Source organism: Rhinolophus sinicus, linkage group LG14 (genome assembly GCF_036562045.2).
Source record: "Rhinolophus sinicus isolate RSC01 linkage group LG14, ASM3656204v1, whole genome shotgun sequence".
Lineage (NCBI taxonomy): Eukaryota > Metazoa > Chordata > Mammalia > Chiroptera > Rhinolophidae > Rhinolophus > Rhinolophus sinicus.
In genome coordinates, this window is record NC_133763.1 from 25,306,148 (window position 1) to 25,450,326 (window position 144,179).

The 144,179-nt window shown below is 38.2% G+C and overlaps 1 protein-coding gene across 6 annotated transcripts; it reads left to right on the plus strand.

Moving 5' to 3' along the window:
- The first annotated feature begins 6,566 nt into the window (after positions 1–6,566).
- PCMTD1 (protein-L-isoaspartate (D-aspartate) O-methyltransferase domain containing 1) lies at positions 6,567–76,637 on the plus strand. 6 transcript variants are annotated; one of them, XM_074318924.1, is made up of 8 exons: positions 6,569–6,706; positions 24,233–24,341; positions 27,057–27,202; positions 38,450–38,880; positions 52,900–53,002; positions 64,397–64,568; positions 66,898–67,021; positions 73,349–76,637. In XM_074318924.1, exons 4-8 carry the CDS (start codon positions 38,574–38,576, stop codon positions 73,714–73,716), a joined length of 1,074 nt encoding a protein of 357 aa, XP_074175025.1. In that variant the 5' UTR covers positions 6,569–6,706; positions 24,233–24,341; positions 27,057–27,202; positions 38,450–38,573; the 3' UTR covers positions 73,717–76,637. The 6 variants fall into 6 exon arrangements, with proteins under 6 accessions (XP_019568124.1, XP_019568125.1, XP_074175027.1 ...); XM_019712565.2 differs by lacking the exon at positions 24,233–24,341 and having other exon boundaries at positions 6,567–6,706; XM_074318925.1 differs by lacking the exon at positions 27,057–27,202.
- The last annotated feature ends 67,542 nt before the right edge of the window (positions 76,638–144,179 follow it).

Consider the following 144,179-nt stretch of genomic DNA (forward strand, 5'->3'; position numbering starts at 1 on the left):
TGAGGGGGAGTATCTTGAGGGGTTAATGGCAATGTGTCTTTTATTCTAATAATTTTTAAAATTTAAACATTTACCATGTTGTTTGATTACACCTTGTATGTCAATTGTCCAAGATAAAACAATTAAAGTTCTTGTGTCATCACTTCCAAATTGTTATTTCATCTATCTTTTTAAGATTTTATTGGGGAAGGGGAACAGGACTTTATTGGGGAATGGTGTGTATTTCTAGGACTTTATTGGGGAACAGTGTGTTTTTCCAAGACCCATTAGTTCCAAGTCAAGTTGTTGTCTTTTCAATCTTAGTTGTGGAAGGCGCAGCTTAGCTCCAAGTCCAGTTGCCGTTGTTCAATCTTAGTTGCAGAGGGCGCAGACCACTATCCCTTGTGGGAGTCGAACTGGCAACCTTGTAGTTGAAAGCACACACTCTGCTCCAACCAACTGAGCCATCGGTTGCCCCATTATTTCATCTATTTAAATGTATGTAGCAATAAATTATCTAATTCATCAACTTCTTAGACTCTTGACATAAAAACATGTAAACAAACATAAATACAGCATGTTTGACAACCTAATCTCTCAAATCATTTTATAAATAAAATTTTCTCTTTAACATGATTGTCCTTTCTTATTCTTATTTTCACTGAATCTCTATCAATTTACTTATTAATAGAATGGATATTATACATCACTTTAAATACTATTTGGCCAATTTAATATTATAATAGTATACAATTATAGTGTTAGGCAAATGCAAGAAGTACCCTTAAGACTTCTCAACTTAGGTGATAAGAGAGGCTATCTGTATAGCTTTCTCTGAGTATAATGACTTCTTAGTCAACAGAAAAGAGGTGATGTGTAATCAGCAGTCTATTATCTGATAAGCTACTTTAATTCTAAAAAAATGAGAAATGAGACCTAAAACAGTCAGTTGTTTAAATGTCTTTGATATCTTTATATATTGTCAGATAAAATAAGAGGGATCAATATATAAAAATAATATAACACATATGTACATATATTATTGTTTAAAATTACTAGAGATTAAATTTTTAATTAAAATTCATTTCTAATTGAATATACTCAGTACAATAGGTTTTGTTTTTGATATTAAATAGGGTAAGAACTTTGGAAGTATCCACTTAAAGAACAATGTAAATGATTCGGGGAAGGTATAATTTTAGTTTTAATTCCACACAATCCTCTATTACTTAGATTTCAACTGAACGAGAGAAGCTAAAAACTTTTCTACTTTTCACTATTTTTCTGTAAATACTTTTGGTGGAGGGAGGTTGTAGGACACAGCAAGGTATGTGCAGTTACATTCAGCTCATAAGAGTTGAATTCTTTGATATTCCACTTTGGTGGGTTTTTTTCTTTAAGATTATAATAAACATTTTTACATAAACTTTGCCATAATATTTTTTTAACATATTAGGAAGCTTAAGAAAATATAAAATAGCTTTAAAATGCTGAGAAATTACTACAGTCTACTGATCAATTTGGTATGTTGGCTGGGTAGTTTCAGAGGGGAAGAAATAAAGAACAGTTACTAAAGGTTAAGGCCCACTGAAACAGCAGTGGTGCTCAATTCTAGAAAATGTTACCATGTGGAAATGATTTAAAGCTTGAGCAGTCTTTTTGCTCCCATTCACAATCATGAATAGCATATTTGAACGTGAACAACGACAACAACAAAACAACATCATTTTGTGGATCACAGGATTGAGAAAGTTTCATAAAGGAATAAATATTGCAGTAGGTCCATGAACAATCAGTACAATTTCCTTACATAGGAGATCATATTATAGACAATGGAGTATTTTTCCGAAAGGAAGCCTATTTGCCACCCAATTTCATATTAAATGTTTTATGTATTTTAGGGGGAAAAATATATGTACTGAAAAAGTGTATTTCATGGTTTGAATCAATGGTTCTCAAACTTTCGCATTCATCAGAGTCAACCCAAGGACTTGCTCATTTGTGGTGGGGTCACACGAATTTGCACTTCTAATAAAGTTGCTTTACAGTCTGATATGTCTGGTCCCAGACAACATTTTGAGAACCACTAGTTTAAACAGTCTTTCCCACTTTTCTCTAGAGGACAGATACTTTTAGGTTGCCATAGAGCTCTTGATCCTTAATTGTGACTATAATGTTTCTCAATATGTGAAGTGACAACAGAGGAACACAATACCAAAGAGATATCATGTAATAAAAGGAAAAATTTTAGTGGCTATAGAGGAAGATTGTAAGTTAGACTACTTTATACTTTCTCAATTTGTAAATTATACAGATATCATTTATTTGGAATGTAGTTTTAAGCTTTGTCCTTCATTTCAAATTCTAGTCCCACTCTAGAAACATTACTATCTTCCCAACAAACTAATTTGTTTCTTAAAATCAAAAAGGAAATGCTGATGTGTTGTTTTTGTTTTCCAAATAGAGAAAAATAAGTACAGTGAAAAATAATTATCTTTTAGAGAGGAAGTATTTGTGTTTTTGTTTTTGGCAGGGATAAGATGTGATAGACTTATCAGTGTACTAACAATAGTACAAGGAAATAAAATTGCAGACCAAAACAGTTCCATATTTAGTAGGATTTAGTTCTGGGTTTTTCCCCAGCCATTGAGGGTCAAATGAAAGATATAAGGAAATTCTTTCAGGCCTCACAGACCAGACTTGGCACTATAAACCATAACCAAAGCCTATTATGCAACACAAGTGTTTACAAATAACTAATTTAAGGTTAATCTGGGCAATACATGGAGATCTCCAATTCTGAGGTTGAAGGAAACATACAACTGTACCATGCTTATGGGAAATGTGAACTTTTAGGATAGTGATAGTAGCTTGTATGCTGAATCTAATTTACTTTAATAAGCATTTGTTAGACATTTATACCCCTCACAAAGTGATAATCCTCCCAAGTCTACTACTCCTCTGACATCGTATACAGCTGTTACAATACCATTGACTATATCCCACGACCACACACACACACACACACACACACACACACACACACACGAGGTCAGACAGTTAAGTTCACAAACTCATCCTAGAAAAAGTGCTACATACCTCAGTGCTGAATATCATTACGGTCACCTTTGAAGTACTCCCCTTGGGCAGCTATGCACCCATGCCAGTGCCTAGTCCACCCTTCAAAGCAATTTTGGAACTTTTTCTGGAATGGCCCTCAGAGCTGTCATCATATTACCCTTGATGTTCTGAATGTCTTCAAAATGTCTTCCTTTTAATATTTCCTTTCTCTCCAGGTAAAGAAAGAAGTCATTTGGGGCCGGATCAGGTGAGTAGGGGTGTCCCAATACAGTCATTTGTTTACTGGCTAAAAACTCCCTCACAGACAGTGCCGTTTGAGCTGGTGCATTGTCATGATGCGAGAGCCATGAATTGTTGGTGAAAAGTTCAGGTTATTTTTGTCTTTTTCCTACAGACTTTTCAGCACTTCTAAATAGTAAACTTGGTTAACTGTTTGTCCAGTTGGTACAACTTCAAAATGAATAATCCCTCTGTTATCAAAAAAGGTTAGCAACATCATTGCAACAAGTGTGCGAACTTAATAGTCAGAACTTCATATATTTAATTATAGTTGACATTCAATATTATTCTACTTGAGCTTCAGGTGTACAAGGTGTAATTGATTCTTCTTATGATCGAAAGTAATTTTTTGCTCTGTGAATTTCAGGGCCTTACTGATTAGAAAAGGCAATTTAGCTGAAAGCTGATCACTTTTTTTTTTCCAAATCACGAATTAATAAACTAACAATCCTATGAGCCTTCAACTTCTGATTTTAGCAATAAATTATTTTGTGTTTATTGTTCAAACATACTAGTTTATTTTGTTCCATGTTTCTGTATTATATGTACTCTATTAAGAACAAATTCCCTTTACAAATATTTTGTAATAAAGAAATCTCACTTGGTGAAATAGCCATTTCCTTAAAAAACAAACAAACAACAACAACAAAAAAAACCCAGCATTTTTTGAATGCCTTATGCATTGAAATAACAGAGTATTTCTCATATTACAAGGCCATCTGCCTACACAGTATTCTGTATTCACGAAGTATTCACCTTGGGTATTTTCTGCTTAATATCAAATTTGAAGCAACCTGCTATGAAGAATTAAGCTATTATAACAAGTGTTACTTGCTGTTGCCAGAACCTTGCTGCAACAATGGACCAAGAACTGCAGGAAAAAATTGCCTATGCAATGTAAATTAATCAGTCTAAATAAATCTCTAAATAGTTCTAGATGATGGAATAATTTAAAATGTAAATTATTCATTCAACGAATGCAAAGTACCAATATTGTAGCCAACACTGTACTAGGCACTGGAGAGTAGCAGTGAACAGAATGGGCATGTGCCCAGACTTTGTGTACTACAAATTAGTGGGAACACACACTCACCAGTAGTAAATTATACACGAAAGGTGCTAAATGGAAGCATAATCATGAATGGTAGGATGAGGTGGCGCCATGAAGTATGTGTATTACAGGAAGATACGTAGTTGATGGCTTTTTTGCTGTTCGACCACTCAAACAGTAGCTCTTGGTCCTTTTTATTAATACTTATTAAGTAGTGTATTAAAATTGATCTGTAGTCGGGCCGGCCCGGTGGCTCAGGCAGTTGGAGCTCCATGCTCCTAACGCAGAAGGCTGCCAGTTCAATTCCCATATGGGCCAGTGCCAGATGGCTCAGTTGGAGCACATGCTCTCAACCACAAGGTTGCCGGTTTGACTCCCCAAGGGATGATGGGGCAACGGGCAACTGGACATGGAGATGAGCTGCGCCCTGTACAACTAAGACTGAATGGACAACAACCTAACTTGGAAAAGTCCCGGAAGTACACACTGTTCTCCAATAAAGTCCTGTTTCCCCTTCCCCAATAAAGTCTTTAAAAAAAATTATCTATAGTCAACTTTAATGCAGTAGAAGAGGAAAAAAAGGCTTAGAACTCTGAAAAATTCCTACAGCATAATGGATACTTTAAAAATGAGAGAACAAGGGGGAAGGCTGTAGCAGTTGTTTAATGATTTTAGCTATTTTCCTCACTTAACCATTTCTACTTATTTTGCTTCCATATTTTCATGAGCTAAAATTTCTGCTTGGAATAGCAGAAAGCGAATCCTCCCAGATTGTTAAATAACTCCATCACAGTTAGGAGTGCCTGAGAGCAGGCAAAATGCCAAAAACTCAGTGACCAGAGGCTCTAATCCAGAAGACAGATGAGTTGAGATTCTGCAGTTAGGAATTAAACGTCCAATGGATATGCATTTATTAAATTTTAAGCCCAAATAAAAGTTGAATTGAATGGCACACCACCTCAGCAGCAATTTGGTGCCTGTTGGCAAGTTATTTTGTGATTTCTGCTTTGACCTTGCTTGCATGCACTTCTTTCACTAGTTATTAATTAAACACTTCTGCACACAAATAAACTATGGTGGGAAACAGTAACCTGGGCATTAAGGATGTTGTAATCTACAATCTCTGATAACACATCTGAAAATCAAAACCGAATAGAATTCAAGTAATGCAAGCCTACTAGTGGGCTGGAGAGGCACACACACACAAAGATTGATTAGTGAATAGGAAAGAACACTGCACAAAAATTACAGTACTTACAAGAACACACACTGCCTTTTATACATGCTAAAACTCACTCTTAAAATTATGAATAGCTTGTTTACTGGGTAGGTTCATGGGACAGCATTTTCCCAGCTCTATTGACCTTAAGTCTCCTCTCTTAACTTTCTATTCCTCTTCCTCAAAAACCTTTCCTTCTGGTAACGGGCTATGGGATGTTTAAGCAAGCCAAGAGAAACTTGCTTAGCACACCACCTTCACCGGTCTCAATTTGTTGAATGTCAAACACAAGTTAGCCGTGGGACTAACAAGCCCAAGTCCCGAGCCAGGCCGAGAACGCGGGCTTTACGGGAAAATACTCAGGAAGGCGTCGAATAAGCCGAGGCCACCACGGAAACGCGCGGCCCCCGGAGTCCAAAGCGTTAACTGGAGATGGAGAAACTCTCAAGACACAATCTTCAGAAAAATCCTTCGCTCTTCACAAAAACTGGGGAGCACGCTCCACAAAAGCCTCAGCAGAATTACCCTGCGGGGAATCACCCTCGAAAATGCTCTGACTTCGAGAGGCCCTGCTCTGGGGCACGAAGGAGTCGAACGGCCTCCCTGAGGAAAGCCCCATCACCACCTCCCACTCCTTCCTCACTGCCTGCCTCGCGGCCACTCAGCCTCAGAGCATCCAAACGCCTCGGAGAGAAGGTGGGGGGAGGCTACAGTCCTGCTCTCGCGGGAACTCTCCCAACCACTGTTGTACCCAAGCCCCTGTCAAGACCTCGCGTTGTTTGGGCCTGGGGGCGGAGCGATTCCAGAGGGGGCGGAGCCGGATGGGGGCGTCCCCGGGCCTTGTTGACTTTGGTGTCCTAAACTGGAGGCTCTCCCGCCTGCGACTCTCCGCGCATGCCCAGGTTTCCGACTACTCCCGAGGCCGCGACAGTCCTGCTTTCTCAGCTGGTAGTCCAGGCGTTACCCCTCCCCCGGCGGCGGTGGCGGCGGCGGCGGCGGCGGCGGCGGCGGCATTGGCGGTCGTGTTGTTGTCGCGGTGGCTGCGGTCGCCTGACTGCGCGTCGCTACTGCGGGCCGGACCAACCGCTTTACCGCAGGTAACGCCGCTGCCCCCGGGCTCGGGGTCGTGCGGGTTAGCGTGTCCTGCTTGCATGGATCGGGTGGGCGGCGAAGGTTCGAGGGAGGTCGGGAGGTTGGCGGCCAGGGAATCTAGGTGGGTAGGGGGTTGAGGGAGTCGGATTGGTTTCGAAGTGGCTGGGAGGTCGGGGACCAGGCGCTGAGAGGGGCCTCACTGTCCTGTGGCTCTCACCGGCTCGGGGACTACAGATTCGGCGACGCTGGGTCCTCAGACACCCGCGGGCCCTTTTGGGCCTTTTCAGATTCACCCCGTGACTTACTGTTGTTGTTTTGATTTTGAAGGAGGAGAATCCAACCTACGTAAGCTCGGGGAAGCCTTGGGGGCTGGGGCTGGGAAGGAATTTAAGAAGCTAGAGTAGGCGCTAACATTTTCTTTCTGTTTTTCGTTTGAGCGTTTACTACCGTATAAGTGTGGTGCCCGTCCTTAGGGTATTTTAAACACCAGCCTAGAGAGGACCCATGAGTAGAAGAATCAGAGGGAGTAATTTTGCAAATCCAAGATTTTTTTTAACTTCTAGTATTGTTTTTATACGTTCTTTTTTTAAAATTTAGAAATCATAACTATATTTTTAAATTACAAGTTAGAAGAATTTGAGTAGGAGGAGAAAGTATGATTTTTTACTAGTAATTTTCTTTGTTATTTTTTTTAAATTACAAAGGTACTACGTGCTCTTTAAGAAAAAATTAAGCAGCCAAACAATGAAGACGTCTCTCCCCCTTACCCCGCCCCCACACACACCTTTTTCCTCCTCTTACTACTAGCCAGGGTAATCAGTTTTCAAGTGTGGTTGTTTAGCCGTTCAGGGTTTTTCTGTGCATATAAGAAGTATTTTTTTAAAGTAAAATTGGGATCATATGTAGTATATATAGTTTTTATTAGCCAACGATACTTAAAGATATTCCTTTATTTTATTGCATACTTCATTCTTTTTAAAAGCTACAAGTTATGCAAGTTATGTATTTTTTTATTGCTGAGCATTGTCTGCAATTTTTCTATAATCTTTTAGCTTTTAAATAGCTTTTAAAAGACCTACACACCAATATTTTGAAACATAATGGGGTAAAACTTTCAGAATGTCTAAGGACAGATGGGGATACTTAGATGTTAGACAAGTTGAGTAATATGTTTACATAGAACTTAATGGAAGTTTACATGAGGCTTGGATGACTTCATAAAGCAGGTTACTAAAATAGTTTACTTTTGTTTTTGTAAGTGCGTTTTTCAGAGTAAATTTAAATTCCGTATGGTCAGTTGAAAACAAATTAAATTCCTTAAACATGAACTGATTCATGTGTGAAGAAGAGGTAAGGTAGAAGGCCAGTGGCTAGAAGTTTGTATTTCAGATAGGTTAAAAAAAAAAAAAAAAGCCAGGGATTAAATATTTTGATAGTAACCCATAGGGAGTAAGCCATAAGTGGAAGGATAACTACACTGCTTACTAGCTGACAGAAAGCTAGGCTCTCTGTTACATTTTATATTTCTATGTGCAGAAGAGCTGGAAGCTTTGTTGATGTAATCACTGACTTGTATTTATTAAAAATGTACTGTGTATTCATATTGGTGCTTCCAGGGAAAACAACTGAGTAAGATAATCACCAAGAACAGTCTGGTTCTAAACATGTATAGCCTGAAATCAGGCTCCTTTGTGTAGCATTTTATTATTTGGGGAACTGTATTTAAAAGGAATTAAAACTATCCATGGCATTTCAGTTATCATTACTCGCTTTTATGTATTTTTCACAACATAGGGTGGCATTCTCTCCATTCTATAGATTAATAAACAGAGGCTCTGAGAGATTAAGCTTTTCAAGATCCCATTGCCCTTTTAGATATGGTGACTGCATTAGACTCAGGCATGCTTAATCCAAGAACCTACATTTTCTTCTCTGCCATGCTGCCTCCCATTAGTGAAGACTACCTTACAAAATTTCCTCCTCTTTTTTGGTTGGAAATGTTCCTTATAAAATAGAGACATGAATATAATTATGTGCATTGAAAAATAATCTAAAGGGTTAAATAGTGTGAAACTCAAATGATGTCTTTTTTGATGAGGTTTCTTGTGGTGTATTATTAAAATATTAAATTCTTTCAGCTGATACCAAAGATGGAGGAATGTGTTGTTTTAGTCATTCTGCTTGATGCCCTGGTAAATTTGGATATGATAATAAATTATATCTCCTACAGGTGCTTTTGTTCCTTACAAACTTGATGGATAATCTCATTGCATTTAACATTTTTATTAACACAGTTGCATTCTTTGTAAACTATAAGCTAATATGATGAAAGAGTACAAAGAGGGACCTAAAAAGATTAAAATATGCCTATTTCATTTTTGGTATTTTATAAACTCTTAAAAATGCGTCATGACAGACAATTTAATAGAGTATGTGTCATAATATTATGGTACATTAATCTGTTTCAATTTTCCAGCAGATGTGACAACTGTGTAGTTTAAAGAAATATGGCAAATACTGAAGTTAATAAAGTTGTAATATGTACTTGAGGAAAAAAACATATAGGAAAATATTTGAGCTTTCATTTTTGGCAGTTGTTAAGGATAGTAATTAGATTCACATCTAAATGGCTTATCTGCCATCCATTATTTCTTGGATACCTTAACACTGGATCTGAGTGGTTTTATAGCTGTGGGACACAAAAATGTTCCCATACCAGAAAGATGTCTTTAGAATATGCTAAGGTTATTGAATTTCAGCTATTGGAGAATTGGAGGGATCCAATGCTGTGTGTGTGTGTGTGCGCGCGAGTGTGTGCGCTCAAAAATTAATGAAAGAGAGCTTCATTAAGACTGATGGGAAGAAATAGAAAGTTTATTTTCCATTTTAGCCTGAAAATCCTTTTGGGGACATATATTCGTGAGTAGCCAAAAATCAAACTATTTAGGTCCTATGAATGACAGCAAAAGAAGCATCAGGTATGACCTAGAGTTTAAAATCTAGTTGGGGTTTAAAACTAATTGTATAAAACAACTATGTGATATTTCATAAAGGACCTGGTCCTTGATAGTTCTGTTTTTAGGGAGAACTGGTTAAGATGAAAGAGAAGCTGAAATACAGGGGGAGAAAAACCTGAAAATTGGCTGTCAAGTTTTCAAAGAGAGAGTTTTTCTTTGAAGAGTGGGTTATCAGTGGAGTCAAAAGTGTGGGTGGATGTCAAGGAATATGAGAATTTAAATATTACAACTCTTTGAGCTTTGACATACTGAAAATAGTAGCTAATTATAATTATTGTCCTGTGTTAGCTGTGTCCTGGGGGTTGAGTTGGAATAATGAACACTTTTCAGTAACTTGCAGGTCTCAAAAACCTATAATCACATTATCATAAATCAGTTCAAATTATAATCTGAAGTAAAAATGAGCATCAGAAGAGCAATGGAATATGAAGTGCTGGGAAGTCTTTGTCTTTTGTTATTTTTCCAAGCCAGTAGCTCAGACTCCTCCTCCTTGCAGCCTTTCTTCATTTCCTCACCTCACTTCTGAAATACAGATGTTACCTTAGATTGAGTGCTCATCTTTTTAGAGTTCTGTTTTCTCCTTTTTGGTCACACACAAACCCATGGTTTCCACTCTTCATTCTCTCCTGTTTGTTGAGGCCCCAGTGCTGCCTCACCAGCCTCATTTTCTTTTTCTGAGCTTCAGACTTGCCTTTTGTTGTTCTCCTAGATAAACTCTTTAAGTGCCTGTCCTCTTGTTATCTTGAATCAATGATTCAAAATTAAACTGTTTCCTTTGCAAATTTAATAATTCTTCCCTCATTTCCTTACTTATATTAATGACCTTAAATATTTTCTTAGGCTCACAATCAAGTAATTTTTAATTCTTCATTCTCCTCTTTTCTCAGAAACAATTTTTTGTCATTTTATTGTGTTGTGGTACCTGATTCTCCTGCCTCTTTTCTATTTTCCCATCAGCTAAGTACTTTTAATCCCTTTGCATCAACTGCCATTAACAGGAAACATTCATAATCTCTAGGTCTTGCCATTTATCATGCATACTGTTATCAAATTAATTGTCCTAAATGCAGCCCTAATCATGTTTTCTCTGCCTAACAAAAGCAAACAAAACAGAAAAAACCCAAACACTATTGAATGTTTTGTCAGCCACTCTTGAATGCTTTGTTCTCATTTGGCCTTCACAATAATTTTATGTTGTAGATACTGTTATCCCACTTTACAGATGAAGAAACTGAGAATTCATGAGCCTGAAGGCATTATTAGTAGGTAAAAGAACTGGAATTTGAATCCCAAGCATGTCTTAATTTCCAAATCTGTGTTCTTGACCACTGTACCTCCACTGAGTGGCTGCAGGTCTATTCTGGAATTAAGTCCTTGTTCCTCAGTGTTGTCTTCCAAAACGTCATTATTTGGCCCCAGTGCTCCTTTTAAAATTTATTTATTGTTTTATTCTAACTTAATTTTACATTTTTCTAAAACCAAGCCTTTTTGGTTTCTCATACATTTTCACTTGGAATTTTCTCCCTTTCCTATCTCTGCCTTTAGAAGACCTCCATGAAAGGCTAGCTCGAATACCATATTTCTCTAGAGCTCCCTCTTCCCTAACTGTGTGATAGTTAGTGAGGTCTTTCATTCATATAGTTATTTAACCTCTTGATAACTTTCTACTCTGAATTTGTTTTTGAGTACTCTAAAGTAGTAGTTATAAAATGCTTGAAAGCAGAAAACCCTGTCTTATTGTTCCTTGTATCTCCCCAATGGATACTCAGGAAATGTGTGTGAACAAATATGAAAAGGGATCAACTGCCCCTTTAATGGCATTTAAGTAGTATTTTATTTTAGTTGCTAAATGCTAATTCATTAGAGTTTTTAATTGTGTGTATATGTAGCAAAACCACATGTTTTTGTTGTAGGCTATCAGATGAGTTCTTTATTTTCAGATTGATTACCAGGTAATTATGATAAGCTGTTTATTTTTAAAAACTTAGTTTTCCTTTTCTGTATGCACATGTCTGAGAATGGTTTGGCATTTGGATTCTCTTCCATGCTGTTGAATTTGACACATTTTCACGATAGTCTCATAAGCTCTCGGCCTCAACAGTTTTTTGTTTTAAGATTTTTTATTGGGGAAGGGGAACAGGACTTCATTGGGGAACAGTGTGTACTTCCAGGACTTTTTTCCAAGTCAAGTTGTCCTTTCTGTCTTAGTTGTGGAGGGTGCAGCTCAGCTCCAGGTCCAGTTGCGGTTGCTAGTTGCAGGGGGCGCAGCCCACCATCCGTTGAGGGAGTCGAACCCGGCAACCTTGTGGTTGAGAGCCCGGTGCTGCAACCAACTGAGCCAGCCGGGAGCTCAGCGGCAGCTCAGCTCAAGGTGCCATGTTCAGTCTTAGTTGCCAGGGGCGCTGCCCACCATCCCTTGCGGGAGTCGAGGAATCGAACTGGCAACCTTGTGGTTGAGAGCCTGCGCGCCAACCAAGTGAGCCATCTGGGAGGCAGCTCAGCTCAAGGTGCTCAATTAGTTGCAGGGGGCGGAGCCCACCATCCCTTGTGGGACTCAAGGAGTTGAACTGGCAACCTTGTGGTTGAGAGCCTACTGGCCCATGTGGGAAATGAACCGCCAGCCTTCAGAATTAGGAGCATGGAGCTCTAACCGCCTGAGCAACTGGGCCGGCCCCACACAGTTTCTTCTATGCTTACAGATATGAAAGACAGAATAAAACTATGTCTATACTGCAGTGTTGTTTTATTCCTTTTGGTGATATCAGGAAGCTCCAACTATATATGATTAGCTGAAATGCCCTTACATGGCTTATGTGTAACTCTTCGCTTCCTAAAGATTCATGGGAAATTTCAGACTTACTTGAATCTACCAAGGTTAATGGTTACCACGCAGAGGTTACAATTATATATTTATCTTATATTTGCCTTTGCATCCCATGTTATGTTATAGTTTAGCCACTTAATAAGTAATTCTTGCTTTATTAAATAAAAATATAATCCTTGCTGTTAGGAATTGGAATATAGGATATCTTGGTGATGGTAGTGAGTAGAGACATTTGTTGTTTCTTTTTGGATTTCTAAAATGCATGATTATAAAGGAGTGAACTTTATAAAGTATTAAAGTAATCACAAGTACTTCTCAGAAGATAAAAGTTTTAAGCAAGTTTAAAATAATTCATTGGTTTTTAAAATAGGTAATATAGTCAGTCACATGGTTCAAGTGGTACTAAAAGTTTTATAAAACTCAGTGTTCCACTTTCCCCACTGGGAGGTAGCGACTCATCTTTGGAATGATAGGGAAAAAAAAACCACATAAACTATTAATTTATTTGTATATAAGTAAATATGAGTAAAAACCCTTTTCTTTACACTTACATAAAAGTGATGTAAACTGCAGTGTTTCGCTTCCATTTTTCACTCAATGTAGCTCTAATATTCCGTATCAGATAACTTCTTCATTCTTAAAACAATTTTTTGCAGCCTCAAAGTATCTGATACATATATGAGAATATATTATATATAACATATATATTATATAATTATTATGTTGTATATCATGTAATTAGATTATATATATTATAATTTATTTGTCCATATTCTCTACTGATAGGCATTTAGGTTTCCAATTTTTTACTATTATACCTATTGAGGCAACACTGAAGGAAGAGAAAAAGTAGATCTTTCCTTGTAGGGGACAATAAAGTTTAAAAGCTGAAATGAATGTTTCTTGGTAGAAAGGAAGTTAATTCCTTTTCCGGCCTGATGATTAATGGGTAAGGTAACACAGTGAAGGATGGAAACATGGAAGATGCTTGCTGGAATCTGTAGTTGGCAGTGGAGTTGGAAGAATAGGGATGGCTGTGGTGGTTGGTAGCATCTGCTCTGTCCAGTTGTCTGCTTTGTGCAAGGGTCAGCCCTGCACGTGTTGAGAAGTCCTGTGCTTAGAAATACTAGTAATCTGAGGCTGGTCTCTGGGACTATGGCCTATACTAGTGTATTTAACATAGGAAATCTGTTTATTCAGGGGATGAGCTAAGATCCGTCTAGAAGGAAATGTCATGGCTTACAATGCAATATATTTTCTGTGGTTATTAATTTTTTTGTAGTATTGTATGTTCAAAGATAAAATTTAAACTGAAATAAATGAAGCTAAGCAAATTCCTCCTTCAGCAAACCTCCCCCATCCACATCTGTTCCTCATGGGTTGCTTGAGTAACGGTTTTTTGACAATGTGGTGTGTATTCGTCTCGACCTATATATAGAAACAAAAATAACATATTCATGCATCTTAAGAATGTCAATCAGAATCCTATTGAATAATAAATAAACAAATGATAAGGGTGATAAAGTAAGAATTTTTTGGAATAAGTGAATAGGTGATGATAGGTAAATAGTGAATGCTCTTTGATTCCTTCAGACCAGGGTGCTATAAATGCAGAGTATTATTGTGTAACGTGTAACAGCTACTTAAGTTCTGTACATGGTCTATCTGGTTACTTCTAGCAAGTCATTTCAGGTTTCCCACGCTGTGTTTTTTTTTAAAATAGTAGTATTGGTTTACCGAATAGTGATGTGTTATCTTATCTTTGTGATTTGTCTGTCCTATATATGGGATTTGAGTGTTTCTGATAGGCATCAAAAAACAGTTTTTAGGTATGTGCTAGGTCATTTCTTTTTATGGTGGTACCATGTATAATGCTTAGTTTTACATGGTTTAGATTTTTTTTTTTTTTTTTTTTACACTGGTCCATTGCACTGACTCATTTCTGAACACCAATAATTCACTTTTGGTCACTTATACAGACTTTACTAGTCATCGTAGAAATAATAAGTAAAAGGTTACTTGTTTTTGCTTTAGTCTCCCATATAATAGCAGTAGGAATTCATTGTAAAAAGGCTAGAAAATATGGATAAAGAAGAAATCTGTTATCAGGAATGTTATCACCAAGGGGTGGTATATTCTCTAGTTAGTGCTGAGAGACTTCTGTGTTAATGAGAACATAACTAGACAATCCCAGCTTTATAAATCCTGTTGCTGTTATAAGGTAAATAGATTTGGTGATGGAAGCATGAAAAATGTGAGCGCTTGAGTTTTCTCTGACCTGGATAATTTGCTAGGTAACTAAGGCTGTGGTAGGGCTTCAGCTTAGCATGTCAGGTGATTTGTACACATGTACAGCCAAGCCTTGGTGGTTTAGCTATTGGTGATAAGAGCTGCAAGTGTGTTGGTGCAGGATTAGTCAGGGTATCTCTCCCTGTGCTTGGATTAATAGTTCATAGCTTTTGTTTTGATCATGTATCATTGTATTTTTGTAGTCTGTCTTTAAAATACTGACCTTAAGTTTCTTAGAAATGTCATAGCTCAAAAGAAGTACAAAACAGTTTTTGTTTTACCGTAGTTAGAAGGATGGTTTATTTTATCCCTGTGACCTCTGTTAAGTCCTGGTATTCAGTTCTCATGTTTTATCATAGTCTCTTGATGACTGAGTGGATTTTTAAATTCGTGGTGTGGGGTAGAGTCCCAGAGTGCAGTTTCCAGGCTCTCGCCCTCACATGGAAAGGTGCTGGCTCTGGTAGTAAATGGCCATCAACTATGATTGGATGGCCATCAGCTGTGGCTAGTTGGCCGTCAGCTGTAACCAGTGAGCCATTGGCCACTAATATAACTGCCATGGCTACACTAGCAGCAAGTGGGGGCTAGCAAGATGGTGGCTGAGCTAGCAAGAGTGGATTCCAGTTAGCATGGCGGATTGCAGCTAGCAAGTGGGGTTTGCAGGCAGAGACAAGTGGATGGCAGGTTGCGGATCATGTGCCTCCTGCTTCCTGTGTCTCCAACCCAGCCGCCAGCGAGACTATAGTGATATGACTCCCTGTCTATGGCTCCGTGGGTGTTCCTTTTTGGCTTTACCATATCCTGCATTCTTATGTGGGGAGCGGGAGCTGAGACCCCGCATGAGACCCTGCATGACCCGTGGTCACCTTGATATTCACATATAAGAGCACACTTTGGAACACATGAAGACAGTCACTATAATTTTAGTTTTATCACCTAGTAGTGGTCCGTAGTGACGTAACATGTATCGTGAATTCCATCTTGAAAGAATTACCTCAATTACTTCTAAACCATTTTAATGGACTTGACTTTTTTCCTACAAATAGAGTGATTTGGCTCCTTCTTTGTTTATGAACCAGAGAAATTAGAAATGGGAAAAGAAAGATTTAGGCTTTTCTACAGTGATTAATATAAATATCTGTATACTGTAACCATTCATGAAATTGATTTTATTGCAAAGGAAAGGGAGAGAAATCACCATGGGTTTATAGGTGAGCTACCTGATTGTTTATGGCATAAAAGCTTTCTTGTTAAACACTTGTTCATTTATCACTGTCTATGTTAATAATCACTGGTTTTATTGTATCTAGAGAAAAAAAGAATGCAGTTCACACTAATAGATAAATTATATATATGTGAACGCACACACACACTTACACATATATGGACATCTGCAGTGCACAGCTCCAGGAGACACTTTTCCCAATATAATTGGCATTCCCTGTACTACTTTAGGAAAACTCATATTGTGTTTGTGTGAATGGTGCTCCCTGGAATTGTGCGGTATGAGAGGCTAATATCTTTAGATGCTTTAACCTTTTCATGTTTTCATATAACTTTCCATTTATTTAACCTTAACAATCTTGTCAAAGAGGCAGGTGTGTATCATTATTCCCATTTTATAGATGTGTGAACTAAGACTCAAAACTACTTCCTTTTCCTGAATCTGTCTTCTTTTCTGTGAGATGATCTACAGTGTTTAAGGACACAGGCCTTGGTGTGAGCTAGATCTAGAGTGCAAACCTGGTTCTGCCTCCTAAGCAAGTTATTTAATTTCTTTCCTTGGTTTCCTTCCATCCTTGAAAATAATGCTGTTAGATGAAGTTTTGTTAAGATTAAGGCAATGTATTTAAAACAAGCCCAAGCTCTGTGTGCAGTAAGTACTTATCAGATGATAGTTGCAGTAATAATAAAGGTAGCAATATTTTGTGAGTTATACTACTTTTTGAAGATTATGAGTTCAACTAAAACTTGGCAGAGAGTGAGGGACCTAATACAGCAGTAGTATCCATTTAACTAAAGGCCAGATTTTAGGGCAGTCTCACCATCACTACTGTAGACATTATAGCAAGGAGTTTAAAAAAACAACAAACAAACAAACAAACAAAGCCTAAGGATCGCGAGGAGAGTGATTGCTGTACTGTCAAGGACAGACTGTGGCACTACAGTAGGCCCAGCATAGTTGTGTGTAAAATAAAGCAGATTTGAATCATCTTGTCACAAAATAAGAAATGAGAAATTACTGCATTGAAAGGGAAAGACAAAATTCTAAATTGCGGAGTATTTCTACTGTACCTACTGGCCCCTGAGCTTTATCTGACACACCATTATCAGTGATGTTCCTCATAATGATCCAGAACCACCAAGAAATGGTCGAATTATGCTGGATATTCTCTAAGACTGTGGAATGTTAAACTATAGACAGCCTTTCATTAATTTGTTTTTAATCTTTGAAACTTAAAAGGTGTCTTTCAGTATCTTTAATGTAAGATTTAATTGTTTTTACTCTCAATAGTGCTAGATGAAAAAACATTTTACTAAATTTGAATATGTACATTATTTCATTTGATTCTTAAAACTGAGGTATAGTTGATAGTAAGGTTAATGGCCAACGGTGAGATTAATGGTCACTGTTAAGGTAAGGGCAAGTTCAGATCTTCATAAATATATTTTATTCTGGGCATTTTATCCTCACTGTTAGCCCTAAAGCTTATTTATGAAGTTCAGTGTCTGCGTACTTCCTTTCATATCTGTTAGTACCTTCTATCATGTAGAGCATTATTAAAACCAAGTCCTGCTCCTAAATGTCTTAGTATTCTTTTGGCTAGTGTGTCTCCCCATTCGTTTTTAGTGATACACAAAAAACATTTACCTGAAGGGCAGTCTGTTTTTAAAAGGGTTCTCCATCTTGAGGCCAACCTGGAATCGTACTACATTAAAGTTTGGACAGTTTTGAATCTGCTACAAATATCCTGGTGGGTATCAAAAGCTAAGAAAAGGTCTGGACTATATAATATACAGGGTTTTACTCATGCTGAACTGAATTTTTGTAAGCACTCAGAATGACTCCATATAGTAGCTTTCCACTACCCTAAAAGTGAAGTCAGGAATTAAAGCAGGACTGAGCCCTGATCAGTTTTAAGCTTGAAGTTTGTATTTAGGCACAATTTCTACTAACGGTATAAGATATTAGAAATACTGAAAAAAATTTTTTGTGGTAATGTATTCAAGGGTTAGGTCTGGGCATACAGTTTCTTTTACAAAATGACATGATTACATGGCTTAATAATAACTAAACCGAAAGGTTGTTTTTTGTTGCTGTATTTGCAGTTGGTACTTCAAATTAAGTTCCAGGGTCTTCATAAAGTTCTTGGACAGTTAGTCCATGGTATAGTTATTATTGTTTCAGGTAGAGAACTTTGGGCTGTCTTAAGAATGGGACCATGCATTATATAGAAGAAAAATGAATTCCAAGTTCTATCAAGGAATAAGAATGTCTCTCTTGCCACTGATTATCCTTGTGATCTCTTATTTCCTTTCCTGTATTTTGGGTGAGAAATAGGAGAGGTGGGATGCATTTGGGCCGCTTTCTTTGATTCTCTATACAGCAGCATTCTGTTGGAGAGTAGAGGGCAAATAAAGTTTGGGTACCCTGTACCCAAAGATGTTTATGTTTTAATCCCTGGAAACTATGAGCATCTTACCTTATATGGCAGGAAGGAATTAAGGTTGCTAATCAGCTGACTTTAAGGTAGAAAGATTATCCTGGGTTATGCTGATGGGCTCAGTGTAATCACAAGTTTCCTTACAAGTGGAAGGAGGAGGCTGAGTGAGGAGGACTCAGTTGGACATTGCTGGCTTTGAAGATGGTGGAAAGGGTCAAGGGCCAAAGAAAGAGGGACTGGAGACTCTGGAAAATGCAGGAGAACAACCCCCTCTAGAGCCTCCAGAAGGGAATGCAGCCCTATCTACACCCCTCCTTTGTCTTAGCCCAGTGAGACCTGTCAGACTTCTGACCTCCAGAACTGTAATAAACTTCTGTGATTTTAAGCCATTACATTTGTGGTAATTTGTTATGGCAATGATAGAAAATATAAACAAGTAAGTGAATTGTGACCATTTGATTGGTTAGGGAAATGATTGCCTAGCAACCCCTTCAGCCAACAAAATGTTTAGATAACATTTACAAAATTGATAAAACTAGTGCTGCTGTGTTTAAATGGGGGTGGTCTTGAGCCTGCCAGATGGAATTTCCTATTATTTTAGCAGCGTCCCGAAGGTACCTCTGAATTTCTGGAGCTTCTTCCTTTCTTTAATGATAAAAATGGTCTACCAGGCTTGTGAATCAAAATGGTATAAAGGATGCTATTGAAGTTGGGAGAACCACAGATCGGAAGACCATCTTGAAGTTAGTTACAGTAATCTAGCTAAAATTGATAAGTAGTGGCAGAATGGGATTGTCACCAAGAGAAATGGGAGTAATTGAAAGGAGTAGCTAGTTTGAAAGGTGAGGGGCTATGTAGAAGGTTTGGTTTCAGATATATTAAATTTGAAGTGATGGTGGGAACCCCCTCTCTGAAATTAATCTAGAAGCTTATTAAATGCACTGGAAAGTTTGTGCTAAAGAGGAGGATAATTTTGAATCAGCAGAGCGGAGAAAGAAGTACACACCTGCCCTAAAATCCTTGAGGCAATATGTTGGAGGAAGGTAGTGACAAAATTAACAGCTATCTAAATTGCTTTTCTGACAAAAGTTGGGGTCCTTGGAGTCTTTTCAGTTTGGGGGAAAGAGTTTTGTACTTGAAGAAGTTGTATATAACCTTTATTCTCAGTAGGAAAGAAAGATAATCCCTGTTCATTCACTGTAAATATGCAAAAATGAATTTCCACCCTAGACTTATGTCATGTGGGGGACCCTGCTCGCTCCACCATTTGTCGTGCGGGGCAGCCTGCGGGGTCTCTGGTCCCGCTCCCCGCATAAGAACGCAGGATATGGCTAGGCCAAAAAGGAACACCTACCTATGGGAGTTGGGGAGTCATACCACTATAGTCTCACAGGTGACTGGTTTGGAGACACAGGAGACAGGAGCCACACGATGCGCGACCTGCTGTCCGCTTCTCTGCCTGCCAACCAACCGACTCACTGACTCGACTCTCTCGACTTCCGACTCTCCAACCACCGCAGCCGTGGCAGTTATATCAGTGGCTAACTGGTTACAGCTGACGGCCATCTACTACCCGAGTCAGCGCCTTTCATGTGAGGCCGAGAGCTTGGGAACTGCTCTCTGGGACTCTGTCCCCACAACTTACCACTTACAAGTTTGGAGAAGTTACAGTAAGGTAGTTGGATAAGACAAATAACTAAAAATTACTATCTTTGAAAGTATTTTTGTTCCTGCAAAACACACACACCTCCCATCCAACACACATTAAAATAAAACAAATGCCCTTTAGAAACAAGACTGTCTTTCAGGTAATTAGCACCCTTCTTCAGTGTTCAGTGTATTTCATTTTTAGTATAGTAGCAAAGTATGTCATTTGCTGTTGCTTTCTTCTAAAATTGTTTTCTGCTAAATGAGTGATATAACAAATTTATTGAATTCTTTAGTGCCTCTTTATTATATATTTAGTTTTTCTCTGTGTTCCTACAACTCTGGGACTGCTTTAATCCAATAAATGTTTTTTGATAGTCTTTTTTTTTTTTTTTTTTTTCAATTTGAGATTCCACTAATGAAAAATAACCTTTGCTATTCCTTTTCCCTGGCATTTGTTTGAAGAATTTGGCTTTGCTGTTTCGCTGCTCCTTTATTCCTTTGTGGATTTCTAATTTTAGCCTGCCTACCATGCCTACATCAGATTTAATGAGCTTTTCAGTGGTTTTATTTTGTCCTTTTCCAGGTGTGCTAATCATAGAGGGAAAAAGAAGGGCACCAGAAAGATCATGTGCTTCAGTTAACAAGCTCATGTTCAAGCTGACTCCCAGGAGATGAGGCCACTATAACATGCTCCTCTCCAAAAGTTTGACTCTCAGGGGTTTCCTGAGCAGCAACTTACGATGACCGAATTGACAGCTGCTGCTCTCTGTACTGTATCACTGTTAGTTATCCAACTTTCCTCGGTGATCAGGATGGACAATTCTCATAGCACAGAAAAGCTAATGACAACTGTTTAACATTTTGCTAAGAAACTAAGATAAAGACCACCCAAATACTTAGAAGTTTAAAAAAGGAGGTGTTTGTGGGATATAGCAATTAAAGTCAAATCCAAGGGACTGTGGATGTTTTGGCTGACAAAATATGAGGGTCTATTGTATTCTAGTTCCTTTTATTGTCTAACTGCGTGTCCTTCATTCCTTGATTGATGTGAGTGTAGTCTTTCTGGTTTTCAGGATTGTATCAGTCTAATCCAACCAGGAAAGACAAACCAGTGAATAAGGAGAGTTTAATGTATGTAAAAAATTACTAACTATAACAGGATTGGCTAGTAAGTAAAGAGAGCTCTCAAGAGTATAGAAATAAGGAGCAGCCACAACCCCTAGGGCTAGAAATGAGCACCCAAGGAAGAGATCCATCCAGGCCTGAGATCCAGACCTGGTTGAGAGGATGTGTGGCTCATCGGATGGCTGTGAGGTTGCTGTAGTGAGTGCCTCCTTGATGGAATTTGCCTGAAATCTGCTCTCTGGGTTACTAGGGAAAGATTCTCACAGAGCGATTTCACCTGGTCCAAGAGAGGGCACTGCAGGAACCTGGTGCTGGATAATGGTTATGTACTGTAGGAGCCTGCCAAGCAGGGTGGCTGACCAGGAAGCAAAGCCGTTTCCTCCTGCATTGTGTCTCTGTTGCCATCTACCCATACTCTGGCACAACATTACCCATCAGTGGGAATTAATTTCTTCATTGAATGAATGTAACACATAACATTGTGTAAATTTAAGGTGTACAGTGTTTTACTTTGATACATTGTAATAAGATTGTCTTTGTAGCGATATTTCTCACATTACATAATTATAGTAAAATATTGTCCATTATAGTAAAATAATATCCATTGTACTATGCATTAGATCTCTGGCTTATTTACTACTTGTAGCAAGTTTGTACCCTCAAACAAGATGAATCTTATTCTCCCCAATCCCCCGTATCCTGGTATCCACCATTTTACTCTCTGAAAGTAGAATATTTTTGTTTAGTACTCAATCTCTGGTCGAATCAGGGCAATGTACTGTGCTGTATGCTTTTCTTAAAACATATCTCCATTGCTTTTGCTCCCATTGTCATTTAGAAACTTTTCTAACAGCTGAAATGATAAGACTCCTTTTGACTTAGAGGCTACCGTGTTTCCCCGAAAATAAGACCTAGCTGGACAGTCAGCTCTAATAAATGAGACCGCGTCTTATATTAATTTTTGCTCCAAAAGACGCATTACAGCTGATGGTCCGGCTAGGTCTTATTTTCAGGGAAACCCGGTATTTCTTACTTTTGTGTTTTGTTCCCAGGCAGCTATTTCTTCCTTGCCTCCTGTGTTCTCTCACATTTAAATGTCAAAATAGAGTCATAGTCCCTGGCCCAAATATTTGAGCACTGCTTCTTTTCAATACACTGACTCAGATTAGTGGCTCTATCTACAATTTTAGGAGGAGGTACTTTACACTTCCCTGGTTTAGTCTAACAATATAAAAGTTTTTGTTGTTTTAAAAACAGCAAAGGCATTTTATCTCAGAAAAGGTGTCACTTTTGGAATTTTTATGATGTGTTTGAAAGAAACTTAACCAAAATGCTTGGAGCCATGAATTCTGTCAGTAAAACCTTGAACAAGTAGTCATGCCCTTTGAGTGACAGGTAAACTAGATAATTTTAGGGTTTTCTTTATAATTTTGATTATTTTTCTTGTCTTGCTTTTCACAAATATTAAGGTGCTGTATTTTGTTTGGGTTTATATGCACAGGGAACTATGGATTATGCCTTTGCTGTAATGGATGCAAAATTTTAAATTTAAATCTAGAATGAGATTTCAATTGTCAACAATACCGTTTTTGATTTGGCCTCATTTTACTGCTATTACTACAACTATTAAGAATTTAAGATGCCAAAAAATACTTGTAACCTATGCTCCATAGTCTGTAGATCAAGGGGGAATGATTTAGAAAATGTGATATTCATGCCTAGGTTTTTTTCAGGTTGACTTTCTGAACCCATTTTTTAACTCTGTTGAGCATTTTACCAGACTTTGTGTACCTCCTTATGTAGTATTTGCAAAACTACTTAGAATATTTGCTTTTCTAAAAATTTACTGTGGCTTAATATTGCATTAATAATTCTGAAAAAATTGAATTTCTTTCCTCTCCCTGTGTTTGTATGTCTATCTCTATTTGTGACCTTGTCTGTCTGTCTTTCTGTCTTTGTATCTATCTAATTTTTCTACTAATAGTAATGTCCCCATTTCCCATCCTGAGGACACTGAAATATCAACTCTTCTATACCTTTTTCCGGGGACTGCAATATCTCTACAGCATCTTCTCTGGTTCCCACCTTATAGTGACATTAATTTAAGCCATTGACAATTACTTGTAAGTTTTAATACTTCGTGATAATACTTCTGGTATCACAGGTTTATCTTTCTCTGGCTATTGCATTTCTTAGTGATTTGCTTTTATTTTTAACTCCTGAAGCATTTACCTTCCCCCCCCTTTTTTTAAAATGTAGTATTACCAACTAAATTGTAAGCTCCTTAAGGCTTTTGTCTCTTCTCCAATGAAATATACCCCAAAGCAGGCTATATTAATATGCAGTGGAGCATATAACTTGTCCAGTGCATAGATAATGTCTGCTGTTTTTTTCATATCTTAAATAATTGGGGAACTAAACTATTTATATGTTAGGGTCTTGAATTAGCTCCTCTTTGTTATAAGGCAACCTCAGAGGCAAAACAATTAGCCTATGGAGTGTGTGTAACTCTTAAGTATTGGTCTCACCCTTTCATTTTGATTAAATGAATGTCATGCCAAAGATATTTTGCTCATTCATTTAGTCTGTCACTTACTGATTGCTTCCTGGATATCAGGCCTTCTGCTAAGTGCTAGAAATAAACAGGAAAATGAATAGTATGTAAAGCCTTCCCTTGAAGAGGCCACAGTCAAGTGGGTGGGAAAAAGAATAATAACCTTGTGGAGAAGTGATATAGAGATAGATTTAAAAGGTGTTTTGAAAACATGGGAAAAGGCACTATTATGTATCCTTGCAAAATTTATAGTGTGGTAGCCCTAACCCTGACTGTAGCTGTTTTTGACAGTGGGGCCTCTAGAGAAGTAATTAAGGTAAAGTGAGGTCAAAAGGGTGGGGCTTTGATCCATTAGGTCTTTATAAGAGACACCAGAAAGTTTGTTATTTCTCTCCTTACACACCAAGAAAAAGCATGTGAGAACTCAGAAGGCAACCATCTACAAGACAGGAAGAGAGTCCTCACCAGAAACTGACCATGCTGGACCTTGATTTTGGATTTCCAGCCTCCAGAACCGTGAGAAAATTCTTTTCTGTTGTTTAAGCCGCCCAGTCTATGGTATTTTGATGTGGCATCCTGAGCTGACTGAGATAGGCATCTAAATGTCCTGGAGGTGGGCTTTGAGAAGATTTGTTGGAGGAAAGGGGGGACTCTTAGAATGATTGAGTGATAATTGTAAAACAGTTGGTTGCGTGCTAGGCTTCTGATACATGTAGTTATTTAGTAGGGTACTTAAATTCTAATGAAGTAGACAAAATAGGTCTGTCGTTCCAGCAGTTGAACTCATACTCTGTCTGTGGATGCCTGCACAAATGCAGCCATATTTGTAATGCTGTTGTCAAGTGGGGTGGGGTTAGCATAGCAACCTGGGAACTCAAGGCTTTTGTTTCTTGGCCTATTTTTCTGTGGAAGATGAAATACAACCATTTGTTCAATAAAGGATATCCTTCTTGAGAGGATTATGGCAGTAGTAATGAGTTTGCTATGGGAGATGGGAGTCACAGGTGAATAAAGACACAGAGGTATTGCTGGGTGTTACTGAAATTCCAGCTGAGATTGAGGAACATAAATATTTAGTGGTACCAATCCAAGTAGTGGATTTCTTTCCTCTCTAACAATGCACAGTATAAAACACTCCACAGAAAAGGGAGATGATTGGATTGGTCCAAGGTCAGGAGTTTGCAAAAGGAGTAAGGCAGAAAGTTAGAATGAGGAATTGAGGATAATGAAGAGTTGGAGAGTGAAGCCTGTTCATGGGACCTATTTGCTTTGGGAAGAAAGTGATACTGGTAGGTATTAACAAGTTATGGCCCATGGGTCAAACCTGGACCACTGCCTGTTTTTGCATAGCCTACAAAGAGTGGTGTTTTTATTTGTAAGTGGTTGGGAAGAAAGGGGTAATACATTATGATGTGAAAGTTATATATAATTTAAGTGTCCATAAATAATAAATTTTTGGAACATAGCCATACTCTTTAATTTACATGTCTGTGGCTGCTTTTGCTTTACAGGTACAGAGTTCAGTGGTTGTAACAGAAACTATGGCCTGCAAATCCTAAAATATTTACTGTCTGGCCTTTTCCAGAAGATGATTGCTAGAGGACTAGTAACAGTGAAGATTAAATGTAGTGGTAGAAAAAGAATGAGCATGTTAAATGTAAGAAGTGATTGTAGAATAAGGGGAGTAGGGAAGATCGCAATTGGTATGCCCGAGTCCCCTCTAAAAACGGAGGAGTTGATACTGCAGTGTCCTCAGTATGGGGACTGGGGAGATTATTATTGATAGATAGGAAAAATGTAATACGAAATACAAATGTTTTCCTATACCTTTTCCAACAAGAGTTATTTTTTAAAAATCATTATCTTCTAGGGTTTCATAAATAAGGAAAAGTACCAGCTAAGGCCTAGAGAGGTAAATTATGTTTCCTGAGATCACATAGCTAAGAAGTTGTAGGATTAGGGTTCCAACATAAAACCCACAGTGTATTATATGATCCTTTATTTAAGTATAATTTTTGTTTATGTTGAAAGAGAACTGTGTTAGAATATGACTCATAAGGGACGTACAACTTGATATGAAATTATAACTTGATATACTAATATTCGTTCTACAAATGATTCTTCTAAGAATAGCACATGAATGAAGTAAAATTAAGTTATATTCCTATTGATACAAATCCTGTTGACTTCTGACCAAAGTTTTACATTGCTGAGTGTTGTGACTCAGTCTAGATATATTTTTGTCTGGAGGTTGATAACAATTCATAAACTTTCCTGTGAAGAAAGTGAATAACTTACCTGGAATAAAAATAAAATAGTCGAATAGGAAAACAATGACTTTAGCTATCTGACTTTATTCTTATGTTTAATGAAATAGTTTAACTTTTGGTAGTTTCTTCCCTACAGTCTCCACCAAGGTGTCTTAAGTTAGGTTTCAGTAATATAATATTATTTCCTATCAACTAAAATATTGATATTAAGAAGAATTTAATTTTTTTAAAAAGAAGCATTATGTGCATTTACTTTGAAGAAATCTAAACAAAGGAGTAGATTAGATTTGTTTGCACTTATATTCATATGTCATACTATTGGAATAGATTTACTCTTGTGTAATGACTTGCAAAACTTGAATTTCTTTCCAACTTGTGTCGTCTTGGACAAGGCAACTGCTGGGGTTCAATTCTTTATCTGTGAAATGTAGTGAGCTCTTCGCTCTTCTGCAATTCTTACCTCATAAGAAAGCTCTTTAAATTGAGTTTAGCTTCTGGATTATGGTCTCTGAATCCTCCATGCCTCTCATGGTTCCCAAGTCATAAATAATCAGTTTTTATTTATTGAATGAGGAAATCATCAGATGAAGTCTTTTTGTGAAAGACAATTAAAATATCCAAATGTAAGATAATACTAATTGCTTTGAGTAACTTTGTTGACAGAACATTTAGTACTTTAAAGTATACTGTTAATAAACATAATTTTACTCACATAATTTGGCTTTTGTTTATACTTTGAAAACCAATCTAATTAGCATGAAATAATTCCTTATGTTATTAAAAGTCTTTAGTTCTATGAATTCATTTTAGCCAAATTCAAAGTAATTTTTAACTATTTGTCTGAAAATACACTATCCATTTAAGAGACTAATTTCCTTGAACAAAGACTCTGGGAACTGAAGCCATTTATTGACATTCTGTATTAATTGTGCTGTGTCCTACTCTTTTGCTGGGCCAATAGTGAAGAAGTGTTGAATGCAGCCTGGAGAGATGTACTGAGTTTCAGTTTAAAAAGCTTTCACCAGCCTTTTGGTTACTCAATTTGGACTGTTTTCTCTAAATGAGTTTCATTGACTCAAGGAACTACTGATAACATTTAAACTTAAGGTGAGCGTCCTGGCACTTACTTTACAGCCAATAAAATTACGTATTATGATCTTATGATAACAATTCATTTTTAGGAACTTAAACTTTCTATGGGTCATGAGTAAAAATGAGGATAAAAATTATCCCAATGAATAAAGTGAATAGTATCTGTTGTGTGAGTGTTCATTTCTCAGGGGTCTCTGACTGACATTTCTGGTTGTGTTTTCCTGTTTCTGGTAAGTGAATATGCCTTGTAGTGCATGACATAAGATCTATGAATAAGTCCAAATATCTCTGTGTTATATGGGAAAGAACAAATAATTTACTGTTTCTCAGTCTTTTTTTCTTCATTTGAATGGTACAGGGAATACCACCTGTCCTGTGAAAACACCCTAGGGTAATTATGAAATTATGTGAGTTGGGATTGAAGCACTTTGAAAAATTAAGAATGATATATAACTAGATATTTTTAATGCAGCTTTTTACTAGTGTCTGTCCATAGATAAAATGATAAATGCACTTAGACTTTTTGAAAGTTTTTAAAGGTGCCCTCAAGATAATTGAATTTTGTGACCTTCTAGGTGAAACAAACAAAGCTAGGAAAGATAGCAACTTGTTCAAAATCATATAGTGCATCAAGGCCAATCTTTGTGTTTCATTGTATGATAATATATAGAAAGAATATCTTTGGTGTGAGCTCATGATTTAGTTTACTTTATGACATTACATACTAGTAGAAGAGGATAGACACATCATCTGAACTGATGAGTAATTCTCAAATTGTATAATTTTGCTTTGGAATATTTTAAATTTTTTATTTGAATATTTTGCTTTGTGAACTCACACATTTATTTTTATTTTTTTAAGTAAAATAAGCCCCGCTTAAAAAAAAAAAAAAATTAGCACAGGCAAAAGTTAGGTAGTAACTACCAAAGAGTTTCCCTGACTGCTGCCTGCGTCCAGCTAAGTGAGCGCAGAAGGGCAACTCTGGTCCTAATTTAGGCCTCTCAGTCTAGTTTATGGCCCTAGAGCATGACAGAAGACATTGCACTGTTCTTTTCTCATTAACCTCTGTTTCAGTCAACTTACTTGTGAATGTGTGTATTCTGCCTTTCGTCTTCTGTAGACACTGTTTCTTCTTGACACCTCTAACTTCAGTGTTTACATTTTCATTCTGTAGTTCTGTCTTAAGGAGGTCACTAGGTGATAACTTCACTGGATTTCAAAACTGGTACTTATTTGTTTTCCTTTTTTGGTCTTTTGTGTTTAAAAATGAAACTTTCAAATACGCCTTTTTTTTGGTCATAGAAGTGAAAGCAAGTGAACTATTTCACTTTGTGTATTTGGAAGCTTTTTATGCAGTGCACTATATCCTCTTCACAAATTTAGGGCGCACAGTGGTAAATGACATCAGATGCTTTATTTCCCACTATTCTATTCTGTCTTTGGAACCCAGAGTACTAAAAGGGGAGAAAAAGAAGAAATAAATAAGAGGTTGAGAGAGAGGAAAAGAGATCTAAATTGAACATTTTTTTCAACTCAGAGAATGAAACACTTACTTTTGAATTACGGGCCAGCAGCCTCTGTGGAAATTGTTGTTGCAGGATGGTTTCATGGCTTGACAAATTTGACATGAGTTGTGGCTCAGCTACTCACGAGCTGTGAGCTTGTCTTGCAGTCTCGGTGAACCTTAGTCATATCAGTAAAATGAGGTTAGTGCTTTTTCATAGAGGTATGGTGAAGAATTAGAGCCCAGTGCGTGGTATAACAGGTATGTAGGAAATTGCATGTATGTGTTATCATTACTTAAAAAAGGTTTATATTTAGCATTGGATGTAGAGTTAATTAGATGGTTTTGGCATCTTTGGGCCTGTGAGTAGTGAATCTTAGCCTATTTCCTTTTGTTTTATTATTCTGTATAGTTGAACAAAATGGGTTTGAAGTGTGTGGGTCCACTGATATGTGGATGTTTTTCAATAAATACGTACAGTACTATAAATACATTTTCTCTGATTTTCTTCATAACATTTTTTTTCTTTAGCTTACCTTAGTGTAAGAATACAGTACACAATACATATAACATACAAAATATGTCTTGATTGAGTCATTGGTAAGGATTATGGTCAACAGTAGGCTATTATTAGTAATTAAGTTTTTTGGAAGTCAAAGTTATACATAGATTTTCAACTGTGTGGGAGCTAGGAGGGTGGGGGGCAGTGCCCCTAAAACCCCATATTGTTCAAGTGTCAGCTGTGTTTATATTTCATCATATGTATTTGTTATCATTAAGAAAATAATTTCCCCTCTAGTTCCTTATGTACTCAAAGCAGCCTTGGTCCATGACTCCCATGACAAGATCTTTGAGGGCATCAGGAAGAAAGATCCTTTGTTCATGCCGTCAAATGGTGTGTTCTCCTTGGAATCACTAGTTTCTTCCCTGCAACGCTGGGTGAGCTTGTCCTCACCTTTGCAGAGAAAGGAGCAGCAAGGAGCAATTGGCTGCTTGCCACTGGTTGCTAGGAGGGTTGAAAAATGTGTCAGCATTCATTCTGTTCTCTTTCCACTCTGCGACATCTGTCTGCCATCTGTCTGCATCCCACCTCCTTTGACTTGTCTTTTACCTTCCATGAAACATCCCTAAGCTGCCTGTAAGTCACCATAATACTGAACTGGGCCTTCAGTAGTTCTTCCCCTAAACTAAATACATTAAAGCCACACATCTCGTTTTCAAAGAATAGCAAGCAACTTTTGAAACACTTGGCACGTCATTTCAGGTGAGCTTATGTGATTATGTCCTTTGGCCCCTCACTCCAAACACATACTAGAGAGAAAATTTCAGGGAGTGAAATTTTGTTCTGTGAGTAAATATGACAACTTCTTCTCAGGCAGACATAACTGCTTAAGCTGTTTGTTCTGACACTTTTTCTTATTCTGCCTTTACCTTTTTTTTTTCTCAGATTCCTTAATTTTGGTTTTATTGCTTAATGCAGGACTTGAACACCTTTAAATGGTTTTTCTTTTCTATGTTAGAGAAAATGGCAGAAGTGGGATAAAAAAAAGTTGTGGCTGATATAACAGAAATGCCAAAGCATGGGCAGCCAGTCCTAGATAACTAAAATTCAGCTGCATGGGTTCTACTGATGCTGAAATAGCAGGGAAATTAGAGCTCTGGGGAACATTAGGAATCAGAATTTCGCTTCTTTCTTCATTTCACAGGGTTGGAAATGACATTCTGGAGAGTTGCCCAGAGCCACACAACAAAGTTATCATTGGGACCAAGGCTATACCTTGGTCTCTTGATGTATATTTGGCACTTTTCTGTGATTGATATGGAATTATCTCAGAATTCACAAATGGCAAACATTTCCGTGACTTGATGTTATGATGGCTTTTAAAATAACTGTTTGCTTTATTCTCATAAAAAGTAAAGTGTATTTCAGAGTTAGAGGATTATTGTTCAATTGTCAAAGTATTCAAACTTTTTGCAAACTTCTGGTATGTGCATTGACTATAATCCAAATCCAACAGTCAGGGGACTGGTTACATCCATGTGGTAGGATATCATGCCTCCAGATTTTGGAAAATTTTTGATGTATGAAGAAATGCTTAAGACACATAAAGTGAAAGTCTGAAATAATATAGACAGTGTAATGTCAATATTGTGATTTAAAAAAGCATGTAAATGCTTAGAAAGTATATAACAGTCGTTCTCTGTTAGGATTATGAATAATTTTTATTTATTTTACTTGGTTTTCAAATTTCCTACAAATGCACATACTACTTTTATAATTGAATCAGTGAATATTATGAAAATAAATTTATTAATTTTCCCCACAATTTAAGGACAACGGATATGGTAAAATGACATCTTTGAAGCTCTGTAGTGTATTTGTATTATCTTTTTTTTGTTCCTTGATTTTTCTACTATAGAAATATTGTTAAATGTATTTTTATTCCTTAGGAAATTGTATTCCATGTGTCTTTATTGTACATCATCTACGGTAGTATATATAACTTTTATTTTTACTTTTATTTGTCAATTTTGTTCAAATAATGCATGCACACATTTTAGAAAGTTAAGGGATACCACAAGCCTTGAAGACAATTCACCTGTTTCCAACCTGTGGCCCACACTCCAGAGGGAACTTAGTGCATTTAGCTATTTCATAAAGAAGTTACCTCCACATTGCTAAGATGCTTCTACTGCTCTTTTTCTATTCATTAATTTTCAACAGCATTTATTTTCTGTTGTTATAGATGAGGTGTTAATTCCCACATCTGTATTTACATCTTCCCATCTCATCCTCCCAGTGTGGTTAAATGACTATTCAAATGGAAAGCAGTTGCGTGCCCTGCCCCCTCAACTAAATAATGTAATTATAGTTCCTTTCTTCTACAGTTTTGGTTTTTCCTTAATTTTAAAATTAATCTTCACAGTATACCTCTCGGGCTCTAAAAGCCTTCCCTTGCTCCCAGTGTCTGCAGGAGTGAGTCAAAACTCAATGTGTGTGTGGCCTGTGAGCCTACCTGGCTCCTCTTCATTCTTCTGACCTCATCAGGCATGACTTTCTATCCTGTGCTGCAACTCAGGCACTGTTGTAGTGCTTTGAGTGAGCATGTTGCCTCTTCCTCCTTGTTGTTTCTACATCCCTGAACACCTTTCCTTCCTTCTACGTTCTGTACTTACCGAGGCTTCATTTTCTCTAGGAAAGTCTCTCAGTCCTTTCATCCCCACTCCCCTCCAACAAGTCTGGGCTAGGTACCCCTTGTATAATTCTGTCATGGCCTTACTCATCTGATTTTGTAATTGTTTCTGCTAGCTGTTCTACAGATGTTGCCTGGGGTCCCCGAGGCCTCCTAAGATCCTTTAAAGGGTCTATGGGGTCAAGTACTGGGTTTTTCTATAACATCTGAAAACCACTAATGTTTTGCAAAAAAGCAGGGCTTGTGGGGAAAGTAGCACTCAAAGCCTGTACTACTGTGTAAACCAGTTTACCAGCAAAAACAATAGCCGTCCTAATGAAATTTTTAGTACAACTAAATAAATTTCTACTCTGATTTGTACCTAGCATCACAGTCCTTTACAGCCTTAAATCCTAGGTTTCCTCTTTCTAATTTGAGGTTTAGGCTCTGGAATACAGTTTGCTTATAGATATAATTTTATTTGCATATGGTACCATTTTTATTAAAATTAAAAAATCTGTACATGTATATAGCTTTTATTAGTCTGTTTGAATTCAGGGAAAATGTCTTAGCAATTTTTTTCATCTGCATTCACAGCTTCTCCAGATCACTTAAACACACTGTACCAGCATCTCATTGCCTTATATGTAGAATTTTCAACTTTTTGCTTAAAGTCTTCATAAACTGCTGAAGTATCTCTGTAATATGTGGAAGCTTGTACCTTCTTTTACTCAAACCATGAACAGGTATTGTGAACCACCCCAAGTTCCTCATTACCTCCACATCATTACCCTGTATTCCAAATGTATGTGCTAATCATGTTAAACATGCGTTGTAGCAGATTGTACCGCCTATTCCAGGAAACCTTTCCTGACCACCTCCCACCTGGATATCCTTACGGTTTTCTTTTCAGATCTGTTTGCCTTTCCAGTCAGACCAGAGAGGAAGGAGTTTGGGAAATCTGGTTTCATATTTTTTAACTGGTCCTTGTTGACAAGGTACTGGTTTTTTTCTAGCTTCTGAGCATCTGGTCTCAGATCTGTTGCAGTAGGTCTGAAACACAGATTACACTGCACTTTCTAAAATGGAAATGGAATTGTCCCTCTCTTGTTAATATCTGTAATTGACTCACGGTTGCCTATAGTACGTTGTCATGCCGGGAGGCCTGCGGGGTCTCTGCTCCCGCTCCCCATACAAGAACACAGGATATGGTGAGGCCAAAAAGGAACACCCATGGAGCCATAGGTAGGGGAGTCATACCACTATATTCTCTCTGGCGGCACTATACTCTCACTGGAGGCTGGATCCACACTGTCCGCAAACTGCCATCCACGCTTGCCAGCCCAGCCGCCATCTTCTTGCTAGCCCCCATTCTTCCTTTTTTCGCTAGCGTAGCCACAGCAGTTATATTAGTGGCTAATGGCTCACTGGTTACAGCTGACGGCCAACTAGCCACAGCTGATGGCCATGCAATCACAGTTGATGGCCATTTACTACCTGAGCCAGCACCTGTCTATGTGAGGCTGAGAGCCTGGAAACTACTTTCTGGGCTCTGCCCCCACACTCCACCCCTACAGGCTCTCGCCTCACAATCTACGTGACAAGCGTCTTCCGCGAGGGGCCCTGTGCGAGGAGCCTGGAGGTGAATGCAATATCCTGGACACAGCCAGGCTCTCTGGGCACAGCCAGGGTTTCTCAGGGCACCACCAGTACTTCTGGGCACGGCCAGACTTCCTGGACTTCTTAGGGTACCACTAGTTTCCCCGGGCACAGCTAGGATTTCTCAGGGCACTGCCACTCTCTCTGGGAACAGCCCGACTTCCTGGACTCAGCCAAGGCTCTCAGGGCACTGCCACTCTCTCTGGGAACAGCCCGACTTCCTGGGCACAGCCAGGGCTCTCAGGGCACTGCCACTCTCTGTGGGCACAGCCACACTTTCTGGACACAGCCAGGGCTCTCAGGGCACTGCCACTCTCTGTGGGCACAGCCACACTTCCTGGACACAGCCAGGGCTCTCAGGGCACTGCCACTCTCTCTGGGAATAACCCGACTTCCTGGGCACAGCCAGGGCATCTCAGGGCTCAGCCAGACTTCCTGGACTCAGCCAGGGCTCTCAGGGCACTGCCACTCTCTCTGGGCACAACCAGACTTCCTGGGCACAGCCAGGGCTCTCAGGGCACTGCCACTCTCTCTGGGCCTCTCAGGGTACCCTGCTGGAACAACAGCGACTCACAATCAAGGTGCTTACATATTCTCAATGGTGGCCAGTCAAGACACAAAACCAAATATCCCCCAGTTCCACTACATGGTGGTCTGTTCCCAAACAGTCAAGCTGTCCATTAAATTAGGGATGGAAGGCAATTCTCCATAGTCCATAGTCATTCACCAGGGCTGTCCTGGGGGTAAGGGATGACCTTGTTTTAATACTCCATCTCCACCTCCAGTTTCTTCCCTGCCCAGATCCCAAACCCAAAGATTCTGCTTGAACTAGTTTTGGGTGCGACATGAGTCTCACTAGTTTTAAGAATCTGTCCAGGTGATTCTAATAAGTAACCAAGTTGAGAACCCGTGTGTAGGGGATCCTTGCTATTCAAACGTGTTCCTAAGACCAGAAGCATCTGCTTCACTTGGGAGTTTGTTAAATGTGCTGAATTTCCGTTCCCATCTCAGACCCACTCCATCAGAATCTGCTTTTTAAACAAATTTCCCAGGTGATTATAAGCGTGTTCAAGTTTGAGAGACACTGATCCAGAGCATGGGCTAGATTCAAATCCTGGCTCTACCATTTATTAGCTATGTGAACTTGAATAAGTACTCAACCTCCCTGTACCTCAAATCCCTCATTGGTCTACGCGACAAGCGTCTTCCGCGAGGGGCCCTGTGCGAGGAGCCTGGAGGTGAATGCGATATCCTGGACATAGCTGGCTCTCTGGGCACAGCCAGGGTTTCTCAGGGCACCACCAGTGCTTCTGGCACAGCCAGACTTCCTGGACTTCTTAGGGTACCACTAGTTTCCCCGGACACAGCCAGGGCTCTCTCAGGGCACCACCAGTACTTCTGGGCACGGCCAGACTTCCTGGACTTGTTAGGGTACCACCTGTCTTCCCTGACACAGCCAGGGTTTCTCAGGGCACTGCCACTCTCTCTGGAACAGCCCGACTTCCTGGACTCAGCCAGGGCTCTCAGGGTACCCTGCTAGAACAACAGCGACTCACAATCAAGGTGCTTACATATTCTCAATGGCGGCCAGTCAAGACACAAAAGCAAATATCCCCAGTTCCACTACATGGTGGTATGTTCCCAAACAAACAGTCAAGCGGTCCATTAAATTAGGGATGGAAGGCAATTCCCCATAGTCCATAGTAATTCTCCAGGGCTGTCCTGGGGGTGAGGGACGACCTTGACCTCACCCTCATCTCCCATGGAGGACTCAGCAAGCCTTTCCTCCTGGGACAAGTCCCGCATCCGGGCTGCCTGAGCAGGAACTTCCCCGGCCCACAGGGCTGCAACGACCTTCGCTTTCTCTGGCCTGTGCTGGTTGGGGAACTGTCCACTTCTTTCCACCTCTCCACAGGGCTCCATCTCTGCAGCAGCTGCATGGCTTTTCCTGTGCTGGTGGGAGAACCGTCCAAGGTCCTCCCACCCCTCCACGGGGGTCCAGCTCTCCGGCAGCTGCTCCTCCTGGTCTTCTTCAGACTGGGTGTTCACACGCACAAACTGCTCCACCGTCCTTTGGAGAGCTTTGGCTGGCACCATACCCTACTTACGAAGCTGAGCTTTTATACGTGTAAACTGCTCCAGTACATTCTGGAGAGTTTCAGCCGACACCATACCCTGCTCTCTGCGCCATTTGTCGTGCCGGGAGGCCTGTGGGGTCTCTGCTCCTGCTCCCCATACAAGAATGCAGGATATGGTGAGGCCAAAAAGGAACACCCATGGAGCCATAGGTAGGGGAGTCATACCACTATATTCTCTCTGGCGGCACTATACTCTCACTGGAGGCTGGATCCACACTGTCCGCAAACTGCCATCCACGCTTGCCAGCCCAGCCGCCATCTTCTTGCTAGCCCCCATTCTTCCTTTTTTCGCTAGCGTAGCCACAGCAGTTATATTAGTGGCTAATGGCTCACTGGTTACAGCTGACGGCCAACTAGCCACAGCTGATGGCCATGCAATCACAGTTGATGGCCATTTACTACCTGAGCCAGCACCTGTCTATGTGAGGCTGAGAGCCTGGAAACTACTTTCTGGGGCTCTGCCCCTACATACATGTTCTTAAATTAGAGTGAATCATGGATCTGTAGGAACTCAGGAACCTTCTGAAATTGTATGCAAGACTTCTGATTTGTTCATTGTTTTAATAGAGAGAGGGGCCATAAAAATGATCAGACTCTCAAATACCCACACACACAAATCACTGACTATTGGATAAAGGTCTTAGAGTGCTGCAAAGTATCCAACTGCATGTCATTTCTCAAAAGTATCATCTGCTCTCTTGCTTTAGTATCAGTTGCTTCCTCAGCCTTTAATTCCCTTACTCCTTTAACAGTATCATACAAATCATGCCTTTAAAAGACTTTCCTTGATCCCTGGATTCAGTTCCCACTTTGGGTCCCTCTGGGCTCCGGTAGCAATGGTCGGTCAAATGCATTACAGCACTCCATCCCTTTACAGATGGTTTCTCACTTGAAAGGGGCATGCAAATGCCTTCCTTGTAGACTTATTGTAGTTTTTAATGAGATAATCTACAGAAAATGCTTAGTACAGTGTCTGTCAGCAAGTGGTTGTAGTAGTTCTTGTTTGCTTGATTCTTCCGCTTTCATTTCTCACCAAGCGTCTGTGCAGTAAAGTCAGTGTTGTTTGTTTTGCTGTGATGATTTTGGATAGGTTTGAATTCAGTTGGACCTTAGAAGGCTAAGGTCATTCTTCAGCCCTAGAACCAAATAGGGAGATAATTTTTCAGACGTCTAAATTATGGCATTTCCAGTAGAGCCGTTTGTTAAATGTCTATGCATAGTCAGAATTACTCATAAAATCCTCAGGCATGTGCCACACTAGAAACTGACAGGAACTATTTACCAATCTATTGTAGCCATTTTTTCTTTCATATTGGGAAGGCATTCATTCTTTGAGTACTAGATAAAAAAGTTCACCTGTACTTACAGGCCATGTCATTTAAAAAAACTTTAAATGCCAGTATTGCACTCCACCCGTTGAGATTCTTGAGCCAAAACTAAGACCCATTGAAGGAATAGCAGATTGGTATCTCCTATGCATTACAGGTTACGAAATAATACTTGTGGAGGAAAATGGTGCTGTAAACCCTTGTACTTTTAAAATTATTTCTTTTTGTGGTTGTGGGGGCTATTGGAGCCAGCCAAGTTTATGTGAGTTTGAGTAAGTTAAATAGTAGAGTGATGTGAATTTACAGTATTTCTTCTACTCTTAGAAAGTTTGAAGAGATCTTAGGAAAAGAGCAAAGGTGATGCAGAGACAGGCACTGGGACAGACTGATGAGAAGCTGCCCAGTAGTTTTGTAGCAGCTTGGTACCAGGGAGCTGAGAATCCTGACAAAGCTTGAGACCTGATGGCTTGCTTGCGGGTGCAGCCTTACTTAGCAGAGTTGGTTGTCATAATCTTTGTTTTTGGCTTTCCCTCTTTCCTGATAAATTCAGAAATTGGTGTATGCATTTACTTATTAACTATAGTTGAATGGAGCTTAAATTGTGTATTCAGTATTATATATTGACATTTTTGTTTATCAAGGTACATTTACGTTTCCATTCAAAGATGCTGAATTTGACTTGTTAAAGAAGTTTGTGTGTGTGTGTGTGTGTGTAATATGTGTTGTAAGTGCTTAAACTATTAAAGTTGTTAATAAAATTTGTGATCTTAGCACAAGGTTTCCCAAACAAAACAATTTTTATACACATACACTTAAGAAATGTGTGTCTGTTTTCATTTTTACAGTTTGTAATCAGTGTTTGGATAATATGTTATTCTTTGTGTTCACATTTTGAATTTATGTGATACATTTAGGAATTGTTAGCAAATTTTTAAGTTGAGGATTTTTAAATCAATGAAGCATTCCATGCATATTAGACTAGATTTACCATACTCTATGAAGGCCAAATGGCGTGGTGATTAAGAGCATGGTTCCTGGAGTCTGAAAGACCTGGGACTATATCCCAGCAGTGTTACTTTCTAGAGCAGCACACAGCTCCTGGCCAGATGTAGCTACTAAGCACTTGAAATATGACAAGTATAACTAATTGAATATTAAATTGCATTTTAATTAATTTATGCCTAGGTAGACAACATGTGACTAGTGGCTACCATATTGGGCCTTACAGTATGAGGTGACTTAACTTTTCTGTTCCAGATTTCCCATCTGTACCAATGCGATCATACTTAAGCTGCCTTTGTGGTTGTTATAAGAATAATTAAAATAATATATTTAACGCTATATGTCCTTTAGAAATAAATGGTAGTTAGTTATAATGACTATTACATATTTGATAAACTGGAATTACTTTCTTTTTGGGTATTAATTTAAATCTGTTTATTTTTATTCTTCCCTTTCAGGATTAATTTATTTTTGGAAATCAAGTGCAATATTAAAACGAAAACAAACCATACTACATTATTGGAAGCCATTTCTTCTAATTTTATTGCATTTTAAAATTTATGATTTGATTTGAATACTATCATGGGAGGAGCTGTGAGTGCTGGGGAAGATAATGATGACTTAATTGATAACTTAAAAGAAGCTCAGTATATCCGCACTGAAAGAGTGGAACAAGCCTTCAGAGCGATTGATCGCGGAGATTACTATTTGGAAGGCTACCGAGACAATGCTTACAAAGACTTAGCCTGGAAGCATGGGAACATACACTTGTCAGCACCTTGCATTTATTCTGAAGTTATGGAAGCATTGAAACTTCAACCAGGATTGTCTTTTCTTAACCTGGGAAGTGGAACCGGATATTTAAGTACAATGGTGGGCTTAATTTTAGGTAATTTTATTTTTGTAAAATTCTTTTTTAAAAAGTAAGCTGAGTTTGTATTACTGTTTATGATTTACAGCAGTTGTAATTTTGTGTACAGTATATGTTTGAATGTATATACTCAAAGTAGTTGCCTTCCTTACTTAAATGGAAACACAAGGTAGTAGTCATCTTTTCTTATTCTCAGCTCTGAGCGTGATAGTTGCCTTCTGCATTCAATCCTAGACTTAAAAGGCTCTTGGAACTATTTTCCAGCCCCCAGTCATTGTGTGTACTTAAAATTGAACAGCTGGTAGGCAGGAGACTCAGGAGTATAATATGTTTCAGGTAAAGTATTCTAACTGCTGGCATAGAATTTGATAGTTATCAGTGTCCCGTTTTAAAGGGAATGCTGCCAGGTTTTTGTTAAAGATACAGGAGTATGTGGGATGCAGAGGATGTGGCACTGGTGGGGCAAAGCAAAGGGTTGAAAGAAAAAAAAACAGAAGAGAGAAGTATATGTCATTAAACTTTCAGCATACTTATTGTTTGTCCTGCCAGGCATTATTTCTGGTGTGAGTATATAGCAGTGATCAAGAGGGACAAAGCCTTTGAGAAGCTTACTGGGTGATTACTACAAGGGCTAGGCATTATTTAAAGCACTTTAATATAGAGTAACTCATTTAACGTTGCTAAGGATCCTATGAAGTACAAAGTGTTATGATTCCCATATGTATAGGTGAGTTAAACCAAGGCATAGAGAGATTAAACCTAAAGTCACATAACGAGGAAGTAACAGCTGGAGAACATGGAATATGAATGGAAAAAGCATGGCTGAAGGAAAATCTGTAAGACATGATGTTGGATGGAGGATGAACAACCATGAATTTCACTAAGCCACTTAGTATTGACTGATTTACTGAGTGCTGCCGTGTGGCAAGCGTTAAGGGAGAGCATTAAGACCCATAACATAGATTCTTGCCCTTAAGTTCACAGACTGGTGGGGGCAGAGAGACAAAAACCAGCAGTTCTCATCCAATGTGATACTATAGTTAAGATATATGCCCAAGTTGTAGAGATGAAACTGGCTTAAAATTTACTCCTAAGTGATGGGGAATCACTGAAAGATTTTAAATAGAGAAGTGACTATAGTAGGATAATTATGTCCCATTGTGCTGGAACAGTCCTAGTTTATCCCTATAGTCCTAGCATCAGTATTAATACGTCCTTTTCTCTCCCAAAGTGTCCCAGTTTGGACAGTAAATATGTGGTCACATATGACATTTAAGGCATTTTTAGTCTTGAAATTTTCTCTCCTACACACTGGCGTCTTACTTTCTCCCCTAATTGTGGAACCTGCAATCTATTTTGTTAAAAAAAAAGAAAACACTTTTCTCTCACAAGTGAGTCAGTTCCTGATATGTAATAACTACTCAAAACTGGTAACAAATTATTATTTTTTACCAAGAAAGATATTTAGCAGGTTATATTTAGATTTGGTTCTCCTGCTGTCAGGAGACAGGAATTTCTCAACAGATTGGGAACCCTAGGCATCTATCACTTCTATCACTAGTGCTTCTTTGAAAAAGGAATCTGTAGGTTTTCAGACAGTTTCCAAATCAAAGGAACTTAGTTGGGGGGGCAAGGGCTAGGGAGAGCTAATTTCAAAAGTGAGAGTTACCCTCCTTGAACCAGTGCATTTCTTCACCAGCTCTGGCAACTTTAGGCTGGAGTCCAGGCTTCGTACCATCTCTGGCCAGCCTCAGAGCACCTGTTATCCTGTCTTGCACTTCTCCAACCCTGTCATCCGGCTCTTGCTGAGGGAGGTCAGTCTAACCAAAGCTCTGGCCAGGGAGAAGGTCATAATTAGCAATCTTGCTAGCAGTGAGATTGCTCCCTTAAACTACATTTCTTAGTGTCAGTTTTCAAGAGATTAGATTACTTTGCCCATGTGCATCTGTAGGGTGACCTCAACCGTCACTGTATCTTGAATGTCCTTTAATCCTTTAATCCACACCGGAGAGCAGTGTAGGGAAGCAGACTCTTGTGCAAATGATCCGCAGTGCACTAGATGCTTTCTTCCTGTTACAGGCTGCAGGAGTCCTGGGTCTGTGTTCCATGTGTGACTGTGAGCACCAGGCATTGTTCCTGGGTGTGCTGTGTGTGATCCTGCACAGTCAACACCAAGACATAGTTCCTCCTCTTTCGATGGGAATAGTTGTTTTGTGGGAAAGATAAAATAAAAGCATTTTAAAGAAGGAAAAGGAGGGGAGCATTTGAGATCTTGCGCCCCAGCACATGTCATCAGGTTGGCTCAAATAAACGTAAGAATTCCCTACAGGTTGGGGTAGGGGGAAGAAGGGAAGGGAGAAACAACAGTCTGTACAACTAGGATTGCATGATGACGGCTAATAAATCTTGGATCTACCCAGCTGCTGAGGGAGCTTAATCTTTTTTCCCCTGCCCCTCTTTTTTTTTGTTTTTTGTTTTGAGAACGTTTAAATCAAGGAAGAGAGGATACATCCATAAAAATCACTTAGAACTAGATCCAAAGAAGGTTTACGTGCTCCCTATAATTATCTGAGTATAGTGAATCAGATTTGATTCTGTTGCTTCACCGTAACTTACTAACAGAAGTTCACGCTTTATTAAGTAACTACAAATATAACACCATGGCTCCTAGCCATGTTTCTCTGCCAGTCATAAGATGGGTGTGACAGGTGCTCACCATCGGCAGTGGTTCTCATCTGAGGACATGCTCAGTATAATCTGGAGGAATCCAGGCTGAGGCAGGGAAAGCAGGGCATCTGTGCTTTGATGATACAGATAAGGAAAATATTCTTTGAGGAATTTCCATGCCACTCCAGAAACACACCTGTAGAGGTTGGGTTACCATCTTGAGGGAGCTTTTGTTGTTCACTGAGAGGAAGTTAGATTTATCTTAACTTCAGGAAATTTCTTTTGATTAAAGTACATTTAAAGCAGTTACTCATAAATGGAATTTATTTTTGCCCAGGACCTAGAAAATGGATCACCTTGTTTAGACAGCTTAGTTTCAAATTGAAGATAAATTCTTCTTGTTGTACTCGTTTCTCCCTGAGAGTCTCCCTGAGAGAACTAAGGATTTTCATAAAGAATCTTGTATTTAATTGATTTCCCCTCTCAGTACTGTCTTCTCATACCTAGGGGAATCCCATTGAAAAATAGGGTACCAGAAAAGAAGCCTCCAACTCCTGTACTCGCAGAGTTGAGTTACATTATCAGAACCATGAAGGCAAGTTACTCTTGATAATCTTTCTGCCCCAGGTAGGAATGGTTCTCCATTCTGGTCCTTGCTTAGGGATTCACTTCCATTTTCTTGCATAACTCATCATACAAAAATTGTAGGTTTCTTATACAACCTATAATATCAAGGTTTATCCAACTTACTGACTTTCTTAGTGTCTTGCCTAATTCCTCAGTTAATAGATTGCCAGAGTCATTCCAACAGTAAGTGTACCACTGGCTCGGCACTACAATATTATTTCCTAAGGTGAAACAATAAGCTTGTGTGCTTAACGGGAAATTGCCATCATATATAAATACCAACAACTGCTGTATTGTCCTAAAGGGCTAATTAGTTAAGCTATATGATGCCATCATGTTTGGTCGCTATGCTTTTTTCTTCCTCTCTTTATCGCAGGACATTAAATGGTCCTCATTTAGCTATCCTTGTATTGCCTTTGACTTCAGATACTCCTGTTTTCTTTCATTTTAGCCCCCCTCAATTCAGTGAGTTTAGTAAATTGCAGAGTTGTGCAAGCATTATTATAATCCAATTTGAGAACACTCCCATCATTCCAAAAAGATCCCCCAAGCTCAGTTGCATCCACTCCCTGTTTCTTCCCCAGCCCAATACTCATCTCCTTTCTGTTACTATAGATTGGCCTTTTCTGTACATTTCTTATAAATACAAGCATACAATATATGGTCTTTTGTGTATGGTTTCTTTCACTTAGTGTTACGTTTTCAAGGTTCATGCATGCTGTAGTGCGTAATTGTGGCACTTCATTCCTCTTTATGGCTGAAGAATAGTCCATTATAAGGGCATAGCACGTTTTGTTTATTCACCACTTTCTGGCTGCTATGAATGATTCTGCCATGAATATTCATATATAAATTTCTGTGTGGACATCCATATTAATTTCTTTTGGGTGGATTTCTAGGAGTGGAATTATTGGGCTATATGTTAAGTTTATGTTTAATTTTTAAAGAATTTGCCAAACTTTTTAAAAATGGTTGCACTATTTTATGTTCCCACCAACAATGTATGAGGGTCCAGTTTTTCCACATCCTCACTGATGCTTGTTATTTTCTTTTTAATAGCCATCTCAGTGGGTATAAAGTGATAGCTCTTTCTGGTTTTAACTTGCATTTCCCTCCTGACTAGTTATGTGGAACATCTGTGCCTGTGCTTTTTGGTTATTCCTATGTCTTCTTTGGTGAAATGCCTATCCAGAGCTTTCCCCTATTTTTTAGTTAAGTTGTTAGTATTCTTATTATTGAGTTGTAAGTGTTCTTTATATATTATTCAAATCTTTCCCCCATTTTTAAATTAAATTGTTAGTATTGTTATTGAACTGTAAATGTTCTTTATATATTTTGGATACAATCCCTTTATCAGAAATATGATTTTCAAATATTTTTTTCATGCTCTTTTAAAAAACTCTCTTGGGTCACTTCAGGCCAGAGAATCAGGGAGATTTCCCGTTCTGCACCCCCACCCCCATTCTTTTTGGTAAGACAAAGCACGTTCTGCAAGTTTCCAGGGTTCTCTTTAAGATAGATTGTATTTTCTACATTAAACCGATCCTCAGTTTTCCCTCTGTCCTCTATCCTCCTTTTCTGGCGGGTGGGGTAAAAGGAGGAAATTTTATTTTTTATTTTTAGGAATTACAAATGCTGTTCTTGATATGTGCTTTATTTTGGGCTCTGAACAAATCTGTTTTGAAAAGAACCCTTTTATTTAGGCTACTCAACATTTTCTGAAATTGATAAAGTTTCTCACTGTTTAAACTATTGTTTCTTAGTCCTGGTTAGGCTTTTGTGTCTGTTTTCTTCTGCCTATATATCCTGTATTGAGTCGCCACCACTATTCTGTATCATAGGGTTTTTTCTGCTCTTTATTTCTGGTTGTGGAGTAGAAAGCCTTACTCTCAACCATCTCCTTTATTGCTGCTATCTGAAAGTCAATACCCAGATGCTTTGTGTTTGTGGGTATTGCTGCTAATAAGTACAGAGCAACAAATAGTAAATAAAAAAGTATTAGGAAATAGTGTAAGTTCTACAAAATTCACAGAGTCTTCATAGTATTTTTTTCTGGTTATTATTTCCACATATTATTCTTAGAAGTTATAAGGCAATTCCCTCAGTGACATAAAAAATCTTAGGTGGTTCTCTGTGCATCTTGAGTTTTTATCTTAGGGATTAACTTTCCCCAACTTGGATCATCCATGTACCAAATATAGTCGACCCATATTATTTGCAGATTTGCCTGCTTGCTAAAATTTATTTGTAACCCTCAAACAACACTCTGGGGATTTCGAGGTCATTCGTGCACATGTGCAGAGGAGTGAACAGTTTGAATCTGTCTGTGAGCATGTGTCTCCCTAGCAGGGGTGGAACAAGGTGAAGCTCTGCCCTCTTGTTTCATCTGTTTTACAGAGATAGTCACAGGATGGAGACAGTGGGCAGTGAAGTGCAAGAAACTCTGGCTCTTAGGTCCATTTCTGACCCCACTAATGGGACAACCTCACGCAAATCACTCAACACTTCTGAAATTCGTTTTCTCTTTGGTAAAATAAACAAAATAGACTCTACCAGGATGAGGTTTTAGGATTTAAGATTATACTCTATTTCAGATATGTACATATGTACATATTCCCCTAGTAACAATGGTTCAGCATTTGCTAATTAAGTTTTTGCTGGACTTTATAGAACATAAACTACCACAAATAATGAGTATCAATTGTAATTTCAGAAAATTACTAAATCTTCCTGAAATTGTCTCTGTGTAAAATAATTTGTTAACCTCTATCTCCCAGTGTAGGAGCTGGTACCTACAGAATTGTCTTTCTTTTCTCATATAGTCTTACCTAGGCTGGCTTGGATGTTGGACTGAGAACCTCAGATTAAAGCTAGAGGTTGACTTGCATTGGAAGAGCTACTTGGCCTGCTGGAGTTGTTGGGCCCTTCTGGAACCTACCTTCCCATTGTCTCTGGGTGGCTCCTGCAGGGTTAGCCCATCTACCCTTCTACACCTGTGGCTTTCAAATATCTTTCCCTGGATTTCAGATCTCTTTACATTGCCTTTATAAGCACTTTCCCTGTCCTTTTATGGAAGCATCTTTGGCTTATGCAAGTGAAGGGTAAATCTTCCTTCTGTCTTCAAGTACTGTGTTTCCCTGAAAGTAAGACCTAGCCAGACCATCAGCTGTAATGCGTCCTTTGGAACAAAATTAATATAAGATCCGGCCTTATTTTAATATAATATAAGACCAGGTCTTATATTAAAATAAGACCTGGTCAATACAATATAATACGGGGTCTTATATTATTTTTTGCTCTAAAAGACGCGTTAGAGCTGATGGTCCAGCTAGGTCTTATTTTCGGTGAAACACGGTAACATCCACATGCAGAGGATTCACAGGTTTCTAGCACCAAAGTCTGTCTGCCAAGCTCTGCACACTCTTGAATCTTCTAGGCTACGCTAACAATATTTAGATGTATGGTGCACAAGATTCCAAAAGTTGAACCTGTCTCCAACTCAAGTTATCCTCTCTTACCCTATCCCACAGAAGACAAAGCAGTTCAAATTTTCTTCTTCCTCTGTTTCTTATTTTGATGAAAGGTACTTTTTTTCATCCAAAAATTACTCAAGGAAGAAACCTGAACATCAATCTGTCTTCTCTCTCTTTAATTATATTTTGTGATAGGTAATATATTCATTCATAGGGTTAAAAAATCCAAAAGAATCAAGCTTTGAAAGATTTTTCTTCTCTCCCTCTTCCGTTTTATCTAGTTGCTTCCCTACTTCAAGAATAACTTTGTTGATCCCTGAGAATACCTCCATTTTTGCATAATGCAGTTAACCCATGAACAACGTGGGGGTTAGGGGCACTGACCTCCTGTGCAGTTGAAAATCGACATGTAACTTTTGACTCCCCAAAAACTTACATACAGCCCCTTGGTATCTGCAGAGAATTGGTTCCAGAACCCTGCAGATAACAAAGGCTGCAGATACTCAAGTCCCTTATATGAAATGGCATAGAACAATGCATAGTTTGCCATCCGCATCTGAGGATTTTCACCTGTGGATCAAAAATACTGTTTTCAATCTGAGGTTGGTTGAATCCACGGATGTGAAACCCAGAGATAGGAAGGCTGACTACCATGTTTCCTTGAAAATAAGGCCTAACCGGAAAATAAGCGCTAGCATCATTTTTCAGGATGACATCTCCTGAACATAAGCCCTAATGTGTCTTCTGAGCAAAAATTAATGTAAGACCCGGTCTTATTTTCAGGGGAACACGATACATATATATTTATTTGTAAAAATTCACATATAAATGGATCTGTGCAGTTCAACCCCATGTTGTTCAAGGGTCAACGGTACTCACCTGTTTATAGAGATGATAGTTGACTTGAAGTCAGGAGACCTTTCGTAGGTACATAAAGGAAAATACGTGTTGCATTTTAGAAGATTTCTATCAAACAGCTAAAATTAATGAGATTTATTTTGAATTGAATGTATTTACCTGTAAGACTGAACTTCTGTGGAATGCCTCATTCTGTGATAATACAGATAAAGTAGATTTGACATATACTTAATGATTTTTTGCTAGTATATTTTTAAATCAAGACATAAAACATATACATTTTTATGCTTTGTATGTACGGTTTGCTTCAGTCTTAGTTGTGAATCTTTTAAACTTGGGACCATAGCTATATTTATGTACTTTATTATTCTTTCAAAAAGTAGTTATTCTATTTGCCGCTGCCAGCTGTGGAGGACACAGCAGTGCACGAGACACATCCCACACCCATGAAATTGTGCATGTCATTTCTGAACTGGCAACAGAAGCATTGTTACATTGGCCATTCTTCATTTAGTTCAGTAAATATTTATGTGTCTTGATCACAGTGCTGGTCCCAGAGTATCTTCAGGTACTTCACAAATAAATATGAAGTGGAATGAAAAAGCTGGTGAAAATGGCTTCCAGGGGAAATGATTGCGTTAAAATGAATCTGGATCAAGATCTGAAGTTGTTTAAATTAGCTTTTAAAAGTATTCTCTATTATGTTATAGTTGAGCACATATTTTTTCTCAGTTTATTGAATTTGCTTTGGTAGGGACTTAATCTTTTTTTTAGTGTGCCAGTGTAGATGTGTGAGATACAGTCATAAGTTGCTCTGGGCATGCTAGACTTGAATATTTTCAGCCTGCTGAATGGAAATTCGTAAATGAACTGATTGTGACGTCTGTTCTTCATATTTTGATATTTTAGATGCATAGGGGTTTGGGTCCATTCTCTGTAACTGTTTAAACCAACACTTTGAGATTTCATGTAAACATATTTCTAAGATTCAAGTGTAATAAAAACAGGACTTTTATTATCCATGAGCCAAGAAGAAATTGAGGGACTGGAACCTAAACTTTCTAGTAAATTTCAAGACTTGCTTCATGAGGCCTTTTTTTTAAAGATTTTATTGGGGAAGGGGAACAGGACCTCATTGGGGAACAGTGTGTACTTCCAGGACTTTTTTTCAAGTCAAGTTGTTGTCCTTTCAGTCTTAGTTGTGGAGGGCACAGCTCAGCTCCAGGTCCGGTCGCTGCTGCTAGTTGCAGGGGGCGCAGCCCACTATCCCTTGCGGGAGTCGAACTGGCAACCTTGTGGTTGAGAGGATCATGAGGCCTTTTCCAAACCTAGAGAACAGAGAACAATTCTCTAGTCTTAGATTCAGCCAGCCAGCTTCAGGATGGTTAAGCTAACGTGGCAAGATTCAGTAAACATTTGACAGTGTTTGTCTTTCTTTAATATGCATTTTTAGTGTGATATAATAGGATGAAGAAACCATAAGAAATTAATTATATTTTAATAAGTGGCACTGCATTAGATCAATTTTCCTTATTTAGCTAATGATTACGTATTATTTTGCTGATTCCTTTTTCTCCTCTTTCCTTTATCTACCTTTGCACTATTTTATGTCTCTACTTTATACCTGACGGTGTTCATGAGAAAAAGAATGAAACCTATCCTGGTCTACTTTTCACCTACTGTGTTTCCCCGAAAATAAGATCTAGCCGGACAATCAGTTCTAATGCATCTTTTTGAGCAAAATTTAATATAAGACCAGTCTTATAAGACTGGGTATAATATAATATAATAATGATATCATATAATATCGGGCCTTATATTAATTTTTGCTCCAAAAGACACATTAGAGCTGATTGTCCGGCTAGGTCTTATTTTCAGGGAAACACGGTATTGCTTGTTTCTGCATTCTTACAAGTTATTTATAAATCTTGCCAAAGATGCCTACTTTTACACAACTAAAATTAGTAATATAGTAACACTGTAAATTTTTGAAAGGTGTTTTTACATATATATTTTAGTTCTCACTATGAGAAACTTTATACTTGTTTCATAGAAACCAAATAATTGTTTGATTACTTCCTCTTGTGGTAAATACTTAGTTTCATCCAAAATGATTTGTCGATACTAACTCTTGAGAACAGTTTTAGATAGTCCAGAGAGATTTTAAAAATCATTTAGAATGGGCTTTGCAATAATTAGGAGGTTATGGCAGATGTGTTCAACCTGAGCTGCATGTTAGGGTTACCTGCAGAGCCTGGGCCACACCCTGAGAGATTCTGTCTACCTGTTTGGTGTGGGACCCAAGCAGTTCCACTTTAAATCAAATTTAAACTACTTCTATATTTAATGTTAAAATTCCCAGGTTATTCTAATATGCAGTCAGGGTTGAGACCCCTTTGTATAGATTATGTTTTTGCTTCTACAACTAACCAGTCTTATAGACAAGGAAAAGACACCTAAGTTTTAATGATTGGTACCCATCTTGTACTTTAAGTTTTATACAACTTACGTGATTTTTCCCAGGAACTCATTTTATACAATACGAAAGACTTCAAATGGTAAGTGACTGGTCGCAGATTATGCAGCTATTGAGGAACCAAGGTTGGACAGTAAGATATCCACCCTTAAATCTATCTTTCTCATCACCCCACCATGTTTAGATATGAGTCAGTTGAAATGATGAATCTTGAATTAGTTCATCTTTAGAGCTCTTCTAGTTATGTAGCATGAAGTACCTTTTTTTTTTTTTTTTAAATTAAATTTATTGGGGTGACAATTGTTAGTAAAATTACATAGATTTCAGGTGTACAATTCTGTATTACATCATCTATAAATCCCATTGTGTGTTCATCACCCAGAGTCAGTTCTTCCATCACCATATATTCGATCCCCCTTACCCTCACCTCCCCCCCCCCCACCCCCCTTACCCTCTGGCAACCACTAAACTATTGTCCGTGTCTATGAAGTACCTTTTGCTTGTGGCTCTGTGTCCCACAAATTAACTTTCCACAGAATTTTGAAGGTACTGAGAACTTCATTCAAATGTTTTGTGAAGCTCTGGGATTTCTTTGACCTGTCTCAGGGAGACTTCTACCCTGCACACCACACTCAAATAGCCTTTTAAGGTACTTCAGAGTAGGGATAAGCAGGAGTGTTGGGTGTTAATAGGGTCAACATAGATGTAAATAAGAAACATAGATATTGCATAAACACTTTATACCTATGCTTAATAATTATTGACCTTTATATATGTTATGATTATTGACTAGTACATGATAAATGAACTAGATTAGATCCAACTACTACAAAAGAAAAACGGTCTCTAGATTTTATTATATTGAAATTTCATTATGTTTGTTATTCTTAATAAATGGCCTATTGCCAGCCTTAAAAATCATTTCTAATATTAAAATACGTAGGGTTTTCTAATAACTGTATTTGTCTTAATAAACTTTGATTTTTATATATGTTTCTATTTTCTCTTTAGTATTTAGCCATTAAAGATGACGGTCAACTGTTAGTACTTTTATTTTTTAATATGTATTACAAAAATTAAGCATTTATTACTTCATAGAAAAATCTCTTCCTATTGGCAGATACAGAATAATATTGGAATCTATTGAATACAAAGTCAAATTTGTTTCATCTGTTAGCTGTTAGAAAGTGTTAACACTTTTTGTTTGGATACTGTTTCATTCTTTTTTTCTCTATTGACAGCTTGTACCTTTCTATTAGAATTATTTTATATTGTTTATTTTTAAATCCCTTACTCTTATTTTTTTCATCTCTTTGACTAGCTCATTATTTTTTCATTGAAAAAGTTATACATGCATACAGTTAAGATGCACTTTAGACAAGGGGTATAATGATGAAAATGTCTCCTTCCTACCCTAGACCTCTTAGTCCCATTCTCAGAAGCAGCTATGTGTATTTTTTTAGGTTTCTGTGTTTGATTTTTCTGTTCTATTGAAGACAGATGTCAGATATGAGTTGTAATGAACAGCATCACACCATTTTTATCATACATTTGATGTATTCTAGTTGTATACTGCATTCTAATAAATGACATATTGGTGACATTGCTATTTAAGTTCTGCCTTTTATTCATACATTCTTTTTAATTATTATTTTCATTAATACTGATATGTTAATTATCAGTTTATTAGTGATGATTATAGATATGTCTCCATGTTATTTTAAAATTAAGTAGTTACAATGTGTATGTTTATGGTATTGTCAAATCCTTTGTATGTTAATGAAATTATCTTGTGTCAAGGTGATGTAAAAAAGAAGTTATATGAAAAACGTTCTTAAGATATTTTCTTAATGAACTTTAAAACTTATTTCTAAAAGTTTCCACTTTACTTTTAGGCAATAAGAATACAAAACAGGAAAGAGAGACCATGGCGTCTTTAAGTGATGAACAGCCTGTGTAGTCTCTTTGACCTAGAACTCTGAAGCTGAAGCTCCCTTTGCTTTAAGGCAATTTGAAATACTGAGTAGAAGCCTTGATTTCCAGACTCTTTACTTGTTGCCTTTATTACAGTGCTTATGCATTCGGTCTTACTGGCAACTTCAAATTCCAGGAATATTGACTGACCTTTGTTATTATCTTTTACCAGTGTAGCCCCAGTTTTGTTTTTTTATAAAAAATGATTGATTAGTATAACTAGATTCTTAATGGATAATGAAAATATAAGTCTCTCATGGTTTTCATTCAATGGGTCACCTTAAAAGAGTAAAAAGAAAACTAGATTAATTTCATACAACAATATTTTTCTTACTATGTTAAGTAGTTGTAGTTTAATTTGAGCTTTTAAATAAGGAAAAGTATTCAATGTTTCCTACCATTCTGTGTTCCTTGTGGAAGTTCAAGTTTTGAAAATACTCGGATTCAATACTAAATTTAAAAATGACTGCTTACCTAGATTTAGTTTCTTTGCCACTTTCATTTATTTTTTGAAAAAGGAAATTTTAGTTTTAGTTAATCTGTGGTAATAATAAGGAATTACAAAAGGTCTTAAATGGTATTGGATGGATGTTCCAGTTTTCAGACAAGACCAACAAACAGTTCAACAGTAAGGAAACAAAAAATGAGAAGCAAACATTTCAGATTGCATCAATCAGAATAATTTATTTTAAAAACTATAAGAACATTGCAAAGAAAATTAATTCTATCTGTTATGATTTTTGTGGATCAAGGGCCTTTTTATTTAATCTTTTTATCTGAATACATTTTTAAAAGTAGAATCAGGTTTTTAATATAATAAAATACAATGTGATAGAGCTATAGTCGTTTAAAGCATTATCTTTGATTTGATTTTGGCTTGAAGACAGTAAATGAAGATTTTGGTTTAATTTGTATAGGGTAGGTAGTTCCTAGATCACAAACCATTTTTTTTATGTGCCCCCTGAACATTCAAACATGATAATCAACTGATTGTTTTTGTTTTTGAAAATTCCAATATATATTGTGTTTTTAATGATATTCAGGAGGGGGCACATCCTATTAAGTAGTTCCTAAGATAGATACAAGACACAGAAAATAAATCCATGTAAGATACAGAAAATAAGTAACATGCACACACACATACGCATGCACACTTTTCTCTGGGAGACTAATCTCAAAGTAAAACAAAAATATAACCAATGTGGAGTAGAAAACCTGGTTGACTCAATTTCAGAAACTAGAAAGGAACTTAGCATAACTAGATGTGATTGTGTGTTACTTTCATGTGGGACGTGGGGCAGGCCGCATGCACCTTAGGAAAGTAAATCCACTTAGTCATATTCTTAGAGAACTGGTGCCAGGGTGGGGAAAGGAACCATACCAAAATCAGCTGAGGTTCTCACCTGTTTCTCATTCTTAGGAAGTCACCCATCCTTGGCTATGTGCAAAAAGAAATACCAAGTGAAAAGTGTGAAGTATGTTGGAACAGGAGAGTAAAATCAGCTCTGCCAAAATGACTGATGGCCACACTCTGCTAAACAATGGGAGCGTTAAAAGGCATAGGATGTAGTCTTGGCCTTTGAGGAAGTTAGCATTTACTAGGTAGTAGTGGGGTGTTGTGAGATATTTGCATAATATCTGTGTCAGCCCATGGTTTCAGGATTTTAGAATTACCAATATTTTAACCAATGATAAATAAAAATGTAATGGTAAAGCGTTTAAACCTTATATAGTATGATTTTCTTTGGCAGTATTGTCCTGACAGATAAGCTTTTTTTTTTTAATTAAAGCAGTATAAATAATGAGATTTCCATTCAGCTTTTTAAATCTGTGGCTAGAAGATATTCACATATTTCAAACCCTCTTTAAATGCTCCTGTGATAAATGAGCAGAAACTAAAAAAGGCTCTGTAATGACAAATTATTAATATTTTTTATAAAAATGCTGCTGCTACGATTGCAGGTCCTTTTGGAATAAATCATGGAATTGAGCTTCATTCAGATGTGGTGGAATATGCCAAGGAAAAACTGGAGAGCTTCATCAAAAATAGTGATAGCTTTGATAAGTAAGTATAGTTTTGGTTTTAAAGCACTTGGTATGTAAGATATGTATGACATGTCTGTTCCTCAATACTGTTAGTTTATTCATCCTGAAATAATTGAATGCAGCAAAAATCATTGTGTAAAATGAGAGAAAAAATTCGAATAATTATGCTATACTTCTTATTCTATGTAAGTCTATAGTCAATTATAAATAAATGCAATAACTTTTTAAAAATTTTATGCTGACATCACTATTAGTAGGGTAATGTTCCATACGTTAAACATCATGCAACTACCTTTTATGAAGATGCAAAGATGCTTGGTTAGAATACTTTCCTGGAACTGGTTTTATACCTTGGGGATAATTAACAACATAAGGGTGATACTTGTTAGCATATAAAGGACTTTCATAAAAACATTCAGTTACTTAGTATCTAGAGGAAATTATGATAGAAATACATTGATATATCTTGTGATAGGGTTGTTTGAGAAATTTGTTTATAACACCATTGTTTTGAACTCCTGCTTTCCCTTCCACGAAATATTGCATAGTCTTTGGTCCTTGAGCTGGCAGGGAAGGTGGGTAATATTTGGTGGGTAATATTTCTAAAATTTATCAATGATAATACAATGGAGGAAAGGCTTCTTATGCTAAAGTCTGTGAACCCTGAAATTATGTAAAATTTGGAGGGCATTTATATCTCTCAACTAGTCATTTTCGAAGAAAGCCTTAAAAAGAATAGGAATCACAAGTTTATATAACTTACACATTTTATATAAGTTTTAGTGCAGCTATTCAGAGTTCCAACTCGGGTTGTTGGGAGTGTGCCTTTCTCACTTGTCTCTAGTTCCCTGGGCATGACCATGAAGGTGAGGAACTTGGAGGAGTCTGGATCAGAGCTCAGGGCTTTTCTCTAGAGAGTTTAGGTTTGAGGACAGTGCCAAAAAGGCCCTGTGAATGCTGCAGAAGTGTATTTTCCTTTCTCCTTTCTTCACCCCTCCTCCCTCTTCCCCTTGCCCTTTTCTTTCCTTCCCCTTTGCCATTGCCAGTTTGTATCTGTCTATCCTCTGGCAAGTGGCACTTGAGCAGTTGAAGAACAGAGAACTGATATTATGTTGTAGTAAAATACTCATTGTTGAAAGGGAGGTTTTGTGTCCACCTAGGTGTGATTATAACTGGGATTGTAAAGACCTCAGTCAGGCAAGCTTGGGGGAGTTTGGAAATGCTCAGTTTTTATTTTGTTCTATAAGTAATTCAATGGATTGGAGCAAGCCACTTGAATTTTATGTATCAATTTGCTGAACACCATCATTTATCTTATTTATGCTTGTCTTTATAAATAACATTTAATTCACATTTTGAATCATTTTTCAAGTGCTTACCGTGTTGGTTCATATTCTATTTCCAAGAATAATATATTGACAGAAATAAAAGTTTTAGCCCAGGTAATTTTACAAGAAATTGGGGTTCAATTTTAGCATCCTTTTATATTTCTGTGTGTCTTACGATTAGTAGCATGTTAAGGGCTTAAGATGTGGACATATTTTTTATACTGTTTATTAGAACTATAGAATTTTGTTAAATTTGAATTTCTGTTTTAAGTATTTTGATGTTGAAACTATATACATGTAAGGACGTTTTGAATACATTTGAATTTAGAAAATATGAAAGTAATATTAGTGAAAGTAAATGTTTAAGGTCTATTGTAAGGTCTTTTATATGTATGTTAGTAATATATTTCATGTATTAATACATGGTGGCACAGATAATTCCGTTTTGGGTCATTAATCAAGCAGAACAAACTCAAGGAAGAATCTGGAGTCATTGAAGCCCCTCTATACAAGTATCTATGGAGTGAGCGCAAGTGTATTGCTGACAAGTGGACATGGTCATGGGAAACAGTAAAATATGTCACTATTTAAAGCATTTTTCTATGTTGATACAATTTAAATATTAAATAATCCATAACATATAAGGTTGAGGAATAAAGTTTTATATATTCCAGTATATAAATACAGTTTTCTAAAATTGTTATCATGTATTTATAAAATGATCAAATTTCCTTGCCTTGTATTTCTTGAGTTGTTATTGTTGCCTTGTTTAGATTTGTTATTCATAAAACAATGAATTGTAAAATATGGTGATGTGACTGATCTAAGTGTTTCTTTTTAATTTGTAATGGTCTTATTTTTTAGTTAAAATAGTCAGATTTTGTAATATAGTTGTTTCTGAAGTGTTGACTAATTTTTAAAACGGATTCTTATATTAAACTAGTCTGGAAAAATTAAACAGTTCTGGGAATTTTAACTATTTTGGTTTTCAAGTAGTCTGAAATATTTGTTACGTATTTCAGATTATAAAAGTAGCTTGCATACAAAGAGTAGGTACTGGATAAATGTTTCACTTTGCATAAAGTAGTGAGTGATTGCAAGTTAAGTGATCAAAGTTGATGAGTTATTCAGTGGGCTTTTTTGTCTTTTTATATGATGTGATTTTAGTGACAGAAATTATAAAGATACAGTAGTTTTTTCTTCCTATCTTATTAGTGTTGGATGATTTCCTTGCAATTTTTGTTGATGTTTGTGGATAATATTTCTACTTCAGTTTTGTTTTGTTTATTTTTAAGATTTTATTGGGGAAGGGGAACAGTACTTTATTGGGGAACAGTATGTATACTTCCAGGACTTTTCCAAGTCAAGTTGTTGACCTTTCAATCTTAGTTGTGGAGGGCACAGCTCAGCTCCAGGTCCAGTTGCCATTGTTAGTTGCAGGGGGTGCAGCCCACCATGCCTTACGGGAGTCGAACAGACAACCTTGTGGTTGAGAGCCCACACTCCAACCAACTGAGCCATCTGGCTATCTGGGAGCTGAGTGGCAGCTCATTGACTTCATTCTAGTTGCAGAGGGTGCAGCTCGCTGGCCCATGTGAGAATGGAACCGGCAGCCCAGTTGCCCAGCGCTCATGCTCTAACCAACTGAGCCACCTGTCTGCCCCTACTTATTTTCAGTTTTTAAATTTAAAAAACTTGCCATGTAAAGTGATTTTTAAAATCCGATTTCCAAGCAGTTTCATTATATTGTGTACAGGTCATCAAAATACATATTTTAATTAAAATACAAAGTAACTCAGGAAAATTAATTGCTACTTATGTTCCTTAGTACCAGATTATCCTTGATTATGTGTAACACAGAATAGATGGCTAAAACTTAATACTCTTCCAATCTTATTTATCCTTTTGGTTTAGATCTTTTTTATCAGTTCCTTTTTCAAAAGTATTGTCATGTCACTTAAATTTTAAACTGCATCTTTAGAGTTTTCTTGCATATGTCTATTGGCGAACATACTGCACTTCCAAATGTAGTAGGTGAGAAACACTTGATAAGCTACTCAACATTAGAATGTACAATGTCGGATGACCTCTTGAAAGATACGAATGTGTGTTTTTGTGTGTGCTCTATAAAGCGAGCGTGGTTCCTGTGTCCTGAAAGCAGCAGCCCTTTCTTCAGAAACAAGTGTCCTCATTATAATGCATGTGCTTTCAGACATCCTATGCCTTAGTCCCGCATCAGCAAGTGGAATAATTTGGAGAAGCTACTCTGAATTTACTGTTCTTGGAGATGCGAGGGAAGGGGGAGCCCTCTTGTATGATTTAGATATTCCTAGAGTCACTGAAATTCCTTTATAAAACTGGCGTTTGAATTCAAGGGTTCTGTAAAACATTGGAAAATGTTTCTAGGAAAGGTGGTCCTTTATAGTAAATAGTTTAGTTTTCCTGGGCTAAATGGTCTTTGTTGCAACTGCTCAGCTCTGCTGTTAGAGAACAAAAGTAGCGATAGACATTATGTAAAGAAATGGGCATAAGGATTATGTGTGTGTTATGTGCTGTGAGTAGGCTCTGACTGCTGGCAACCCTATGAATGAGTGACATCCACAATGTCCTGTCCTCAACAATCTGCTCAGCTCTTGTAGACTCACTCCTATGGCTTCTTTCATGGAGTCAGTCCATCTCATATTTGGTCTTCTTCTTTTCCTGCTGCCTTCTATTATTCCCAATATTATTGTCTTTTCAAAAAAAACCCTGCCTTCTCATTATATGCCTGAAGTAGGACAACTTGTTTTGTCATTTTAGCCTCTAGCAATATTTCAGACTTAATTTGCTCTAGGACCCACTTGTTCATCTTTCTGGCAGTCCAGGGTGTCTGTGTAGACACTTTATTTATAAAAACAAGGGCAGGCAGATTTGGCCTGTTTCCCAGTTTGCTGACCCCTATTCTACTCTTCACACATACTTTCTAGAACATCTTGATTTTAGCCCTCTCTGCTGTAGACAAGTCTGTGGGCCTAGGTTTTAAAGGCCCTTAGGTCTGGCTTTCACGAGGGAAGGAGAAGGTTGGCAAAGGTCAAATTGTATGAATCAGGATTTATGCATGTACAGTAAGCAAAATAATCTTTCCATCTGTAGCTACTTGGAAGAAGAAGTCGGTTAAAGAAGCCTGAATTATAAACCTTCAACCTATAAATACTTAGCAAATGAGTTAGTAATGGTATAGCACTTACTTATAGCTATAGTTATGTATTTATAGAATATGTATACGTGTGCATGTAGTTGACCTGGCTTCCTAGACCGCATGCTTTGGGGTGTGCCGTTTCCTTCTGAGACAACAGATCCCAGCTCCCCTCCCCTCTGAAGCATACTGTAGCTCATTTTGGAAGTATTCTGGTATCAGTAGCCAAATGAATAGTCTGACTTATTGAAGATTTTCATTCTATTTGAATGGAGTTCTTTCTATGTAGTTTGTCATATAAATGAGTCATAATATGAGTACTAAAAACAGTAATGAGATGATGAAAATAACAGCATCTAATGCATATTGTCTAATCATTAAATACCTTGTACCGTTCTAAGTGCTTTACCACAGTCCTGGAGGCAATATTGGTGTCCATGCTTCCCAGATGAGAAAACAGAATTAGGTAGGCTGTCTATTTATTTCGTTCTGATTTAGCTATGATGATGTAAACACAGAATTCTAATATTTCTTCCCATCAGTAAGCTGCTACCAGTGAATTATAGCCTAGCAATTTAGCCCCAGATATAAAGTTGAAGCAGTACTTTTATTTTCATCATTTATTTCCTTCAAGTTAGAATTAAGTAGTGCTGTTAACATGGTTAAATGCACTATAGTATTTTTATTATAGAGCACACCTACCCTTGTTCACTAATGACACAACGTGAATTGGGGGCAGAAATGAGTGGGAGAAGCAGTGCATTCCTCAGATTTTGTTGAGGTGTTAAGTTTAAAATTAAATTCATAGATAGCATAGTCTTGTAGAAGCTTTAATTGATTTATGGCAATATGTAGTGTCCTAATTTTGTTTTTAATTATGTTTTCATTTTTCACGTGATTTGATTTGCTTCTATATTCTGTCAACTTCATCACTAGAGGAGTCCTGCTTCATCTTTAAGATAATTACAGCATACTTGAAGTAGATTTTATCTATAAATATGTATTCAACATTATTTCAAAATAGTTCTCAGATATTTGAAGTTTTTATATGCTAGTAATGTTCAGCTGGAGTTTTATAACAATTATTACAAGTTGTAAATAGTTTTTAATCATGACAAACATTCAAACTGTGGGACAGAAGAATACTTAAAAATAGTCCTCCGGGATGTCAGTTATATATTGTAACATCAGTTAGAAATGGCATGAGTAAAAGTTTGATGGCCTCAAACACATTAGTAGAAGAAATTATTGTTGAAATATATGAAAGCTCACTTTTATATGAGGTACTGTCACATTTCCTGTAAAAAAGTTTAGCGATTGTTTTTGATCCTACAGATTTCCTAAAGTATCATTCAATGAAAAAATATCATTCTATTTACTTTTAACAATTTGCTTTAAATAATGCTTGAATTATTCTGAGATGAGTTTGATGCAGTTGAAAGGGAAACACTTGAAAAGGTAAAGTCTTTGGTTTTTAAATTTTAAAAAATTCATTAGCTTAATTATTGATTGTAAGAGGTTTTGAATGGTATGACTGCATTTGGAGATCAAAAGATTAACATTTCCCTGGGTTTTCTTCCCAATGGAAAGTTCCAAAGTTTTGTCTTGTTTTAATGAAATAGTCAGAGCTCTTAAAATTCAAAATGGTATATTTTGACAACGTGTTTTATGAAAAAGAAGTTTCTGTGATTCATTTGGCAGGTTTTGGATGAGATATGAGAACAAGGTAGGATTTTTTTTTTCCTATGTCCTTGAAATCCTTTATTCCATTGGAATAATTGTCTAAAATTTCAATGACAGCATCCTGTGGCACATGATAAACTAGGTGTACAAATTGTCAGCCCCCACTTCAACAGTGTATTGAAGGGGAATGTTGTTTTTTCTACTCTCAGTCAGCTCCTAGACCTAGACTATCCGTCTAAGAGGGAAGCTGCAGGGCAAGGCTAGGTCACCCTGATCTCCTAGCAGCTTATCAAAAGAATTATATGGGCAAGTTGGCAAGGTTCCTGCTGTGAACGAAATCATCTGTCCGTCTCAAGATGAAGATATTCCAACATGCACCTATAAAGAAAACCACTGCTAAGGTAAGTGATTAGAATCCTGGTGTTATTTTGGGCAAGTGTTCATGTTGTAAACCAAAATATATGTGTGTTCTGTATTATCCCACAAGTGATTTTCAGTGTACATCTTAGTAGGAATATGTCAAATATCTTTCCCTCTCTGCATAAGAGAATCTAAAAATCAGTCATTAGATTTTAAGATTTAAATCAATATATGATTATAAGTCACAAGTGAGTGAATTTGTAATTATTATATACATTTCAGAAGTATTTTTTTATACAGGTAACATTGTTGGGACGTGTAATTTAGAAGGGTGAGTCATCTCTGGGAAATTTTCTTCAAAGCATTCAAATGACTTTTCATTTTTAATAACAGACTTAAAATTTAAATGAACTCCCCTAAATTAAATATAAGAGAAAGAACACGTGAACCATACTTTGAGTAAAATTATAACCACATAGGAAGTATTTTGGTAGACCTCTTGCCAGTTTTTTTTTTCTCTCTTCTTTAGGTTTCATTTAGTGTGTGGTTGATGTGAAAAGGTGGAATTTGGATTTTCTCTTTCACTATTTTTAACTTAGATTTTATGTGTAAATCTATAAATAGTGTAGCACTATTTTGTAATGAACTGAAAACTTCTGGTTAGTTTATTGCTACAGTCTTTCAGATTATACAGAAATTGTACTTGTGTTTTAAAATATGTCCTTTGCCTATGGAGGTTCTTGGAAACTTAGGTAAGATGCAGCTTTTAGAAGATAGTGTTTATTTTCTTCTGTACTTTGGAAGAATTAATAGGAGTTCTGCCTCTCAAATCAATCATTTATTCTTAACATATGTGGTATGAACAGGATATGAGCATAACCATATACATTTGCCTGAAAAATTTTAATCCGACTTTTTGAAAAAATATTAGTTCAATTGGTATGAATTTATTTACATGAAATGTTACTATAAAAATAAACCATAATTTTAGTATCAGAATACAAAACATCTAAGTAGTATCCTCAATTATGTACCTAGTCAGAAATATAAAGTTCATCTATTAGTCCTGTAATAGGAAAGATGATCCATAGCCCACTTATACATGAAAACAATAATGTAAGTATATGCAATTTAAGAGTTATTTTGTTTTCTTTACTAATGTGAAGGATACATGTGTCATTGGTGGAAAAGGTCAAGTCATAGTTGTAAGTATAATAAATAATCTCCGGATAGGACTCTCTGGTAGACACTTTTAATGACTAGTATTATTGGTAGTATTACAATTTTAATGCGTTTGGCCTGTGGATTCTCTACTGTGTTGTAGATATTTTAATGCCAACATTTAAAAATATTACACTTTTCTCCCCAGTTTTATTTATGTTCTTTAAGTGTTACTATTTTGTATCTATAAATATTCAGCCCTTTTGGAATATTGTCTCAAGTTCAATTGTACTTTCAAATTTGAGTATTCTGGTAAAAGAAATTAATATAAGTATTTTAAATGAAAGTATAAAGACCTCATATGCATATTTTAGAAGTATATATTCCATTTGCACTACAGAAACTATTTATAAACTTAGACATCTACTTTTTCTCTGTAATGATCTTCTGTAGTACTCCCTAAGTGGAAGCAAGCATACTTGTTCAGATCCTTGTTACAGGAGAAAATATTAAGTTGTTTCCCAGAATAAGGGTAACTTATTTAAGATTTTCAGAAAGGCTCCCAAAAAGTTCCTTTCACATATAGGACAGTTGATTTATTCATATAAGCCAAGGGTTTGTTTTGTTTTACTATTTGAGTTTTGCTTTTTTTTTTTGGAGGGAGGGAGCATGCATTCTGTAACATGAAGCTATAGTTATTTTTAGTAACCAATTTAGCAAAACAAGAACCATCAGGTTGATACAGAGAGTGCCCATAGGTACATATTTTATTCTGTAACGATTTCTGGACAAGTTTCTCTTCTAATCCTGAGATTTTTGTGATTAGCATATTTGTCAACTTTGGGTTCATATTCAAAGTTGGTAGGTGGAAAAGTTGACAAAGCATTTGTTTCTTACATGGTTCGCTTATTTAGTAAATGCTTTTTTGAGGACTGGAATAGGTGATGGAGATACGTACAATTAAAATTCAGAAGAAATATTCAGAGATACCAGGAAAACCAGGAGAATGTTTCAAAGGGATGTTTGTGTTAAGGAGAAAGTCTTTGAAGCACCTATTTACAACTGATAAGTAGATGGGTAGTTGTTTGAATTTATGTGTCTGTTGAAAAATATATATGTATATCACATATATACACACATATACACATAAATATAGAGATATTTTACTTTTTTACTGAATCCCTGAAATTGCAGGTGATTTTTATTGTTACAGTACATAATTAATATGGATTAGCCACACTTTAAGGGCTCAATATTCACGTGTGGCTAGAAGCATGGGTGTTTCCCATTGTATTTCCAGTCTTTACACACAACTTGTGCTCAATAAATAGTATTTGACTTAATGAATTTTGCTAATTACTAGTATAAGGTAACTTGACCAGAATCACACATTTAATTTTAGAGTCGGGTACTAAATTCTTTCTAATTCATTTTGCTGGGATGAGGATGTATAAAATACCACTAATATGAGAAGTTTTAATTGTAAGTTCACTTGTAATGGTGTTTTCCTAGGTAATAGTTCTGTAAGCAATCACGTGTTTTTAAATAGTAGGAAGCTTTTAAAACTATAAGAATATTTCTGAGTTGATTTAACAGACTCGATGGTAACAGAGGTTTAATAACTGAAATTTGTATTTAAATTCCCTGTTCACATTCCTCCTGAAAATTATGACTGACTTAAATTATTATAAAAGTAAATTATTTTAAATGAATTTTTATAAGAATGAGTTTTTAGATATTTTCATTGAAAATAGTAGTCTAACTTTCTTTTTAAAGAATGCTTACTATTTGATAAAGTGATTGAACCATCTGATCCACAGTATCTAATTACTTAAAATCCAAGAAATTATGTTTTGGCCATATTTTAGATAATCATAGATTGTACCTTAGTCTTGAGTAGAAAAGAGAAATTAAACATGGTCTCTAATGTAGGTAAATTTACACTTTTGTTTGTACTATGCCAGTGGAAAGAATGAGATACTATTAAAGAGTTGGGTAAGATTTCATTGCAAAGCTAATATTTGAACTATATCTTCAAGGGAAGAAGAGAGGGAGGGGTATTTCAGTCAAAAGAACACATACACAGATACAGGGCTTCAAAAACACTTTGTAATAGTTTCTCTGAGCAATTAGAAGGAAATAATTCAGTCTGGCTATAATGTAGTATGTGTGGGCAGGGGCAGAGCCAGGAAATGAGTGTGAATGGACAATTTAATAGTAGAATCATAAAGATCCCACATGTCATTCTAAGGAGCTTGAACCTGTCCTGCCCCGTAGGGAGTAAAATGATGATTCAAGGGAGACCTGAAGAGTGTGAGCAGTGAGGAGACAGTTACATAAAAGAAATAATGGCATAGACTACCTTAGTGTGGGGGTATGAAGAAGAGATTATGGGATAAACACAGTGTTTATTCACCCCCATCCCAAACCACCTCAACCCTTCCCAATCCACTCCCCATAACCACCAACTAGACAGGAAATTGAAGACAGGGCATAATTTTGGTAAACTTTTTTAAATATCAGGTATCATAATGTGTCTGTGTTTTAATGAATTTAAACTTATTTAATGAAAACTTATTGTGTAATAAGTCTGTTAATTACTAAAGGACACGATATGTTTTAAAAACAAAAATGATTGTTAGTCAGTGTCGTTTTTCACTGCATGCTGAAACTTTTAATGAAAATTATTTCCTCAAATGATAGCCTGATTTTGCTGTGTGGTCGTATTAACTTAAATCAACTTAAAAGTGAAAGGATATTCCAGCAATTTGGAATTTAAAAATGATTACATGTTTTATTAGTGCATTGAAGTTTTAATTATATGTTATATATTAGAGACTTTTCAGATTTGTCAGAATTTAAGGAATAAAGTAGAAGTCTAAATAGGAAAGTTTGTAAAAGCACAACTCTATATACCATGAACCAACACTGTAACCAGGAACAAGTGATCAGGGTAAAGTGCCTTTGCTTTGAAACGGTATCTTTTCTTTTGTTGCACAGGGAGATCACAGGGACCAAAGCAGCAGTAAGAAAAATCTCTGTTTATTCTGCTCTCTGTCCCAATCCTGTAGCTTTGCTAAAATTTATTAGGAAAATCTCCCTAATCGTAGTGATTCCAAGGGTATATGGTCACACTGGTGTCTTTCTGACAAAGCTTTGCCACTGTTAACTGCAGCAGAAATGTCAAGCAGAGATGAATACCACATGAGCGCTTCCCATTTCCACTGGTCCCTCAGCTTTTTTTTTGGAAAGAGCAGTGGAAAGTGAAGGCTTCTCTCTCTCTCTCTCTCTCTCTCTCTCTCTCTCTCTCTCTCTCTCTGTCTCTCTGTCTCTCTCTCTCTGTCTGCTCTCTCTCTCTCTCCTCTTTTTTTTAATCCTTGTGATTCTCATCCATATGTAATTTGTGGGGCGCCACAAGATTGGTGTGATGGGCTTTTCATTTTATTCATTTTTTAAGCCTTAAATGAGGTTTTGGTGTGGCAAAAAATAGATTATGTTTTGAAAATATATGCTATAGCACTGATAATAAAATAATATATTTGATTGGTATAAACCTTCATAAATGTCATATTTAAATCAAATTTTGTGTTTTATCCTTAGAATTAATTTGGTAACTTCACTGTTTCAAAGAACTGGGTTATGTTAAATTTTTTAGATTTAGTTTTTTTGTTCAAATGGATTAAAATATATTTGTTTTTCCATGCAGATTTGAGTTCTGTGAACCTGCATTTGTGGTTGGTAATTGCCTCCAGATAGCATCTGACAGTCATCAGTATGACCGAATTTATTGTGGAGCTGGAGTCCAGAAAGACCATGAAAACTACATGAAAATATTACTAAAAGTGGGAGGCATTCTAGTCATGCCTATAGAAGATCAGGTAACTTCTACTGCCCTTTTGCTTAACAGCATAGGAAACACACACATTAGTTTAAGATGGGAAGTGTATAATCAGTAAAGGTATATTGTAATGTTTAAAGAAGAAATGCTCTTCATAGATCTAATTACACAGAAAAAATTTGAAATGGACTCTTAATTATTTAACCAAAGCAGGTATAGGAAAGATCCCTGTACTAGAATTAGAAGAAACTTGGTCTTTCATCCGAGCTTAGCTACTACCGGTGTGCTACAGTTGTTCCCCCCTTATCCTTGGTTTCGTTCTCTGTGGTTTGTTACTTGTGGTCAACCATGGTCTGAAAATGTTAAATGGAAATTTCCAAAAATGATTCTTAAGTTTTAAGTTGGGCAATGTTCTGAGGCGTGTGATGAAGTCTTGAGCCTTTCTGCTCCGTCCTGCATGGGACATAAATCATCCCATTGTCCATCATCTCCACATTGCATATACTACCTGCCCTTTAGTCACTTAGTAATCTGCTCAGTTGTCAGATCGACTGTCACAGTAATGCAGTGCTTGTGTTCAACTTACTTTACTTAACAATGACCCCAGAATGCAAGAGTAGTGATGATGGCAATATGGATATGCCAAAGAGAAGCTGTAAAGTGCTTCCGTAAGTGAAAAGGTGAAAGTTCTCGACTTAATAAGGCATTGTATCTATCACCTCACATCATCACAAGAAGAAGGGTAAGTACAATACAATATGGTATTTTGAGAGAGAGAGAGAGAGACCACATTCACATAACTTATTACAGTGTGTTATAATTATTCTGTTTTATTATAAGCTATTGTTGTTAATCTCTTACTGTGACTAATTTATGAGTTAAATTTTATCATAGGTATGTATTTATAGGAAAAAAATAGTATATATAGGGTTCGATACTATCCACGGTTTCAAGCATCCATTGGGGGTCTTGGACCTATCCCTTGGGGATAAAGGGGGACTACTGCATTTGCCACACTGCTCCCTCCTGTTTTTACCTGTAGGTAGGTGTCCATTTGAATGTGATGCTCTCTACTAAGGGCTGCATTTCTAACATTCTTTAATTCTTTGAACATATGAAAATAGAAATCCTATTTGGAGTTTGGTTTGGATTGTTTAACTCCATTAAAGAAATGAGTACATTTTTAAATCTGCATTTGGTGTGACATAGACTCATTTGAAAACATTTTGCAGTCATTTGCGTCAGTAGTTTGGAATTATTAAGTATAATAAATATATGAAATACTAATTTATTCAGAAAATGGGTGGATCTTTCAAGAGAAAATTACTTTAAAAGTTTATAAAAATGCATTTGAAAGAGTACTTTTAATCATATTAACCCAAATCTGAGGTGTTTAAAACACCTTGTGGTTTGCGTGGTAGAAGATAGATTGTCTAAGACAACTGTGACCTAGCATGATGTTTTGGAGTTTATACTCATATATCTTGGGGATCCCTTACCATCACAACATATTATTTGCATCTCAGTGATTTCACCATTATCATGCACTGTGCTCTGTAGTAAATTGTCAGTTATTAAAAAGATGTAATATAAAAACATTCATTAAAAAACATTCTTAGAAAAATGTTATTACTTGAATGCTTCCAGAGTTGAGACTCACAGATGAACAATCTTTTTCTGTTTTCTTTTAAAGCTACATGTTTGGACATTTAAAATATGGCGTCCCATTGATGTTTTATTAAATATTATATACCATTATAATGTAAAGTATAATAATGATTTTTATAATATAAATTGAAGATACTAATTTAATCAAGCCATGTATTGAGCTAATATTTTTTTCCAAGGACTGGTGATGGGTGTTTGCTGAGTAGGTAAAACTTCTAATCCGTTTGTGACTAATTACATTTATTTGTGACATATCAAGTTGAAATTAGAATCTATATTTTATTACCGTTATGGAGGATCATGAAGTTGACTCGTTGGTGCAGTAATTAAAACATGATTTTATTAATATAATGCTTTAACCAAACAACTGAACCTATGTGAAACATATTTTGAGAGCCAGTGGCAGGTATGGATTGGAATAATACCCTTAGAAGCTATCAGACCCCAAACATACTATGCAGAGTCACTTGGACATATTTGAATATTCCATTTGCATTGAAACATCTATCTTGAACAGCAAATATTTGTGATTTCTTCTGTATTTTATAGTAAATATTTAAATGAAAGTAATCTGGTTACATTCAAATACAAGTGATTATATAGCAATCATTGGCAATTATTTTGTTAAAACAAAATTGAGACTGTAAAGCAATCACATTTCCAGAATTAAGCTACTCTACTTCTTTTTTCCCTCTAAATAGTTAACACAAATTATGCGAACTGGACAAAACACTTGGGAAAGTAAAAATATTCTTGCTGTTTCATTTGCTCCACTTGTGCAGCCAAGTAAGAATGATAATGGCAAACCAGATTCTGTGGGACTCCGTAAGTAACTGTTGATTCTTTCCTATTGAACTGTGACTTCAACTCCTGTGCTTGGGATTTAATGGACTATTTAAATATGAAGAAGTAAATAGATATGCAGTATTATATTCAATGGATTTACTCAACTTTTTTGTATGGAGCCCCTACCTTGCACCAGACATTGTTAGCTGCCATCATGGAAACATGAAAAGGGGCAAATGTATGCATTTATTCATTATAGTTGTGAGTTTATTAATTATAATTTATTAATTTGGTGGCATCACTTTTCATACAGAGGGACAGCAAACAAAAAAGCCTTTATTTAGGCTGAAGAGAGCTTGGTCATTCCAGAAATAAGTTTTAGGGTAGTTAAAGCTCATTGACTATGCTGTAGAGGCTAGATTATATAAGACTTTTCTTATACTCAAGGAGAGAGTCATTGTTGATATGGATAGAGTTAGTTGTTTGAAGGTAGAATAGTGGACTATATAGAAGATGTTGGTGGAGGAAAAAGAGGGATCTAAAGTTTGCCTTGAGCAGCTGGTACCATTTATTGATGTTTGGAAGACGGGGGGTGGAATAATTTGGAAATAGGTACTATAGGAAGATCAGATATTTTATTTTGGCCATGTTAGAGTTTTCTATTAGCATATAATTGTCAGTCTAGTGGGTGTATACCTATTGCATGAGGGAAGTATAAATTGAGAATCCTCAACATAAAGATGGCATTTTAAATAGGTGAAGTAAAGAGAATAGGTGTTGGATTGAACCTGTGGTCCACCAAATTCAGAGATAAAACAGACAATGAATGATGGGTTAGCAAAGGGTGGGCCAGAGAGATGGGAAGACACAGTGAGCACAGTGTGTTGAAAACCAAGAAAGAAAAGTATTTCAAAAAGGAGGGAGTAGTCAACTTACTGAAGCCTACTAAGACCTTGAGAAGGAAGAAGAAAGCATTAAGTAAAGGTCTTAATAAATGAACTTTACGATAGTGGACTTGTTGCTTTAACTTGCTTTTTAAATGAATTTATTTCATAGGAACCTGGTTTTATAGAGAGATTCGATTGAATTTCTTCATTTTACCCTCTTTTAAGCGATGTGATTTTTGTGGCCTTTTGGGATAGTTTAAAGACTTACATGAAGTAGTATTTATAAAGTGCTTGGCATGTAATAATTGCTTAGTAAAGAGTAGTGTTAGGATGTGGGGAGGATCAGTGAATTACACCCATTTGTCTCTGCTCAAGTTCTTACCAATGGAGAGATGGACTTGGGGGTCAGATAACTAGGAATTGAAATGTCAGCTTTATTATCAACCAAAGTAGATAGGAAAATATGGCTTAAGTCTGCACCCTTCATTAGACAGACTTACCACCAAGTAGGCAGCACTGGCCAAATGCCCCACTGTGTGAGCTTACCCTGTAAATACCTGGATGAGCAGAGCTCAATGTGTATACTTGTAAGTAGACATACCCTAATGAAAAGGAGAAGGGAAAGGATGGAGCCATATACCCAGAGGTAGCTGGATGGAGCCAGCTACTTCTTACTCACAGACTATACAAGCCACTCCTCCTGCCTTGGGGAGGAATGAGCATGGTGAAGCAAAGCTACCCGTGTAGCTCTGTAGTTAAGTGTCACTCTCCGGGAGTGTCAGTGGCATGGAGGTCTCTTCCCCAGGACCCCCGAGAGGACTTACTAGCAATCTTCTCCAACTGGAGCTGCCATCAAGGAGACCCATTGACCTTACTTTATGGACTTATGAGATTCATAAATTCTGACACAGTACTCTTATTTTGATCTCATTTAGAAAGAAATTAGACTCTCAGATCTAAAAATTTTTGAACCTTTATAATTCAGAAAATTTTATTCACGATTTTTTTCAAATATAAGTATATTTGTGTATATTAAGTATATTTATGATTAATGTATGCTACTTAAAAAAAGGATTTGAGTCAACCTATACAAATCCACATTAAACTATTGTATGAGGGAAATTAAAAATAAAATAAGAATGATGAAAAATAAACAAAGGATTATCACAAAGACTCTCTTAGAAATATGAAATTACTCTACTGGAATGCTAAATTTAAACTTCCTTCCAATCTATTCAAAAAGAGATACATTTTGGGTGCGCTCTGGGACTGAAAGGGACTTTTTTCTAGCACCAGAATCAAGTAATAGTCACATGTTTTCACATACATTACACAATTATTTCAATGAAGTCTACTTGTTGACTCTACACACATCCCCATATATACACATGTATTACATATATATGTGCAAATGTATATGTGTAATATATACTCCATAGTATATAGTTGACTATACTGTAATTATTGAATGCTTAAACTCCTTGCTAAAAGCAACAGTAGTAACAAAGTGAAACTATTTTTTCCCTCCTATTTTTCAAACATTAGAATTACAGTTTGTTTAGGACAGTTTTATTTAACTTATCATAACTGGTTGGAGAGTAATAAAGAGAAATAATGAAAAAATTCTCTGACACATTTTGGTTTTGACAGTCACCTAACCATAAGCATAATGTGCAGCATATATAACCGTACTGACTTGTAGAGTTACCTGTAGATTTCTGTGCAACAGCTATTTGTTTCACTCTGTAATATTGTTATAACCCTCAGCATACTTCTTTTTATCTGACCCTTTTCCTAATTTAGTGTCCTTTAGAAGAGTCTTGGTTATAAATGTGGTTTTATAGTAACATGTTTTATGAATGGCATGGATGATGATATGCTTTAAATGAGCAATTTTTGATCTTCCTCATTTTTAAGGATGTCAACACAATTAGATCTAGGTAGTTAATAAGGCTGTCGTTGGTTGGGTTGATGTAAATGTGAGTGTAAAGTAGAAATAAATTTGGTGGAAAAGGACAAAATGGAAGAAGAGCCTAAATTTTTAAAAAAAATGTTCTTCATACGTCTGAAATATTTATGGGTAAAATGATGTATCTAAACTTTTCATCAAAATAATCTGGGGTGGGGATGGGAAGAGGAAATGGGAGTGTTTACGAAGTAAGATGAGCCATAAGGGATAATTATTGAGGCTGACTGTCAGGTAGGTATCTTGGGTTCATTATACTGTTGGCTCTCTTTTTTGTATATAATTGAAAGGCTACAATAGAAAGAAAAAAAAAAGTCATCAGCTACCAACAGCAACATAAAAATGAGTCAGGAATCATGTATGAGTTTCTAAAAAATAAAAATACTTCATATAGTAATGTTCACAGAATGAAGAAAATTTTAATTATTTGTCAAAATTTAATAAGATAGGGAAAATAAGAACAAGTTTCCTTTTTGTTTAAATAGCTTTCTGTTCATAGAACATTATTTCATTAATTATAGGAGGTTACAATATGAAAGAATGTTAGTACAAAAAAAAAAAAAACCCTAAAAAATATACATGTAAATCCTTTGCCAAATGTATTTTGTAGCTATGAAATTGCTCATGTGAGCTACTAAAATATAACAGTTCCTCAGACTTATCACTAACTTTTATTCAACTTAAAGTCATATTCCTTTCTTGTTTTGATATGGTACATTCTAAAAATGAGGGTATACGGCTTAAAGTTCAGGGCAGGAAGGGGTAAAGGGAAAAATGCTACACCAACTAAAGGCAAAACCACCAATATTTCTGTACTGCAGGTGTGTATGGATTTTTCCACACTGAGCAAATTTCCAATTGTTTGTGGACACCACGAGGTACCCTATGATCTAGCTCAGTTCTGACACTAACCTGTGTTTTCACAGACCCCACAGGTTAAGGGCTCTGTCCCACAAGGCTTCCCCCTCCAGCTTCAAATACCAATTGCAAGACCTGGTTGTCACCTGTGTTTCTGACAGCCTGGCTGTAAATTAGAGGTTCCCATGACCCCCTCCTAGAGTTCCATAATTTGTTAGAGTAGCTCACAAAACCCAGGAAAACAGTTGACTTACTGGACTACCAGTTTGTTATAAGAGGATCCAGCTCAGGACTAGCCAGAGGGAGTTGATGCCGATGCCCAAGGTGAGGGGCGCCATCCTCCCAGCAACTGCATGTGTTTTCTCGTCAGCCCAGAAGCTCTCTGAAGCCTTTTGGTCGGATTATTTATAAAGACTTAAAGATTTTTATTAAAATATAGCTAACATGCAATATTAGTTTCAGGCGTACACCATTATTATTCAACATTTACATACCCAAAGAAGTGACCACCATGATAAGTCAAGTAGTCGTCTGACACTGTTCATTCCTCCTGGCAAACAGCCCAGCATCCTTAGGGGTTTACCAAAAGTCACCTTATTAACATAAACTCGGGTGTGGTTGAAAGGAACGTCTTACAACAAAAGATACTCCTTTTGATCTTATAATCTTATCATTTAGGAAATTTCAAGTATTTTAGGAGCTTTGTCATGATGGGAAGCAAAATGTATATTTCTTCTTATAAATCACAAGGGACAAAAGAGACTTCATAAATTTTGGTTCTATGCCACATTGAGCTATATTGAAGTTGCTGTTTTTATAAGTTAAAAATGGCCAAAAATAGTTGGTTTTGGGTGTTTGACCTAAATAAAATACCTTTTCCAATCTTTAACAAATGAAAATGAAAGTGCTAATTGTTAGGTTCTTATAAAATCTATGTAGAGGCTACCTTTTGGGAAACAAATAGAGCTTATGTGTATGTTACAGATAATACTAATTGTAATTACGGAGTGAAAGCTTCAATTCAAAATAAGATTTTATAGTAGTTGAGATTAGTATTGTCTGGTTGATTAAATCCTTATTTCATAACTAGAAGCATAAGAAATAAGGTACGGTCAAAGAATAAAAAATATTGGGGATTTTTGAATAGGTAGGGCTGAGAATTACCTAAAAGTTTTTGTATCATTCAGGAGAACTTTGAAATGAAGCTCATGTGGATGCTGTTTTAGTACTTCTGAGTGTTAGAAGCTACTAAAGTCAAGTCTGAAACCTTTTCCACTCTGGGTCTAGTTGGTTCTTTATGAATTTTGGGTATTCTGACAGTTTAGGATTGAAAAGTTCATCATTCTAAGTGTCCCTGAAATAGCAGGCAGTGGTGTCAGAGGAAGAACATAATTAAGGCGTTAAAAGAAAATACCAATAATGTCAGAGAGGTTTAAGAGCAAAGACTATCTGAAAAGACTAATTATAGCTTCTATTTCTGAGCTCCTTTATAATTTCCAAAACTCTTGTAGATTTGTTTTCCATCCTCTCCTTTTGCAGAGCTCACTGGAACTTGGGCCTTTCTTCTTTGTGTGTACTCCCTCTTAGGGTGCTCTCCTACAGGGCCCTGTGGGGAGTACTAAGAGGAGATGCCACAACCCCTCCCCTCCTAGGACTCACAGTCTGATGTCAAAGACAGACCACATACAAATAACTGAACAAGGCAGAATTTCAGATGTTACAACATACAAGTTGGAAGAGAGGTACTAAAGTAAAGTAAAGAAATAAAAAGAGTACCAAAGTAAAGAAATAAAACATAAATGATTTTTCAATACTGTTTAACTGACGAGGGTTGTGTTTTGTTCAGAAGGATCCTTGATAATAGTTTTATTTCCACAGAGATGGAAACTAGGAGAAATGAATTTGAGGTGACGACTAGAGAATTTATTTCTCTATGTATAAAATATTGGAACAGGCTAGAAGAATTTGTGGTTCTAGGGCTTATGCATTTATACATTCGTGGGAGATGGGAATGCAGCAGAAAGGATAGGTTCCAACTCTGGTACACTTGATAGAAGTAAACCTCAATAACAAAGAAATCTGTGTTGTTTCTTTGGACTATTTTAAGTGTTTCTTTACAGCATGATTTCTGGTGATTAGCATTTAAACCAGTTCTACTTGTTGATTTACAGAAAGATAGAAACTGTGTGTGTGTGTGTGTGTGTGTGTGTGTGCACAAGCTTGTGTGTATAATAGCTTTAGAGCTTAGACTTAGGCAGTTGTTCAAATGTTGCCTTTATTTGAGGTTTTTTAATAGTCTTTTTCAATATCAAAAAGTATTAAAAAAAAAAAAGTAGGGTAAAAATCTCTACTGTTCTTTTCCCATCTTTAATTCTCAAGTACTGTTTGTAAGTTCTTATTTTTTCTTCCAAAGAATATGAATATACATGGGGATGCACAGATATCTATACATATAAACCTCTGCACTGTCCACTCTTGTTTGTACCTAAAACGGTACTTAAGGCATTTGGTAAACCCTCTGAAATCTTTGTTAGTTGAAATTTAAGTTTTTATACTTTTTATGTTTTCTAACATTCACTAAGAAATACATGTTTTGTTCCATGAAGAAATGAGCAATATATAATGTTTTACTTATGGTGTTTTTGTGTGTTTTAGCTCCCTGTGCTGTCAGGAATCTACAGGACTTGGCTCGTATTTACATTCGACGCACACTTAGAAATTTCATAAATGATGAGATGCAGGCCAAGGGGATTCCTCAAAGGGCTCCACCCAAAAGGAAAAGAAAGAGAGTTAAACAGAGAATTAACACTTACGTATTTGTGGGTAATCAGCTTATTCCTCAGCCTCTAGACAGTGAGGAGGATGAAAAAATGGAAGAAGATAACAAAGAAGAGGAAGAGAAAAATCACAGTGAAGCAATGAAGCCAGAGGAGCCACCTCAGAATTTACTGAGAGAAAAAATCATGAAGCTCCCCCTCCCTGAATCTTTAAAAGCTTACTTGACATATTTTAGAGAAAAATAACTTAAATCAAGAAGAAAGAAAGCCTACTGATAATTCCTTTAGTCTTGAAAATGTAGCATTTGTTAGAAGAGAGAAATGTTTCTTTCACCAGAGTGAATTATAGTGGAAAAAAAGTATAAATTGTTTCTGTCTTAGTAATAAAAATGAAGTATTCAGTGATTTAAAACAAACAAACAAAAAATCCCTTTTATAAAATATATTTTTCTTTAAATCTTGGAAAAATTGCTGTTTTAACTCAGTGACTTCAAGAGTGGAATTCAACATATAGTCAAACTTTGTGTACTGTAAATCCTTTTCTGATTCCTTACAGATTTGTAGTGGTGAGGGTTAGATTTAATTTTATATAAAGTTAAATAATTGTTAAGCATATATAATCTTATTTGAATTGCAGTTGTTTGCATTTCCTCTATGAAAACTTTCTTATTGTCATAAGGAAATCAAATGCTTTGTAAACCCACTTACCTTACTTTTTTGCAATCACTATTGCTGAGTTGCTATAGATGTATTCCGGGCATATATGAGTGCAATAACAATACAGATGTTGAATAATTTAGCTTTAAAAACAGGTTTCATGGAATTCAACAGCACTGCTACTTTTGTTTTTGAATCTGTTGCCAAAATACATGGAGAAAATATCTGCTTCTCTCATAGAGATTTTAAGAGCACATCAAGTGAATATGAAAGTAAAAAGTATATACTTAATACAACTCGTAATTTGTATGGACCCTTTACATTTTCGGTATTTAAAAATAATGAGGCTATATTACTCTCTGGAGTTTTAGAAGATAGTATACTTAGGACTGTTTTTTCTATAATCCAATGTATAAAGGAGTTGGTTTTTAAAAAATCCATTGTTGCTAGCACAATGAGAGAAGAAGCATGAGTGACGGCCACTTCTTGAGTCATGCCTAGTAGCATGGCCAGAGCAGATGTAGGTAGCGGGTGCACTTTAGCAAATGGAACTTCTAGTTCGTCTGAGTATTTATCTTTGACAAAGTAGGGCTGAGCTAGCCTACATTTGCTTTGAAATTCATCTTTGTATTAGAAGAAATATTCACAGAAATAGTATGTAGATGCCTTTTGCTTTGAAAATCTAGTTCAGAATCATAGTATAATCTTTGGGACCTATGCTGTGCTCATTTCCCATGGTTTTTTTTTGTGTGTGTGTGTGTGTGTGAAATTACAATGATTTTCATTTTTTGTTTAACGTCACATACTTAAACTATCCATCATTTAAATGTTAGTTGTAGCTTATCAGTGATACCACAGGGTAGTAAATACCATTATTAATTTCTTTTTATCCTACTTGGGCCTGAAAACAGTCATTCCTTGTTAAGAAGGTATGCATTGTAACATATTTAGTAATTAGTGTTACAAGGATTATATATTTTTTAAAAGGAAAAAAATAGAGTATCACTTATTATTATCAGCATCACTATTAAAATAGTTGATCAAATATGCTTAAAGAAACCCAATCAAAGTATAGTGAAAAGATTATTATCTCTTTGCAAAGATTCAATTATTAGTAATATATAAATGGTTTCAAAAATCTCAGCCCTGGTAATTCCATACGTCTAAAAACAAGTGTTTGAAATATTCTAAGCATGAACTAACCCAAGTAAATGAGGATATTTTAGTCATGTGAAAAATAATTTCATGGAAGGTATTTGTTGTATACCAGGGATTGAGGCTAGGAGTTGGGGGTATCTCCAACAATTTTTCTCAGATGATTACTAAGCTGTTATTGTTAAGAGATGTTCCGTCTCATTTCTATCAAGGGAAATAAAACAGTTCCATACAATTGTCGTCTATTAGAAATTTTCGTTTTCTTCTGAATTAAATGTTAGTTTTAGAAGTTTAATCTTGAGTTCCTGGTGCCCAGGTATTTTTATCTAGCCCTCTCCCCCAGACACACACACACACACACACACATTTTTGGAGCTGCGGTCCAGATATGTAAGCATATATTCTTAAATGATGATTTTACTATTAAGGAGAGAGTTTTTGTTAAGGATAAATTTGAAGATTGACTTTTTCATATCATCTTTCATTCTGTTGACCTTGGCAAAGTGTACAGCAGGTTTTCATGATCATTGCATATTTTTTGTCATTGAAATGTATCTTTGTTTTTAAATGCATTCATTTTACAATTGTAATTTTATTTTTGACTTTAAATAAAGTAGGATATGAAAAATGAAAATTCAAGTGACAGCCCTTTTATCTATTAATGGGAATATATTAGAATGATTAAAATTTTGTTGGGTTTGTGTTTATTTTTTATTAAGTAGTTTTGTTTTATTTGTTGTTGTTTTTTTTAAGGAGGGTGCAGCTCACAGTAGCCCAGCTGGGGATCAAACCAGCAACCATGGTATTAGCACCACAATCTAACCAACTGAGTTAACTGGCCACCCCATGTTTATTTTTTTAATGCTTTCATGTCTACTTGAGTATAAGTAATTTTGCTTTATAAGTGGAGAAGTAGCAAGTAAAGATGAAGTAAAATTAATTGAAACTGATGAGGAATATATTCATGGAATTTTACAATCGGATAAAACAATAGAAGTAATCTAATCCAATGTTATTTTGCAAGAGAAAGTAGGCCTAGGGAAGTAGCATGATTTTACTAAGTCAGACAGCGGGTTGAGACGGCTTGAAATAGCATCCAACATCTGATAAATCCCAAGAAATTTATCAGTGACACCGTAACTATTAAAAAAATAATTTAAATCTTTAGTACTTATTGATGTATTTAGTTCTAGTATTAATAAAGGGAAATACTAAAATGACATATATAGTGGTTAAAATAAAATGCAAAAAATGTTGGTTTCTAGCTGTCTGAGGGGGTAAAAGTGAAGCAAAACCTGTTAAATCATGGGAAGAGTTGGAAAATTATTTTAAATAAATGGACATAATTAAGCATCGTTCTCCAGTGGCCTGGCTTTTGTTTTTCTTTTTTAATTTTCAAAAATTTGATACAGCTATGGATGTATGCTCAATTTCAGTGACCAATTGCTATATTTGGACGTCTCATTTCCTTTTGTCTTGCCACCTCTGTCTGAAGAGTGGTTTTCTTTAAATTATTTTTATAAGATCAGTAGATAGAAAGGATATTTATAAGATAATGTGTAAAGTACAAGGAATAATTCAGTGTACATGTAAATATAGTTGATAGGTTCTTGGAAACTGACTTTAAACGACATAAAGAAACCAATTTTATCATAGGCTAATTGATATAAACAAGAGTTAAGTTTCTACCTTCTATTTTTGGTCACAAAAACATCACCAATCTTCTAAATAAAGACCCAAAACATTTCTAATATTAAACATTGAAATAAATGTGAGTTGTGAAACAAGTAAGATTATTCTTTTCCAACCCACTTATTCTAGTTCAGGGTTGTGGGTGGCCGGAGTCCATCCAGGCAGCTCAGAGAGCAAGGTGGGACAGGGTGCCCTTCCATCACAGGGGGCATCACACACATACCCACACTAACTGGGACAATTTAGCCAGACCAGTTTACCTCCTGCACATCTTTTGGATGTGGGAGGAAACCACAGTACTCAGAGAAAAGCCACATGGGCATGGAGAGAACATGCAAACTCCATGCAGACAGTGGCCCTACCAAGATTCAGTTTTTTCCCCTCATCAATGTACAATGAAGTGATGTTGAAGAAAATGTTATTTGAGAATCTGCTGTACCTCTGTGTTACTACTAAGTTTGACTCCTCGCATTGCCATGATCTGTGTGCTTCTTCCCAGTCTCACCTTTATTTCTTTTTAAAATATTTTCATTAAAGTACAGCTAATATACAATATTAGTTTCAGGTGTACATCATAGTTACTCAACAGTACCTACCTGGCACTATGTGTAGTTATTATCATATTGTTGATTATATTCCCTATGCTTTACATCCCCATAACTATTTTATAACTACCAATTTGTATTTCTTAATCCCTTCACCTTTTTCACCCTGCCCCAGTACCCTTTCCATCACCCTGAGAGATCTAGTAACCATCTGACACCATATATAGTTATTACAGTATTATTGACTATTCCTTATACCCTACGTCACCATGATTACTGTGTAACAACCAATTTGTACTTCTTAATCCCTTCCCCTTTTTCATACACCCCAATCCCCCTCCCATCTGGCAACCATCAAAATGTTCTCTATGAGTTTCTGTTTCATTTGTTTATTTTGTTCTTTAGGTTTCACTTATAAGTGAAATCATGACATTTGTCTTTCGCTGTCTGAGTTACTACACTCAGCAAAATGCCCTCTAGATCCATCCATGTTGTCCCAAATGCCAAGATGTCATTCTTTTTTGCAGCTGAGTAATATTCCATTGTATATGTATATACCATCCCATCTTTATCCATTCGGGAACGTCCATGCTGCCTCCACATCTTGACCATTGTAAACAATGCTGCAATGAACATATGGATGTACACATCCCCTCAAAGTAGCATTTAGGTTTCTTCGGATAAATACCCAGAGTGGGATTACTGGGTTCTTTGTCACTTGTTCTAGTATTTGTTTTAAAGTATTTTGTCTAGTGCAAGTATTGCTACCTCAGCATTTTCTGTTTGTTCATTTCCATTTTCATGAAATACTTTTTCCATCCCTGTAAGTCTGTGTGTGTCTTTTGAGCTGAAGTGAGTCTCCTGTAGGTAGCATATGAAAAGGTCTTGTTTTCTTGTCCATTCATCCCCCTCCCATCTTTTGATTGGAGCTTTTAATCTGTTTACGTTGAAAGTAATTGTTGGCAGGTACAAAGCTATTGCCCTTTTATTATTTTTGATTATCATTATTTTTTGTCTTGAAGTCCCTCTAAAATTCCTTGTAATACTGGTGGGTGGTGATGAACTCCTTTAGCTTTTCTTGCCTAGGAAGCTCTTTGTCTCTCCTTTGATTATAAATGATGTCTTTGCTGGGTAGAGTAATCTTGGTTGTAAGTCCTTGCTTTTCATCACTGAATATTTCCTCCCAATACCTTCTGGCCTACAAATTTTCTGTTGAGAAATGGGCTGATAATCTTATGGGAGTTCCCTTATAGGTAACTAACAGCTTTTCTCTTGCTGCTTTTAAGTTTGTCTGTCTTTAACGTTTGGCATTTTAATTATGGTATGTCTTGGTTCATCTTGTTTGGGACTCTGTGCTTCATGGGCTGTATATTTCCTTCACCAGGTTATGGAAGTTTTCTGTCATTATTTCTTCAAGTAGGTTTTTAATTCCTTCTCCTTCTGGTACCCCTATAATGTGAATGTTGGTAAGCTAGATGTCCCAGAGGCCCCTTAAACTCTCCTAATTGTTTTGGATTCTTTCTTCTTTTTGCCATTCTGATTGGGTGTTTTCTGCTACCTTATCTTCTGAATCACTGATTCGATCCTCTGCTTCATCTAATCTGTCAATTCCCTCTGATGTGTTCTTCAGTTTTCTGTTATTCTTATTTTTGACTGGTTCTTAATTATGTTATCTATCTCCATTTTTATGTTTTCTGTCTCTGTTGAAGTTCTCCCTGAGATCATTGAGCATCCTTATAACCAGTATTTAGAACTCTGTGTCTGGAAGATTGCCTGTCTCCATTTTATTTAGTTCTTTTTCTGGAGGTTTGTTTTGTTCTTTTACTTGGGACATGTTTCTTTGTCTCCCCATTTTGGCTGCTTCCCTATGTTTGTTTGTACCGTGTTTCCCTGAAAATAAGACCTAACCGGAAAATAAACCCTAGCATGATTTTTCAGGATGACATCCCCTGAACGTATGCCCCAATGCGTCTTTTGGAGTAAAAAATAACACAAGATCTGGTCTTATTTTCAGGGAAACACAGTATATATTAGGCAGGGCTGCTATGTCTCCTGGTCTTAGTAGAGTGGCCTTATGTAGTAGGTGTGTTGTGGGGCTCGGTGGCGCAGTCTTCCTGGTCACCTGAACCACACATTCCAGGTGTGTCCCTTGTGTGGTTTGTGTGTGCCCTCCTGTTGTAGTTGAGCCTTGGTTGCTGTTTGCACATCAGTGGGAGGGATTCATCATTGGGCTCATTGATTATGAGGACTGGCCATGACTACAGTGAAGGAATTGTGGTGCAGGGGCTGACCCTGCAGAGCAGACTCTACCTCAGCAGGGCTCTGGTGCCTGCCCAATCAGCCGCTTGGGTGTGTCATTCTTGGAGGTGGCTCAATGATGCTCCAGCTCATTTCAAAGCTGGGGACTGGGCACTGGGCACGCCAGCCCCAGGGCCAGCTGGGAGGGCACCCCCTGCAGGTCAAGTTCAGCCACAACCCGGGGCCACCCAGCAGGAGCCACAGAGCAATCCAAAGATGGCCATCACCCGTGCTGTGCTTGGAAGTACCTCGAGAGGCCAAGTTGCGAACCAAGGCTTGACTGCCTCTAGTGCTGGGCTTATGGCTACTCATCCAGAGGTATGGGACACACTCAAGCCAAATGCTGCTTGTCTGGGTTTGGCGAATCTTTGTGAGACCTGGGAAAATTTACAGCATGAGCCAAGGTAGATGGTTGTACAAAAAAGTCATTGGAAGCAACTTGGATGTGCCCAAAAATTGGGTGGGATGGGGTGGGGTCTCAGAATCACCAGAGTGTGTCGAATGAATGATGTCAGCCAACTTGGTAGAGACTCACATATGGCAGTCACCTGGGGAGGGCTCAACAAAGAAACAGTGACTTCCACCAGCTCCTCTGTCCAGGAGAAAGCTGCCCCTCCAGCCCTCATCATGAAGCTAGACAACTCGGTTCCCCAAGTATTTCTCTGTCGCCTCTCCAGCTGCTGCCCCAGTGTTGGAACTCCACGTGTGGGCCCTTTAAGAGGAGCACCTTGGACTCCAGCCATCCTCCATCTCACTCAGTCACAAATCTCCACTGTTTTCCTTTATTTTCTTTCTCTCCCTGCCCTCCCTCCCTCCCTCCCTCCCTCCTCCCTCCCTCCCTCCCTCCCTCCCTCCTTTCTTTCTTTCTTTATTTGTGTTTTTCCAGGACCCATCAGCTCCAAGTCAAGTAGTTGTTTCAATCTAGTTGTGGAGGGCGCGGCTCACAGCCCATGTGGGGACTGAACTGGCAGCCTTGCTGTTAAGAGCACCTCACTCTAACCAACTGAGCTATCTGGCCGCCCAACCACTATTTTTCACAACCATAAATTATGGGGACTTCTCTCCCTGGCAATGGAACCCTGGGCTGGGGAGTCTGGTGTGGCACTGGAACCACTTACTGCATTGTTGGGGGGGAACCTCCACAGTCAACATATCCCTCTCCAATTTTTAATAGTCACACACGTGTGTTGGACAAGCCTATTCCGTGTCTCCACCCCTCATACCAGTCTTGAGGTGGCATCTTCCGCATGTCCTTAGTTGTAGGGCTTCGGTTCAGAAAGGTTTCAGGCAATTCTCAATGAAGGTGGTTTTGTACTTTAGTTGTAATTTTGATGTGGTTGTGAGAGAAGATAAGCACAGCATTTACCTATTCTGCCATCTTTACCGGTACTCCAATCTCATCTTAATCCCTCCTTATCATGATCTTGCTTTTTGTTATAGCAGTTTTGTCACATGTGTTTGTTATCTATATTATTTGGCTTCATGTATGCATAACTTTATATAAGTGGAATCGTATGCACTCTTTTGCAGCACACTTTTTCAGTCCACATTACCCTCTGAGATTGGTCCATGTTGTATATAATTAGGTTACTTACATTCACAACCACCAGTTTAATTATTCATTCTACTGTTCATGTACATTTGAACTTAAATAGTTCAGCTGTGAACATTATTCAACATGTCTTGTGGCTATATGTGTGCAAGAGTCTTAGTGTGTATGCCTAGGATATTACGGGGTCAGAACATGTTTATGTTCACCTTTACTAGATGGTGCAAATTTGTTTCCCCAAATAGTGTAACAATATATGTTCTTTCTAGCAATGTTTAAATATTTCAATTTTTTCATATTGTCACCTACATTTGATAGTGATTTTTTTTTTTTTTTTTTGCCTAGTTAATGTAAAGTGATAATAGCTTTGTTACTTACTAAAGAGTTTTCTTTTTTTCTATTTTATCTTTTCAAGTGTTTCTTGGTTTTAGGTTTTCTTTATATAAAGTGCTCCTTCAAGCATTTTGTAAATTTTGCATTTGGTAGTTTCTTTTTAGAAATTAGCTTGTAAGATTTCTGGATTTCTGTAATCTGAATATTAATCCATTGTCCGTTACACATATTGCAAAAATCTTTTCTCACTTTGTGGTTTCTGTTCTCATTCTGTTTGTGGTGTCTTGATGAATTAACATTTTCAGTTTTAAATGTAACCAATTCACCTTCCCACATCTCAATCCCAAGATCATGAAAAAATTAGCCTATATTCTCTTACAAAAATCCTATGATTTTTGTCTTTCACATTTAAGTCTATAGTATACCTGCTATTGATCTTTGTGTAGGGTGAGAACTAATAGTCCAATTTCTTTATGTCACCTTATTTATCAATTGTTTTAGCATCATTTTTTAAAAAGTCCTTTTTTCCTCCTCTGATCTGCAGTGTTAACTTTGTTATAAATTAAGTTTTCATATGTTTGTGCTCTGTATGTCAGTTTATGGATCCCTGTGCTAACAGTACACTGTCTTATTTACTGTAAATTTACAATAATTGTTGATCTAGTAAGATAAGTTCTTTCTTTCAAATTATATTTCAGGAGTTTCTTGACTATTCTTGGACCATTAGACTTTGATATACATTTTAGAATTAACTTCTCAGATTACACACACACACACACACACACACTCACACATACACTTTTTGGGATTTCCTTTGGAATTTATAAATCAATTGTGTGAGAATTAACACGTATACAATATGGAGTCCTCCAATCCATGAATGTGGTACTTCTTTTATGTAGGTCTTATTATCTTAGTAAGGTTATACAATTTTGTCTCTGACATCCTTGTTAGATTTATTTGTAGATATTTTATATGTTTCCATGCTGTTTTATTTATTAAAATTATATTTTGCTCTTTTTATTGATTTTTGTACACTACTTAAATCCAACGCTATTTTATGATTCTTATAAGTGTTCTATATACACAATCAAGTCACCTTTATTAAAACAGTTTAGTTTTTTTCCTTTGGCTTTTATTTTTTTTATTTTGCAGATGTGTTGGTTGGGGCCTCCAGTATAGTGCTGAATAGAAGTAATGAACAAGAACAGCCTTATTTGTTGTATTGCCTGTATATAGTAATTTTTAATAAATGCTGTGGTGTGCTTAAAAAGTATATAGATTCAGTGTGGTGTTCTATAAATGTTAGTTGAATCAAGTTTTAATTGTTCAAATCTAATATAGTCTAAACATCGTGTGTGTGTGTGTGCTTAGACCATCTATCACTATTTAGCAAAATCTCTCTGATGAGAGAATGTCAATTCCATGTAGTTCTTTCCATTTTTACTTTGTATATTTTGATGTAATGATACTACACTTTAGGTTTGCTACGTCTGTTTGTTGCTTTGAATCTTTAATATTATATAGGGACCTTCTTTATATTCTTTGCTTTTGGAAGCTTTATTTTGGTTACTAGCCACCTAGTGTATCTTTTTCTATTTTTATTTCCAACCTTTTCTGTATCCTTATGTTTTAGGTGTATTTCTTATTAATGACATATAGCTGCTTCTTAAAAAAAATTTTGACAGTGTTTGAATTATACTTGAATTATTCCATTCATATACATTAATTTTAAATATTACTACACAATGGTATTTTGTGCTATACATCATTTTGTTTTTCTTTTTTCCTTTTTAAGATCAATACTGTTTCTCCTTTTTTTTTTTTTTTGTCCATTACTCTTTTTTCCCCCTGCTATTTCATTGGTTATTCTGAACATTTTAATACACTCACCCAACTTATCAAAGTCTAAAGTTATTCACACCCTTAACTTCCTCCACAGTGGTACAGGACACTGTAGGACACTTTCACTCTGAAGTCGTCACCTCAGAATTACACGCTAGAGAATCCTGTGTTTTATGTAAAATTTTTAAGCTCTGTAAGTACACTATTACTATTATTTATCTAATCAATGCTTAATTAGTCTTACTCTTACATTTACACTTTTTTTTTCTGCTCAGTATTCCTTCTTAAATTTTAGGTCATCTCAATATCCTTTTGCCAACAGTACATCCTTTTGAATTTCTTTTAATGAAACACTGTAGGTATCTAACTCTTAGTTTTGTCTGTCCAAAAAAAAAAAAAGAAAGAAAGAAACACTGTCCATTGGTTAATGGAGTTACTTCTTTACAAAGCCAGAGCAGTCAACTGATAGCACTGCTTTAAAAGTTATCTGTTTTTTTATCTCTGTCTGCTTTAAATATTTTGTCTTAACATTGTTAATATTCTTATCTTGGCATTGTTAATTCTCTGTAGTTTCATAATAGTATGCCTATGTATGAATATTTTTTCATTTATCTTACCTGGTATTTGTCTAGTAGCTGTGTGGGTTAGTCTCTTTCATCAGTTCTGGAAATCCTTAGCCTTTTTATTTTTCTTACAAATTCTGCCTCAACTTTTTGTCTCTCAGCATTGAATTCTAAATAATTTGTTCAAATATATCTTCCAATCACTAATTCTCTCTTCAATTGCTTTAAAATTACTGTTAAAACCTTACATTAGTTAATGTCTGTTAAATTTTCATTTCTAGTTTTGCTTTTGCAAATCTGCTTGGTTTTTATAATTTTCTGCTCTTGATTAATATGTTCAATTCTTTAAACATATTGAACCCAATTATTTTACGTATGTTTCATATCTAATTTCTACATCTGAACTCTGTAAGGTGGGCTTACACTCATAATGTTTCTGATGGCTAGCTTTCATAACTCTCTGTTTCTCTTGTATTTTGTGGGTTTTGACCAAGCTTGTATTGTTGAACTTTATCTGTGAGAATTAGAGGCCTGGGTTGTTTTTACCACAAGCACTTCTAGCTCATGACCTCTTTAAATCCTTGGTTTAAGGTTTTCAGGCCACTCTGTTAGAGTGGCCTCAAAGTCCATGTGAAAACTAACTTGGGGATATTTTATCTCCAGGGAGATTTTACTCCCCATAGCAAATTTGAAATAGGCAATTTTCCTTGCATTTTTCTGGGTCGATAGGGGCAGGGTGTAAGGTGGATTATTTCTAGTTCATCCGTAATGAATTTGATGAAAATACAGATTTTCTAAATTAAGACTCCCCATTTAGGAAAGAGTGTTTTCTTCTCCTTCCTATGCCCCTGCTACCCCAAACTCTGAAGTTAATTTCAGTTGGTTAAACAAATACTCTCAAGCTGAACCAGCCTTCAGTATTTACTTACCTTGCTGACTTCTCATTTTCACTTCATGTTTTGGACTCTTGTATAGTCCTAACTTCCTCAGTCAGCACATTGATGCATTAAAAACATTTATAATATCTTATCTAGCACATATAGTAGTTTTCTGCTGGAGAGTTGTCCTAAGGCATTGCTGGAAATAACCTATAAGTGTGATTACAAAATACAGTGAATGTTTAAATAAAAAATATTACAGTAAAAGACACATTGCTATTAACCCCCTCCAAATGCCCCCCCCCCCCACACTTTGAACACACTTCTCCCATCGTTCTTGCCACTTTCTGAAGCAGTTCTGGAAGTCCTCTTTCGTGAGTGTCATTAGTTGCACTGTCCTGGCTGCCTCAATGTCCTGCATCAATTCAAAACGTTTATCTTTCATGGTCATTTTGACTTTGGGGAAGAGCTAGAAGTCGCGCGGTGCCAGATTCAGTGAATAAGGTGGATGAGAACACACTATAATGTTTTTATTTGATAGAAATTGCCATACCAAAAGTTATGTGTGATGTGGAGCCTTTCCATTGAGATCCAAAATACAGTGAATGCTGCTGTCAAGTGTCATCCAATGGAAAGGCGGGCATCTTCAATATGGGAAGCAGCACATGGAACCTTAGTAACAGTGTGTGACAAGTTTCATCTTGTTCGGTGCAGTCAGTTGGGTGTGAGCTGTGGTTGAGAGAAGGTGTTTTTTAAAGTGTGTTGTAAACCGTCCTCCATCATGACAATGCTCCGTGTCACAGATCACTTCTGGTATATGACAATTTCTGTCAAATAAAAACAATACAGTGTGTCTTCGCCAACCTTATTCACCGGATCTGGCATGGTGTGACTTCTGGCTTTTCCCCAAAGTCAAAACGATTCAGGACATCGAGGCAGCCAGGACAGCGCAACTAATGACATGAAAGAGGATTTTCAGAACTGCTGTAGAATGTGGCAAGAATGATAGGATAAGTGTGTTTGAAGCAAGGGGGAGTATTTTGAGGAGGATTAATAGCAATGTGTCTTTTATTATTATATTTTTTTAAATTTAAACATTTCGCTGCGTTGTTTGATCACACCTGGTACAGTAGCTACAGCAGCTGTGTCATGAATTTAGTTCTCTGTGCCTTGAAGTTCTTACCCTATATCTACAGTAAGTAAACAAAATTTTTTTTTCTCATTTTTTTTTTCTCTCTCTTAGTCTTGTAAAGTATAAAATCTTTGGTCTTTCCTTCTGGAAAAATACTCTATAAATACAAACTGTTTATTATATTTTGAACTGAAAACATAATGCATAAATTTGCATGTTTCATCCAAGTCCTCCAAAATCACAAACATTGGCAAGAGCATAGTAATTGTAGAAGGGATTGAAAGGAAGAAATTGGCTTTTTTGGTTATTGCTGTAGTAGACAATAAAAGAAGCATGAACAATGCCAAGCATACTTAAAATTTAATGTATGTTAAAAAAATCATTCTTGGGCAGCGGTTGGCTGAGATGGTTGGAGTGCTGTGCTCATAACACCACGGTTGCCGGTTTGATTCCCACATGGGCCAGTGAGCTGCGACCTCCACAACTAGATTGAAAACAACGACTGGACTCGGAGCTGATGGGTCCTGGAAAAACACACTGTTCCCCAATAAAAAAATTTTTTTAAAAATCATTCTTGTTCCTGGAGATTCTTTCTTTCTTCTAATCTTCCTATTTTAATCAAAAGCCCCACATATTTAAGTTTGAACATTTTGCCAAAAGATGGCAGTATTAACCTGTAGTAGGATGTAATGGGACTGAAAATTTTCTGGGGAGAAAGTGAATGAATTTATTTTTTCTCAGTAAAATTTGACAAAACTAGGTCTCCACTCACTTAGATCATCTCCCAGTCACGTCATCTGGGATTGTTGTCTAAACTGGACCACCTACATTTTAATTTGTTTTTCTGCTACTTTTACATTTTTAAAAGTGCTAGTTTAGGGATGAAGTTTGTTTGAAAATTTCTATCCAAAGATAAAAACCAAAAACCTTTTGTGGGGACAGAGCCCCAGAAAGTAGTTTACAGGCTCTCGGCCTCACGTGAAGGGGTACTGGCTCGGGTGGTGAATGGCCGTCGGCTGTGGCTGATTGGCCATCGGCTGTGGCTGGTTAGCCAATTGGCCACTGGTATAACTGCTGCGACTACGGAGGACTGCCGAGGATTGCCGAGGAGCCGAGCAGAGCCAAGCAGAGCCGAAGAGAGCGGAAGAGGAGGGCCGAGGAGAGCGGAAGAGGAGAGCCGAGAGGGAGGAACAGAGGAGAGAGTGGAGAAGAGTCGTCGGTCCGTCGGTTGGCGGAAAAGCGGCCGGCAGGTCGGCGTCCGGTGGGCCCAGCCTCCAGTGAGACCGTGGTGGTATGGCTCCCCTACCTATGGCTCCGTGGGTGTTCCTTGTTGGCCTCACCGTATCCTGCATTCTTGTGTGGGGAGCGGGAGCAGAGACCCCGCAGGCCGCCCCACCTGAAAGATGGCGCGGCGAGAAGGCCTCTGCGCACAACAAATGGCGCAGCGAGCAGGGTCTCCCGCACAACAAATGGTGCAGCGAGCAGGGTATGGCACCGGCCAAAACTCTCCAAAGGCTGGTGGAGCAGTTTGTGCGTGTGAAAATGCAGTCTCAGGAGGCCCATGAGGAGCGACACCGGGAACGAGAGGCACGGTCTGCCTGGGAGACGCAAGCCTCCAGCTGGCACATCACCCTCTTGGCCATAGAAGGCGTTGTCCTCCTTTTGTTGATCTGCTGCGGCCTTAGGATCCGAGGGTGGTGGACATCTTACACCGAGGCCTCCACCCACTCAGACACCTGGCATGGTGAGCAAGATTCCGACCAGGTAGGAATAGCGTCTGACTCTGGGAAGGAGAATGTATGGCCCCCACACAGTATATGGTGTTCGGTGGCCACTGTTCTCAGGAGTTAGACCCCCAAGGAGGGTTGGGAGGACATGGACGGCTCTCCGGCCAGCGTGGAGAGGGCCCTGCAGGCTCTGGCTGAGCAGTTGCCGGAGGAGGAGGAGGCTACAGCCGGCCGCGTGGGCTAGATGTCCCTCAAGGCCTTGAGTCTCAACACGGAAAATGGGCTTAATGAAGTGGCCAGGGTGCTGAACCAGGTCCCGGTTGGAAGCGCTGGAAGCCCAGGTCCGCCTGTTAGAACAGGGGCCCCAAGGTGGAGACTCTGAGGCAGAGGCGGAGGAAGCAAGTGGAGACAATGTAGCTCCCAACCCCCAAGCCCTGCCAATCTTTAAGCAAAGGGTAAAACGTGAGCAACCTTTGGGCCCTGGGGGCGTTGCTGCCGGCAACCCAGCTGTGACTGAGTTCACAACCTACACCCCATACACTCCCACTGAGTTGCAGGAGCTGGGGAGGCGGTACAGACAGCGCCCTGGAGAGCCAGTCTCAGCTTGACTAGTACGTTTATGGGATGAGGGAGCAGACAGCATTCTCTGCTCCCCAGGCGAGATGGAAAAGCTAGCCTTCGTGACAGTGCATCCGTCCCTGCGACAAAGGTTACAAAACTGCCATAGATTGGCCAACAACCAGGGCAACCATTCTCTAATGCAGTGGCTCACTGCTGCGGTACGCACCGTATGGGAACAGGCTGGCGAGCTACCAGACACTGTGAGTCAATGGCAGTCATATACAGAACTTACGCAAATAATCCGTGGAATGGGTATGAGACATGCTATTTTTAACCTCAACATGCAGGGCCCATTTGACGAGCTTTTTACTGCCAGCATGAGAGATCTGGTTTTGGATACTGCACCTGCGAGTGCTTTTGGATCCTTGGTTGCTATTCTTACACCGTATGTAGGGCGACGGAGCCATGAAGTTACAACTGCCATGGCCACCCTAGGGGATGTTGAAAGCCGGAGGCAAAGGAAGTTAAGACAGGAGGTCCGCACAGTTGAGACCTGGAAGCCAACACCAAAGGTAAAGGGGCGAGGTCGTGGGCCTCAGAGAGTAACACGCGCACAGATGTGGCGTGATCTCGTGGCAGCAGGGGTCGATAGGAAGAAAATAGACCGACAACCCAATGCACTCCTGCTGGAACTTTGGAAACAGTTGCGTCCGGAACAACAATTCCGGAGAAGCATAAAGGAGGAGTCTGGGAAAGCGCGACCTGTGTCCCTCCAGGACTTCATGCAGCTGCCTGAGGCCCACTCCTTTCAGCTGGATTAGGGGTGGGGCCAAGGTACCCGGTCAGAGGGGACGAGCAGGGACCGGAGGCCCCACGTGGAACTGTCCATACATTGGTCCCCTTCGAATGTACAGAGGGTTTTGGCTTTAGTTGACACTGGCGCCGACTGCAGTCTCGTTTATGGGAACCCAGAACTGTTCCCTGGACCAGCAGTCTGCATTGATGGCTACGGGGGAAAAACTGTGACTGTGAAAGCCGTTTCCTTACCACTGGGTATAGGAAGGCTTCCTCCTCGTACCTACAAGGTTTATGTCTCCCCCGTTCCGGAATATATTCTAGGGGTGGACGTGCTACATGGCCTCAGCTTACAGACGTCGGTAGGAGAGTTCCGTCTCCGGATCCAGGTGGTGAAAGCGGTGACACGCGGGCATGCTCACCACCCTCCTCAAGTGTTGCCACAGCCCTGGCGCGTGGTTACAGTGCGACAGTACCGCCTGCCAGGAGGAGGTTGGTCGTACAATATTGGAATTGGAGAAGGCACATATTGTGAGGCCAACGCACAGTCCCTTTAACTCCCCAGTATGGCCTGTCAAGAAGCCAGATGGGACCTGGTGAATGTGGACTATAGGGAGTTAAATAAGGTGACGCCACCCTTGCACGCTGCAGTGCCTTCAATTCATGATTTAATGGATCGTCTGACTGTCCACCTGGGGACATATCACTATGTAGTGGACTTGGCCAATGCTTTTTTCTCCATTGACATTGCACCCGAGTGTCAAGAGCAGTTTGCTTTTACTTGGGATGGGCGGCAGTGGACTTTTCAAGTCCTTCCGCAAGGATACTTGCACAGCCCCACTATCTGCCACGGGCTTGTGGCCCAGGATTTGGCACAGTGGGATCACCCATCCTCTGTGGCCTTGTTCCATTATGTTGATGACAATCTGTTAACCTCAGATTCTCTTTCTGATTTAGAGCAAGCAGCTCCCTCTCTTCTCTGCCACCTGAAGTCACGCGGCTGGGCGGTGAATGAGGAAAAGGTCCAAGGCCCTGGCTTATCCGTCAAGTTTTTGGGTGTTGTGTGGTCGGGTAAGACAAAGGTTATACCTGAGGCAATCATTGACAAAATACAAGCCTTTCCCCGGCCGACCAAGGTCTCCCAACTGCAGACGTATTTGGGTCTGCTAGGATATTGGCGGGCGTTTGTACCCCACTTAGCACAAATGGCAAGGCCCTTGTACAATATGATAAAAAAGGGGGCCTCATGGGATTGGACTGAGGCTATAGAGCAAGCCTTCGTTGCCACGAAACGGGCAGTGCAGCAGGCACAGGCTCTGCAAGTAGTGGACCCCGGTCGCCCATTTGAACTTGATGTTCACGTAACCCAAGAGGGGTACGGATGGGGCCTCTGGCAATGGCAGGAGCGTCTCTGGTTGCCAGTGGGATTTTGGTCCCAATTATGGAAAGGAGTGGAGGTCTGCTGCTCTCTAATAGAGAAACAGCTGGCTGCTGTGTATGCAGCCCTAGTGGCCACAGAGCCATCACAGGAACGGCACGCGTGTTGGTTCGAACAACATATCCTGTCCAGGGGTGGGTCCGTACATGGACCCAGGGACTCAAAACAGGGGTGGCACAGACCACCACCCTCGCCAAGTGGGGTGCCTACTTGGAGCAACGTAGCACCCTTAGTTCAAGCCCTTTGAGCACAGAGCTACAACAGGTCCTGGGGACTGTGGAACTTGTAGCCCAGGCTGAGCCAAGTACTCGGCCTAGAGGGGAGGACTTGGAGCCCTCGCCCTACAAAGAAGGACAGTCCCCAGTACCTGAGGATGCCTGGTTTACCGATGGTTCTAGCCGAGGGGCTGCAGCTGTTTGGACGGCTATTGGTGTGCAGCCCAAAACAGACACCATTTGGTTTGATACTGGGACGGGCCAGAGTAGCCAGTGGGCTGAATTACGGGCTGTGTGGATGATAATCAGCCACGAGCCTGGGCCCCTAGTTATTTGCACTGACAGCTGGGCGGTGTTCCGGGGCCTAACATTGTGGCTGCCTACATGGAAACACCAAAACTGGTTGGTGGGACACCGTCCACTGTGGGGTCAAGCCATGTGGCAGGACCTCTGGGACCTAGGGCAGAGAAAGGAGGTGACCTTAATGCATGTAACAGGTCACTCCCCCTTAGTGTCCCCAGGTGATGATGAAGCAGACACCCTAGCACGGGTACGATGGTTAGAGCGGGCTCCTGCCACTGATGTGGCCCATTGGCTACATAGGAAATTACAGCACGCTGGAAGCCGAATCATGTGGCAGGTGAGCAGACGCTGGGGCCTGCCTTTGAAATGGCAGGAGATAGCAGATGCCTGCTATGACTGTGCCGTCTGTGCCCAGGACAGCCCCCAAAGGCGGAGGCTCCCCTGGGAGACACAGCAGATTACATGAGGGAGAGTGCCCCTCACTCGCTGGCAAGTGGATTACATTGGACCCCTGCCTAAGGCCCGCAATGCGATATATGCATTCACAGCAGTGGACACTGCTACGGGGTTGATGTTTGCTTGACCATGTCTGGCTGCGGATCAGCGGCATACAGTGGTCACTCTTACACGGCTGTGCGCCCTCTATGGGCGCCCCCAAGTCATTGAAAGTGACAGGGGTACCCATTTTACGGGGCAAGAAGTGCAGCGCTGGGCTGCCAGGATGGACGTACAATGGTTGTTTCACACCCCGTACAATCCACAAGCAGCTGGCATGATTGAACGCTATAATGGCCTTTTGAAGCAAGGCCTCCGGGTGTCAAAACACCCTCCCACAATGCGTGACTGGGCCTCACGTCTATGGGACGTCCTGAGAGTCCTAAATGAGAGACCACAGAAGGGAGGGCCTGCACCAGTAGAAGCTCTGCTATATCGAACGGCCACTCCCATTCAATTACAAGTTACCACTAGTGAGACTCTGTTAAAGCCAGGCTATGGCAAAAATGGGAACATTTTGCTGCCAGCACCCACATGCTTGAAAGCAGGGGAACGGCAACAATGGACTTGGCCCTGGCAGGTCAAAAGCCCCCACTGTCGGTGGTTGGGCCTGATAGCCCCATGGGGGGCCGGTTTGACTCATGATTTGCAAGTGACGCCAGGGGTGGTGGCTGAGTGGCCACCGCAAGTGACTGTAGTATACAGAGGTCCCGATACCGGGATGATTTTGCGAGGAAACTATGTGCTCTCACTATGGCCTATTATGGGGTCCCCTGTTCTGTTACATGTTGAAACTGTGCAAGGGACCCCAAGTACTGCCATAAAGGTCTGGTACCACAAACTGGGAAAGGTGCCAGTGGCAGCGACCCTCCTTTCCCAGGACAAAAAGCTAGCATGTATCCTCCCTGATGGAAGGGATTTGCCATTGTTGGTTTCTAAGACTACCGTTTCTTTTTGTCCGTAGGTGTCAGTAGGCTAATACGGCACAGGGACCCTTGTGGAAGACGCTTGTCACGTAGATTGTGAGGCGAGACCCTGTAGGGGTGGAGTGTTGGGACAGAGCCCCAGAAAATAGTTTACAGGCTCTCGACCTCACGTGAAGGGGTACTGGTTCGGGCGGTGAATGGCCGTCGGCTGTGGCTGATTGGCCATTGGCTGTGGCTGGTTAGCCAATTGGCCACTGGTATAACTGCTGCGACTACGAAGGACTGCCGAGGATTGCCGAGGAGCCGAGCAGAGCCGAGCAGAGCCGAAGAGAGCGGAAGAGGAGAGCCGAGAGGGAGGAACAGAGGAGAGAGTGGAGAAGAGTCGTCGGTCGGTCGGTTGGCGGAAAAGCGGCTGGCAGGTCGGCGTCTGGTGGGCCCAGCCTCCAGTGAGACTGTGGTGGTATGGCTCCCCTACCTATGGCTCCGTGGGTGTTCCTTGTTGGCCTCACCATATCCTGCGTTCTTGTGTGGGGAGCGGTAGCAGAGACCCTGCAGGCCGCCCCGCCTGAAAGATGGCGCAGCGAGCAGGGTCTCCCGCACGACACCTTTCTTAGATACCTGCTTACAGAGTGACAAAAAATCGCGTTTAACTGCAGGCCATTAGTTACTGAAGAAAGCTGCTGTTTTCACCAGTGTCCCCTAAGAGGGGAGACTCATCTCAGTGGGATGTAGCCAGTTAAAACTGCTCATGAGAAATGAGAGACTCCAGCCAACAGTGCTACCACCGAGTCCAGAGGTGACTCAGCCTTGTTCTACATTACTGTGGGGACAGAGTCCCAGGGAGCAGTTTCCAGGCTCTCAGCCTTACGTGGAAACGTGCTGACTCGGTTATCAGATGGCCATCAGCTCTAATCAGACGGCTATCTGCTGTGGCTGGGTGGCCATCAGCTGTTACCGGTTAGCCATTAGCCACTAATATAACTACAGGGTTGGTTGGTTGGCAGAGAAATGGACGGCAGATCGCGGGATCGTGTGTCTCCTGCTTCCTGTGTCTCCAACCCAGTCGCCTGCGAGAATACAGTGGTATGGTTCCCCTATCCGTGGCTCCATTGGTGTTCCTTTTTGGCCTCACCGTATCCTGCATTCTTGTGCAGGAAGCGGGAGCAGAATCCCCACGTGACAATTACATACTTGCATGTATGTTTGTCTTATCAGTTTGTCTCCTGTACAAGCAGGTATGTGAGTTTGTGGTTTAAACATAGTGTTAAACATTAAATGTTAAAGAAAGAAATCAGAAGTAGCTGGTTTGAATCGTATATGAGTGAAATGCTTTGGGTTTTAGGAGTAGAATATATAGAAGGAAATGAAACCCTTTTTTGAGAGCATAGGTTGGAGTTGGGAAGAAACATGTGTGCCTTAATCATCTAATTAGAGCTCTGCCTTTAGGATTTGGTAATGTTACCAGATACCGTGTTTCCCCTAAAATAAGACCTAATCGGAAAATAAGCCATAGCATGATTTTTCAGGATGACATCACCTGAATATAAGCCCTAACGTATCTTTTAGAGCAAAAATTAATATAAGACCCAGTCTTATTTTCGGGGGAACACGGTAAAAAGAAAAGCTGCTCTTCATGAATTCAATAAGTAATTAATCAGTTGAGCTTCAAAAGGACAACTAGGGGCTAAGAGGCTGGGGCTTACGTAAAACGTGCAGTGGAAGCAACATGGGAAAGTTTCTATTTGCGTTATGCTGCCTGAAGAGTAACATTTGTTGCAGAAAGGGTTTTTGCCGTGACAGGCTTCTCCTGGTCCCTGGGAGTCCAGCGCCCCCTAGAGCCGCCTGGTGCCCTCAGCTCTGTAATGTGATCCTCCTGGATTGAGCAGTGGCTGCCTTCTCCCTGGGAGACCACTTAGCCAGGGCTGCGAAGCTGGGCTCTACCGAGCAGCGACCATCGCTGCCAGCGCTAGCACCGCCACTGAGGCTGCTCTTCCTTCTGCTGCTTCGCTTCCAGCAACGAATGGAACGATGGAGCCCAGACAGCTCTGCTGGACCACTTGCTTTTTCCTGGCGAGGTAGTGCCTGCCAGTGCAGCCCTTCTCTAGCAGGTGCCCTTGCTTGAAGAACACTGTCCCATCCGCTTGTGCCCTTGATGCTGGATCACATTCCTTAGGTGCCGCAGCAGACCACAGTTCTGTAAGGTCACAGGGTTCCCGATTTAACAGCGCACCATTGCCCTCTGCTGACGCTGAGAGCCATTCTTTTCAGTTAGGATTCCTGATACTCTCTCTGCTTGTATACTACCTGGAAGAGATGTTTTCACTTTTCAAACAACTTCCTGGTTCTGCTCAGTTCAACTGAAAAATGGGAGCAATGATAAGTTGAAATAAATATATTTGCTCTGGGTGCAGTTCTCTTTCCCAGCATCTTCCAGACCTCACTAGAGAATTTTCGTCTTTCTTCCTTCAATAATTTTCCTGAATAGGTTCTCAATTTATTTCCTTTCATCCTCTCCTCCCAAATCTTTCAAATTCTTAATTGTTAATGTGGTGTATCACATTAATTGATTTGCGGATGTTGAACCACCCTTGCAAACCAGGATGAATCCACTTGATCATGGTGTATGATCTTTTTAATGTATTGCTGAATTCTGTTCGCTAATATTTTTGTAAAATAAAAATCATACGATTATATCAATAGATGCAGAAAAAGCATTTGACAAAATCCAGCAGCCAATTTTGATAAAAACTCTTACGATAGTGAGAATAGAAGGACCATATCTCAACATAATAAAGGCTACATATGATAAACCCACAGCTAACATCATACTCAATGGGGAAAAACTGAAACCATTCCCCTTAAGATCAGGAAAAAGGCAAAGTTGACCACTTTTTCCACTTCTATTCAACATGGTCCTGTTTCTTTCTCTGTGTTAGGGAGATCTGCTATGTCTCCCAGTCTTGGCTAGGTAGCCTTATTTTTTATAATTAGTTTCAGGTGTACAAAACAATGTAATACTTAGACAATTATCATTTATATCCCTCACAAAGTTATAACTCCCTCTCCCCCAATCTACTAGCCCTCTGATATCGCATACAGCCATTACATTTCCACTGTCTCTATTCCTAATGTTGTACTCCAATTCTTGTTACTATATATATAAAATTGTAGTTGACATTCATTATTGTTCAGCTTCAGGTGTATAGTGCAGTGATCAGGCATCTACATCATCCCTGAGGTGGTCTCCCTAATGAGACAAGTGTTCATCGGATATCCTACAAAATTGTTACAACATTATTTACTACATTCCTCAAATTGACTTTCATATCCCTGTGGCAATCTTGTGGTTACTGACTGTGTTTTCTAATCCCCTCACCTTCTCTCTTATCCCCACGCCTCCTCCCATCCAGCAACCCTCAGTTTTTCCTCTATGTCTCTGAGACTGTTTCTGATTAGTTCATTCATTTATTCTTTTCTTTAGATTCCACATATAAGTGAGATCATATGGTATTTGTCATTCTCTGACTTATTTCACTTAGCATAGTGTTCTCTAGGTCCATCCATATTGTTGCAAATGGTAAGATTTCATTCTTCTTTATGGCTGCGTAATACTCCATTGTATAAATGTACCAGTTTCTTAATCCAGTCGTCTACTGATGGGCATTTCGGTAGTTTCCATGTCTTGGCTGTTGTGTATAGTGCTGCAATAAACATAGCGGTGCATAAATTTTTTTTGAATTAGAGTTTTGGATTTCTCTGAATAGATACCTAGGAGGGAATTGCTGGTCATAAGGTAGTTCCATTTTCAGATTTCTGAGATACCTCCATACTGTTTTCCATAGTGGCTGCACCAATCTGCAATCCCACCAACAGTGCACAAGGGTTACCTTTTATCCACATCCTCACCAGTTCTTGTTACTTTGTTGATTTATTGATGATAGCCATTTTGACAGGGGTGAGGTGGTATCTTATTGTGGTTTTTATTTGCATTTCTCTAATGATTAGTGAGGTTGAGCATTTTTTCATGTCTGTTTGTCATCTGTATGTCCTTTTTAGAAAAATATCTCTTCATGTCTTCTGCCCATTTTTTAATTGGGTTGTTTGTTTTTTTGGAGTTGAGTGAGTTTTTTAATAAATTTTGGATATTAACCCCTTATTGGATATATCATTGGCAAATATCTTCTCCCATTCAGTAGGATTCTTTTTTGTTTTATTAACGGTTTCCTTTGTGTGAAAAAACTTTTTCGTTTGATGTAATCCCACATGTTTATTTTTTCTCTTACTTCCCTTGCACTAGGGAATATATCAGTAAAAATATCACTGCAGGTAATGTCTGTAAACTTTCTTTCTATATTTTCTTCTAGGAGTTTTATGGTTTCAGATCTTACATTAAGTCTTTAATCCATTTTGAATTTATTCTTGTAATACGGTATAAGGAGGTGGTCCAGCTTCATTATTTTGCATGTGTCTGTCCAGGTTTCCCATTACCATTTGTTGAATCGACTGTCTTTACCCCACCGTAAATTCTTGTTTCCATTGTCATAGATTAAATGATCACATAGGCATGGATTTATTTCTGGGCTCTCTATTCTGTTCCATTGATCTATGTGTCTGTTTTATGCCAGTACCATGCTGTTTTTAGTACTGTAGCCTCGTAGTATAATTTAATGTCAGGTATCGTTATACCTCCCACTTTGTTCTTATTTCTCAAGATTGCCGAGGCTATTCAGGGTTTTTTTCTGGTTCAATATAAATTTTAGGATTATATGTTCTATTTCTGTGAAAAATGTCCTTGGTATTTTGATAGGAATTGCGTTGAATCTGTATATTGCCTTAGGCAGTATGGGCATTTTAATGATACTAATTCTTCCTATCCGTGAACATGGTATGTGTTTCTATCTATTTGTATCTTCTTTCATTTCTTTCTTCAGTGTCTTATAATTTTCTGTGTACAGATCTTTTACTTCTTTGGTTAAATTTATTCCCAGGTATTTTATAGTCTTTGAAGCAATTGTAAATGGGATTGTTTTCTTAATTTCTCTTTCTGATATTTTATTATTGGTATATGCAAATGCAACTGATTTCAAAATATTAGTTTTGTATCCAGCTACTTTACTAAATTCATTCATCAGTTCTAATAGTTTCTTGGTGGAGTCTTTAGGGTTCTCCATATATAGTATCATGTCATCTGCATATAATGACAATTTTACTTCCTCCTTACCAATTTGGATGCCTTTTATTTCTTTTTCTTGTCTGACTGCTGTGGCTAGAACTTCTAGCACTATGTTGAATACAAGTGGAGAAAGTGGACAACCTTGCCTAGTTCCTGATCTTAAGGGAAATGGTTTTAGCTTTCCCCCAATGAGTATGATGTTAGCTGTGGGTTTATCATATATGGCCTTTATCGTGTTGAGACATGGTCCTTCTATTCCCACTTTCTTGAGAGTTTTTATCAAAATTGGCTGCTGGATTTTGTCAAATGCTTTTTCTGCATTTATTGATATGATCATATAATTTTTATTTTTCATTCTCTTATGTGGTGTATCACATTAATTGATTTTCGGTTGTTGAACCACCTTTGCATACCAGGATGAATCCCACTTGATCATGGTGTATGATCTTTTTAATGTATTGCTGACCTCTGTTTGCTAACATTTTGTTGAATATTTTTGCATCTATGCTCATTAGGGATATCAGCCTGTGGTTTTCTTTTTTTGTAATGTCTTTGTCTGATTTTGGGATCAGGGTTATAGTGGCTTCGTAAAAAGTGTTTGGGAGGCTTCCCGCCTTCTGGATTTTTTGGAATAGTTTGAGGAGAATAGGTGATAATTCTTTTTTGAATGATTTGTAAAATTCACTTGTAAAACCATCTGGTCCAGGGCTTTTGTTTGTTGGGAGCTTGTTGATTACTGATTCAATTTCCCTAGTGGTAATCAGTCTATTCAGATTTTCTGTTTCTTCTTGAGTTAGCCTTGGAAGGTTGTATGCATCTAGAAAATTGTCTTTTTCTTCCAGATTGTTCTGATTTGTTGGTATATAGTTCCTCATCGTAATTTCTTAACATTTTTTGTATTTCTGTGGTGTTTGTTGTCACTTCTCCTCTTTCATTTCTGAGTTTATTAATTTGGGTCCTCTCTTTTTTTTTTTTTTTATGAGTCTGGCTAAAGGTTTGTCGATTTGTTTATCTTCTCTAAAAACCAACTTTTTGATTCATTGATCTTTTGTATTGTTTTTTGTTCTCTATTTCATTTATTTCTGCTCTGAGCTTTATTATCTCCTTCCTTGTACTCCCTTTGGGCTTATTTTGCTGTTCTTTTTCTAGATCTCTTAATGTGAACATAAACTGTTGATTAGTGATTTTTCTTGTTTCTTTAGGTAGGCCTGCAATGCTATGAATTTCCCTCTCAGGACTGCTCTTGCTGCATCCCATAAATTTTGGGTCATCGTGTTTTCATTTTCATTTGTCTTGAAATATCTTTGATTTCTTCCTTGATATCACTGTTTACCCATTCATTATTTAGTAACATGTTATTCAGCCTCCATGCATTTGTGTGTCTTCCAGGCTTTTTCCTGTAGTTGATTTCTAATTTCATAGCACTGTGGTCAGAGAAGACAATTGGTATGATTTCAATTTTCTTAAATTTATCAAGACTTATTTTGTGGCCTAACATGTGGTCTGTCTTGGAAAATGTTCCATGTGTGCTTGAGAAGAATGTGTATTCTGCAGCGTTGGGGTTAAATGCTCTGAAAATTTGATTAAATCCAACTGGTCCAATGTGTCATTTAAGTCCGTTGATTCCATATTGATTTTCTGCCTGGAAGACCTGTCCCTTGTTGTCAGAGGTGTGTTGAAGTCCCCTACTATGATAGTTTTACTGTTGATCTCTGTCTTTATGTCAGTCAATATCTGTTTTATATATTTAGGTGCTCCTATGTTGGGTGCATAGATGTTTACTACGGTTATGTCCTCTTGTCGGATCGATCCCTTTATTTTTATGTATTGCCCATCTTTGTCTTTTAATATATTCTTCATTTTAAAGTCTATTTTGTTAAATATAAGTATTGAAACTCCAGCTTTTTTCTCATTTCCATTTGCATGAAATATCTTACTCCAACCCTTCCCTTTCAGCCTGTGTGTGTCTTTTGATCTGAGGTGAGTCTCTTGTATACAGCATATGCAAGGGTCTTGCTTTCTTATCCACTCAGCCACCCTATATCTTTTGATTGGAGCATTTACTCCATTTACATTTAAAGTGATTATTGATAGGTACATAGTTATAGCCAGTTTTTTATTTGTAGTTATATTGTTTTCATCTTCTGTGTACAGAAGCCCTTTTAATATTTCATGCAATGCTGGTTTGGTGGTAATAAATTCCTTTAGCTTATTCTTTTCTGGGAAACTCTTTATCTCCTTCAATTTTAAATGATAGCCTTGCTTGATAAAGCAATCTAGGTTGTAGGCCTTTGTTTTCCATCACTTTGAGTATCTCCTGCTACTCCTTCCTGGCCTGAAGTGTTTGTGTAGAAAAGTCTTATAGGAGTCTTTGATAGTCTTATAGGAGTTCCCTTGTATGTAACCCACTGTCTTTCTCTTGCTGCTTTTAGGATTCTCTCTTTGTCTTTAACCTTTGCCATTAACTATAAAGTGTCTTGGTGTGGACCTGTTTGGGTTTATCCTCGTTGGAATTCTCTGTACTTCCTGGGCTTGTATGTCAGTTTCCATCATCAGGTTAAGGAAGTTTTTGGTCATTATTACTTCAAATATGTTCTCGATCCCTTGCTTCCTCTCTTCACCTTCTGGTATTCCTATGATGCGCATGTTGTTGCACCTGATGTTATCCCAGAGGTCTCTTAAACCATTTTCATTGTTTTTCTATTCTTTTTTCTTTATGTTGTTCCACTTGGGTGTTCTCTGCTAACTTGTCTTCTAAATTGCTGAGTCAATCCTCTGCCTCATCTAACCTACTTGTAAATCCTTCAAGTGTGTACTTTATTTCAGTTATTGTATTCTTTAGTTCTAACACGTTGTTCGTTATTTCTCTATCCTTCTTTATGTCATCACGAAGCTCCTTAAACATTCTTATCATCTGTGTTCTGAACTGTCTCTGATTGGTTGGTTACCTCTATTTCATTTTGTTCCAATTCTGGAGGTTTCTTCTGTTCTTTTACTTGGGACATGTTTCTTTGTTTCCCCATTCAAACTGACTCTCTGTGTTTGCTTCGATGTAATAGGTAGATCTCCTAGGGTTCTTGATTTTTGCTGGGTTATCTTACGTAGTATGTGTCCTTTATATTTGCCTTGTACCACTTCCCTATTCTCCTGTGTGTGTGCTCCAAAGGTGACCCTTGTGTTGTGTGTATTCTCCTGTTAAAGTTGAGCTTTAATTGCTTTGGGCTTGTCAGTAGGTGGGATTGACTCCTAGGCTGACTAGTTGTGAGACTTGACTCTGCCCACAGTGGGTGATCTGCTGCATGAGGGTTGACCACTCAAATGAGGCTTGGCCCCTATGAGCTCTTGTGCCTGTAGAGAATTCCCTCTGGGTGTGTCACTTGTGGGTCAAATCCGGTAATACTCTGGTTTGGTCTGGAGTTGGCCTCTGGGTGTGTTGAATCTTGTGCCTCTTGAGCTGGGCCCTGGTGTAGGGCAATTTCAGAACAAAGCAAATCACCAAGCACAACAACAACAACAACAAAGAGAAAACCAAATACACTCACATGTAATAATAACCAATAACCCACACTCAACACAGGCAAAAATATCAAAAATACGAAAACAAAACAAAACAAAAATAGCAGCACCAGTCTTGGCTTAAGCCCACCAAGTAATCTCCAGGTTGTCCTCTGCTGTACCAGAGTCCTCTGCTTCTTGTGTACGCAGAGTCAGTCACCTGGTGCCCAAAGTGACCTTGGGACTGCAATCCGCGATGAGTGGGGCTATGGGGTCTGGATGGTAGTTTTTACAAAGTCAGTGCAGTTTCCGCTCTTGCCTGCACATATGCACACTGAGAGTAGCACCACCAGCCCTGTACCCAGGTCTCCTGAGTCTTAGGGCTCTTCTTCCGTGTGTGTGTGTGTGTGTGTGTGTGTGTGTGTATGTGTGTGGAGGGCACGACATTTCTGAGCTGCTGAAAGCCCAGAGCTGCCTCTGCCACCTGCTGCTGACCCCTGGGAGTGTCTCTGCAGTTGTAATTGCCCTGCCCTTGGCAGGCCAGAAAGGGTGGGGGCTGGGGATGGAAGAGTCTTCTCCCTCCCAGGCCAGCAGTGTCACACTCTTCCCAGGCTCTTCCCTGGGTCACAGCAGCTGCAAACTGGGTCCTCCCAGATCCTGAGCACTATAGCTCCTCTGTAATCTGACACTACTCCTCAGTTCAGGGACCAGCTTAAGTCTCTGGAAGGGTGGGCGTAGGATTGGGAGAGTGGGGGGAGGGGCCCAGGTATGGAGTTTATGTCCTTTGTCTAACCTAGGGCCCAGCTGGAGGTCTCAGCTGAGGTTACTGCCTCAAAGGCTGGATATACTGCCCTTTCGGCAGGAGAGATCAGCTGTGGGATGCAGGGAAAGAGCCCACCTCCTGGCTCTTGTGGTCTCTGTTCTGTCCTGGGCCGCATCTCCACTCTGCTCTCTTCCCTCTTCCCCTGCTCGTCTAGTTTGCGCACCTTCAAGTAATCCTTGTAAGAGTCTCCTAGCTGTTCTGTGTGATGAGCAGAGAGTCCTTTGATGATTATAGATGTTCAATTTGTGGTAAGTCCTGGAAGAGAACTCAAGGAGACCACCTCACTGCCGCCATTCCTATGACATCACCCGAGTTTTTGTTTCTTCATTTGTTTGTCTTGTTCCTTTGTTGTTTTCAGTTTTATATACTATATGTCAGTGAAATCATATGGTTCTTGACTTTTTCTGTCTGATTTATTTTGCCCAGCATGATAATCTCAAGATCCATCCATGTTGTTGCAAATGGCATTATTTCATCTTATGGCAGAATAATATTCCATTGTATATATATACCACATCTTCTTTATCCAATTATCTATTAAAAGACACTTTGGTTATTTCCATGTCTTGGCCACCATAAATAAAGCTACAATGAACATCCGAGTACATATATCTTTATGCATAAATATTTTCAGATTTTTGGGTATATACCCAGGAGAGGGATTGCTGGGTCATAGGGTAATTCTATTCTTAATTTTTTGAGGAACCTCCACACTGCCTTCCATAATGGCTACACCAATCTGCATTCCTACCAACAGTGTATTAGGGCTCCTTTTTCTCCACGGCCTCTCCAACACTTGTTATTATTTATCTTGTTGATGATAGCCATACTAACTGGCATGAGGTGATATCTCATTGTGATTTTTATTTGCATTTCTCTGATGATTAGTGATGTTGAGCAATTTTTCATATGTCTATTTGCCATCTGTATGTCTTCTTTGGAGAAATGTCTGTTCAGGTACTCTGCCCGTGTTTCAACTGGATTGTTTGTCATTTTGTTGTTGAGTTGTATGAGTTCCTTGTATTTTTTTCAATATTATCTCCTTATCGGAGGTGTTGTTTGCAAAAATCTCCCATTTGATTGTTTGCCTCTTTATTTTGTTGATGGTTTCTTTTGCTGTGCAGAAGCTTTTTAGTTTGATATAGTCCCATTCATTTGTTTTAGTTTTTACATCCCTTGTCTTTGAAGTCCAATTCATGGAATGCTCTTTGAACCCAAAGTCCATAAGTTTAGTACCTATGTTGTCTTCTATTCAGTTTATTGTTTCAGGTCTTATGTTTAGGTCTTTCATCCATTTTGAGTTAATTTTGATACATGGTGACAGATAGCAGTCTAGTTTCATTCTCATGCTCATGGCTTTCCAATTCTCCCAGCACCATTTATTGAAGAGGCTGTCTTTTCTCCATTGTATGTTTTTGGCTTCTTTGTCAAAAATTGTCTGTCCATAATTATGTAGATTTGTTTCTGGGTTCTCAATTCTATTTCATTGGTCTGTGTGTCTGATTTTCTGCCCATACCATTTGTTGTTTTGTAATAACATTTTCTGGAAGATAGCAACAAAGCCTTAGGACAGGGTAACTTGTCTAATCAAGTGCCATGGATTTAAATAAAATGCTACCAAAGGTCAAACCTTGACTAAGATTTTGCTTCTTAGGTGTTTCAAAGAAAAAATTAGCACTCATTTGACACTCTCATTTGGAGGTAAAAACAGATTTGAAAGGACATTGTAATTGTGAAGAGCCTTCCACAGCCTAATGCCAGTCTATGAACCTGATGGCACTACAGACAAAATGTGTGTTGCCTTGGGCGAGTTCTCAACTTTTTGGTGTTTCAGTTTCCTAATCTGTAAAAATGGGATTCTAATAGTGTTCACCCTCTAAGGTTATTCTGAAGATTAAATGAGTTGATGCATGTTAAATACTTAGGAAAGTATCTGGCTCTACCAAGCACTGTATAAGTTTTCACTACTATTAATTATTATGTTTACAATTAAGGACAAAAGCTACAAACTCAAATGACTATAGGAAACTGGCTGGCAGAGTAATTTGAGCAAAGTGGGGGTGGATAGAAGACAAACTGCTCTGTAAGTAGAATGATGGACAGTAACTGACCTCGATCTTGGAGTCTGAGAGGGACATGAGAGGGACAATGAGGAGGAAGAGGCACGTCAGCCTGATGGGCAGTCAGCTACTGAGCTGATTGCCATCTTGTGGACATTTGGGCTGATTGTTAATGACCTCACCATATTTTCAAAAAAATGTGGATATCAAAAATGAAATTCACGAACTTTTAAATATGAGCTGCTAATTAATTTTTCGAAATGAAAGTCCCAACCACACATATTGTATGTTACTTTTAGCCCAGTATCTTCAGTTTGTCACCTCTATTAGAGAGTTGGTATAAAAGTTGAGAAATATATGTAAAGTCTATAAAAATCGGTCCCCTACTTCTTATGGGCCCAAAATCCTTGACATAGGATTACATTTTCAGGTAAGCACTATCATGAAGATCCACAACTACTTGCAGTAAGATAAAAATTCTGGGAAAAAAAAAGCCAATCAACCTTTGAACGCTAAGGCCAATTTCTTTCTAACAGAATCAGGAGCTTTTGTTAAAACCACCCTTAAATACAGAGGGTGCCAAAAAAACGTATATACATTTTAAGAAAGGAAAACTGCATTAAAATTGTAATACTCAATATATACCAATAACAGAAGTTGAATACAAGCCAAGTTTAAATTTTCCAATTACAAGAGGTGCTCAAAGTGGTTACCATCGGCGTCCAGACACTTCTGATTACGGTGAACTACTGCTTGAGCAAGTTGACCAAAGTGCCCATTTGTATACACTTTTTTTGGCTCCCCTAGTATATAAGTATTGTAATCATAACAATGGAAACAATGTAAATAACATATTTAACACTATAAATGGCCAAAGTGCTTAGTAATTGTTAATTAATAGTATTGTTATAATTTACTTGACATTTTTCTTTATATATTTAAAAACATTTAACCTCAATACATACAGAAAATATTTTTCTCAACATAGATAATAAAACTTCACTCTATTTAAAGATTGGTTATGGTTAATCAGGGTTTTAAGTTTAGAAAAATGCAAAACTACTCTCCCAAATTTTAACTTGGTTCCATCGACAAAGATATCGTGCATTCCAAGCAAATATAATTTACCAAATAGTCTACTACCATTTAGAAACTCTTACTCCTCGTACCATGTATTTTAGTAAAGCAAATATTTCAGAATTAAAACTCACAAATGAAAAATGTCTAGTAATGAACACAACATCATTAGGGAGCCTGTCAAACAATCAGAGGCACTTTAGCTTTAGTTGATTCCCCTCTGTCCCAGGGTAATTAGGTTGTGCTTTTAGAATCTTAGCTGCCGGTTAAGAAACGTGATGTTCTTAGAATCCCCAGGAATGGGGAGCTGGAGATTAAGATGGACTCAGGGACTGTAATCAAACATACTCTGAAAACCATCCTGGTTGCGTTAGAAAAATGTATAAGCTCACGGCTCTTTTGACGATTGAGGATTCCCCCAAAAGTTTTAATTCACAAGTATGTGGCTTTGAATTATCCCTTAACAGTAGTGAACCAACCTGAACTCCCTAAATGTTTTCCCTATTTAGAGTGATTTAAGTACAGAATGAAAGGACCCAACTGAATTACATCTAAATCCAGTGTGAAATTTTAAATACTGATATTTAAAGACATTCCCCTTATGTATAAAGCGTGTCTTGCTCTCCAAATAGTACCAAACTAGAGCAAAAAGCTGGGTGTGGAAATGAGAAAATGATTTAAGCTCAGTCATGAAAAAAAATGTATCCAGCTGATGAAAATTTCATCTTGTCCAAGAAAAAAATAGGATTCCTCCAACTCTTTCTAATTTCCATTCCAGATAGATATTTTTTCTTTAACACTCAGAGGTTACTTTGACTTTTGAAACAGAATTTTTCATAACTTTTTTTTATAACTGACATAGCTTTTTGACTTTGAATTATCACTTAACAGTAGTGAACCAGCCTGAACTCCCTAAATGTTTTCCCCATTTAGAGTGATTTAAGTGAGGAATGAAGGGACCAAGCTGAATTACATCCAAATCCAGACCTACTCCAGTTGTTGACTTGTTGGGGAGAGAAATGGAACTGATAGGTGAAATGCATTTCCTATTTAATTGCCTACTTAATAAGTCAGGGTATACTATTTCAGCAATATCCCCAATCTTGGGGGCTTAACACATTACAGCCTCACTACCCTCACCCTGCAGGCCATCATGGTTCAATGAGAGGAGCTGGAAGAGGCTGTTCTGGAAGGCCAGGGGAGTGACCCTAGAGCCAAAGCAAGAAGAGTGGGTGAAAGGACAGTGAGGAAATGGCAGTCAAGGGGTTCAGAGAGGTAAAAGCCATGGTTGTTGGCACCATTTTCCAGGGTGTGACCAACCCCTGGTGTTTGGGAATTGTCATGTGGGGTGATAGGCGGGGTCTCTTCTGGGGTCTCTAGTCCCGCTCCCTGCATAAGAACACAGGATATGGTGAGGACTAAAAGAAACATCCACAGAGTCATAGATTAGGGAGTCATACCTGTACATTCTTGCTGGTAGCTGGGTTGGAGACACAGGAAGCAGGAGCCACACTATCTGCAACCTGCCGTCCACTTCTCTGCAATCTGCAACCAACCCCACTAGTTAGTTGCAATCCACCATGCTAACTGCAATCCGCTCTTGCTAGCTCAGCCACCATCTTCTTGCTAGCCCCCAATTTCTGCTAGAGTAGCCACGGCAGTTATATTACTGGCCAATGGCTCGCTGGTTACAGCTGACGGCCAACTAGCCACAGCTGATGGCCATACAATCACAGTTGATGGCCATTTACTACCTGAGCCAGCACCTTTCCATGTGAGGCCAAGAGCCTGGAAACCGCACTCCTGGCTCTGTCCCCACAGGAGTCATCCTTCAATCAAACTTACAGGAGAATTAGGTTAGGAGATAGACGACTGCCATTTGAGACATGTTAATTTGGGGATCCCCTGTGGCACAACTGTTGGAGATGTCCAGCAGGCAGTTACAAGAACCTGGAGCCTTGGACCTGTGACCCTGAGCACTCCTGTCAGGTGTGTACGAGGGAGGGCGCAGTGTGAGACGAGTGGGACCAGAACAGGATCGCGGACACACCACTGAGAGAAAGTGAGGCCACAAATGAGATAGAGAAGCGGTCTAAGGCCAAGACAGGGAGGGGAGCAGGATGTTTCCCAGAGTGAGGTGTTACCCAGGTGCCAGAGGCCAGTTTAGACACTGAAAGACAGCCTGGCAATCAGGACGGTGGATGGCTTAGCAAAGACAGCTTCAGCAGCGACAACAGAAGCTGGATTGCAAGAGTTGAGGAGTAATAGGCTTGCTTTTCTAGATTCCGAACTTTGCTCCCACCAAGCAGGTGACCCCCATCTCTGAGCCTGTGTATCCTCCTCTGCATGATAAGGATGAATAATCGCCTAAGTGTTGCGAGGATCCAGGTTGTTCTGGTCTCAGCAGTTCCTACAACAGCCTGTACTTAGGTGGGAAAGCAGATTAAGTTAGTGGAATAGAACAGTGTTTTCTACTCTGAACTCTGCATTTCAGTCCCTACTGTAGATTCTATAAATGAGATGAAAGGAAGAATTACACAATAACAGGTTTTGGGGAAGTAGTTACAATATAAGGCAGCAAAGCCATGATCCCCTTTCTAGTTTGAGAACTAGTGCATATATGAAAAGTAAGTACATATGTACAGCTTGTACAGCTTGTACAAGCTCTGGTACAAGAAATATCAATCTATTTTGCATTTATGGAGTAAAAAAGGATGATAAATGTCCTGGTTTGTCAACTGGATGGGTAATGCAGATAGTGGAAATAAGTGACAAAAAAGGAAGGGAAATTTTGAAGGATTTTTGAAAAATTTGTTTTGTTTTACTGGGCATTCTGGTGTAGCAGGGAAGGGCTCAGAAATATGGCAAGCTCAGGAGGAATACACAGGCAAAGGGTGCAGTTCTGAGTCATTGGGGTAAGACTGTGCCTTGAGTCAAAGGGAGGAAATGAGATTTCCCAGGAAGCACTTGTAGAATGAGAAAAGTCTACATAGGCTAGAACTCTGGAAAGTCCCTCAGTCAAACAAAAATGTAAACAAGAGTCTGGACTGTCACCTGTGGTTGTGCAGGCTGTGCACTGCACAACTCCACACTGTGCTGAGAATGGTGCCCCTACAGTAGTTGTGCAACTGATGACCCTGGGGAAAAAAGAAAGAAGAATCAGAGAAGAACACAGCAACCAGGGAAATAGGAGGAGTACCAGGAAACAGTGTTCTTGGTATTTCAAGAGGGAGGAGGGTGGTTAAATCTGGCAGATGTCAAGGTAGCAGAGCGAAAATTTTGCCTTTAAGAAGTTAGAAGAGAAGAAGAAAGTCAGAGTGATTTTGCTGTTTTTGTTTATTTTTTAAAGAACAAGGGAGTCTTTTGTGTGTGTGATAGGCAAAGGGAATGAATGAACGTTGTATAGGAAGAATGAAGATGTGAAAGCCGGGATAGGGACCTGTTTTCACTTGACCTTGCAGTTCCAAGAAGAGGCCTTAGGTCGCATATTAATGTAGCAAGTAACTGATAGCTTCATGTCTAGCTAGACCAGGAAGGATGCAGACCTCTTACACGACAGGCAGAAAATCCAGCAGGACAGTGAGCCAAGGCACCTGCAGGCCATACTTGCTGCAGCAGATGTCCCAACCCAGGCTCAGCATGATGTGTCTGGCTCCAAAGGGAGAGAGAAACATTATAATAATGTTACGAATAACAGAAATTTGGTTAAAAAGAAGACAGTGGATGTTAAGCAATGATATATTTTTTGTTAATTTATTTCATTGCTTCAATGGCCTCTTTCACCAATAATTTCTGTAAGGTGTTGTTTTATTCAGCGAACGGGTAAATTTACTCAAGCTGATTGTCTTGGTCAGCTCAGGCTGCTATAACTAAATACTGAGTGGCTTAAGCAACATTTATTTTTCACAGTTCTGGAGGCTGGGAGGTCCCACATCAAGGTGCTGGCTGATTTGTTGTCTGTTGCAGGTACTCTTCCTGGTCTAGTGAGGTGGCTGCCTCTTACTGCATCCTCACATGGAAGTGAGATTGTCTCTTTTTAGAGGGTCACTAATTTCCTTCATGAGTGCTCCACCTTCATAACCTAATTACCTCCCAAAGGCCCCACCTCCAAATACCATTACATAGGATATTAAGCCTTTAACATTGAATTTTGAGGGGCTTCAAACATCCAGTCCATTACAGTGATTCAGGTTTGACTTATCTAAATATTTATCAAAAATAATCAGATTACTGATATAACTTAAACTTCCTGGTGTGTTCCTTATTTAATCTGTATGTTTCTTTCTGCTCTGAGATACAATTAAGCTACTTCTTAGTATATATGGAAGGCATGTGTTACATGCCTTCTTTTTGCTATTGTGTAAGATTGGCCACGTATGAGCAAAATTAAAATCACAAGACCTTTTCTAAATACAAAATTTAAATATTCTGCCTTTCTTTCAGAGTAGCCACAACAATGACACAACACAGTTATATTGTCAAATTCCAGACTATGCAGTAAAAAACTAAGTTATAGATAAATACCCTTTTGTTTTACTATTCTTCTGATCAGTTTGGATAACTTTGTCAGTCTTCTCCAGTGATTCTTCATCTGAGTAGCAAAAAACCAAAGACTATGCAATTCTGATTGTTTCATGAACATGATTTCAGCTAAAGATACTTTTTAAAAATTCGAAAGTCTGCTAACTTCATTTTTTAAACAAACAGAACCAAAAAGCCCTCATTCAACCTAAATGCTACAGTGTGCTAATGATTAGATATAACATGATCACTATCCATAATATTTTGTGAAAATGATTTTCAAGAGCAAGGGAATAGATCTTAAGATTCAACTACCAATGTCACCTGGAGTGTGAATTCCATGAGTAATTAGAAGAGGCAGCTGCCTACACACATGGTTTGAAAATCACCTAGAGGTCTCCCAAAAATAGCTTCCCCAACAGCTTACCAGATCCTGGCATTCACCATGATCTAGCCATGGGTTAGATCACCTAAGACTCCAATGAAAGATATCCATTTTATCTTGCAGGAATTTTGTATGCTCATCATTTAAATGGGACCCCGAAATCAGTTCACTAACTTCGTACCTAACCAGAGTCTAACTGCTAATATGATTGGAATATTAGTGGATTGTGTTTCCATGAAGGTGCAATACAAAGTCCTGAGATACATGAAACCCAATGGGTTTTGGACAAGCTGTCCTCTGTGCTTGGAATGCATACCCACCTATGACCCTCACTGACCTACTCTTGCTTATTTTTCAGAAGTCTGCTTAGAGCTCACCTCTAGGAAGCTTTCCAGATCTCCTCTTCCTTCCTTGTTCCCAGTGTGCGTGAAATGTTTTTTTCTGTTTTATGTGAGCAGAGCAGTTGCCACACGGCATTAAGATCCATAACTGCCTTCTTAATGGATGGAGACACTCCAGGGCAGAGAAGATAGCCATCTTTTCTCTTTGAACTCCTAGGGCAGAGCCTGCCAACATTAACATGTTGAATGCATGAATGAATCAACTGACAAAATGAAATTTGAGGGGTGCTAAAAATGTCACCCATTTGGCAGTTTTACATAGGGCAGGCCATGCATTCTAAGAAAGCTGCAGGCAACTGTATGTTTGGCGTAGATGTGTCATGGACTGAAACCATTTCTGTGAGTTGTGCACCTTACCACCTGTGTCACCTGTGATGAGGACAGCCACTCTCACAGAAAGGATGGGTGGCATTTAGCTGCAAGCTTAGAGAAGAAAATAGATCCCAGAGGAAAAATCTCTAGGGAAAATGAAGTAAAGGAGAAAAGAGAATTACAGGCTAAAAATTCTGACAGGTAGACGTGAGCTATCTGAGTGCTAACCGAGAGTGTAATGTTGTGTGTGTGTTGGTGGGGTTTGGGGGGTTGGACAGACAGGTAGAAACTTATGAAAATCTTTATTTCTTTGGCTTCACTCTCCTTCTCTGTGAAATAGTACTTAACATATGCCAGGAAGTATTTAAATCTTACCTGCTATAATTAGTACTAATATTATAGCCATTGAAGCCCAGAGGTACAAATGGCAAGTTTGAAAGGTTCAGTCTCTCTTTTTATAAAATAAGGTAGGGTATAAATATAATTTACAAGGGTTAACAAAACATATTTGTTGAAGCTTAAAAAGTTACTTTTGTTCAGAAAGTATTAGAAACACTCTTAAGCATGACTTTACTAAGGTTGTAAGTATCTGAAAGATTCAATGTTCAGAAAATGTTATTTGTTTCTCAAACTAAAGTTTTTACAGGGTATGAGAAATAAATGAGAATCAAATCATAAGGCTAGAGAACAGGTTTAGTAGACTAACTTTTTGATAAAATTTGTAGATTAGGTTTTTCCAGTATAGGGGCGCATTTGTTTTGCTATTATGGTGATGCTGCTCAGGTCTTGTTCTGATTCCAAAGCCACCACTCTGTTTTAGCAAGTGGCGTTGTGTTAATGGAAAGGAGAAGATTCTTAAAAGTTCCTGCTGATTATAATACAGGAACAGTTCCTAGTTCTCCTGGCCATGAATGTCATAGTTTTGAACAAAATTTTATATCAATTAAAACCATAGGTTACAGATTGTTAACTTTCCCCTCTCCTCAGATTTTAGTGTGTATTTACAAGGATTCTGAGATTTATGCTGTGGGAAAATGCTCTCCTCATTTTTCCCTTGGGAGATATGTATAGGAAGGAAGGAGATTGTTAAGGGCTTTTGTTTGTTTGTTTTGTTTTCTGTGTGTGTGTGTGTGTGTGTGTGTGTGTGTGTGTGTGCATGTGCATACACAGCTATAGGAGTGTGGAGCTTTAGAATTCTTGAAAATAAAAGAGGACGTATGCAGTAAAAACATCAGTGGTTGTCAAAGTTTGAGGGGGAGGGATGAATAGATGGAGCACAGAGGATTTTTAGGGCAGTAAAACTATTCTATATGATACAACAATGATAGACACATGTCATTATACATTTGTCCAAACCCACAGAATGTACAACACCAAGAGTGAGCTCTGATGTACACTATGGACTCTGAGTGATGATGATATGTCCGTGCAGGTTCATCACCTGTCATTGCACCTCTCTGAGGGGGATGTTGACAATGGGGGAAAGTGTGTGTGCATCGGGTGGGGAGATGATGGGATATAGGAGAACTCTGTTCTTTCTGCTCAATTTTGCTGTGAATGTAAAGATAAAAATAAAGTTGAATTAAATACAAAATAAGTAAAAGAGGATCCCTGGGGAGGTACTGTGCAGTGGTCTAGAAAGGATCAGGAAAGTTTGGAAAACTGGAAAGTATCTAAAAGGAAGGAGGGGGGAGCAAGTTGGAAAAGCAAACCACTTTTGAGTTAAAATCTCTCGGGTACAGTTTCTAGTGAAGCCAGCTTTAGTGTTTGAGGAGGGAGCCTTGTGACATGTCTACAAATAAACCAAGCATCCTGGTGCAGGTCTTTTTATAAATATGAGCGCAGGCATCAAAATTTGAGAGTTGAATAAATCATACATAAATTTCTTTTAAAAGGTCAGGTATTGCTGCTGTATGCTTCTCCAATGGCATGCTATAATTGCTTCTTGATAACTTTAATCAATATTTGTATTTACTTACTTAATATCTTTCCCACGACTTATAAGTTCCATAAAAGATGGGATCATCCTATCCGTTAACACTCCATCCCCAGCGCATGACAGTTTCTGGAATGTAGGAGACACTCAATAAGCACTTGTGAGGTGAAAAAACTACCAATGTGTTATCATTAATTATGTAACAGTGGTTTCTGTGTAGGAAGTGTTTCCTAGATGCTAGGCTTGACTAAATGAAGTCAGACACGTGCAGTTTTCACAGCTCCCCAGGGAGGGAGGTACTGTCTTTACTGTTCTATAATTTTACCAATTCAGCTTGGAGGCTGCTTCTTGCTGGGACTGACATAGGCATGGCCCTCACTCCAGGAGCTATCATTTCAAGGGACCATGTGGTCTGTGAGTGACGCCTGGGTGGGAGGATTCACTTGCTTAGATGGACTGGTCCCAGAGGCTCACTAACGTTTTTCGCAGGATCTGAATAAACAGAAGGAGCAGGCTTTGCAGGGTGTGGGTTGAGCATGGCAAGGCAGGGACTGAAGGTGGGGACAAATATGGATCTTTTAAGGAGAGAAAGGCCAGAAATAGATGAGGAGAGAAGATAGGCAGGAGCCTAGAGGGTGGGCTGGGAGTGGCTGTGATCTAAGTGCAGAGATAGCTGTGTGGACCCAGCAGGACTTCTGCTGCAGCAACACAGAGATCCCGCCATCAGGGGGGCGCAGGTTGGAGGCAGTGTGAGGTGAGGAGATGGAACCCTGAGACCCTAGGGTGGTGGAACAGAGCAGGCTGGATTCCCTGCCACCACCCCTCCCCCTAGCCTGGTTCTGGCCTCACCCTCAATGCAGCTGGCATGGCGGTAGGAAGCCCATGGACTTTCCCAGGCTTCCGCTGTGTCTTGCCTTTTTCCACATGCTGCCTTCCTGATGGGTTCTCTTCTTCTTTGCCCCTGAGAGTCTCCTCTCAATGCAGCAGCAGGAGAAAGTGTTCCTTCCAGATGTTTCCCTCCATGACCCACGGCTGGTTCCCCAGATCCCATCACGCACTGCCCTCTTCCTCCCTCTGTGCTCCAGGTCACTAGGTCTTCCTACCTTTTGACCCTTATGTAGTAGGTTTGATTTTGGGTTTTTTGTATTGTTTTGTTTTAAGCCAAGACTTTTCCCATCTGCAGGGTGGCCTTGTCTTGCCCTTAAACATTGGAGCCTAGGACAGTGTTTGAGAAAGCAGACTCTCAGTCATTGTTTGGATAAAGAAAGAGGAATTTGCTTTAGAGGAAAAAATAATCAATTGTTCCTCGATGTGAGAAAAGGAAATAGAAAAGGACATAGCCTTAGAAAAGGAAGACTTTCGAAGGATCTGGATCAAAATGGCGGCGTGAGGTGAGCCTCTGTAAAGCTCCCCTGGAATTTACAACTAATTGAACAACAATAACTCCACAGAGGACTCCCTGCACAGCAGACAGGCAAGACGAAGAGGTCCAATACTGAATTCACCGAAAGGTGGGCAAATCGCGCCAGCGGGGGAGGAGGAAAGGGAGAAGTGCGGAACCAGAGCCGCGGGGGCACAGGACGCAGACCAAGCTCAGTGCTCTGAGCTCACTGCTTCCCGGAACTACTGCAGCTGCGGGAGAGGGAAGAACTCGGACTGCTAGGGCTCCACTTATGGCCCACAGGGCTGAGGGGGCAGCATATAACACGGCTGAACCCAACGCTCACGGCAGAGACCTCGGAGAAATGACTGAGGGAAGAAGGCTAAAAACGGTGGTTTAAGCCCTCACTGCCGAGCAGAGAACGGAAGCCTTAGATACTGAGACTATCCGCCCCATCCTTACCTTCCCAGAGCTCGACCCGCACCTACCTGCCCAGTGCTAGAAGCGGAACAGTAGCAGTGTCAGATGAAAAGAACAGAATATTTGCTGTTCTGAGAAATGTGGACTGCAGACAGAGATTCGCAGCCCAACTAGTTCCAGCAAAGGGGAGCAAGCTGTGGAAGCAGGAACGGCTGTGGTGGTGGTCGCTGCCATTGCTCTGGGCCACCTCTCACAACTCACCCCGCCCCTGGCCCTACCTATCTGGGAGGATCCCTGCAGGAGTAAACAGAACTGCTGAAACATATGGGCTCTGAATCTGGTGCAGGAAGAGCTTTGGAACTTCAAAAACTCTCCGCATACCCACACAGACACTGCGCCCTGTAACCCAGGCGAACTATTAACAGAGGAGAAACCCATCTTCCAGGGAATCCCCCCATTGTGTGAGAAGCTGGAATACTGCAGAGAAAACATAGCACTACCATGTGAGAGAGAAAAAATGGCGCAGTCAGAGAGAAAATAAAACATTCCACCAACAAGTACTGGAAAACAAAAGAAAGACCTCTTCCTATCAACCTGTTGCAGAAGCAACTCCTGTAGAGGTCTAGGAAGAGAAATAATAAATCAGTAATTGCAATGAATAACCAAGGCAACAAGACAGCTCAGAAAGAAAGTGAAAAGTCTCCAGAAAAGGAAATTAAAGATATGGAAAAATGTGACTTAAATGACAGAGAATTCAAGAATGCAGTTCTGAAAAAAATTCAACGAGATTCAAGAAAACACAGAAAGGCAGTTTAATGAACTCAGAAACACAAAGAAGAACAACATGAGCATTTTACAAAAGAGATTGAAAGTTTAGAAAAGAAGCAAATAGAATTTCTGGAGATTAAGAACTCAATAGAAGAAATTAAGAATGAAATAACCAGCTTAGATAGTAGAGTTGACCAGATAGAGGAAAGAATCAGTGACATCGAAGATAGAAACCTGGAAATGACACAGATGGAAGAAGAAAGAGACTTGAGACTTAAAAGAAATGAAAGAACTCTACAAGGACTTTCTGACTCCATCAGAAAGAGCAATATAAGTATAATGGGCATACCAGAAGGAGAAGAAAGAGAGAAAGGAACAGAGAATATATTCAAACGAATTGTCAATGAGAACTTCCCAAACTTGTGGACAGAACTGGATCCTCGAATCCAAGAAGCAAATAGAACACCTAATTACCTCAATCCCAACAGGCCTTCTCCAAGGCACATTGTATTGAAGCTGTCTAAAATCAACGACAAAGAAAGAATCCTCAAGGCAGCCAGGGAAAAGAAGACGGTAACCTATAAAGGAAAGCCCATTAGATTATCATCAGATTTTTCAGCAGAAACTCTACAAGCCAGGAGGGAGTGGAACCAAATATTCAAACTATTGAAAGAGAGAAATTATGAGCCAAGAATAATATATCCAGCAAAGATATCCTTTAGATATGAAGGAGGAATAAAGACCTTTCCAGACATACAGAAGCTGAGGGAATTTTCTAATACCTGACCTGCACTACAACAAATACTAAAGGAGGCTATGCGACCACCATCAACAGGGACAATTTGTGGCAACCAAAACATAAAAAGGTGGAGAGTAAAGGCCTGAACTGGAATATGAGCATGGAGAAAGTAAGCATGCTGAAGAAAATGGAATACTCTAAATATCAAACTTTCTTTTACATAAGCTTAACGGTAACCATTCAAAAAAAAAATCTGGAATTCATATATATACTGTAATAAAAGAAGAAACAGAGGGAAACATCATAGAATACCACCACACAAAATAATAGAAAACAACAAAAGGCAAAGAAACAATGGAGACACAGTCTTACCAAAAAACTGAAGATAGAATAACAGGAAATCCTCACATATCAATAAACACCCTAAATGTAAATGGACTGAACTCACCAATAGAAAGGCACAGAGTAGCAGATTGGATCAAAAAACTAAACCCAACCATATGCTGTCTCCAAGAGACAGCTGTCCTTACAAGCATAGGCTCAAAGTGAAAGGGTGGAAATTGACACTCCAAGCAAATGGTACCCAGAGAAAATCAGGTGTAGCCATAATGATATCAGATGAAACAGACTTCAGGGTGAAAAAGATAACAAGAGACAAAGATGGACATTTCATAATGGTAAAGGAGACTATACAACAAGAAGACATAACAGTCATCAATATTTATGCTCCCAATCAGGGAGCACCTAAATATACCAAGCAACTACTAACAGAACTAAAGGAGAAATTGACCAAAACACAATTATACTAGGGGACTTAAATACATCATTGACAGCTATGGATAGATCATCCAAACAGAAAATAAATAACGAAATAGCAGCCCTAAATGACACATTAGATGAAATGGACATAATTGACATATATAGAGCACTTCATCCTAAAACATCAGACTATACATTCTTTTCTAGTGTACATGGAACATTCTCAAGGATAGACCATATATTGGGACATAAAATCAGCCTCAGCAAATTTAAGAAGATTGAAATCATACCAAGCATATTCTCTGATCACAAGGCTTTGAAATTGGATATCAACTGCAAAAAGAAAGCAGGAAAAAACACAAATACATGGAGATTAAACAACATACTTTTAAAGAATGACTGGTCAAAGAAGAAATTAGAGGAGAGATCAAAAGATGCATAGAAACAAATGACAGTGAAAATACATCCTACCAAAATTTTTGGGATGCAGCGAAAGCAGTTTTAAGAGGGAAATTTATATCATTACAGGCCTATCTCAAGAAACAAGAAAAATCCCAAATAAATAACCTCATGTTACACCTTAAAGAACTAGAAAAAGAAAACAAGTGAAACCCAAGGTCAGCAGAAGAAAGGAAATAACAAAAATCAGAGCAGAACTAAATGAAATAGAGAACAAAAAGACAATAGAAAAAATTAATGTGACAAAGAGCTGGTTCTTTGAAAAGATTAACAAAATTGACAAACCCTTGGCTAGACTCACTAAGATAAAAAGAGAGAAGACACTAATTAACAAAATCAGAAATGAAAAAGGGAAGTTATCACGGACACCACAGAAATACAAAGGATCATCCAAGAATACTATGAAGGACTATATGCCACCAAATTCAATAACCTAGAAGAAATGGACAAGTTCTTAGAAACATATAGCCTTCCAAGGCTGAACCATGAAGAACTGGAAAATCTAAACAGACCGATCACCAGTAACAAAATTGAATCAGTCATCCAAAACCTTCCCAAAAGCAAAAGTCCGGGACCAGATAGATTCACTAGTGAATTCTACCAAACCTTCAAAGAGGATCTAATACCTGTCCTGCTCAAACTCTTCCAAAAAATTGAAGAAGAGACAGTACTCCGTAACTCATTTTATGAGGCCAACATTACCCTGATACCAAAACCTGGTAAGGACAGCACAAAAAAAGAAAACTACAGACCAATATCTCTGATGAATACAGATGCAAAAATCCTAAACAAAATTCTAGCAAATCGAATACAACAATGCATTATAAAGATTATTCATCACGACCAAGTGGGGTTCATCCCCGGGGCACAAGGATGGTCCATCATCCGCAAATCCATCAATGTGATACATCACATAAATAAAATAAAAGACAAAAATCATATGGTTATATCAATTGATGCAGAAAAAGCATTTGACAAGATTCAACATCCATTTATGATTAAAACAATAAAATAGGTATAGAAGGAAAATACCTTAACATAATAAAGGCCATATATGACAAGCTGTCAGCTAATCTCATAACTAATGGTGAGAAACTGAAGCCCTTTGCTCTATGTTCAGGAACATGACAGGGCTGTCCCCTATTACCTCTGCTTTTCAACATAGTGTTGGAAGTCCTTGCCAGAGCAATCAGGCAAGAGAAAGAAATAAAAGGCATCCAAATTGGGAATGAAGAAGTTAAATTATTACTCTTTGCAGATGACATGATGCTATATATAGAAAACCCTAAAGACTCCACCAAAAAGCTATTAGAAACAATCAACGAATACAGTAATGTTGCTGGCTACAAAATCAACCTACAAAAGTCCATTGCTTTCCTGTATACTAACAATGAAATCTCAGAAAAAGAAATACAAAAAACAATTCCTTTTGCAATTGCAGCAAAAAGAGTAAAATACCTAGGAATAAACTTAACCAAGGATGTGAAGGACCTATATGCTGAAAACTATAAGACATTTTTGAAAGAAATTGAAGAAGACGCAAATAAATGGAAAGACATTCCGTGCTCATGGATTGAAACAATCAACATAGTTAATATGGCCATATTGCACAAAGCAATATGTAGATTGAAGGCAATCCCCATCAAAATCCCAATGGCATTTTTTAAAGAAATAGAAAAAAAAAACTCATCAGATTTGTTTGGAACGACAAAAGACCCCGAACAGCCAAAGCAATCTTAAGAAAAAAGAGCAATGCTGGAGGTATCACACTCCCTGACTTTAGCTTGTACTACAGGGCTACAATAATCAAAACAACATGGTATTGGCAGAAAAACAGACACATAGACCAATGGAATAGAATTGTGAACCCAGAAATAAAACCACATAAATATGGACAGATAATTTTTGACAGAGAAGCTAAAAACATGCAATGGAGGAAAGACAGCCTCTTCAATAAATGGTGCTGGGAGAATTGGATAGCCACATGCAAAAGAATGAAACTGGACTGCTATCTGTCGCCATGTACCAAAATTAATTCAAAATGGATCAAAGACTTAAGCATAAGACCTAACACAATAAACTGCATAGAAAAAAAACATAGGTACTAAACTTATGGACCTTGGGTTCAAAGAGCATTTTATGAATTTGACTCCAAAGACAATGGAAGTAAAAGCTAAAATAAACAAATGGGACTATATGAAACTTAAAAGCTTCTGCACAGCAAAAGAAACCATCGACAAAATAAAGAAGCAACCAACTGAATGGGAGAAGATTTTTGCAAACAGTGCCTCCCATAAGGGGCTAATATCCAAAATATATAAGGAACTCATGAAACTCAACAACAACAAAACAAACAGCCCAATTGAAAAATGGGCAGAGGACCTGCAGAGACATTTCTCCAAAGAGGACATACAAATGACAAATAGACATATGAAAAAATGCTCAACATCACTAATCATCAGAGAAATGCCAATAAAAACCACAATGAGATATCACCTCACCCCAGTCAGAATGGCTATCATCAACAAGACAAATAGTAACTAGTGTTGGAGAGGTTGTGGAGAAAAAGGAACCCTCATACACTGTTGGTGGGAATGCAGACTGGTGCAGCCGTTATGGAAGGCGGTGTGGAGGTTCCTCAAAAAATTACGAATAGAATTACCATATGACCCAGGAATCCCTCTCCTGGGTATCTACCCAAAAAATCTGAAAACATTTATGCATAAAGACACCTGTGCTCCAATGTTCATTGCAACTTGGTTTACGGTGGGCAAGACATGGAAACAACCAAAATGTCCTTTAATAGATAAATGGATAAAGAAGTTGTGGTATATATACACAATGGAATACTATTCGGCAGTAAGAAAAGATGATATAGGACCATTTGTGACAACATGGATGGATCTTGAGAGTATGATGCTAAGCGAAATAAGTCAGACAGAAAAAGCAGAGAACCATATGATTTCACTGACATGTGGTATATAAACCAAAAACAGCAAAAGAACAAGACAAAGAAATGAGAAACAAAAACTCAGACACAGACAACAGTTTAGTGGTTACCAGAGGGTAAGGGGGTGGGGGGGTGGTAGATGAGGGTAAGGGGGATCATATATATGTTGATGGAAGGAGAACTGAGTGGTTGGTGAACACACAATGGGATTTATAGATGATGTAATACAGAACTGTACACCTGATATCTATGTAATTTCACTAACAATTGTTACCCCAATAAATTAAAAAAAAAAAAAAAGAAAGAAAACGGAGACTTTCTCCTTTAATTTAAAAAAGTGGTAGAACCCTCCACCAAAATAATAAAAATGAGATAAAAAATTAAAAGAAAATTTAAAAAACAATTTAGTGGGCTTTTTGGTGGCATATTCATTCTTTGGAGTCCTAGGCAAGTTTCATTTTACAAATCTCTCAATGATGGACAAAATACCAAACTTGCTATCTGAATCCTGCTGTTGCTGATTTAAAAAGACAAAAAACGAAACCTTTTTTGTATCTTACTCTTGCCACTAGAAGTGTGTCTATCCATGATACTTTAATTTTCTTTCAAATGGGGTTTTTGCAAAAAAAAATCTATTAATAAAATTAACATGAAAGAAAATTTAACTTGTGAGTTTCCAACCTTGCATCTAATTGAATCATTTTGTTTTATTTCCCCATAGAGTGATACTATGCTTTCTTTCCTTTTAAAAATACACTACTATTTAGTTGTCCTTGAATAATTTCATAGATTTCAATACACTAGAAGCATTTTGAAAAAACAAGCACCTATTGTGGACAATTCATTGTGAGTCTTATTGCATTTTAGATTATTGCTACAAATGTCCCAGAATTGAAAAATAAGGATAATTTACTAGAAAAATATTTTACAAATATGTTTAGGGCAATAACAATAATAGATATAGTAATTCATTTTTCAAAAGTGACTGAATCTGAAGATAAGTAAACTCAAGCTCCTGTAATTTCCAAATATTTGGAAATTTCCAAATACTTCTAAACTCTAAACTGCATTATTTGTGTGCTCTTTCTCCTAAAAGATGCTCATTGGGTGAATTTATCTTGTAAAGATAAGCCTTTTTCTATTCAAGACTTGTATGTGTTTGTGGGAAATGCAGGCCATGTGGAAGTCAAAAGAGTGCAAAATAGAAGATAATGCTCATAGTTTCTTTGATACTATTTATTTTGATGGGCATTTTAAGTAATACAGGCATGACTGATGGAAGGCCATGAATCAGAACACCGGTTTTCTTCTGACCCCAAGATGGCATACTGACCTTGGGCAAATCATGTAAGTCCCAAGCCTCTGGGTTTTTCTTTTTTTCTGAATCTATAAATTGAAGACTATAACCAGTAACTCTGCTTGACATTGCTGAATGCTGATCAGTGATCATCCCTGAAGACTCAGTGTAATACCCAAACTCACCTTTGTTCACCATCAGATCCTGCTAAATTCAATGCTTATTCTTTCTAAAGAAGAGAAAAACTGAATTTTATCTCTTTGTCAGGGTTTTCTTCAAAGTACACATCTTTTCTAGAAATATCAACATATATGTCAAATAAGGATAAATCTCTAATTTTATGAACTAACACATCACCACATAAAAGAGCACAGCAAAAAAATGGGGTACAGTGTAGAGGAAAAACCATAGGCCAACCTTCACACCCTTGTGCAGTGACTATTGAGAACCTGGACTTTGTCCTACAGAATGGAAGGTAGGAAGGTACAAAGCATGCCACACTAAAATGGATGCCCAGATAACACCGTGTCCAAATAAATGGGGTGTCAAAAGAAACAAGAAGAGGGAATACACTAGTAGTGTGTCCCAGGGAGAAAGCAGGGGCATTAGTTCTGGATCTAGGAGGCAGAGAACACCAGAGTCCATTTTGACTCGGGCCTTCTGGCGTAGTTGGTGCCTTAGAAGGGAGTTTTGTGTAGGAGAGAAAGCACAGGGCACTGAAAGCTTTGGGGGCAGAGCTCAGAACACCCTTACCTGAGTCAGCAGTTTGAGAATGGTATCATCCTTGTCAGAAAAGCCAGCGGACTGAGGCCAAGAGCAGAGAGCCCACTGCAGCGCTGCCCCCCCCAACCCCCCCACCCCACCCCAGCTGTGGGACTGTGAGCTCTCAACGCCACCGACAGCCCTGAGCAGCAGTGAAGAGCAACGGCAGGCAGCCACTCAGGAGACTGCTGCGAACTGCTGCACAGACTAATCCCCAAAGGGACAGGAGTTTTGATCCTGTAGAGAAAGGGAGGGAGCCCCAAAAAGGAGATATGAGACTCCCTACTATTCAGACCTCTGGGATCTATATTTACACTCTGATAAGTCAGCCGGTAAAGGAATGCACGCCGTCAGGCAAGTTAAGAAAGTTTAAGAAAGTCTATTTATTAAGAGAAAGTCTGTCGTGTTGAGCAAAGATGGCAACAGCCCGGGCTGCATGTCTAAAGGAGACTTGCAGCCCCGAGGGAGGGGGTGAGGAGGGTTTTATAGGGGCTGCGCTGACAGGATAGCATTGTTTGAACTGAAAATGCTGACTGCCTGCAAACCAGTAGCTGTTTTTGTGGCGTTTTCCGTTATTGCAAGTTTGGCTCTGTCTGCAGGTGCAGGTCAACAGACACTTTGTTGTTTTCTTACAGACATGGCTCTGTCTGTAAGTCAAAGTGTCTGAGACCTAACATTCACACATCTAACATTAAGTCAAGGTCTCTAACATTCAGAGACCTAACACACCCTAAATTTGTGAGGCAGCTCATACTAGTTACCCTGTAAAAGACCTGGAGGGCAAATACATCCTTATCTATGACATGTCTACTTCTGGTTTCTTCATTTCATGTCCAAGATTGAGTGATCATCATCTATTTCACTCTGAAGGTTATTCCATGAGTGACTGAGTGGCGGCCTCTGTATCCCTCCACCACCTTCCCAACAGGCGCTTTCCTTTGCAAAAGTCAACCTTGCCCCCGTTCTCAGCCATGCATTTTGGGTGAGAATAATTTCATTCCTACATGCAAACCCAGAGAAAAGCTCCGAGACTGAAAATCTACTTCTGTAAGTGGAGGACAGAGAGAGACCAAAGAAAGAAGCAGGACACTCCAGTCTGGCAACTAACAGAGCTTATTAGGGAACTTTACATATGAGGCATATCTTGGGTGGTTACAAGTCAAAATGGATCCCTCTGCTACTTGGCAGGCACCAAAATTATATAGGATAAAGGGTGTGGGAATAGTCATGGATACTAGTACATGGATGCTATCAGGTATGGGAAATTGTATTGCATGCTTGACCAGGTCAGGACAACAACCTGTTCCACATAGGAGGAGGCAAGGAAAGGGTGCAGATTTATGTCAGAATGAACATCAATTACAATCAGACAGTCTCTAAGAGGGGTTTGCAGAAAGCAACCTCCATTCTGGCCCATGTCCAGCTCCTGGGACAGACAGAAGTCACGTAGTGGAACAATCTCTGCCATAACAGAGGGGCAATATATAGATGAATCCTAAATATTATTAGCCAACTCACATACATTTATTAATAACAGTTATTTAATCAGAAGAGCAATGAAATCCCATTTTGTTCCCTTGAACTATACTTTAAATGTGCATGTCCTCAAGTATTGCCTAACGACCAGGCTTGTTATTTCATTCAAGTCGTTTGACGGTACAAATAACCAATGTTATATTGTTTGTAATGAAACCAAAACAGTGAATTCTGGACTTAGAATGAGGACAGCTTTCATAGTGTGAAGTACAGTGATCAAGAACATGTTAGAAACAATTTGTTCTGCCTAAAATGAAATGTTTAATACCACCGAAGATCTTGATGGTGAGCCCAGGGTGTTCACTGGAAACCATTTGCCTGTCTTGGGTGTTTCTTTAAATTTTTACAAATCATAAAAAAATTGCAGTCTGGAAAATTTCAATTATTTCAATAAATAAAAGATACATATGAAGATATTTTAATTTTAACAATAATATAAATTTTCCTACTAAAAAGAAGGGTGAAGTGAGTATCTTTGTTTTTTTCAATTGTTTTAGGCGCTGAAATATAATTTGTTTCTGCATGTATCATTCTATGCTAAGAAATTTACAGCAAAATTGTAAAAGGAAGTCATGCAGAATTATGTTTTCTAACTACAGGAGAAAATTCTGTGCTGCGTAATCAGTGCACCTCTGAATAATAAGGTATTTATCATGTCATACTGTTTATTATGTTCGCAGGCAGCGCTCTCTATTTTATTACTAGAAGCAAATTGTACTTTTTTCCATGTCATATTGATGCAATTAGGAGCAATCCTCATGTGAAAAAAGATGGAGGGTATGAAGATTGACCATATTAAAAAGAGTTCATCGAACAGGCTATTACTCAACTGTCATATTTTGTGTTTAGTGTTATGTGAACTGTCTAAAGGCCCTGAAGTTACTTTCTTACAGTGATTTTACACTGCACTTACAACAAATGTGAAAGAAGCATACAAAATCCATGAGTGAGATTATAGTATGAGTGTGTTATGCTGATCTGGTTAAGAATTCACAAAAATAATAGGAAAGCACAATTTGTCAAGGAGAAAGAATTAGTTTTTGACTGGTAGCCTATGCAGTTTCTTTGTTTGGTGGTTTTACATGGATCTTTCACATATTAATATGAAAGAGATGTTTCATTGAAATGTCTTCTCAAGAGCTGACAGAGTAAAGTAAAATTGTTTATCAAATACATCTACTTCCTGCTAGAAAAAAGGAGGCTTTTAAAGTTTTTGGTCTCATAAGACTTTACAGTGTGCTAAATTAAGAGTATCTTGCCATTATCTATTATATCAACAAATGCCTATTAATTTATATTTTTTCCTAATTGGTCTTTTTTGAAGGAGAAAATATTTAATCAAAGGTTATTTGTCTCCCCAAAGAGATAGACAATCACTACTTAGGAATTTTAAGCACTGAACCTCTAAATCTATTCAAGGAATATAATTTTAGGAATATATTGATTTAAAATGTTTCAATTCCATTTTACCAGTTTCTTTCCATTGAGACTACTTCAGAGCGCTATCAAATGTAGCAACAGTTGTTTTGTGGTGAGGCTATAGTAGGAGCCCAGCCATCTGACTGATCCTTTAATTCAGAATTCCTGTTCCCTATCAAAATTTCCCCTGTTGCATGGAGATCGCCTTTCCTGAAAAATTCATGAGTACCGTATTTCAATAATGGTTTCCATTAGTTTATCTTCTGTTTATCCCGTGTTGAGGATAGCGAAGTATTATTTCTGTATTGTTTAATTTTCATGATGCATGAGAGGGAAAAAAAAGTTGAAATTCAGAGTATTAGGTGTTATTTTGGCTTCTGACTCCTTGTGTACACTCTTCATTTACACTAGAACACTAGAAGTATCTAGCAAAAGTATCCAGCCAGGATAAGTTATTTAGTTACTGTTCTATATTCTTCCCTCAGGACAAATATTTTGAACCACTTCATTTTCTACTAGTAAAAACATTGTTACTGGACTCAGCAACATATAGAGGTTTTCTGCAATGGCCAGTTGTTACTGTCATTTCAAGCTGTGCATACATCATGGTGAACATAATAAAGCGTTTTCCATTATAATGATGGGGGTGTGCACAGCCACCCAATGCCAGCTCATTCTGAGGCACCAATTACTCATGGCTTAAGATCTCTATCTTTTGGCCAAGGAAAGTGGAGTCAAATGGGCTCCAATCAAAACTATACTAATTTTAAATCTATCTTGCTACTTTTTACCCAAGAGGAAGCCTATACTTATAATTATGCAATACTGATTTCTTTAACTCCGAGTTTATAAAACTTAATATAAGTACATGTTTGAATATTGCCCTTTGCCTGAATCATCAGCCACTGCAGATCTGAGAAGACTGTATCTTTTTTTATAAGTCAATTTGCTTAGTTAATATTAAAATCTTAGATTGCCCTACTTCTTATTTTGAATATAGAGGGAATGTTCAGGGAAATTGTTTGACATACTCAGGACATTCATAAACCACTAAAATGAATTTTGTACCTATACGGAAAACTTTAAGGGCTCAGGTTATATTACGTCTAGAATATTGTTGTTGGGTAATCTTGGCTACATAATTTGTAGCAAGTCTTAAAGATATTGGCTAGGAGCTGTACTTCATATACTGAAATCCTTCCCTTTATTTAACATGCTATAAAGGAGTGAGCATATGCTAGGTAAATTATTCAGTGTAATTCAATAAATATGAGAAGTGATTGAGAAGTATCTATCAATATTCTTATGTGGGATAATCTATTCAACAAATATTTGATCAGTGAGTACTATGAGCCCTGCACTGTAGTGAGAATGAGGGAGGAGAAGGTGAATAGGTTCTTTAAGGAGCGTGGAGTTTGCTGAGAATGAAAGCAAACCTACTGAAAGGCGTGATTTGTCCTGTGGTAGAAGGGCGCTAATAGAGCACTTTATCCAGATATGTCAGAACACAGCAGACTTCTTTCTGCGGTGACTTTAAAACATAGCGGCTCATTCTTTGACACTCTTGCAATTGAGAGATGGAGCTTATGCCCCTTTCCTTAAGCCTGGGACGCTGTGACTACTTCAACCCATAGAGTATGGTGGGAACCTGAGTACACCTTGAAGGCTAGGCAGCGCTACTCAGTTTGCTGGAACATTTGCTCCTGGTGATGAGGATGGTAGAGTCTGGGGACAACACTTTGAGTGGCAAGGATTGAGACACCACTTTAAAGCTTATGATTGCCTTGTGTCTGTGTAAGTGATCATATATGACCTATGGTGCACTGTCGCGTCCAACGCAACACAGGCAGTGAGCGAATGAGAAGGGGCAGCGAAGTGTTAAGAAAGTGAGAAACAGAAATCAAGAAAGTTATGAAACAGGGGCCAAGGGTCTCACAGCCTCAAAGGACTGAGAGCCCCAAATCAGGCCATCTTTTGGCTTTTATTGATGCACACACAAGAAAGCAACATTGTTTTCTCCAAGGTCTGTGAATTTCACACATTATACTAAGAAACTGATTTGAACTAATTACCCTTGCCTGCAAGCAGCTGAACTGTCAGTTTCAGGATGTACCTCCTCAAGAGACAAAACCTTTATGCTGAAACTTACTGAAATGGATAGATAGAGAGCTGACCTTATCACATCATTGAATCTCTTCCCAAGCAGGTTGTGGGAAGGAATGCAGCCGCAAAGGCAGAAGCTCTCCTTAGCCGGGGGAAGGTGGGGCTCTATGTCCACCTCTCTCGACCCCGTGGGTTCTCCTGTTGGTCCCCACTCGACTGTGCCTGGCATGAGTTGTCCCCCCTGTGGGGAATCTTACTTGTCATCGGCTAACCAGCCATCCTCCGGGGCCAAACAGAGACATGAGGTGTAAGCACAAAGGTGAAGCAAAGTCCCTGAAAGGATCCGTCTCACAGACTCTCCTTTCTTTAGGGACAGGTACGAGGGGACAGACGGGTAGGCTGCTGCATGACAACACTGGACTGCTAGAATTGTCACAGCTGAAAAAAGAATTGATGGCTATTATTTGGCAGCCTTCTCGTTGCCATTGGTAGGCACCTTTGTCAAAGCAGAAGAAGCAAAATGGAATTTACTGGCACAAATATTCAGAGAATGTCCCGACTCTAGGATGGACCAGAACTAGAAGCTCCATCCTATCAGAACTCATTTTCCATCTCTGCTTGTCCTTCACACCTGCAGGCTCAGCCAGACTTCTTTGAGTACACAGCTTTCGCAGGCAATAAGGAAGATCACCATGGTGGCCCCTGATTCACTCCACCTCCTGTTACTGTGCTGTGCTCTGCTGTCTCCCTCATACCTGTTTTGATTCCTTTCCTCACTCTCACTCTCCAGTGTCCTCTACATCTGGAATTTTGTGATAAGCTGTTTGAGTTAGACAGGCAGTTCCCTCTCACACACCCTGGAAACTCACAAAGGTGCTGTGTGGACTTGCCACAGCTGTCAGATTGTGCTGTGCTATGGCCTTTCCTTTACCGTAGCCTTTCCTTTACTTAGACATTGGTGTGTGTGTGTGTGTGTGTGTGTGTCTATGCGTTGGGGGGGTGTACATTTTTATTACATAGAACTTGTGTGCAATGAGAAACTATAAACCTATAAGCATAAAATACTAATATTTATCCATAGTCTGACTGCAGTATTATCTTTTCATTCTATCCCTTTTCTATTAGTGCTAATTTATTTTAAAAGTTTTTTTTTTTTTTTTTCCCCATCACACGATGCACCTTCGTGGGTAATGTGGTGCTAAACCATTCATAGACACCTGCTTCTGGGTTGGGGTTTCATATGTAAGAGAGTAGCTCCCTTGCTGCAATCTATTTAAAGTCAGCCCTAGACACAGGTGTTTGAAAAAGAAAGATTAAAAATATATATTTTTTCAATTATGAATGAATATAGTTATTTGGAATCATATCAGAGCCAGGCTGGGTGATACTTCTGAGATGGAAATAGAGACTCAAAGAAAACTAGTCAGCAACATAAAAGTTCTTCCTAGGTTGTCAGTTTTTGTATGCTTTCTAAAAATCTCAGAACAGTAAATAGCAAAATTCAGTGTACTCTTTAGACACTAAAAGAGCATACTTTTGGAAAAGAAGAATACTTGCAAAACTTGAACCATAAATAAAATATAGTTTCTGGCAGTGGTTGAAATGCCAAAAGGAAGACATAAGAGCTACAGTAGTACCTCAGTTTTCTAACATCTCCGTTGATGAGTATTTCGGTTTACGAATGCCATAAACCTAGAAGTAAATGCTTTGGTTTTCAAACACTCCTTGGAAGTCGAATATATCACACAGCTTCTGCTGAGGCCTAGATGTCAGCTATTTTCAATCGTTTCAGAACTTGAACAGTCTTCCGGAACTTTTAATACGGAACGGATTACGTTAAAAAACTGAGGTACCACTGTATTTTAAGAATTATCATTATCTTTCATTTAAAAGTGAAAGCATGGGAGGCTGCATAGCAGTGAAAAAGAGCTCAAGCTAGGTTCTGAAGTCTAACTTGAGTTTAAATCTTAGCTCTGCCACGTTGCAGTCCTGTGATCAGGGCAAGATGCTTGATCACTTGGAGCCTGTTTTTTCCACTGTAATAATAATATCTAACTTGAAAAGTTGTGAGTATGAAACAAATAATGAGCATAAAGTGACTAGAGAGGGCCTGATCCATAGTAACCACTTAGTTAGTGAATTGTTGTTAAATGTGTGTAGAGGTGTGAGGAGGAGAATCAGGATATTAGGTGAACAATGTTTTCATGAGATCAAAGGATTAGAGCTGAGGAACAAAACTTTCCACAGAGATGTGTCACTGCAGACGTGAAAGAATGGCCTCATAGCCACCCTTCCAAAGTCCCCATCTCAGGATCATTCATGTTAGTGAAAAATTCCTGTGAAGGAATACAAGATCAGACTGATTTTAGTTACTTGTAAGTTTATAAGTGTTTATTGCAGGTTTTGAGTTTGTGAACATTTGCCAATCAATATCCATGGCTCTCATTCCTGGCTCTATATTTCTGTTCTTTTTGCATTTTTCCAAATACACACTGAAGAATAATTTCAGCACACCTGATCTGACCTTATGAAACCTGTGTACTTGGTACTGATTAAATTTGTAGTAAAAAAAAAAAAAAAGTCAATAAAAGAAACTTGAGACCTGAAGGTAAAGTTGGAAAGTAAATTTGACCATTTTTCTCTCTTAATAATTGATGATATTTTATCTGGCTCAAGGTACCCTGTGGCAGCCATGGATTTGTTATCTCCTTTTTTTTTTTTAAATAAAGTTTATTGGGGTGACAGTTGTTACTAAAGTTACATAAATTTCAGGTATACAATTCTGTATTACATCCTTTATAAATCACATTGTGTGCTCACCACCCAGAATCAGTTCTCCTTCCCTCACCATATATTTGATCCCCTTTACCCTCATTTACCGACCCAGTAATCCCTCTTCTGGGTATCTACCCCAAAAATCTGAAAACATTTATCCATAAACACATGTGTGCTCCAATATTCATTGCAGCTTTATTTACGGTGGCCAAGACATGGAAACAACCAAAATGTCCTTCGATAGATGAATGGATAAAGAAGTTGTGGTATATATACACAATGGACTACTATTCGGCAATAAGAAAAGATGAAATAGGACCATTTGTGACAACATGGATGGATCTTGAGATTATAATGCTAAGCAAAATAAGTCAGACAGAAAAAGTGTTATCTCCTTTTGATTAGTTTTGTGTAGCTTACATTCATTAAGAATTATTGCATTCCAAGGGCCATCCCAAGCACTTGACATGTATTAACACTTTTAATTCTCACAACTATCCTGCGAGGTAGATAATAATGTTTTCCTGTTTTAGGAATGTGGAAACAGGCTCAGAGAGGATGAGTGCCTTGCTCACAGTCACCCTACTGGGTAAATGGTGGAAAAATGGGAAATTGTTCTCATGCCTTGGGAGGAAGCAGTGATATTTAACAGAGATTTTAGAGGATATATATATATATATATATATATATATATATATATATATGTATATATATATATATATATATATATATATATATATATATATAAAATGGGCATGTGGCTATAAAACAGCATATAGAAAATGAGTAGTTAATATATTTATTTCTATATTTACTTTACTTTTCCTTTAATGTCAAAATATTAAAAGTTTGAATTAATACTTGTGTAAACCTGTAGAGAAATACCTTAAGTTGTTAACTGTATGATGTGGAATGACCATATGTTGTGGATAATTTATGCCTGCATTTATCATTGGGCTAATAAACAATATTAAAACCAGAATAAAATAAAGGGGGAGTGAAAAAAAATTTATTCTGATACTTGTTTAAAAAGTAAGGAAGCCTTTATTCAGGACTGCTGTCATGAGTATTAAGACTATCACAATAGACATGACAACTAGGGACCTGTAGATGATGAACAGAAAGAAGGAGTTAGTGGATGGAAAATTACTAAGAGGAGACATGAAGAGTTAGGGAGATTCTTGCTAAAGTGACTTAACAAGATTCTTGCTGAAGGTGGGACAGGATGCTCATATATCAAGGGTCAGGGTTCCTCTGTAAATTGACTTAGAAGGATTCTTACTACAACTGGACTAGGAAGTCAAAGACAGAGCTGAAAGATGAAGCTTAGTCAACAAGAGGCCTCAGAGGAGCCTGACTAAAGTTTAGTCAGGGAGAGACTCTGTCAGGGCAACAGCAAGGAAGCCTATAAAGAATCAGAGAAATGTATTATACCCAGACTTGAGAACAGAACTGTATTACCTATTTGAATAGCAATGAATGGGGCGTGTGTTGATTTTGGTAATTTTCTGTTTTTTTAAATTAAAGTTTATTGGGGTGATAATTGTTAGTAAAGTTACATAGATTTCAGTGTACAATTCTGTATTACATCATCTATATATCACATTGTGTGTTCACCACCCAGAGTCAGTTCTCTTTCCGTCACCATATATTAGATCCCTTTTACCCTCATTTACCACCCCCTTACCTCCTGACTCTCTGGTAACCACTAAACTATTGTCTGTGTCTATGAGTTTTTGTTTCTTTACTTGTTTGTCTTGTTCTTTTGTTTTCAATTTTATATCACACATATCAGTGAAATCATATGGTTCTCTGCTTTTTCTGTCTGACTTATTTCGCTTAGCATTATAATCTCAAGATACATCCATGTCGTTGCAAATGGCACTATTTCATCTTTTCTTATGGCTTGGTAGTTTTCTTGATTGATTGATTTCATGATAAAGTTAATAAATATTGGAACCATTAATTTTCTACCTATTCTTCACATAGCTTCTTCTCTACTGAGGATACAAATTTCATTAGCTTTGTTTTTACTCTTAAATTGCTGAATTTGGTTTTTTAGTCGTCAGATCAGCCTGTAAATTTGCACTAATGGTCTTTTTGGGTGAATAGATACTAATTAGTAAGTGAGTTACCTAAGTAAAAACTATTATATAAACATGTTCACCATAATTAATGGGACCACAAAACCCATACAAAGCTATGTGATTCTTTTGTACATATTTAATTTTGGAAGGAAATTAATTACTCTGAAACCATAGACTCTGAAACCGCTTGCTTGGGTAAATTGTACAATTTCACAATGATTTAAAAATACATTGGGTATCTTATTCTCAGGTGTGAAAATATATTATAATATTAAATTCATTTTTTCTTAACCTGTTATGTAAACTTTATAAAACAAGATGGGTGAATTAGTTATATACATTTTCTACTTGGTGGGGGGTGGTAGATGAGGGTAAAAGAGATCAAATATATGGTGATGGAAGGAGAACTAACAATGTAATATATAGATGACGTATTATAGAATTATACACCTGAAACTTATGTAACTTTACTAACAATTGTCACCCCAATAAACTTTAATTAAAAAAATTATAATTTTGGGGGGATTATTTTCCTTTATTTCTGCCAATATCATAAGAAACCAAATGATTAAAAGTCAAACTGATACTCTAACAAGAATACTAAAGTCCATTCTTTTGTATCCACCCTATTCACAGACTTTAATTTGTCCTTTTAAACCTCTTTTGTAAACTTAGCTAGAAGGTTTACATGGTTTTTTTAAATGTCTAATCAATCTAAAGTTGTTAATATTTATTTTAATCTTCCCACCCGGCATAATTTAGAAAAAGTAACATTGATGGCACTTCTCTGAAAAGTAATAAAGAACAGCCTTTAAAAATGAGAAGAAAGCATTTGTATTAATTAACTAGTGAGTGCTATTGGAAGTTAAACTCTTTTTAATTTTATGAGGTTCGACATTACTGTTGTCGAATGGGGAGAATAATTGTAATAGTCTTCCAAAGCAAAGTAGCAGTTAGGTAGAACACAGACCATTGTTTGAAAATTCACTTAAAGTTCTGAATATTATGAAGTGAAAGAATCTTGTTTCAATTACCATTAAACGATTAAAATTGCAGAGATCTTAAATGATTTTCCTATAAATTATACTATAATGGATTAATGAAGACATTCATTTCAAAGTGCTCTATTGGCAATTAGTACTTTGTGCTCTTTTAAAATTATCTTCCACATAGTAACCATCTTTTCATACATCTTTTCATTACACGTTTCTTAAGATTCTTCTGAATATTAATCTTGGGAGCAAAGCTATTTTCTAAGTGAATATTTCATAAAAGAAGAAGAGGATTTGCTAAAGATAACTACTTTTTTATATGTTGCACATAAAGATTGAGTTCAGCGAAGTCACCCAGAATAACTAGTAATAAAAAATGGACCTCTACTGAAAATGGTTTAAATGGTTTATGCTTAACAGAAGGACTTTTCAAATGAAAGTTTCAAAATATTCTGTTTCTTAGCAGAATGTTGAATTTAATAAATAATAAATAAAAGTAACTAATCTTGTAAATTATAGCAAAGTAATCTGGTTACATCTGACCTCCAAGAGGAATCCTAATTCAAAATGCAGGCTGTGTTGTTTCCTGTGATGGAAACTTGTGGAGGTGAATATGGAAGGACTTGGCTGCTGGTCTGCCTTTGGGTTGCCTACTTTACTCAGTAAGTCTGCTTCTCTGCCCTCCTCTAAAATTCCCACCCGGCATGCAGGAAGACTGTTCTATAGGTCAATTAATTTGGGCTGGGCTCTTCTCCCAGTGGTTGCTGGGACCAACTAAGTAGAAACATGGAAGGGGTGAGGGTGATGTGGTGCTTCCTACCACAAGCTCTAGAGCTAGCAGTGAGGGCTTGAATCCCAGCTCAGTCCCTTACTAGCCCTGACTTTGTGAAAAGAAAAAGTAACAAAAGTATTTACCTCATTGTTGTGAGGTTTAAGTGAGAGAATACATGTAAAGTGCTTAGCACAGTGTCTGATACACAACAAACAATCAAATGCTACCTATTGCTTCTGTTTTTAAATGTTGGAGTGCAAATGTCAACAATTTACTTATTATCATCCTGCTACATCTGATCCTCTTTATTCCAAGCTATTTTAGCCCCTGTTAATATTCCAGTCTACATCTTGTCTTAGACAATTATTGTGTTGTTGTGTTAAAGCAGATGTATATAACTTACCTAGAACCATAGCAGGCATACTAGTGTGCAATAAATGCAATGTCTAACTTCTTTGTCTGCCATCTCCGTTAATGGGGTCCCCTTAGCCTTTTAAGTTGTAACCCTTCCAGTCACTCTTGTGTCTCCCCACTCCTCTTGGTTCTATGGTGATATCCATCCACTCCACTCCAATCTCATTAACTCAGCTCCTCCCCATTGCATGCCAGGGCCACCCCAGTGTGTCACAGTCTCACCATCTTCAGCCTTTCTCCCTCCCACTCACCCTTCATACTGACCCCAGAGTTATTTCCTTAGCCGCTCACCAGACCACCTCAACCTGAAGGTAAAATAAGATCAATCACAAAATTGCATTCCTCAACCTCCCTCTCTCCTGGTCTGAGATAATTCCTCCAAAGAGAATTCCCAGAGTCCTTAGGGCTCACATTCTTGGCACTGGGGCATATACCATTTTCTTTTTCTGCCACAGGTTGTTGATGCCGACAGCAGCAGCTCTGCTAGGATCTGTCCAAATTTGCTGAGGCTATCTCTGATCCAGGCTCTTCCACCTCACCCTCTAGTTGTTACCAGAATTTTCTTTCTAGAAAAGCAAATCTGATCCTGAAAAACCATTAGGTTCTCTGACACTACATGATTTTCCCAGAAAGAGCCAGTACCAGCTGGATGTCATCCAGCCAGGAAGGAGAGAGCGAGCTCATGAGGAGATAAAACCCTGAGGCACCTAGAATGTTCATGCCCACCCTATCGGTGTCCTGTGACCTCCCTCTCCAGCTGACCTCCTTGTTAACTCTCCCCACTTTTTACCTCCATAACTGTTTCTCCAGTCCCTTTGGCTTGTATCAGTGTCTAGCTCTGGGGATGTTGTGTTTTTTTCTCTGTCTCTCCCCCACTCTTGCTCTCTCTCTCCTTTTCTTTCCTCTGTGCTCTAGGACTGCCTTAGAAGCATGTGGCATAATTTCAGGGTCCAGCTTCCCTTAACTGTCCCCAATTTAGGGGACATGTGTCCCTGCTGTAGGCCTTGTTGTAAGGACTATAGTGGATAAAGTAGATCATGTCATTATTCATTACCTATATGTATGTATGTTTTCCCATTGGATACACACTCTTAGTGTAATTAGGGAAGTATATTGTTTATAACTATCCTAATTTAATGACTATGAAATAATAAATCAATGTATTTTGTGTTTACTAAAATTTATCATATTGTAATGCTGTGGATGGCCTTAGTTTTAAATTTTACCTTAAAAGTCACTGTGGTATTGATTATTATTATTTTTCTTTAAATTAAAATTTGTTGGGGGCAACAATTGTTAGTAAAGTTACATAGATTTCAGTTGTATAATTCTGTAATACGTTATCAATATCTCACATTGTGTGTTTACTACACAGAGTCAGTTCTCTTTCCATCACCATATATTAGACCCCGTTTACTCTCTTCTAGAGCCCCGCTCCTCCCTCCCCCATTACCCACTGGTAACCCCTAAACTATGGTCTATGTCTATGAATATTTGTTCTCTCAGTTGTCTGTCTTGTTCTTTTGTTGTTTTCGGTTTATATACCACATATCACTGAAATCATGTGGCTCTTGACTTTTTCTGTCTGACTTATTTCAGTTAGCATGAGAATCTTAAGATTCATCCATGTTGTCACAAATGGTCCTATTTCATCTTTTCTTCCCGCTGAACAGTATTCCATTGTGTATATATACCACAACTTCTTTATCCATTCCTCTATCGAAGGACATTTTGGTTGTTTCCATGTCTTGGCCACCGTAAATAAAGCTGCAATGAACATTGGAGCACACTTGTCTTTATGGATAAATGTTTTCAGATGTTTTTGGGTAGATACCCAGGAGAGGAATTGCTGCGTCACATGGTAATTCTATTCATAAGTTTTTGAGGAATCTCCACACTGCCTTCCATAGCGGCTGCACCAATCTGCATTCCCACCAACAGTGTATGAGGGTTCCTTTTTCTCTACAGCCTCTCCAACACTTGTTACTATTTGTCTTGTTGATGATAGCCATTCTGACTGGGGTGAGGTGATATCTCGTTGTGGTTTTTATTTGCATTTCTCTGATGATTAGTGATGTTGAGCATTTTTTTCATATGTCTATTGGCCATTTACATGTTCTCTTTGGAGAAATGTCTCTTTAGGTCCTCTGCCAACTTTTCAATTGGGTTGTTTGTTTTTTGTTGTTGAGTTGTATGAGTTCCTTGTATATTTTGGATATTAGCCCCTTATCAGAGATTCTGTTTGCAAAAATCTTCTCCCATTCAGTTGGTTGCCTCTTTATTTTGCAAATGGTTTCTTTTGCTGTGCAGAAGCTTTCAAGTTTGATATAGTCCCATTCATTTATTTTAGCTTTTACTTCCCTTGCCATTGGAGTCAAATTCATAAAATGCTCTTTGAACCCAAGATCCATAAGTTTAACACCTATGTTTTCTTCTATGCAGTTTATTGTTTCATGTCTTATGCTTAAGTCTTTGATCCATTTTGAATTAGTTTTGATACATGGTGACAAATAGCAGTCCAGTTTCACTCTTTTGCACGTGGCTTTCCAATTCTGCCAGCACCATTGTATGTTTTTTGCTTTTTTGTCAAAAATTATCTGTCCATATTTATGTGGTTTTATTTCTGGGTTTTCAATTCTATTCCATTGTTCTATGTGTCTGTTTTTCTGCCAATACCATGCTGTGTTGATTATTCTTGCCAAGTAGTACAAGATAAAGTCAGGGAATGTGATACCTCCAGCATTGTTCATTATTCTTAGGATTGCTTTGGCTGTTCGGGGTCTTCTGTGGTTCCAAACAAATGTGATGATTTTTTGTTCTATTTCTTTAAAATATGCCACTGGGATTTTGATGGGGATTACATTAAAATTGTATATCGCTTGGGGTAATATGGCTATTTTAACTATGTTGTTTTTCCAATCCATGAGCATCAAATGTCTTTGCATTTCTCTGTGTCTTCTTCAAATTCTTTTAAAAATATCTTATAGTTTTTAGCATATAAGTCTTTCGCATCCTTGGTTAAGTTTATTCCTAGGTATTTTATTCTTTTTGCTGCAATTGCAAAAGGAACTGTTTTTTTAAATTTCTTTTTCTCAGATTTCATTGTTAGTATATAGGAATGCAATGGACTTTTGTGCGTTGATTTTGTAGTCAGGAAATTTACTGTATCGCTGATTGTTTCTAACAGCTTTTTGGTCTTTAGGGTTTTCTATATAGAGGATCATGTCATCTACAGAGTGACAATTTAACTTCTTCAGACCCAATCTGGATACCTTTTATTTCTTTGTCTTGCCTGATTGCTCTGGCAAGGACTTCCAACACTATGTTGAAAAGTGGAGGTGATAGGGGACAGCCCTGTCGTGTTCCTGAACATACAGCAAAGGGCTTCAGTTTTCACTGTCAATTATGATATTAGCTGAGGGTTTGTCATATATGGTCTTTATTATGTTAAGGTATTTTCCTTCTATACCTATTTTATTAAGTGTTTTAATCATAAATGGATGTTGTATCTTGTCAAAGGCTTTTTCTGTATCTCTTGATATAATCATATAATTTTTTGTTGTTTTAGGATTTAGAATTTTGTTTAGGATTTTTGCATCTATATTCGTCAGAGATATGGGTCTGTAGTTTTCTTTTCTTGTGTTGTCCTTACCAGGTTTTGGTATCATGATAATGTTGGCCTCATTAAATGAGTTAGGGTTTACTGTTTCTTCTTGAATTTTTTGGAAGAGTTTGAGCAGGACAGGTATTAGATACTCTGAAAGTTTGGTAGAATTCACTAGTGAAGCCATCTGGTCCCGGACTTTTGCTTTTGGGAAGGGTTTGGATGACTGATTGAATTTCGTTACTGGTGATCATTCTATTTAGATTTTCCAATTCTTCATAATTCAGCCTAGGAAGGCTATGTTTTTCTAAGAACTTGTCCATTTATTCTAGGTTATTGAATTCAGTGACATATAGTCATTCATAGTATTCTTGGATGATCCTTGGTATTTCTGTGGCATCCATGATAACTTCCCCTTTTTCATTTCTGATTTTATTAGTGTCTTTTCTCTTTTAATCTTAGTGAGTCTAGCCAAGGGTTTGTCAATTTTATTAATCGTTTCAAAGAACCAGCTCTTTGTCCGATTTTTTTTTTTATTGTCTGTTAGTTCTGCTCTGACATTTATTATTTCATGTCTTCTGCTGACCTTGGGTTTCATTGGTTTTACTTTTTCTAGTTCTTTAAGGTGTAATGTGAGGTTATTTATTTGGGATTCTTCTTGTTTCTTGAGATAGACCTATAATGATATAAATTTCCCTCTTAAAACTGCTTTTGTTGCATCCCAAAAATTTTGGTAGGATATATTTTCATTCTCAGTTATTTCTATGCATCTTATGATCTCTCCTCTTATTTCTTCTTTGACCCAGTCGTTCTTTCAGAGTATGTTGTTTAGTCTCCACGTGTTTGTGGTTTTTCCTGCTTTCTTTTTGCAGTTGATATCAAATTTCAAAGCGTTATGTTCAGAGAATATGCTTGGTATTATTTCAATCTTCTTAAATTTGCTGAGGCTGATTTTATGTCCCAATATATGGTCTATCCTTGAGAATGTTCCGTGTACACTAGAAAAGAATGTATAGTCTGATGTTCTACGATGAAGTGCTCTATAAGTGTGAATTATGTCCATTTCATCTAATGTGTCATTTAGGGCTGCTATTTCGTTATTTATTTTCTGTTTGGATGATCTATCTATAGCTGTCAATGATGTAGTTATGTCCGCTAGTATAATTGTGTTTTGGTCAATTTCTCTATTTAGTTCTGTTAGTAGTTGCTTGGTATATTTCTGTACTCCCTGATTGGGGGTATAAATATTGATGACTGTTATGTCTTCTTGTTTTATTGTCCCCTTTAACATTATAAAATGTCCATCTTTGTCTCTTGTTACCTTTTTTACCCTGAAGTCTGTTTCATCTGATATCATTAAGCCTACACCTGATTTTCTCTGGACACCATTTGCTTGGAGTGTCAATTTCCACTCTTTTACTTTGAGTCTATGTTTGTCCTTGTAGCTGAGATGTGTCTCCTGGACCAGCATATGGTTGGGTTTAGTTTTATTTATCCAATCTGCTACTCTGTGCCTTTTTATTGGTGAGTTCAGTCCATTTATATTTAGGGTCATTATTGATATGTGAGGATTTCCTGTCATAATATCTTTAGTTTTCTGGTAAGGCTGTGTCTCCATTGTTTCTTTGCCTTTTTGTTGTTGTGTATTATTTCTGTGTGGTGGTATTCTATGATGTTTCCCTCTGTTTCTTCTTTTATTACAGTATATATTTCAGTTCTGGATTCTTTTTGAGTGGTTATCCTTAAGTATATGTAAAAGAAAGTTTGATATTTAGAGTATTTCATTTTTTTCAGCACGCTTACTTTCTCCATTCCCATATTCCGGTTCAGGCCTTTACTCTCCCCCTTTTCATGTTTTGGTTGCCACAAATTGTCCCTGTTGATGGTGCTCGAATAGCCTCCTTTAGTATTTCTTGTAGTGCAGGTCGTGTATTAAAAAATTCCCTCAGGTTCTGTATGTCTGGAAAAGTCTTTATTCCTCCTTCATATCTAAAGGATATCTTTGCTGGATATATTATTCTTGGCTCATTATTTCTCTCTTTCAATAGTTTGAATATTTGGTTCCACTCCCTCTTGGTTTGTAGAGTTTCTGCTGAAAATATCTGATGATAATCTAATGTGCCTTCGTTTGTAGGTTACCATCTTCTTTTTCCTGGCTGCCTTGAGGATTCTTTCTTTGTCGTTGATTTTAGACAGCTTCAATACAATGTGCCTTGGAGGAGGCCTGTTGGGATTGAGGTAATTAGGTGTTCTATTTGCTTCTTGGATTCAAAAATCAAGTTCTGTCCACAAGTTTGGGAAATTCTCATCAATAATTTGTTTGAATATATTCTCTGTTCCTTTCTTTCTTTCTTCTCCTCCTGGTATGCCCATTATACTTATATTGCTCTTTCTGATGGAGTCAGAAAGTCCTTGTAGAGTTCTTTCATTTCTTTTAAGTCTCACGTCTCTGTCTTCTTCCATGTGTGTAATTTCCAGGTTTCTATCTTCGATGTCGCTGATCCTTTCCTCCTTCTGGTCAACTCTACTACCTAAGCTGGTTATTTCATCTTAATTTCTTCTATTGAGTTCTTAATCTCCAGAAATTCTATTTGGTTCTTTATTAAAATTTCAGTCTCTTTCGTAAAATACTTATTTTGTTCTTTGATTGTGTTTCTGAGTTCATTGAACTGCCTTTCTGTGTTTTCTTGCATCTGGTTGAGTTTTTTCAGAACTGCAATCTTGAATTCTCTGTCATTTAAGTCACATATTTCCATATATTTAAGTTCCTTTTCTGGAGACTTTTCACTTTCTTTCTGAGCTGTCTTGTTGCCTTGGTTATTCATGGCAATTATTTCTGATTTATTATTTCTCTTCCTAGACCTCTACAGGAGTTGCTTCTGCAACACGTTGATAGGAAGAGGTCTTTCTTTTGTTTTCCAGTACTTGTTGGTAGTATGCTTTATTTTCTCTCCGACTGCAGCCTTTTTTTCTTTCTCACATGGTAGTGCTATGTTTTCTCTGCACTATTCCAGCTTCTCACACAATGGTGGGATTTACTGGGAGATGGGCTTCTCCTCTGTTAATAGTTCTTCTAGGTCACAGGGCGCAGTGTCCATGTGCGTATGCGGAGAGCTTTTGAAGTTCCAAAGCTCTTCCTGCACCAGATTCAGAGCCCATATGTTTCAGCAGTTCTGCTTACTTCTGCAGGGATCCGCCTAGATAGGTGGGGCCAAGGGCAGGGTAAGTTATGAGAGGTGGCCCAAAGCAATGGCGGCGACCACCACCATAACTAGTCCTACTTCCACAGCTCCCTCCCCTTTGCCGGAACTAGTTGGCCTGCAAATCTGTGTCTGTGGTCCACAGTTTTCAGAACTGCAAATATTCTGTTCTTTTGATCTGACACTGCTACTGTTCCACTTCTAGCACCGGGCAGTGGGGGTGGGACAAGCTCTGGGAGGGTAGGGAGGGGGTGGCTAGTCTCAGTGCCTAAGGCTTCAGTTCTCTGCTTGGCAGTGAGGGCTTAAACCACCATTTTAAACCTTCTTCCTTCAGTCTTTTCTCCGAGGTCTCTCCCGTGAGCGTTGGGTTCAGCCGTGTTATATGCTGCCCCCTCAGCCCTGTGGCCCATAAGCGGAGCCCCAGCAGTCCGAGTTCTTCCCTCTCCCGCAGATGTGGTAGTTCCCTGATGCAGTGAGCTCAGAGCACTGAGGTAGGTCTGCGTCCTGCGCCTGCAGGTCTCTGTCTCTGCTCTTCTCCCTTCCCTCCTCCCCTGCTCGCGTGATTCGCCCGCCTTTAGGTGAATTCAGTAATGGGTGTCTTTGTCTTGCCTGTGTGCTGTGCAGGGAGTCCTTTGTGGAGTTATTGTTGTTCGATTAGTTGTAAATTCCAGGGGAGCTTTACAGAGGCTCACCTCATGCCGCCATTTTGATGATGTCTCTCTCTAAACACTTTTTCAATAGATGCTATTGATGTGATCATATGAATTTTATTTTTCATTCTGTTAATATGGTTTATCACATTAATTGATTTGCGGGTGTTGAACCACCTTTGCATACCAGAAATGAATCCCACTTGATCATAGTGTATGAGCTTTTTAATGTATTGCTGAATTCTTCTTGCTCATATTTTGTTGAGGATTTTTGCATGTATGTTCATGAGGGATATAGGCCTGTAGTTTTCTTTTTTGTAATGTTTTTGTCTAATTTTGGGACAGGGGTTTTAGTGTCCTCATAAAAAGAGTTTGGGAGCATTCCCTTCTTCTGTATTTTTTGGAACAGTTTGAGGAGAATAGGTGATAATTGTTTTTTTGAATATTTTATAAAGTTCACCTGTAAAGCCATCTGGTCCACGGCTTTTCTTTGTTGAGAGCTTGTTGATTACTGATTCAATTTCCCTGGTAGAAATGAGTCTCTTCAGGTTTTCCATTTATATATTTTTTTAATCCAATAGATGGTTTACATTTTTTCTTCCATTCTGTATGTTGGCTTCTAATTTTGTTATTTTTTTATGCTGTGCAGAAGTTTTTAAGTTTGATAAAGTCTCATTTGTTGATTTTTTCTTTTGTTCTTTGTGCTTTGACATCGTGCCAAAAAAATAATTACCAAGATTAATATTGATGAGCTTCTTTTTTTATGTTTTCTTCTAGAAGTTTTATGGTATCAGGACTTACGTATGTTTAAGTCTTTAATCTACTTTGATTTAATTTTTTGTGAGTCGTGAGAGTAGTGGTCGGATTTCACCGTTCCACATGTGTTTCTTTGGTTTTCCCAGCATTATTTGTTTTCAAAGCACTATGATTTCCCCATTGGGTGTCCTTTCCTTCCTTGTCAGATATTAATTGACCACATATGCTGGGTTTAATTCTGGGCTCTCCGTTTTGTTCCAATTGTTGATGTGTTTATTTGTGTGCCAGTACCACACTGTTTTTATTACTATGGCTTAATAGTATAGATTGAAATCTAGAAGTGTGATAACTCTGACTTTTTTACTTGTTTCAGGATTGGTTTATCTGCCATCTTTCCTCAAAAATAAGACCTAACTGAAAAATAAGCCCTAGCATAATTTTTCAGGAGGACATCCCCTGAACATAAGCCCTAATGTGTCCTTTGGGGCAAAACTCAGTATAAGACCCGGTCTTATTTTCAGGGAAACATGTTATTTATGGTCTTTTGTGGTTCCACAGAAATTTTAGGATTTCTTTTTACTATTTCTATGTGAAGAATACCTTTGGTATTTTGATGGAGATTGAGTTTAATCTGTAGATGGCTTTGGAAAGTATGACGTTTCAACAATATTAGTTATTTTCATCCATGAACATGAAATGTATTTCCGTTTGTTTGTGTATTCTTCAATTTCTTTCAGCAAAGTTTTGTAGCCTTCGTTGTATAGATCTTTCACTTCTTTGTTTAAATTGATTCCTAAATATTTTATTGTTTTTGATGCTATTATGAATGAAATGATTTTCTCTTTTTTTTTGATGCTTCATCACTAGTGTAAAGGAATACAATTGATTTTTTCTTGTTGATTTTGTATCCTGCCACTTTACTGAAATTGTTAATTAATTTGTACCATTTTTTTGACTGATTCTTTAGGATTTTCTATATATAGGATCATTCCATTAGTAAATAAAACAATTTTACCTCTTTTCTGATTTGGGTTCCTTTTATTTCTTGGTCTTGCCTAATTGCTTTAACTAGGATTTCTAGTACTAATTGAATAGGAGTGGTGAAAGTGGGCATCTTTTCCTTGTTCCCAATATTAGAAGAAAGACTTCATTTCTCTCTGTTGAGTGTAATGTTAGCTGTCGGTTTGTTGTATGTGACCTTTATTATGTTGAGGTATGTTCCTTCTGTACACAGTCTGGTAAGTGTTTATTATTATTATCATTATCATGAAATGATATATTTTGTCAAAATCTTTTTCTGTGTTTATTGAGAAGATTATGTGATTTTATATTTGATTTCATTGATGTGATGTATTACATTTATTGATTCTGTGTTTTGAATCATCCTTGCATCGCAGGGATAAACCCACTTAGTCATTGTGTGTAATCCTTTTAATGTGTTCTTGAATTCAGTTAGCTAACATTTTGCTGAGAATTTTTGGATTTGTATTCATCAGGGATGTTTCTGTATAGTTTTCCTTTCTTGTGGTATCGTTATCCAATTTTAGTATCAACATAATGCCTAGTAGAATGTTTA

Bases quoted from the DNA above. Each gene is read 5' to 3' on its own strand.
- PCMTD1 (XM_019712565.2), top strand. From the start codon at position 38,574: ATGGGAGGAGCTGTGAGTGCTGGGGAAGATAATGATGACTTAATTGAT. The intron at 38,881-52,899 runs GTAATTTTATTT...CTACGATTGCAG, and splicing joins AATGGTGGGCTTAATTTTAG to GTCCTTTTGGAATAAATCAT. The intron at 53,003-64,396 runs GTAAGTATAGTT...TTTTCCATGCAG, and splicing joins AATAGTGATAGCTTTGATAA to ATTTGAGTTCTGTGAACCTG.